Consider the following 144179-nt stretch of genomic DNA (forward strand, 5'->3'; position numbering starts at 1 on the left):
CTTTTTCTTTTTACAATTTCATATATGTAGTTAATGAAAATTTGACATGTCCCCATTTTGTTTTTTTATCATTGCCTTTCCTTTTGAACTGCTGAATATTTTCTCCTCAACGAACCCTGCTTCTAATTTCATGTCTGCAGTGTGTGTGTGTGTGTGTGTGTGTGTGTGTGTGTCTGAATTTAATTAAGGTTTCTTAAATCTGTATGAGTAGAGGATTAATTACTTGGAAATTCAGTGCATTTTTCTATTTCAATTATCTATTGGGTTTAATAGTAGTCAGATTGTCTCAGAAAAATAATTATCTATATGTGGTCGTTTGAGAGAAAATGGTCCCCCTAGGAGAGTGGCACTATTAAGAGGTGGGTCCTTGTTGGAGCAGATGCCACCTTGCTGGAGGAAATGTGCCACTGTGGAGGCAGGCTTTGAGGTTTCCTATGCTCAAGCTAGGTCCAATGTCAAAATTCATTTCCTGTTGCCTGAGGATCAAGATGTAGAATTCTCAGCTACCTCTCCAGGATCAAGCAGGCCTGCACAGTAATGTTTTTCCCACCATGAACATTATGGACTAAACCTCTGAAGCTGTAAGCCAGCCTCAATTGAATGTTTTCCTTATGAGAGTTACTTTGGAAACGGTGTCTCTTCACAGCAATAGACAACTAAGCCACTGTAACACTGAATTAGACATTTCACTCAAAACGAAATCAATCTGAATTATTCAGAATAAGCTCAAACTGAAGTGTCAAGCTTAAGCCAAAGCCAACTGTATCAGATATAGATCATAGACACAAACATTTCCATTTAGAGGGTGCTATAACTGTGGCTTCTGGTTAAACCCACAGAACAGACAGCAATGGACCAACAAGGTTGGGCTGGTGCTGGGACATTTTTTTTGAGATATGAAACTTGAGCATCTACTAATGATTTTGCTGGTCAATACTCTGAGTAATTCAGTCTGAGTAATTGATTTAAATCCCAAACCATTAATGCTATCATGTCTTATGGAAACCCTGATTCTTAGCAAGAGTCACAAACTACCAGACCAAAATCAGTAGAAGCAGCATTGCCTTCAATGTTCCACTAAAGTCAAAATAAATTAAATGCCATCATCTGTCCAAACCTAAACTATACATCTTGTAACATCAGTTTTATCTAATATAAAAGATTTTCTAGTAGACTGACTTCAGCCTCCACAAGAAATATGAATTATCAAACTTGAGGAGATAGATTTCTTTCCAATATACACTTCCTCATGACAGTCCTGCCAGTATACAGTCAAAATTTCATCTAGTGGATTCTTGTTGGCATTCTTTTTGGCTTTCTCTTCCCAAACGACATTTTATTCCTATTACTCATTGTCATCCCTGGAGTGACTGTCATGCATGCTGATAACAGTGTTTGAAATTAAATTCCTGCATCTTAGCTATCCACTTTTTCAAAGAGAAAAATGATACAGAGGTAACAGATCACAAAACTTATCCTCCAGACACATTCAGCCATACAAACACTCATTCACATATTGTATATACTTGCACAATGCATTCTTTCTCTCTCTCTAAAATTAAGCATGTGAAAAATTGTAATCCTGGCATACCATTTAGACTAAAAGCATAAAAATGTAGTGGATCAGGGAGTTTGCTAGGAGATTGTGTCTCCTAGTAATGTCAGAAGCTACCTAACAAAGTCTCACCAAAGTGGATGAGGAAAAGACTACATGGCAAAAGATTTCCTATAGTCAGCTAGTTTTAGTAATTCTAGGGACAGAATGATTTTTTATATTGTTCTACATATAACACAGTACCCAAAATAATTATGAAAATCATTATTGAGAACATATAACACAATAACATTGAACCAGAGTGCTTCTTTGCTAATAAAAATAAGTAGGAAACCCTCATGTTCATTTTAATGAGTTTTAAGTAAAGCTCCATGATGCAAAAGATAAAAGCTTAAGCTTCAATGCAGAGTTAAGATAATACCTTTAAAAAAATTAAGGCTAAACAGCAGAGTGTGAGATATACTTGCAGATGGATATTTTTCTTCATCTTAGGCCAAAGTTGTCTTATTGTTTGCTTTTATTATTTATTTTACAATGGAGCTAAACTATATCCAAAATGCTTGCTTGTTTGTTTAAAAGGAAAACAAAAATGAAAATGAATAATATTAACTTAGTAGTCGTTGAATTTGTGAGTTCCTCATCTTGCACAGACATCACTGGGCTGTGTCATATTTCCTGGATTAGTCTTCAAATATAGTAATTAATCTGGCACTGGCCCCTTAAGCATCCCTAGAGACTGCATCTTAGTACACTTTACTATATGTCCTTATAACAGTCCAAAGACAAGATATACATAACCACTGGATTCTAAATGTACTTATTTGGGTTTTGAATAGTTATGGAACCCCTTCATCAAAGCATCATTTGGTGAGGGATGGGGTGAAAGCAGACTGATTAAGAGCACAGAATACTGCTCTTGAGGAGAACCCACGTTGGAGAACCCACGTTTCATTCCCAGCACTTACAACGGCAGCTTATACCACCGGGAACTTCCTTCACTTCCAGCTCTTCCTTCACTTCTGGCCGCTATGGGCACTGCACTCCCTTGGCACAAATTCAAGCTCAGATGTACATATAATTCAAAAATAAAATCTTTTAAAAATAAAAGTTAAACAAACACAATTATCTGGTGGGAATCCTCCCCCAAAAGATGTGATATCAGAGCTGGAGAGAGATGAAAAGAAGCTAGCAAAACAGCATAGCATTGACGAGTAGGCCAGCAGAGTTCACTCATACTTGAATCTGAGGCTATTAGCTTCCCAGAAAGTAGTTGAAGTAGGGCAAGTAGGATCAAATAAGTATATGTAAATATAGAAATGGCTATTCTTTTTTCAATTTATTTTTATTAATTATTTATTTTCCAGCTTGATCACAATTTCCCTCCTTCCCTTCTTGCCTCTAAACCCATCCCCTCAATCTCCCCTCTTCCCCCATCCATTGCTCCTCACTTCTCTTTAGAAAAGGACAGATATCCCATGTATATCCATCAACCATGGCATATCAAGTTTCAGTGAGACTAGGCACTCTCCTATTAAGGCAACCCAGTATGAGGAAAAGGTCCCAAATGAAGTGTCAGAGATAGCCCCTGTTCCCACTGTTAGGAGTCCCAACAAGACCAAGTTACACAACTGGAAAATATGTGCAGAGGGCTTAGGTCAGTCCCATTCAAGCACTCTGGTTGGTGGTTCAGTCTCTGTGAGCCCTTATGAGCCCAGATTATTTGATTCTATGCTTTTCTTGTGATATCTTTGGCTTCTCTGCCTCTCACAATCCTCCCCGCTCCTTCCACAGGGTTCCCTGAGCCCGGCCTAATGTTTGACTGTGGGTCTCTGCATCTCTTTCCGTTTGTTTCTCAGTGAAGCCTTTCTGATGGCAATTGGGCTAGGCAACAATCTATGAGTATAGCAAAAATATTATTAGGAAATATTTCATTAACTATTTTTTTGCTACTCATGTTTAGTTTTATCCTGGGTCTTTGGGCTGTCTAACCTCCAGGTCCTGACCCTCCAGAAAGTTTCAGGGGTGGGCTCCCTCTCACATGGGTCTCAATCTGGAGCAGTTGTTAGTTGGCCATTTCCATGAGTTCTGCCTTGCCCTTACCCCAGCATATCTTGACAATGTTATATGGCTGGATTGGGGTTCCAGTCCCTCCACTATCAGTCTTGCCTGGTTACAGGAGATGGCTAATTTAGGCTCCATATCTTCTATTTCTAGGAGTCTTATCTAGGGTCACTCTTACAGATTCCTGGGAATTTCCATTGCACTAGGTTTCTAACTCATCCCAGAGATGCCCCTGATTCCAGTTTTTTTCAGTACTCTCTCCCTTCATCCTCCCCTCACCTGATCCCTCCTGTTCCCATGTCCATCCCCTACCCAGATACCTCCCTCCTGCCACCTGAGATGCTTATTCTATTTCCCCTTCACTGAGATTCATGTGTGTCCCTTTAAGACCCCCTTGTTACTTAGTGTCTTTGGATCTGTGGATTGTAGCATGGTTATTCTTTAGTTTATGGCTAATATTCACTTATAAGTAAATACATACTACGTTTGTCTTTCTGGGTCTGGGTTACCTCACTCAAGATAATCTTTTTCTAGTACTATCCGTTTGCCTGCAAATTTCACGATGCCATTATTTTTAACAGCTGAGTAATATCCAGTTGTATAAATTTACCACATTTTTTTCATTCTTCAATTGAGGGGAATCTATATTGTTTCCAGGTTCTGGGTATTATGAATAAAGCTGCTATGAACATAGTTGAGTAGGCTTTCTTGTAGTACGGTAGAACATCCTTTGAGTATGTGCCAGGAGTGGTACAGCTGCATCTTGAGGTAGGGTGATTCCCAATTTTCTGAGAAAGCACCGTATTGATTTCCGAAGTGGTTGTAAGTTTCCACTCCCACCAGCAATGGAAGAGTGTTTCCCCTTGCTTCACAACCTCACCAAAATGTGCTGTCACTTCTGTTTTGATCTTAGCCATTCTGATAGGTATGAGATGGAATCTCAAAGTCCTTTTGATTTGAATTTCCTTGGTGGCTAAGGGTGTCAAATAATTCTTTAAGCGCTTCTCACCCATTTGAGATACTTCTGTTGAAAATTCTGTTTTTAACTCTGTACCAACATTTTTAAGTTAAATTATTTGTGGGGTTTTTTTGATGTCTAGTTTCTTGAGTTATTTGTACATTTTGGAAATTATCCCTCCATTAGATGCGGAATTGGTGAAAATCTTTCCACATTCTGTAGGCTGTCATTTTCTCCCTTTGATAGGACAGAAAATTTTCAATTTTATGAGGTCCCATTTATTAGTTGTTGATCTTAGTGCCTGTGCTATTGGCGTTTTGTTCAGAAAGTCTTCTCCTATGCCAATGTTTTCAAGGTTATTTCCCACTATTTTTTTCTATTAGGTTCAGTGTATCTCGTTTTATGTAGAGGTCTCTAATTCACTTAGACTTGAGTTTTGTGCAGGGTGATGAATATGGACCTATTTGCGTTCTTCTACACGCAGAATCCAGTTAATTCAGCACTGTTTGTTGAAGATGTTTTCTTTTTACCATTGTATATATCTGACTTCTTTATAAGAATCATGTGTCTAAGTCATTCAGTTTTCATGAAGCAGCAACAGTCACCTAAAATTTCAATTCTAGACCTATCAAAATTCTTTGACGTCAAGGCCAGCAGAGTGGGCTAGATAGGCCAGTTCTTCCTCATGGCTGTGATGAACATCACCAGAGATGATGCTACTCAGATTCCTGAGTGTTTCTTTCCTGGAAAATTTTACATAGGGTTCCAGTTTTATGAGATTGTCCACATCCACACTTCTATGGGATCTCTAAACTTTAGGAATTCTGTCATTTCCTAGAAGAGGGCAGTCTTCTAAGACTCCCTGCTTCTGAGCCTTCCCTTCTGGGAGGAGGAACTTCCCAAGTACTTTGAAAAATTACTTCCTTACTTTAGCAAGAGGAAGAGTTTGAGTTGTTTATTTCTAGAGGAAACATTTTCGACAAGTCCATACAAGTGAGGTTTCACCTCACTGTCACAACCTCTGGAAATGGAAATAAAGCAATCAACTATCCATTTCCGTTCACTGGCTGGGGAGCTGCCGTTTTTAGCAGCCATCTCAGCAAGGGCTGCTGGTTTTTCAAGGATAGGACTTTGAAGCTCATGTTGAGATCTCACCCATTCCTTCAGCCATTTGAATAAAAATTTATGGACTAGAAATCTTCAGAAATTATTATTTTTTGTTTTTTTCTTCAAGAAAATATCCCTCCCTTACCCCATCCTTATGTCCTTACTTTGTAACTTGACTGATAACAGGCCATCCAGTTTTTGGCAGACTTTTCAAAAACAATTACAACTTTGTCCCATCTTCCTAGGGCCAAAATCTACTTTGACATAGGCCAGCTAATCATGGAAGTGTATCTACGTTTCAAGTAACTTGAATTTAAAAACCCTTTTTTTCTTGCCAGAGTAATACAAAATTAAAATGGGGAAGATATTTAATATTTAATACTAAGCTTTAAAAAGAAATATGCTATCATTTTGTACCTTGATTCAAAGACTATGATGATAATATAAAAAATACAGATGATCCTTGAATATATATATATATGTGTGTGTGTGTGTGTGTGTGTGTGTGTATATATATGTATATATGTATATATATATATATCATTCTTGACATCAATTCAAAATGCATTAAAGACTTTAAATGTAATACTTGAAACATTGAAATACCTAGAGAAAAACATGAGTTTTTTTAAAAAAGCTTATGAATACAAAATGAAATAATCACCAGAGTGAGGAGGCAGCCTACCAAACAGGAAAAAGCCTTTGCTACTCATACATTAGAGAAGGGATTAGTACCTAGAATACATATAAAGAACTACTTAATTTTAAAGATAAAAATCCAATCAATAAATTTGGTAATGAGCCAACTAAACATTTCTCAAAAGAAGTGCAAATGGCAAATAAATAGCTGAAAAAACGTTTTCAGCATCCTCAGCTATCAGAAAACTGAGAATTAAAACTCTTGGATTCCAACTGACCCCAGCCAGAACGGCTACCATCAAATTATTGTTTTTCTCCAGAAACTGATGGTAAGACCCCCGTGATGAAGACAACACCCACAGAACTCATTAAGTATGGAGAAGTTGAGCTGATTGATGCATGACTAGAGCCTTCATCTCTGCTGACTTGTGTTCTTGGCCCTGGAAAGTACTGTGCATGCTACCAAAGAAGAAAGGTAAACACCAACCCACCAGAAACTCTTTGATTTACAAAGGTGACTTCCCCTAAAAGATGTGCTAGTGCAATCGTGGCAGAAAACTTGTGGGAGTAATCAACCACTATCTGATTAGACTTAAGACATACTCTATGAAATGACACTGCCTGGGTGGCCAAAAATCTTAGACTAGATATGTTAGGGACCTAGGAGAAAATCAACCAGTATTGTTCTTCTAAAGGAACATAGCAACTAAATTACTCCTAATATAGTAGAACTGCTATACCTATAAATCAATCGCTCTCTTAGCCATCATCAGAGAAGCTTCCTCCTACAGTAGATGGGGGCAAATACAGAAATACTCAACTAAAGAATATGTGAGATGCCTTGGAGTACTAAGTCCTAAATGAGATGTCTTCACTAAATACCTCCCTTCAGGGCTTAAGGAACTCTACAGAAGAAAAGGTGGAAAGACTATAAAAGCCAGTGGGGATGCATAATACCAAGGAAACAGTGTCTTTTAGACATAACAGGACTGACACACATATGAACTCACAAAGACTGTGTCAGCATACATAGGACCTGTACCAGTCCAAACTGGACAGAGTTCAAGTGCTGAGGTGGGAAAGTAGACTCAAGTCTCCTCTCTTAACCAAGACATTATCTCCAATTGACAACTGCTCAAAAAGGAAAACATAGTTTCTCCAAGGGAGTCTCACTGGGTATACAAGCCATACTTAAGGGTGAGCCCTATTCCAAACAGTAGATGGCCAACATGAAATTATTTCAAGATCATTTTTGGAGACTTTTTGTTTCATATTGCTTTGTTTGGGCATAGTGTATGTGTGTGCATGTGTGCACATGTGTGCATGCGAATATATTTCTCAGGTCATTTCTTTGCTTCATTTTTGGTTTTAGTTATTTATCTTGCTTCATTATTGTTTTGGATTTTGCCTGTTTGTTTTTTTAAGATACAAAGAAAGCTTGAAGTTGTCAGGGCAGAGAAGTGGTGAGGATCTGAGAAGACGTAAGGGAGGGGAAACAGTGATCAGAACATATTGTTTGAAAAAGCAGGACCCTTACATACAATGCATGGAGAAAAACTAGTGTAGCCATTATCACATTAATAGGTTAACATATAGAAGATCATAAATTTGATCCATAGGACTACAAGTATTATATAAAAGAACTGTTAGTCAAGTTATGCAAGTTTTACTTCTAATGTTCCCTTGCATTTACTAGAAAGTTTCTAGGTATTAAGACATGTTCCTAGGACACAACTTCTTGACCAGAACAGCAATAACACAGGCACTAAGATTAACAATTAATAAACGTTTCATGAAATTTAAAACTTTCTGGAAAGCAAAGGACACTGTTAATAGAACAAAATGGCAGTCCTCCAAAATATATAAAGAACTCAAGAAACTAAATATCAGAATACCAAATAATCCAATGGAAAAAATGGGGTACAGGTTTAAACAGAATTCTCAACAGGAGAATCTCAAATGGCTGAGGTACACGTAACATCTTCAGATATCAGGGTAATACAAATCAAAATGACCCTGAGATTTCATCTTACACCTGTCAGAATAGATAAGATCAAAAACACTGATGACAGCTCATGCTGGAGAGGATGTTGAGTAAGGAGAATATTCCTCCATTACTGTTGGGAATGCAAATTTGTTTAGGCACTTTGGAAGTCAGTAGGGCAGCTTCTCAGAAAGCTGGCATTTAATCTACCTCAAAATCCAGCTATACTGCTCTTGGGCATATACACAAAGGATGCTCAATCATACCACAAGGACGCTTGCTCAGCTATGTTCATAGAAGTTTTATTTGTAGTAACCAGAGTCTAGAAACAACCTAGATGCCGCTAAGCTGAAGAATGGATAAAGAAAATGTGGTACATTCAAAATGAACTATTACTCAGCTGTTAAAAAAACTCATCCTGAGTGAGGTAACCCAGACCGAGGAAGACAGACATGGTTTGTACTCACTCATAAGTGGACATTAGATGTAAAATAAAGGATAAATAGGTTACAGTCTACAGACCCACAGAGACTGGGTATCAGGGAGGGTTCATGGGGGGGGGGGATACCCAGATGACCCTGGGAAAGAGAAGGGGAGATTTCATGGGTGGATTTGGGGCTGGTGGAGATAGGAACATGAGTAATCAGGTTGTGAGGAGGGATGGAGGGGGAGAGCACTATGAGGGACTATTGGAGAGGTGGGGGAGCACTTTGGGGGTCAGGTAGAAACCTGGTACAAGGCTATCTCCTAGAGGATACAAGGAGGATCCTAGATTAGACTCTCAGCAGTAGCAGATATGAAGCCTGTACTGGCTATCTCCTGTGACCAGATTGGTATCTACCCCAGGTGTTATCAGAGAGGCATCATCCAGCGATTGATGGAGACAGGTGCAGACCCACAGCCAAACATTAGGTAGAATTTGGAGAATCCTACAGGAGTGAAAGAGAGGAGATTGTGGAAGCAAGAGGAGGCAAAGATACCACACGGAAGTTCAGAGTCAACTAGCCTGTGCTCATGTCATTCACGAGACTGAGCCAAAGGCCAGGGGTGCTGAATGGGACTGACCTAGGCTCTCTGCATAAATATTGCAGTTGTGTGGCTTGGTCCTCTTCAGGGAGTTCTGGTGGTAGGAACAAGGGCTGTCTCTGAATTTTTTTGCAGGTTTGAGGGAACCCCCCCCCCACTTCTCATGCAGGGGCACGTTGCCTATTCTTGATGCATGGCAAGGTACTTTGTTATGGAATATTCCTTTACACTGTGTGAAGATGTGTCACTGTGATTGGTTTAATATAAAGGTAAACAGCCAATAGCTAGGCAGGAGGTATAGGTGGAACTTCTTATTAGTGAGAGCTCTGGGAAGATTAAAGGCAGAGATCCCAGCAGGACTCAGAATAACCAGGATGGCATAATGGTGAGGAGGTACTGAGTGTGTGGAAGAACATAGATTAAAAAAATATGGCTTAAGTTATAAGAACTCATTAGAAACTAAGCGAAGGCCTAGTTTTCATAGTTAAAAATAAGTCTCCGTGTCATGTTTTGTGAACTGGTGGCTCGGAAAGAAAAGTCTGTCTACAGTTCTTAGTCTTGCTGTAGCTTGCTATGCCATGCTTTGTTGATAGTCATGGGAGATCTGCCCTTTCCTAAGCAGAAATGGAGGAGTGGATTGAGGGTGGGAACAGAGTGGGTATGGTAGGGGGACTTGGAGAAGGGAAGAAGCTGCAGCCTGGCTGTAAAATAAATAAATAGCATACATACATACATACATACATACATACATACATTTATTTAAGAAAAGGTGTTTCACGTATTTGCTTATATAATCATCACAATAACCTTCTGAGACAGTCACTAGCATTATCCCCTTTTAGTAGAGGAGGAAACTGAACTAAAATAAATTCTAAAGTACCAGCCTAAAGTCCACACCTAGAAAATGGAAGAGAATTGAAACATGCGATTCTCGGTTGTCTATCACCAGAGTCTTACCACTTAATCAGGTTATACCTTTGGCTAAGGGTAAGAGGGAGGACTTTCTGTCTTCTGAGGACTAGAGGCTAAGTCCTCCATCTTTAAAGCTTGCAGTAGTGGACTGGCTTCTAACAACTCCTTATTTTGATTTTTTCTGCTTTCTCTTCTATGTTAATGGGTCTGTCAGATATCATTTGGCCCACCAGATAAATCCAGGATCATTTCCCTGTTTTAAGGCCAAGTGATTAGAAACCAGGTGATTAGGTGATTCATTTCATCTTTGATTTTAATTAACCTTTGTCATGTAATATCCGTATTTATAAATTTCAGGGAATGAAATTCAAACTCTTTTGGGGGAGGCACCATTCCATTTATGTTCCTTTCCATGTAAAGAGTAATTGTTTGTTAGAATTAATAGAGATAAATTCAACTCACTTGAAAAGTATAGCTGAAAAGAAACCCAGTTTCTACTGCATAGACTATAACCATGGATTTTGCTGTGTTTAGTATCTTGGAAGGCAGCTTGTATTTATTCTAAATATTGTCCATGTGAACATGTTAGTGTTTGTGTGTGTAAATGTGGGCACATGTGTGGAGGTCAGAGGACAATTTCTGGTATGGGGTCCTCACCTTTCACCTTGTTGGAGGTGGCATGTCTTCTTTCCTGACGCACACAACAGCTTAACTGGCCTACAAGTTGTGGAGATTCTCTCAACTCTGACTACAATCTCTTCTCCTTACAACAGCACTAGGGTTATAGATGTGGGCCACCACATCACACTTTCTCTTGTCTGGGGAACCAAACTCATGCCCTCACACTTTTGCAGCAAGTCTTTTACCCACTAATCCATCTTCCTAACTCCAATAGTTTAGTTCTTACTCATAGAAATGAAGGGAAGGAAACAAAAGTGGGTTCACATTCATTTCGCAGATATTCTTTTTAAAAATAAAAATAAAGAAACTAATTTATGAGAGCTGAAAAATATGAATAGTTCAAAACATAAAGTGAAAGCTATTCTTCCTGGTACCAGGTCACAATGCCAATAGTAAACCACTGCTAAGATTTTGATTATAGTATTTAGACTCCCACATGGTACATGTATACACACACACACACACACACACACACACACACACACACACACACACACATATCTATCAACATGTTTATTTAAGCATTCACCTTGCTTTTTTACTTTTGTCCCTTTATATGTGACAAATGTTGTGTTTGTCTTTATATAAACCTTTTTTTTCCATTTCATTTTCAAAGCCTGTTGTTGTAGATGACAAAACAGATACTCGGAAAATTCAGTGACCTCACTTAAATCACACATTTCAGAGAGAAGCAGACTTCAAATTCAAGCAAGGTTTGCCTGTGCCCAGAAAGCACCATCAGGAAGAAAAGCTAGACAGCAGAGGAAGGTCAGAGGGTGGAGTTGGTCAGCTGGTACCATTTCGAGAGCACTGGAGTCAGGTAAGTATCTGGAAAGAAAGACTCTGTAGCTGGTCAAGAAGGTGGAAGGCCATATTCACACAAGCAAGCAAGGTCTGCAGCAAAGGGAGCAAATGTTTGGATGAGTTTGGGAGAATTACACATAAATAAGATATCTGAAGAAATACATTTAGGCCTGGACACCCACACACAAAAGAAGCAGGTATGGAACTCAAGCATCACACTGCACATGGAGGTGAAACGGCAGGGTGGAGCTTTTAAGCAATAGTACTCTATGGTAGCATTAGCATCACCTGGGAGATCATTGGAAATATGATGGTTTCATGTCCCACCAAAGATGTCCTGATCCAGAAGTTTGGTGTCCTAATAATTCCTCAAGGGATTCTGATAAATACTAGGGTTTGAGACCAGATTTTTTTAAAATTTTCTTTTATTAGACATAATATTTTTATATCTTCATCAGCTGCATGACAGTAATCCAATGCATGTCTTATACACATAACAATAAAAATAAGACAATAAACATTTCCATCTCTTCAAATGTTAATAATTTTAATATTTGATATATCTCTAAATTTATTATAGATTGTTCTAATTAATATACCAAATGTTGCTACAGAAAGCCATAACTAGAGTCCTTGCTCAGTTGGGGTAAAGTCAGTTGGGGTAAAGACAAATGGCCCCAATCTTGATGACCTGAGTTTAATCTTAGGGATCAACATAGTAGAAGGAAAGAACACATACACACACACAAGCACACACATACACACTCACATACACACACAAACAAAGAGAGGTGGGAGCAATAAAATAAAGCCACTAGCTAATTTCTCACATCCATGTTATGGTACTGTTAGTACAACTTGTTTCTGTTCCATTCCCCACTTGCATGTCTTTGCTTCTAGTGATTAGTTCTGAACTCTGTTCTTTTATAATCCTTGGTCCTTCTAACTCTGAACTATTTCTTTTTCTTACTATACAATGCTACACCTATTTTTAGTGCCTTTGTAGCCACCTCATCTTTGGAACTACTTCAGAGTGAATGTCTGTAATCAAGAAATCAAGAAATCTGGAAATATTGATCATGTTGATGAATAAATATAAGGAATGGATAGGTTAGTGATAGAGCTTAAAGCTTGAAGCCCATTAAGGATATTTTGGTTTTGTGCTTTTCATACCTGCTTTAAATGTCCTAAAGGTTTCTTACTGGTGTACCAAGGTTAGCCATATTGCTTGAGAGGGTAGGCATATTACCTGAGCAGATTACTGGATTCCTTATTACAGGCACATATCTGAGTCTAAGGATACCAATGAAATTATCCAGGTTTATATCTCACAGCAAAATATGAGAGCAGATACACATGTCTAAAAATAGAAAGAGAGATAGTTTATTAAAGAAAAGCTCTCTGAACAGTAGGGGTAGCAGAGTGAAAAGTTCAAAACTCCATGTACCATAATTCCTTTCATAGCAACTGCCTCTTCCATACTTATATGTATCACAGGATATTCTTGAGCATGTCTCATATGTTGTATGAAGGTGGGGAAGGTTTTCCAGTCTTCAAATGGCTTCTTTTATGTTAATCTCGAGGTAGTTTCCTTTTCAGTTTGTATTGTCATGTCATACCCTTTGCTATGGCTATTACCTCTTTTCCTTCCCAAATTGCCTAGAACAGCTTGACTTTTATTTTCCACAGATAGGGGGTGTTTACTATGATTCTGTCTGTAGAAAGTATTTGGTGGTCAAAATTAATCTTAAAATATGGAAACCTATAGTAGAGGAAGAAAGATATCACCAACCTTACACAAATGTGAATCCTGCCAGTTACAACAATGACCATAATGACAAGACATACCCACTGGCACAATAGTAACACTAATGTTATGGGAGTAACCAGTTATTTTCTGATTTTATTTAAATCTAATTCTACAACATGAACACAAATTTGGCAAAACGTTGAGGACCAAGTACTATGGCTAGACAGTTCATTCGCCTAAGAGGAGTGACTACAACTATTACTCTGTTAAATGAGCATACTATCAAACTGACTTGTAATGATTCATCCTTACACCTATGGATTAATACATCTTCTCAACCCTCAACAGTGAAGCTTCTATTTGTAATAGATGGTGATTAATATGGAGACCCACAACTAGTCATGGTGCAGAAAATAGGAGAGTGTGGAATGTTTATCCCTAAACAACATTTACAGGACACGCCCTATTCCAAAGTTTCAGGGATCATTGTGGAAGTGGGGTAGAAAGATTGTAAGAAGAGGTGGAAGAAGACCATAAGAAAGCAATGTTTTCTAGACAGTGCAAGACAGTTACACAAATGAATTCACAGAAGCCTAGACACTTTGCACAAAACCTGTACTGTTGGGGGAAGGGTTACTTGTTCATCCTGGCTAGCTTAGACCTGAAATAATCACACAGAAATTATACTATATTAATTAAATCACTGCTTGGCCCATTACCTCTAGCTTCTTATTAGCTAACTCTTACATCTTAATTTAAACCATCTCCATTAATCTGTGTATCACCATGAAGTTGTGACCTACCAGCAAAGTTTTAGCATGTCTATCTCTGGTAGTGGATCTATGGCATCTCCTTCTCCACCTTCCTTCTCCCAATATTCAGTCCAGTTTTCTCTGCCTACCTATGTTCTGCCCTGTCAACAGGCCAAGACAGTTTCTTTCTTCATTAACCAATAAAAGCAACACATAAACAGAAGGACCTCCCACACCATTTCCCCTTTTCTGTTTAAACAAAAAGGAAGAATTTAACTTTGACATAGTAAAATTACATATAACAAAATAGTTATAACAAAATTGACCTTAAATTTGTATCAATAAAGCAAGATCCAAACCAATGCAAAGTATCCATCTCTATAGACTATCCCACTTTAAATATAAAGAAACATTTACAAACAATATTTGGAAATATTGGCACAAGCACAGTTCTGTCCAAACTTCTTTCTGCTGTTTATTAGGTGAAGTATTTTCTTTGTGGCGGTGTTTACAGCAAACTTCAGGGAGTCTTATTCCATCAAACCATACTGGTCTGGAAGCAATCCACAAGTTCTCATATTCTGTGAAAACAAAAAAATAACCTCTTTTCCAAAGCAACATATACTTGGACTCAAATTTTGAAATCAAGATACCTTTATGTTGGTTTAAGTTAGCAGTCCATACAATGAAATGTCTCTCTGTACTTAGATCCTCCACAGTCAAAAAATTCAAAGAAAACACAATAATATACATAATCCAGACTCTCTGTAAATTTTCCGTATTTATGTGGCTTTTCTTTCTTATTCTTTGTTTACTGCTTTTAATCTATGAATGTCTGTACCCTGTCTCTTTAAAGACTTTACCTTATTTTAAAGCATTAACTTTATTTTATAACTCTCTACACTCTTTTTCTTCTCTCTTCTAAGCCTATGTACATTTAGCCAACACTATGACTCATCTGGATTTGTCTTTATTGCATATCTGTAATTTTTACTGTTTAGGAGCACTTTTTAAAATGCTAAGCACTTCTTAAGACTTAAGCTGCACCATTACTATGATATATATGGTACTGCCTGTTCACTCCACACAGTCTAAAAGTTAAGCTGTGCTATTATTATGGTATATACTATACTGCCTGCTCGCTCTGCACAGTCCAGCATGGTGGAGGCACTTGCATCTCTGAGCCATGCACACCACCCCAGTTCCAGGCACAAAGCTGGTCCATGTCACCATCAAGCAAGTTGCAAAACACTGCTCACTAACCCCATTCAAATGATCTGTAGCTAGAACTCTTGCCTGAAAGAACCAGAGGTTGTGCTGGCAGCACAACCCAGAAAGCCAGCATTTTAAAATGGTGCTGCTTTTTTCCTGCTATGGCTGAATCAGGAAAACCTGTCTTAAAGGAGCTGTGGCATACCACCAACAAACAGCAAGAAACTGTGTTAAACTCTGTATTTTTTTTTGGTCTAAAATTCCTTTTCAAGCCCTCTCAGGTTTCACATCAATTTAGTTGGTCACATGGGCACCAATTTGTAGAAGGATGAGTTGCTTGTTCATCCCGGCTAGCTTAGACCCGAAATAATCACACAGAAACTATATTAATTAGATCACTGCTTGGCCCATTAGCTCTAGCTTCTTATTGGCTAACTCTTACATCTAAATTTAACCCATTTCCATTAATTTGTATATCACCATGAGGTCGTGGCCTACAAGCAAAGTTTCAGCACGTCTATCTCCAGCGGAGGATCCATGGCATCTCCTTCTCCACCTTCCTTCTCCCAGCATTCAGTACAGCTTTCCCCACCTACCTAAGTTCTGCCCTATTAACAGGCCAAGGCAGTTTCTTTATTCATTAACCAATAAAAGAAACACATAGATAGAAGGACCTCCCACACCACTGTACAATATCAAGCAGGCAAAAGTTCAATTGGGGAAAGGACGTGGCTGTGACATTCCACCATACCTAAGAAGCTATTGGCAATTGATTGCTGATAGAAGAGGTTTAGTCCCTAGTGTTGATTACCATTAAGTAGAAGGCATACATGTAGGCATATATGGGCAGCACAAATTGGACTTGGTGAGTTTAATAAAACAAGAAGATAGAGTTGAGTGAGCTGGGAAGAGTGTATGGATCTAGGAGGAGTAAAGAAAGGGAACAAATATGATTAAAATACTTTGTATGAAATTCTCAAATAACAGATAATAGTGAAAAAGTAAAATAAATGTATATATGATGATATTAAAAAATATGAAAGTCTAGTTATTTTCTAAATGTTATTGGTAAAGGTTCCTCAGAGTTAAAGTGATATGTTAAGGATCATTGTGGGTTCTTCAGAAACACAATCAGAATATAAAGCAGGAATTGTTGAAGCACGCTTCCTTTATTTGTGTTTTACTCTTCTATTGCTGTGAAAATACAGCATGACCAAGGAAACTTACAGAAGAAAGCATTTAACTAGGGTCTGTCTTACAGTTTCAGAAGGTTAGTCCATGATCATCATGGCAGGAAGCAGACAGACATGGCTCTGTAGCAGGGGTTGAGAGCCTTACATCCTGATATCCTGATTTACAAGCAGGAGAGAGAGAGAGAGAGAGAGAGAGAGAGAGAGAGAGAGAGAGAGAGAGAGAGAGAGAGAGAGAGAGAGAGACAGAGAGAGAGACAGAGAGAGAGACAGAGAGAGAGACAGAGAGAGAGAGAGAGAGAGCGCACCTGGCTGCTATGGGCTTTTGAAACCTCAAAACACAGCTCCAGAGACACACCTACTCCAACAAGGTCATGCCTCCTAATCCTTCCATGAACTGGTGATTTAGCATTTAAATATATGAGCCCAGGGGTACAGTTCTCATTCAAACCACCACAATTTACCATATTTCATACCATTTTTATTAATAAGAAAATTATTATTTAGTCTCATATACCCTAGGCAGACATAGAAATCAATATGAAACCAAAGATGACCTTGAACTTCTGATTGTCCTTCTTCTGTGTCCTGCTGGTATTACAGACATTTTCCACCAACCCAGGTTTCCTATGATACTACCCATTGGCCACAGGGCTTTGTGCATAGTTTTCAAGCTGTTACCCACTAAGATACATCACCAGCCCTAGTTTTATACCTTTAATAAAATTAAGGCAACCATCATTTCTGTTATTAGACTATGTGCCAGTCACAATGTTCACATATATAATTTTATTTCCCTCCTCATAATAGCCCTATAAAACAAAGGTAAAACATATTTCACAAAGAGTAAAACTTACATTTGAGAAGATTAAAATACTTTTCCAAGTTTGCATTATCTGGAAATGGCAAATTGCAATTTCAATCAAGGACACTAGACACAAATTTCATGTTAATGTTCATATATTTAAAAAGGAAAGAAAGGAAAAGAAAAGAATAAAGCTCCATAGCTCATAGCCCAAATCTTGTCTCTTGCTTTTTTATTTTATATTTTTTATTGTTAAAATATGGATAGATGTATGAGTTATAACTATAGTTTTAAAAGTTATACCACAAAGGAACTATCTACTCTAGAGAAATAAAATATATACCAAGTGACACTTTACATTAAAGCTTGCCAACCTGTGGTCTATAGGCAACCACTTAAAAATATGTTTTAAATGACTCCTAGGAGAAAGCACCAGAAACATGCAAGATTTTTGTAAGACATGTTAGCCTCTTACACTCTTAGTGAAATCTGTGAAAAAATAATACAAACCCGGAAATCTTGCCTTGCTTGCCTTTCGTAGTCTTTACTGTGTTGACTGAAGGGCATCTATAATGACCTGCTTCTTGTTGTGTTTCGTGAGTCAGAGCGCAGACCTTATTCCTTCCCCTCCCTTCCCTGTCATAAATGCCTTAGAGCCTGGACTTAGATCCCAGGTTAATGGGTTTGGTCCCCACCTTCCCCCTCTAGCTTCAAAGTCCACAGTATGTCAGGCAGGTGCTGCTTTGAACCAATCCAGCTGCTGTTGACTGCTGCATGTCTCTGAGGTAGCTGAGTCTGGCGGCTCCTCCCTTCTCTTTGCTTGTACTTCCACTTCCCTTGGCTTACGCTGCAATTTGCAGGGCAGCTCCTCAGTGGCTGAGTATACTTAAAACCTCTAGTTGTTTATGACTCAGACTTTGCCCTACCAGCTCAGTGGGACTTTCAGTCTTATGAAAGTTCTTTTTCGTGGCCCCTACTCCAGGTGTTCCAGGTTCGGGGCAAGGAAGCATATACAGCCAACGTGAAGAAGACAGTCTGCTCTCCGTGGAGATCTCCTCGTCACAAAGTAAGGACACCAGATAGTCGACTGCCCTCTTACCAACACCCATCCTGGGGCTGGGGAGTCTGGTGGGTAGAAATAGCCCCTCCTAACATGACAAGGTATTCAGCTGTATCTTCATGACATTCTCTTCATTCATTCTTTCCTTATGTATGTTTCTTTCTCAACTGCTCTTAACACTGAGAATACACCGTCATAGATTCCTAGATTTGTAATTTTACAGAGATGAATGGGTTCATGTCTACTTTAAGGCCCTAATCACACAAATGGAAAGAGGCCCAGTGAAGTAAGGGCCTAGGCCAAATTCTCTCAACTAGTTCTTGCTTCCAAGCCAGAAAAGCCAGGACATAGGTTCTGTTGAGTCCAGTGACTTTTCACTGCCTTTTCTTTGCAGGAGCACAAATGGTGTTTGGCAAAAAACAAAACAAAACAAAACAAAACAAACAAACAAACAAAAAAAACAGACGACAGTTTAATTTTTAAGAGAGCATTGTGGCATTACTATTGTCACTATGATTATCAGCATTTCTATCAACGAGTTATACCCCCTGTCCTCCTGTTTCTTAACCCAGGCAGTTGGAATCTGCCTGCAGGCTTTGGCTGGCCACACTGAAGATGCGTTTTGAACCCAGTTCAGCAAAGCCTTCTAGCAAGCTACACCTCCTTGTAATTCCTCCGGAGATCCTCACCAGGATTTGGAAAACACCCGGATGTTGTCAAAGAACCACCCCGGGTTTTGTACCAAACCGGCGGGAACAGGACATTCCAGTAGTTTAGTTTGTGGAAAAGAGGGCACCCAGCACTGTCCCCTCCCCCCTTCACTCACCCCAGTCAGTAATCCTCGCCAGACAGGAGTCCTAGATTTAATTCATGGGAAGAGCTTTGTAGCCGTGTTTACTAAGTAAACAGGGCTGGCAGGCTCAGGCTGGGGTCTGCAGTTCTGCACTGATGGGCCGCTGACATGAATTTGGAAGGAAGGAGGGAAGAAAGGAAGGAAGGGTTTTCCCTAACAAAGGTAAGATTCTTTCTCTTTTGAAACAACCTCACTTGCCTTCCTTTGCAAAATGCTTATTCAGTTAGCTTTAGAAGAGTCCAGGGTCACTGGGAAAGAAAGTAGGTGGACCGATGAGTTGGAGGAAGTTTAGTTAGGTGCACAGGGAAGTAACAGGAGACAATAGATTGCCTTCCTTTTGTTCCTCTAGCCAAAATAGCCAGAATCTCACTGATTCCACTGTTTCTGGGACAATCTTGAAGTCGTTGAGAATAATTCATTTTGCTGTCTAAACAGCCTGTTCATCTTCTGTCTCTCAGGTTGGGAAGTTTTATTGAGAAAATGGACTGTAAATTCCATGAATTTAAGGTTACAACCCTTAAAAACAACTATGCTAACTTTCATATTTTTCAGACAAGATAGGCACAGATAGAGTCACACTATGAGTGTGATTTGAGTAATTGAGTCACACTAAGAAAGTGAATTATTTTAAGAATCATTTAAAAAGTACTTAATGCTCAATGAAAAAAATTATTAGGCATCGATCCGAATTCTGACCTTCCTGGGAACTGACTGCATGATTTTGAACCAACCATTTTACCACTGTGGTCTCAGTTTTCTAAGTATCTCAGAGCCACAGACATATAAAAATGGTTTCTAAAGACTTGGTAGATATGTAAGTATAGTTTATTCAGGTTTCTCAGTACTGAGTATCTGCTTTAGTATTTGCATATACCATACAAACAAAATATCTGTATCCTGTCTCGGATATTGATCATTTGTCTGAGTCTCAAACCAAACCTGTCCTGTGAAACAATTGAAATAATCAGAATCCCCAGGTTGAGGATGAGAAAGCAGAGGCTCACAGAAGTGAAAATAATTTGCTGAATTATAACTCATACAGGCAAGAGATGGAATTTGGTTGAGGGTCATTGATGCCACTTTTTTTTTCTATCAACAGAGTGATAAAACGTTAAGAAATCAGGGAGCCAAAAAAAGAATCTTGACAGGCGAATCTTAGGAAGGCTGCTCAGAGAGACTGGAGGCAGGGCTCACTGAAGATAGCTTCAAATTCCTATTCAGTTTAGTGACTTCTTAAAATTTAGGCTGAACCTTTTAAACCCAGCCTAGTTAACTAAGACAAGACTACAGGGAGAGAAAAAAAGCATTATCACAGTAAAGAAGCAACTTGCAAATTCTAGGGAAAACCTTGATGCAAATTGCCGTGGTTGCTAAGGTCTAGGCCAGGGGACCATGGTAACTGAGAGGAAGGAGAGGCTTCACTTTCTACTCTGGTTGAAGCGAGATTTCGGTGTACATCAATTAAATCATACTGAATTCCAAGTAGCCCAGAAAGTGCCCTTAGCTTTTTCCTCTGAATGGCTCTTAATTTCTTTCTTCTTAAAGAGACTTCCTCTTTGCTTTTACCCAGCACTCACGCTCACCTTATTCATCTCCTTTCTTGTTTTCCTTTTCCTACACAGGTTTGGCTTTTCTCTGCAGGCCCAGCAGCAAGAAATATGTCACAGACCTGATGAAAAGTTTCCACGGAGATTTCATGTCTTTCATCTCATTTGGTCTTCATAGGAAACCACTGAGAGGCCCAAGGTATAGATTTTCACTATTTAAGAAACTAGGATCTGAGGGTCAGGAAGGTGCATAGCTTTTCAGTGTCACATAATGAATAAACAGTGAATAGGGAAGTGATTCTCTCTCTCTCTCTCTCTCTCTCCTCTCTCCTCTCTCTCTTTTTATTGGTGCTTGGATACTTTCCACATTTATCATGAAATGTCCAAGTGGTTCTAAAGTAAGTTTATGGGTTCTTCCTTTCCTCTGCCCTTAAAGTGTATGATAAAAACCAAAGTAAACAACATAAAGGACAACAGCAATGCCAAACTCAGTCTCAAGGCAGAAAGATAGGAAGTCAGTAATTTAAAGGAAGAGAAACTAGTCCTTACAAGATGCTTGATAAGTTCCAGATTCTATATCCACTTATCTTATTTAAACACAAAACACATAGTACTCACAACTAAATTTATCTGATGCTAAATTCTGCTTCTATACACACACACACACACACACACACACACACACACACACACACATACACAGAGAGAGAGAGAGACAGAGACAGAGACAGAGAGACATACATACATACATACAGACAGGCAGACAGACAGACAGACACAGAGACCGAGAAACGGAGCTAGAGACAGCAGGTTAACTTAGAATTTACCATATAGCCCAGACTGGCTTTTGAACTCTTGATCTTCCTGCCTCACCCATCACCTCCACGAGTACTAGAATTATAGGTGTGTGTCACCATAACTGGCCCAAGGTCTAGTTCACATTAAATCAAGTTTCTTCTGAGAAGAGAATGTCAGCTTGGAATGAGTGCATTTTATACCACTGTAAGAATGCTTCTGTACATTGAATGTGTTACTGATGTGTACAATGTATATATGTCTGTCATTATCCAAAATATTATAAGGTTTGGGCTGGAAGTACTTTCCTTGCTTGTGAAATGACTTGGGTTTGATTCCCAGAACCCAAAAGAAAAATAAGGAGACAAACCAACAAAATCAAAACTGGAAAAGCTTTGTGATAGTGGTTGGTTATATGTTCAAATCTACTTCCTCAGTTTTAATGATAATAGCCACTATTTTTTCATAACTAGCTTCTGTACATCAACACTTATTTGCACTATGTACATGTATAGATTGTTATTATGTATTTAATCTTCATGACTCTGAGGCAACAAATAGTATTAAAGATGAAGACTCTGGTGGCCCCAGGCTTTGTTTAGGAGGTGTGACGCCAAAGCCTCTGCACTGCATAGAAAACATGGAAGGCAATCCATATCTTACAGGACTATGAGAAATAAGGTTTCAGATATGAAGAGCACATTGATACTGCTAGGTTCTATATTATCTAGACTGTGGGATCTTAGTCACCATTTTCAAACTTGACTGCTTATTAATTCTGCACTAAGCATCTCCAGACATTTCCAAGACTATCAGGTGAGACTGCAATCATGGATCTCTTACCTGGAACTGTTTTCTCTCTAGGTAAATAAGCTGAAGGCACAGCTGCCTTGATGTTAACCCTTGAGGAGGAAGTTTGAACCAGGTCCAGGTTACAATCAGGCACCCATTGAACAAAGGCTTCTCCTTCCAGTGTGAGGGTCCTAAGGGATGGCTAACTGTATGTCCATGCATGGTATTGTATGTAGGTACATGTGACGGTACCTGTGTTTCGTCAGGAAATGTGAGTATTGGCATCATGTGAGAGAAACGAGTCTTTGAGAACTTTTTAAATGCCACATTTTTCATAGTTATGCATATGTGTGTCCCATTAGATTATAACATTTCCGTAACTTCTACAATGTAAGTACTGTATAGTTTAGCTCTGTGTCTTTCCCTGTTTTATAGATGAGAAACTGGGGCTCATTAAAGTAAAGAAATTTGCCTGAAGTCACTGTTCAAGCTAGTGCTAGAAACTAGACTGGAGCAAACAGGTTGGAAGAGCCATGCCTATTCCTCTGTCTTTCACTTCAGTAGTAGCTGCTCTAGCCTGACTACTGGGCCTTCTGTACCTCATCTGACAGTAGACACACAGACACCTAGAGTACTTTCCATCCACTCTCAAGGAGTTTGTAGTCCAATGTGGTAAATAAAGGCAATTTTTTAGGAAACAGCAAGGATATATTAGCAAGCTAGCCAGGAGAGAGAAGGAAAAGCTTATAGTAGGAACTATCTCCTGTCTTCTAAACACTGATATTACTAAGCCTCTTTTAGGTAAAATTTCTGATTTATTCCTCCAAGGCTGATAATAAATTCACTTTACCTATGAGTAAGCAAGATCATAGCTGTTAAATAATTATCAGGTTATATTATCAATCTGTGGGGCAGGCAGGTTTCTGCGAGAAGTACCCCCCAAACAGGCCTGTCTTTACATGTAGTGCTTTCTGCCAAACATAATATGGAGATTGGTGATTAATACTTACACAGTTGCTATATACTGAAGAGCCTGAGAGTTTATTTTTTTAAAAAAATCTTTAAGTTTGATTTTAATCAGAGTAAGTATCTGGCCCTATTTAGGATAAACATCTGAGTCCTTTCTATCCATGTGTGAATCTAGCCACCTTTTTAAAAATTTTTGTGGTACTAAGGCTTGAGTTAATTAATTAGATAGTTCATTAATTTTACAGAGTTTCTTCTCTGTATGTAGCCCAGGCTGGGCTCGAACATGTAATCCTTCTGCCTCAATCTCCTGAGTGCTGAAATTAGTCATGCACTACCACACCCAATAGAGACTGAGTTTTAGTTTGGGGTAATAATTCCTATTACTTTTGCTTGAGATGAATATTTAATGAAACAGTTTGTTTAAGGCACTCAACATGGTGTTTTGTGTTTAGTCATATCTTGGTGAAACATAGTTATTATCATTATTATGATTATCTCTCTTTTTCTAAAGTAAACATAGCCACATGAAATTGCATATTGTAGAATGTGTGCAGTTTTTCTAGACATAGCTGTGGCTGTGAGTATATGCATACTTTCAGTGTGCATGCAAGCGAGTGTGCAAGTTTGTTTTGTGTCAGCGTCCTAGGTGGTGGAGTCATATTTCCTGGAATTAAATCCCAACTCCAACATTTGTTAACTAAGGCGGCCTTGGACACATTACTTTACGTCTCTGTTCTCCAATTCCTCCACTATACCATGGGGAATAATGACATCCACTTCATAGGGTGGTTGTCAGGCATAAAGTAGTTAATTTATGTTAGATGGTTAGAATGAGCACACAATTGACACAATAGACACTTGCGTATTATTGTTGTTATTCTGACGGTGATGCTGTCTCTATGTTGACAATATGACTGTATGTGGCTGTAAATATGTGCATCTGTGATTTTAAGTAAAACCATGTGTGCAAATGTTAATGTGTACTTATGTTTCTGGTTTTGATCTATATTTGGTATGACTTAGAGCCTCCCTCCCTGGTTCAAAAGAATTCTAACCTTCTTGTTTAAAACACTGAAATAAGAAACTGGAAGTCTGGGTATGGCAGTGACTCAGGATGGAACCTGTGAAATGAATTTATATACAGCATTGGGAACCAGCTGAGACTCTAAGATGTTCTAACTACTTCCCTCTGGTGTTTTCATTTAGTTTTGTTCTATCATTTTACCTTCTTAACACCCAAAATGAAACACATGAAAATGTCTATAAATCCTGTATTGCTCAGAATATTGTCGGAAACTGAACACATTTATATAAATTGAATATAGATAAAGAAACAGAACATGACTCTTCCCTTCATAGTCATTGATGTTTGCTTCAAGGGTGAACATTATCTTTCATTTATTTTTATAGTGTTAGAGATGGAACTCAGGGACCAATGGACAGTGTGCAAGTAGTAAACATCTGAGCTCTTTTCTCACCTCCATCCTTACATCTAGTAGCAAGGGTTTGTTTGCTGTAATTTTCCATTTACCTGGTAAAATCAAATAGCATGTATGCTTTTTTTTGATTTGTTTCTTTCTTTAGAGTTGCATTTGCCACATCTGCCCATAGTTCTGTGCATAGTCATAGCTTGTTCATTATTACTGCCATTCTGAGTTCCATTGTGTAAATAAAATGCAATTTACTCAGCCATTTTAATATTGATTGGCATTTTGGCAGTTCTCATTTTGGGTCTATGAATATTCCAGTAAATGTCTTTTGATGATTTCTCATGTGTTTCTAAATATAATTTATTGATTATGGGAAGTAGCAACTATGAGTCACATTTTGCTTAAGGGGAAACAGGCAAAGGAAGAATTACTGACTTGATTAAGGTACCAAGTCAGTCAGTATAGTCTAATCGTGATTCCGATGACTGTTTCCTGATTTAAGGGTCAGAGTACATTCTTGCGTCTATACTGCTGAAAGAACAGAATTGAGGTTTCTCTTCTGAAGGAAGCAATGCATGATTAGTAGTACAGGTGAATTTTTAACTTTGTTCTCTAACAACCTATGTATCGAGGCCACTGAATATTTGTTGGACTGAAAGGAATCTAGTGAGTTTAAAGAAAACACCTGGGTTAATTGGGTTTTGTTTTTTTCAGCCATTTCATCTGTTCCTTGCTCTACAGTTTCCCAGATACATGTAAAATTTCTTTGTCCTCTTTTATCTTTTTTTTCATACCAGCAGATTCCATTCCCGGTTTCTCCAAGTAGTGTGAGCCATGAATCCAGGCCATTTCCTCTGGACTTTACTGTTCATGAACTCCTTGTGGCTTCTACCAACTGATGGGGCTATTCGAGATTACTACCTGGCCATTGAAAATGTGACATGGGACTATGCTCCCAGAGGAAGAAATATCATCACAAATCAGCCTCTGAACAATGACATGTAGGTTTTATCTTGTGTCTTATTAGAAGCAGAGATAAAAGAGGATATTCTTGAGGTCAAGAGGTAGTCTTTTGAGGGTACTTTCTCAGGGTATGATAACAGCCAGCTTCCCATCTCTTTGGACCACACATGCAACAACAGCTTTCATGGAAAGGAAGTTGATTTAGGACCCAACATCCCATCCCAAGTTTGCTTTTCAGCAATGAAACACTATAGCATTTTTAGATTTCTGAAGATAAGTCCATATTCCTTTTCGTTTAAAATGGGATTCATAATTCTCATCCATTAACAGTTGTTTGGCTTATCGTTTTAAAATGAAATGTATGCAGTATTTCTGAGACACATGAAGTGGAACCATGCTCTTGTAGTCTGGTGGAGCTACCAGAATTCTAGATGCGTGAAAACATCTTATAAGCAAGGAGACGATAGTAACAGATAGTTCATAGACAAGAGCTTTAGGGGAGATGCCATACTAGACATCTACAAATACATCATTCAATTCCTGAAAACCCCCTAAGAAGTATGAATATTGTCAATATTGTGGTATGAGGATAGAACCCACGATCTTGTACATGATAAGTATGAACTCTACCACAGAGCAACATGTAACTATAGGCAATCTTGATTTTATAGATGAGAAAACAGGCTCATGGAAGTCAAGTGACTAATCCAAATCCCATAGCTCGTAGATGGAGGTGCTAGGAGTCTAATCTCTGTAAAGTAGATTCTGTTTTTACCACTGTACCCCTCACAGGATTAAACTTTCTTTTTCTCTTTTCTTTTCTCTTCTATTTTTCACTCCCTGCATCCTCTGATCCGCTCTCTTTCTCTCATCTCTGTTCCCTCCTCTCTCTCTCCTTTGTTTTCTGAGACAAGAACTTACTTGTACCATGCCACAGGCTGTTCTGGAGATCACTACATAACTCTTGCCATGTTTGAACTCACAACATTCATCCTGCCTCAAGCTCCCAAACAATGGGAAGGTTGATCTTCATACTGGTTGATGCTTCAGCAAAAGTTAAAGACAGCGAATGAACGTATGGAAGCATCTTTTACAGTAATGGTTCATCTTATCTCCCCGAAGCTCAGCAGTTTTCATCTTGCAGTACTCACAACTCGGCTTTTCTCTTTCTGGTTTTGTAGTGCAGGCATCAGTCCTAGGACTTCATATATTGTAGGCAAGTGTTTACAACTGAGATCTATGACCAGCATAAGCTGTTGTTTGACTCTAACCATTCATTCAACTTTGGCGTCATAACTCTTGTATTGAAATTGTTCTTAAAAGAGCAACCATTAGCCACTCATCTTAATAATTTGAAGTAATAGCATTGAGCTTCTGCAATTTTCCAGGTACTACCCTAAAGATTCCTAGAGTTTTCAATTACTTTTTTTCCCTCATAGTTCCAAGATTCAAATCCAAGGTGTTGTACATGCTAACTACACATTTTTAAGACCCCAGACATATAAATATAATTTTCTGTCACCATAACAACTTTGAAAGTCAGATCCTGCAATAATCTTCATTTGGAAGATGGTGAAATTATGTACATAGAAGCTAAGGTAGCCTGTTGAATGTTCCAGTAATATGGAAATGGAGCAGCTGATATTTTCTACAAAATATCCAAAGCCTATGGTCATAACCACTATGATGTTCTGCCCTCTCTATAGCTGCACGACGCTAAGGGTTGCGAGATTGAGGAGTTGTCATTTAAAAGGAGTCATTCTACAGTCGGTTGTCTCCTTGCCAATGTACTCTTGTTTGCACCATGTAAAAATGACTCTTTGTATGTTGAAATTTGGTCAGATTCCAGCATTTTCATATGACTCGACTTTCTACTTCATATCGCCTTTTCACAAGTACAATCCAATTCCTCTTTTCTTTTGTCAGCATTCTCTAGGAAAGAAGCTTCCAGTTGCTTGAAGATGGTAGAAAAGTTGTAATTCTGTCTTGCATTTTCTCAGAGTGGCTTCCAGCTTCCTAAAGTCTGGCAAAGACAGGATAGGGAGTAGTTACAAGAAGACTGTCTATAAGGAATACAGTGACGGCACATACACTGTTGAAGTAGCCAAGCCTGCCTGGTTGGGCTTCCTAGGACCACTGTTACAGGCTGAGGTGGGGGATGTCATGCGTATCCACCTGAAGAATTTTGCAAGTCGGCCTTATACTATTCACCCTCATGGAGTTTTCTATGAGAAGGACTCAGAAGGTAAAGCAGTCTACCTTTCCTCTCTTCCTTTTCTACAAAGTATCACTTTTTCTTTACTGCCACATGAGATAGAGGACTTTAGAACAAGAATTACCCTTCTCTCCATTTTCTTGGTCTTTTGAACAGAATGTTGGTCTGTGGCTGAGGATGGTTTAGAACTCACAATTCTCCTTCCTAAGGCTCCTGAGTGCTTCGATGCTATCATGCTCAGTCCAATATAGTTTTTTTCTTACTTACTGATTTGCCACAGCAAAACTTTACTTAGAGTGAACATGGCTGTCTACCCATACCTACACTGGGTAACCTGGGCAAGACATTGCACTTCTCTGGGCTTCAGATTCTACATGAGGAGCATGACGACACACTCCCTGTTTCATTGCAAGGAACTCTTGGAATTCTGTTTCTACTAACTATTTGAGTATCCTTTTGAGAGAAAAGTTCTGTGAAAGTAATGGAGTGCTATTCTGATTCCAAAATCTTCCAGAAGAGCTGTTATTTTTAAAGAGTATGTCCAGTTTATTCTTTAGCATCTTCTAACTTTCGAGGCACAATGGCCTAAAATAAGTATTGTAATTAATGAGGGAATTAAAGTGGGAAGTTGGTAGCTCTGGTTTGGGATGAGGATGCACAGAGAAGGAACTCCTTTATACTGTTTGTAGGAAGGTAAATTAATATACCTATCAGGTACCAATCTTCAACTCCTAAAATTAGAACTATATTAGTGCCCAGAAATCCCATTACTAGGTGTATATCCAAAAGGAAATGATAGAATCATGTTGAAGAGACATATATTCCCATGATTATTGTAGCACTATGCACAACAGCGAGATTATATACTTATCCCAAATGTCCATCTACAGATGAATGAACAAAGAAAATGGTATATAGAACTGAGGATATGAGGGATAGATTTGCAAGGCACTGGGTCCCATCCCCAGAGTTGCAAAAATAAATTCTGTATATGAATGTTATATATTATATATTATACTTGAATATGAAAATCACACATATACACACACATATACATATATATGTGTGTATGTATTTGAATGATATTCACCCTTAGAGAGAAATAAATACTTTGTTTTATTACACGATAGAGTAACCTGGAAGGGCACTACATTGAGTGAACTACATCAGCTACAGGAAGATAAATACTATAAGATTTGATTATTTTTTGGAATCTAAAGTAATGGTTATCATGGAAGTTGACATTAAAATAGCCATTACCAGAGGGTGGGGCGTAGAATGGATAAGAATGAGGAGAGATTACTCAAAGTTTAATGCCACAAATAAAAGGAATAAAATTGGGTGTTCTTAAGGTATATGTAACAAAATACACTTTGTAAATCATGAGGTAGTAAATAGTAGTATGGTTATACATACCTAGGATTTCAGCACTTAGGAGGCAGAGGCAGGAGGAAATTGCATTCCAAGGTACTTTGGGATGTCTGGCGAAACCCGGCATCAAACAACCAATGTTTGTTAGAAGAGATTTTTTTAATGTAAAGAAATAAAATTACTCACTGTTTTATTTTCTCTAAAATGAGAAAATAAGCCCACTGGTCATGGCTTTAAGTTAAAGTGTGACTGTGTGCTCTTTGTATTTCAAAGTGAGTGCATGAAATCAAGGACTTCCATTACCCTCAGGTGGCGTCTCCTTATATACCCCAGGCTAGTGTTTTAACTAGAGACCCTCCAACTCCTGAGTGTTACTAGAACTAACTGTACTGCCATGGGAGTTTGGAAAGAAGGTCTTCTTTTTTCTTTGATTTCACATCATTTAAGCTAAACATGACTTTTTTGACTATAGTTCTTCCCAAGTGATTTCTATTTATCTCACAACTCTTTTAATTAGTTTTACTTAATTTTAATATTTAAAAGTCAATTATCAAATTCACATCCCCTCCCCCAAACCCTCTTCTCCAGTATCTTCCCTATCCTTGCACCACTATTCCCTCTTCCCAACTTCATGCGCTCTTTTTGAGTCCTCCCTTAGTGTTGGCAGTATGCGCATGAGTAGCCTCTCAGGGACCACATCCAGCAGCAAATAAGGGAAAACTCCTTTATTCACTCTCTTCTCTGTGCTTGAATTTTTCTTGGCTCGATCTTTTTCAGGTCGTGTGCATGCAGTTCCTGCCACTGTGGGTTTATGCATACATCTTCCCTCTTAGACCCAGAAAACACCTCCAGAGTCATCAAAGAAGCTTCTTTTTGGAGTAGATGGCTATTAATACAGAGACCCACTACTGATCAATATGTAGAGAATTACGAACTGAGAAATGCTCTAATTGGAATATTTATATTGTGTCCCTTCTCCCAGGGCTCAGGAATGTGTAGGGAAGAGGGTGTAGAAAGATTTTTTAATACCAGAGGTAGTACATAACTTATAGTTGCTTCTCTCTTTTGCCATGTGAGTACTGAGGTTTAGAAAACCATAGTACTGAACCTTAGACGTAACCTAAGTACCACACATATTTTGGATTTCCCAACAAAATTTATTATCATTGTGTATGAGTATATGATGTGTGTGTGTCAGGGGAGCATGTGAATGCCACAGTATGCATGTTGAAAACAACTTTGTGGAATGTGTTTATTCCTTCCAGCTTTACGTGAATTCTTGGGATTGAATTCAGGCCATCAAGATTGCTCTATCAGCTTATGCCTAATGAGTGATCTCACTGATTAATGCCTTTTCTTTAATTCTATAACTGCTATAATCTTGCTCACCCTGGTACTAGACATGCACATTTTTATTTTGTAGGCTCACTATATCCAGATGGTTCTTCTGGGTCCTTGAAAGCTGACGATTCTGTTCCCCCTGGAGGCTACCATGTATACAACTGGACTATTCCAGAAGGCCATGCACCCACTGATGCAGACCCGGCATGCCTCACTTGGATTTACCATTCTCATGTAGATGCTCCACGAGACATTGCAACTGGTCTCATAGGACCCCTTATCACCTGTAAAAGAGGTATTTACCCAGACAACCAGCCATAAGATGCAATTTGGGACATCTATGGGAATCAATGAGATAGTTAAATCAAGATCATATTGAGAAGCAAACTGAGTGGTTCCCATTTATTAGCCTGTCAAACTCTTTTCCCACTGCTATGTCTATTTCATTACCTTTAAAAAACACTGACCAACCCAAGTGGCGGCGGCACACACCTTTAATCCCAGCACTCGAGAGGCAGAGGCAGGAGGATTTCTGAGTTCGAGGCCAGCCTGGTCAAAAAGAGCTAGTTCCAGGACAGGCTCCAAAGCTACAGAGAAACCCTGTCTCAAACCCTACCATCCTCTCCTCAAAAAAAAAAAAAAAAAAAAAAAAAGAGAAAGAAAGAAAGAAAGAAAAAACCACTCACCAAATAATTACACTACTTTTCTGTTATTTCCTATTTCACTTTTAAAATTCAAGTTACTGATGATGGCAGCCAACTCACATTTGAGTAAGGTAACTGAGAAGAGCTTAGGTTGAATCAGGTGGAAAATGCAGCCACCAGGATGCAGCTGCTTGATTTGAAATGGCTTATTCCCAAAGAGTAGTCAGGTCTGAAGACCAAGGGATTGAAGGAACTGGGTTAGGTCTAAGCACTAAGCACTAAGTGTGGTGGGAGGGAATTATTCTAGGACCTGTGTTTTCTTCCTTCATGTCACAGGTTCGTCTGGCAAGCTTTGAAATGAAAAAGAGCTCAGCAACCTTTTCTATTGTTGACAGACCTCTAGGGTCCTCTCCCCTCCTCTCTTATTTTTTCTTATGAGAACCCCTTGTAATGTCTTATGAAGGATAATTTTTTATGCTTGCCCAGGGACCCTGGATGGTAACTCCCCACCTCAGAGGAAGGATGTGGACCATAATTTCTTCCTCCTCTTCAGCGTGATAGATGAGAACCTTAGCTGGTACCTTGACGACAACGTTGCTGCTTACTGTTCTGACCCCACTTCAGTGGACAAAGAAGATGAAGACTTTCAAGAAAGCAATAGGATGCATGGTAAGCTGGGAGGAAGTGACTGCATTGTGACAATAGAGAATCTTATGCAGAGTTTCCACTAGGCCTAATATTTGTTGGGTTCACTCATATATGTTGTCCTTTTAATATTCACCAAGATCAAGAGTAAGTGGAAAGACCAAGGGTATGTGCATTTTCTTTTGTCTTTAAAATATTGAGGATCATATTATTATGGATCAAAAAATGGCACAATTCAAATCTCATATCTGATCTCTCCAGTTATGCCATTAAGAATATCTTTCTCCCTTGCCATTAAGAATATCTTTCTCATAATGTAGAATAGACAGGATTATTGATTCTGAATCATACATGATATGCTTAGTCACCTAAATGAGTTGTCTACTGATATAGTAATTAATATTGCCTTGATTTTAAAAGGATGCAAGATGGCAGAATTATCTATTTTCTGGAGAAAAGTTACTACCTTCAAAATATCTTCCTTATATTCTACTTTTGGCTTATGTCTATTTTTTTAAATTAGGGGAGAGCATGAATGCAGTTCTCCACAAATTATGCTATAGAGTTTCCCATATTTGGGGAAATCACAGAGCTCAGCACATCTGGAATTCAATAGATAACTGACTAATGTCTCTAAAGGAACTAGTTATATTGATTAAAGATAAATAAATGTACAGAGAACTGATTTTAGGAATAGAAATAGCCTGACTTTGTGAAGGAAATAGTTTGCTACTTTGGTTATGGGGATACACTCAAAGCCTTAAAGGAGCTGAAATCTTAGTGGAGAGATGTAAAGGAAAGATTAGGTAGTTAAAATGTATCTTGAGTTTGATAAAAATAGATTGCAGTGGCCATGATAGTCAGGTAATGTAACAGTGTACTGTGGAAATTTCAGAAGGAAACTGGCCAGAAAGGAAAGAATGGCTTGGGAAAAACATCTCAGAGAACTTCCTCAGATCACTGGATTTAGAATATTGATTTTATTTACCTAATAGATCTGTAGTACATAGAAGTAACTTCAATTCTGTATGTCTTGGTTTTCTCAATTTTTTAAATTGAGACTAATGATTATTTTTAACTGTAAAATTTAAATAAAATAAGGCATATGTTCAGTGCAGTTTGCTCTTTAAAATCTCATTTGAACACTATTCTTTTTGTCAGATGGTAAGGCCTTTCCCATTTATCTGTATTTTCCTAATTTCTGAAATTTTCTTTTGCAGCAATCAATGGGTTTGTCTTTGGGAACTTACCAGAGTTGAACATGTGTGCGCAGAAACATGTAGCCTGGCACTTGTTTGGCATGGGCAATGAAATAGATGTCCACACTGCTTTCTTCCATGGACAGCTACTGACCGTCCGTGGACACCGCACTGATGTTGCTCACATTTTTCCAGCCACCTTTGTGACTGCTGAGATGGTGCCCCAGAAATCTGGAACCTGGTTAATTAGCTGTGAAGTGAACAGCCACTTGAAAAGTAAGGTCTAGCATTTCTCACACTTGGAATATATGACGGCAGTGTAGTTAATGGTCAGTAGGAAGTGGGGCTTCTAGCTTGGAGCCATCTATCTAAAAAGGTCTTCCAGGCTTCTTGATGTAAATAACTAGAATGAAGTCAATTTTCTTGACTCTGCCATTAATGTGCTGGGTAAATTTAGAAACAATTTTTGGGTTTAATCTTCCTGTCTCAGTTAGGGTTTTATTGATGTGAAGAAACATCATGACCATGGTGACTTTTTACAAAGACAAACATTTAATTGGGGCCTGGCTTATAGTTCAGAGGTTTGGCTTAGTCCGTTATCATCATGGCAGGAAGCATGTTGGCATGCAGGCAGACATGGTGCTGGAAAGGTAGCTGAGAGTTCTACATTTTTATCTGCAGGCATCAAGAAGTGACAGTCACACAGGCCTGGCTTGAATATTAGTGACCTCCACACGTCCTCCAACAAAGTCACACCTACTCCAACAAGGCTACCCTTCCTAATAGTGCTACTTTCCTACAGGACTGTGGGGTTCATTTTTATTTAAACCACCACACTCCACTCCCTGGACCCCATAGGCATATAACTATATCATAATGCAAAATGTGTTTATTACAACTTCAAAAGTTCCTGTAGTCTGTAACAGTTTTACCCCTGAGAAAGTTCAATGTGCAAACTCTTCTGAGACTTATGGTAATCTCTTAACTTTAATCGCCTAGAAAAGAAAAAGAAAAAAACAGATCACATGCTTCCAGCATACAATGGCACAGGATCTGCATTACCATTCCAAAATGGGGGAAAGGGAGCATAGTGAGGAAACACTGGACCAGAGCAAGACTGAAATCTAGCTGGGCAAACTTTAAATTCTGCATCTCCATGTTCGATATCGAGTGTTCTTCAGATATCCAACTCCTTTCAGCTTTGATGACTGCAACACACTTGTCTCTCTTAGGCTGTTATCACTCCCTGTTAGCAGCTCTTCTTGGCAAGTATCCCACAACTCTGGCATCTTCAGCATCTTGAAGTTCCCAAGGCAATTCAGGCTTCATCTTCACAGCTTCACACAATAGCCTCTCTAAGCCTCCATGCAAGGATATTCATGAATCACACCTGACCTCAGTGACTTTCCTTAGTCATGAAGGGAGATTCCATAGCCCCTTTCTTCTGTCCTTGATTCTAAAGTCACAACCATGTGTCCAAAGCTGCCAAGTTCCGTTGCTCTCTGGGGCTGGAACATGAACCCCTTTTTCGATTACATCTTCACCAATTTTCTGTTTTGCCAGAATATCACAGTCTATCAACTATATACTAATATTCTTCTCCTCTGATAACTCTTGAGCCAGGCCCCCACAGTTCAAATCACCCTCAGTACCACTGCCCTCCGTTTTCCTATTAGGATGGCCCCTTAAGTTCCACTTAAAGAGTTCACCTGCTTTTCTAGTTCAAAGTCCCAATGTCCACATCACTTGAAACACTCAGAGGCAGACTTTCTTATTCTCTTCATTTATAAAAGATGTATGCTCATACTGAGGGCTTGCCTAAAGTCTTATAGATAGCAATGCATAGTTGGCTTAAACTTGGCTCTCCTGATTTGAGTCTTTATGATGTTGCTGCAACATGGATTTTTTGCAAGGCAAGGATGAAGATCTGGTAAATGCATCAGCGATTGCCTGGACTCGCTCTTTCTACTAGCCAGGCTCTTGAGTCAGGAAAAGTGCCTTATTTGGAGATAGAGGTTAAGAAACTAGAAGAGGATTGGAGGAGACAAAACAAGGAAAAGTCCGTTCTGAGTAGGAATCTTAGCAGTAGAAATGAAAGGATGTGTTTTTTTTTTCTTTTCTGCAGATGGCATGCAAGCTCTCTATAAGGTCGACTCTTGCTCCATGGACCCACCTGTGGAACAACTCACAGGCAAAGTTCGTCAATACTTCATTGAGGCCCATGAGATTCAATGGGACTATGGCCCACGAGGGCGTGATGGGAGAACTGGGAAGAGTTTGAGAGAGCCAGGAAGGTAAGAGACAGAGGGATCCTGTATGCACTCCTACCCAAACACTTGTTATATGCCTTCTTGAAATCTCTCTTTACTTGGAAGGTCACAATTGCCTAGATAGAATTGCCATTATCATTTAATTTCTTGTGGTTCTCTTGTTTGCAATACGTAGCAAGCCTTTTGCAAGGTTGCATCATATACTCAATTAATATTTCAAATAGAATTTGAGGTTGTTACTGCTGAGTATGTGGCCATGTTTAGAAGGGAAAGCCAGGTGGGACCAGTTCCTTGTTAACTGATATGACTTTTATGTATTTTATCAATTATTTGCCTCCTCGCTCCTCTCTTTGTTATCCTATTCTGAAGAAAACAACTGAGCATGGATATTTAAAAACAAACACTCTGAGAAATATATGAACAAAAGGAGACTGCTTGTGGAGAATCCGTGTCCATCCTTTTGTAGGAACTTCTCCAGTTTCCTTTTCTTTGTATATGAGCCACATTTACAACTGTGAGAGCAGACGGTTAGGTCTCAACTCAGTTGCCAGACCTTAAGTTTCCAATTTATCGGGTCATTCAGCAAGGCAGGTTCTTTCCCAGAGGTGGGGCTTGGTAGATGACTAGGGCAAGACATGGGAAGATACTTGGATACCGTTCTTTCAGTAAGAAATGGATTGAATATAGAGAAACCTTAAAAGCTGACACTGGCCTTCTGGAGCAACATCTAAAAGCTCCATCTAGGTTTACTTACTTCATGGTTTTTCATGTTAGAGTGAAGCATTTTTATTTTATTTTAATAATGATGGTTCTAATTATGTTTCTCTGGCTGGCCTTTAACTCCTGGGCTGAAGTGATCATCTCGTCTCAGGTTCTGTACTAGCTAGGACTACATGCATCTGGGGACTGAAAACATGCACTTGTGTATCCGTCTAAGATATTCTTGATAAATCAGAATAAAAGATGGGATATTATAATCAGAGACTACTTTTTCATTTCCTGGCCACCCAGACCCGAATAATCACACAAAGCCATATTAATTACAACATTGTTTGGTCGATGGCTCAGTTGTGTGCCTAGCTAACTCTTACATCTTAAATTAACCCATTTCTATTAATCTGTGTATCATCACAAGGCTGTAGCTTACTGGCATCCTTCTTCGGGCAGCTACATGACTTCTGGTCGACTCTGCCTCATTTTTTTCTGCATCCAGTTTAGTTTTTTCATCTACTTATATTCTGCCCTGCCATAGGCCAGACCAGCTTCTTTATTAACCAATGGTCATATAACATATTCATAGCATACAGAGAGGAATACCACATCAGAATACCGGAGGATCATTTAGAATAGAAATAAGGGGGTATTGTAGAGATTAGACTGGGTTGGCTGGAGTGTGAATTGCAGCAGCTGGCTTGGGATTCATTTACTCCACTTGCATAGAAATCACAGACAGGCAAGAAAATTTCAAATACTGGGCTCTAGCATCTTTTGGTGTGTTTTTTTCTCCAGTGTTTGACAGCAGCAAGTGATGGCAAGAGGCAGAGGGAAGCAACAGAAGTATCACCCTCTTATATTTCAGTCCTTATGCTGGATTTAACAATGGGGTACTTAGTTGCACAAGAGTATATGGATTCTTGGATTTTGGCAACAGCTAAATTTATGTTTCTTAGTCTGGAATATGAAGCCCTTGACCCTGAAGATTTAGGAGCTTGCTGGAGTTCTATTGGTAACCAGGGACTAAAGTTTTTTCTTCTAGCTTCTTTCAGCCTGCTCTTGCAGTCTTTCTGCTTCCACTCCCCGTCTTCTTTCCGAACTGGCTACTTTCAAACCATTCATTTAGTTCTTCAGCTGTCATTGTTCTCTGCAGAACCTTGGGCTGCCAATCTATATATGCTGGAGTCATGATGCGCCTGGGGCACCTGCTGATGCTTGGGAGTCAGTGTTGCTCAGAAACTGGACAGGGGGCATGGTTTGGCTCATTTAGGGATAGGGGATCTCCTCCCTGAAAGTAGAATCCTTGCTGATGTATAGGATCCTATGGGGATTGGCAGATATTCTGCAGCTGTTATGTTGGCACTGCTGTGTGGGTTCAGGCCTTTGAGTATTGACGCTGTGCAGATGTGAGGCCTCCACATATTCCATTTCTCCAGCTATCAAATGGCATTTCCTAGTGCTCTGTACTGGGAATCCTGGCCCTGGGCTTCCAAACTAGGTACTGCTTACAAGCAGTTCTGTTTGGAACTCTGCCTAGAAATATGGCACCAACTTCTGGACTGCCTTCAATCTTGCCAGTTCTTCAGCTATGAAGCAGCGATGAAAGCAGCAACAGTTTGTATTTGGAAGCTCGGGGCTAGGAAACGCATGCTGGGATGGTCAACAGAGACTCAGTAACAGATCATAAGCAATAGTGGAAGTAAAGGTGGTCCTGGGCAATGCTGCGTTTGTACAGTGCCCATAGACGGCACTGGATGGTATTGTATTCAAGCTATACCATGTAGATTCTTCAGCTGTCAATCATTGATCTGAGATCAAGTTACTGTTGAAGGCAAGAACTGTTCAACTACCAAACAACCAGACAGTACATGGGTTAGCATGGGGCCTATGGTATCAACGTTTATCTTAGACTACTGCCACTGCCAGCTCTTCACGTTACTTCAGGTCATACAAGAAAAAAATAGGCAAGAAAGACCACTTGAGAGCAATGTTTACTGGAGCCAATGCTGCAATATAGACGAGGCAGCACAGTATAGTGTCTTCTAGCTGACTTTCTGAGTAAGCCTAGCTGCTGCCTGATTCTATAGTTTGAGAAGGGTTATTTGGATCAAATCATAGTAATTTGATTTGTCAATCTCAACCATTCATTTTACAACAATCCCAGTCAGTTAGGCTGTATTTTAGATCAGTCATTGTACTGCCCCGCCCCATGAAAAGGGTTCCCTATTTGAGTACGGTGAAAATGTTTCATCAAGACGTCTGATTGCAAAACGTCTGGCACGAACTCTTTCAGAGTTTTGGCTAGAACAGTACCTCCAGGAGCCAAGACAATCAAGCAGTTGTAATCTTTGTTTCTCAAGGCAGCCATAGTTGGTGCTGCTACAAGTAGATTTGGCTGTCTGTTTGACTGGTACTCCCTTTTCCTGTGGCACCTCAGGCAGTAAGGCATTGAATAGCTGCTAATTAGAAAGTCAGATTCACTGATTCTGAATGTTTTGGGTTGTTTATTGGAAAATAAATATCAGAAGGAATCACAGTATAAATTTATAGAACGTATTGTCAGTAATAGCAGTGGCTTTTCTTTTACGTTTTGCGTTTTGATTTTTCCTTACAGGTATATATACTGTATGTTAGGCACATGACTCCCACCTTGTTCTTTCCCAACCTCCCTCTTCTCAGACTTTGCTCCTCCTGTTATTATCAGTTATTTCTGTGAACAATTAATTCCATTTATTCCTGACTCTACTTTTCTGACATATATGCGTGTGATTTTAAGTGACTATAAAATCTAGGAACCACAGATGATAGAAAATATATGATATATGTTTTTGTTAAACTACCTTAATTTGATTAATATGATTATCTCTGATTGTATAAAATTTTCTGCAATTAGTATAACTATATTCTGTATTATGGCTGTAAAAATTCCATACAAATAATATTTTCAATTCTTATCAATTTCTGTGTTGTTGGGCACATAAGCAGGTTCCATAGCTTAGCTATTGTGCATAATGCTTCAGTACACACTGATGAGCAAGTATCTCTGTGATATTCTGATTTATAGTCTTTTGTGTAAATACCCAGCCATGGTATGCTTGGGTTATATGATAGATCTATTTCTATCTTGATGATGTTTCTTTCCTTCCTTCTTTCCTCTCTCCCTTCCTTCCCTCCCTCCCTGCCTTCCTCCTTTCCTTCCTTTCTTCCTTCCTTTCTTTTTCTTTCTTTCTTTTTTTGTGAGAATCCTCCATACTGATTTCCATATTGACTTGACTGGTTTACATTCCAACCTACAGTGTTTAAAAGTTTTCTTCTGTCCACAACCCAAGTCAATATTTATTGTTATTTTTTGTCTTGATGACTGATATTCTACCAGAGGTAAGATGGAAACTCAGTGTAGTTTTGAATTATATTTCTGAGATGATTGGTGAGGACAAGCATATATTTTATATGTGTATATTGGCCATTTGTATTTGTCTTTTAAGGACTGTTTGTTCAGGTTTTTGGTAGATGGCTCAATTGGGAATAGGGTTTGCTCTGAAAACATGAGGACTTGAGTTTGAATCCCTGTCACCTTCATGAAAGCTGGACATAGCTACCCATGCTATAAAGCCCAACAATGGGGAGTAGAGACAGGTGGATCCCAAAAGCCATCCAGCCTAGTAAAGGGGCAAGCAAGATACTATCTCAAGGCAGTAAGGTGAGAGAACAAGAGAGGAAGACACTCTCCTCTTCTGGACTTTTCATGTACACACATGGGCAATGCACTTACATACTTATATGCAAGCCTGTATGCACATACAACACAACACATACAAAAGAGCCTTTTTAAAAAAGAGAACTTGTCTCTTCATCGTATTACCTCACTTATTGATGGGGCTGCTTGACATTTCAATGTTTTATGGGAGTTTGGAGTTTATTATAGATATTACTCTCTGTCAAACATCAGCTAGCAAAGACTCTCTCCCATTATGCAGGGCTTATCTTCACTTGGTTATCTGTTTCTATTGCTGCACAAAATTTTTCTGTTTAATTTCATGTGTTTTCATTTCTCAGTGTCAGCCTTATTTTCTGAATTACTCTAGTCCTCAGAAAGCCATTATCTGTGGCTACCCAGCTTTATTATTTTCCTTTCTTTACCCTCTAGCAGTTCAGCAATTCAGGTCTTCCATTAAGATCCTTGATCCATTTGGAGTTGATTTTTGTGCAGGGTGAGAAATAGAAATCTAATTTCAACCCTCTACATGTGGACCTCCAATTTTGCTAGCACTATTTGTTGAAAAGTCTGTCTTTTCTACAGCATGTAGTTTTGACAACTTTGTTAAAATTCAGGGTGCTGTAATTGAGTGGGTGGGCTTCTATGTGTATCTTTGACTCTGCTCCATTTATCTACATGACAGTATTTGTTGCAGTTTATTTTATGACTGGGTGGTTATTTTTAACTTGTTTTTACCTTTTGAAATTATAATATAATCACCTCATTTCCCTTCCTTTCTTCCCTGTAAATCCTCTCTCATACCTGTCCCTGTTCTTTCAAATTCATGTTTTGAAATTATTGTTATTACTATAGGCTTGTATTGTAACTTGAAATCAGTTATGGTGACTACCTCTAGCATTATTGTGTGAGTGTGTATGTGTTCAGCATTGCTTTGATGGATCTGGGATCATTCATACTTTCAAATGAATTTTAAGATTTTTTTCCCTGTTTCTGTGCAGGTGACAAAATTTTGATGACCATTCCATTGAATCTTTAGGTTGTCCCTGGTAGCATAACCATTTTCCTAGTACTCATTCCTCCTGTTCATGAGCATGTGATTTCTTTTTTCTTTTTTTGTTTTTCCATCCAAAAAGTTTACACTTCCTCCCCTCTTCCCATTCCCCTCCCGCTCCCCCACTCCCCTTCCTCCCTCCCCCTCCCTGCTTAAGAGAGGGCGGGGAACCCTGCCCTGTGGGAAGTCCAAGCCTCCCCCTCCAGTCCTAGGAAGCTTTACATCCAAATAGACAAATAGTCAAGGGTCCCAAAAAGCCAGAACATGCAGTAGAAACAAGTCCCAGTGCCATTATCATTGGCTTCTCGGTCAGCCCCCATTTTCAGCCACATTCAGAGAGTCTCTTGGAAATTGGAAGCAAACATGATTTCCGGGCAAAAGTTGGGAGCATGGGGGTGGGAGTGGGGTTAGGGGAAGGGGAGAGGGGGAGAGAAAAGGGAAAAGGGAAAGACTGGAGAGTGCTTGGGGGAATGGGAGGGTGGAGATGGAGGAAGGGTGGCTATAGGAGCAGGGAAGAAGATATCTACATTAAGGGAGCCATTTTAGGGTTGGCAAGAGACTTGGCTCTAGAGGGGATCCCAGGTGTCCACGGGGATGTCCCCAGCTAGGTCCTTGGGCAGCAGAGTAGAGGGTACCTGAACTGGCCTTACCCTACTATCACACTGATGGTTATCTCGAACATGTGATTGCTTTCCATCTTCTAAAGTCCTCTTCAATTTCTTTGTTGAGTGTTTAAAAGTTTCCATTGTAGAAGTTGTTTTTCTTTCATGGTTACATTTATTCCAAAGTAATTTTGGAGGCAATTGTGGATAGGATTGCTTTCTTGATTTCTTTTTGGCATATTTACTGTTCGTGTATAGGTAAACTATTGATTTTTATGTGTTAATTTGCATATATTGAAGCATCACTGCATCCTTGGAATAAAGTCAAGTTGATCATGGTAATGATCTAGTTGATATATTCATGAATTTCATTTGTATGTATTAAGAACTATGGCATCTATGCTTATCAATGAGATTGGTCTATACTATATATTTTGTGTGTGTTCATGCCTTTATCTGGTTTGGCTATTAGAGAAATACTAATTTTGTCCACAGAGTTTGATAGTGTTCCTTTCTTTAAATAGCAGTTGGTTTTTTAAAACAAATAAACAAACAAACAACCAGATTTCCAGATTGTTTGATATCTGCCTAGTACCTAGTGAGAGTGCTCTATATGGAGAATGGTCCATGGTAGCTGTGCATTTGGTTTTGAATGAATGGCTCTTGTTCAGCACACAACAACTAAGAATAAAAGAGTAACAAACCACAAGCAGAAGAAAGATGGTGGAGCATCAGATCAGACATATATACCATCCAACAGAAACTGACTGGGTAAACCCTGGCAACCAAAACAGTCAGATGGAGCCTCTGATCAGTAAAGAGGGTCGCAGGTAAAATGTCTTCTCTTTAGTGAGACCTTGAATTAGCTGCTCCTAGTTTTTATATCATGTTATATTTTAATATCATAGTATAAGCTATAGCTGAATCTTTTGCTTTAGGAAGGTACTTGGTAATAATTTGTCTCCTAGCTACATTCAAGGACACGACGTTTTGACTCTAACAATTTGCTCTCCTTCTGTTCTCAAGGGCATGGTATTTTCAATCTTGTCATGTTTTGCTGTTCTCATTGAACTTTCTCACAAGCTGGGAGACCAACTTGTCCCTGGATAAGTGGTCTTGGAAGATACTTTTAAGAAAAACCTGCTTGGGTCTGAAAGGGGAGGGGCAAACCCCACCTACGGAGCCAAGTTTTTCAATGAGCTTAAAGAACATGTGGCAATTTACTAATAATATGTATACCATAAAGAGACAGTCCCTTCATTTGTCTAGAGAAATTTGGAATATATGTGGGGTAAAGATGGCTTTGTGATGGCAGGATCCATGAGGGCATAGGGAAGTTCTTGAGGGTGTCTGGTACTGAGAAGGCTAGATTCTGCTGCTCCTTCCCCCGTCTGTCTGCCTAGGACTTGGAGATTATGTTAGTGAGGTTTTTTTAAAAAAGCATCTAGGATCTAAAGACATTTTGACTATATTTCTGGCAAACCAAGGTTAGGTGTCCAGAGGCACAAGTTCCGGTGATAATAGGTGATAATAGGGTGACATTTTCAGAGACTTCATTCGTGACAAGATAAGGACCACAGGGGTTCTTTGCTAGATGTTCAGGGAAAAGAAGATAACAAGCTTTTGGACCTCCTAGGAAGAAAAGATCCAATGAGCTAGTGGGTGATCTCTTTAAAAATGTCAAGAAACACAGACATGGAACTGTGGAGCAAGTGGTCATGCTCCCCAGAGAAACCAGTAAATGGCCATTATTGATGTGGGTGGTTATTCCCCTGGGGCAGTACCAGAGAGTCCACCTGTGTGGAGGAGAAAGGAACCAGCGTTCCAGCCTAGATCATCCTCTGCAGCTCTGAAACAAAATCCACTTATCATGTAAAAATGGTGACCTCAGAAGTTACCAAAGGAATAAAAGTTACCAGGAACCATCCAGTGCCCAGTTTCTGGAGACTTTCCGGAGAGGAGGTGCCAAGTGAAATTGGACATAGAAGACTGTTGGTACACGACTTTGGGAAGCCCAAGATAATGCTCAGAGCCTCCACTGGTGTGCCTCAGAAACTGGGGAACAGCATATCATCTCATATGCCTTAGTGCTGGATATCAGCTTTGCAGTGACACAAACAGAAAATGAGGGTATAGTGAACTCTTCCAAACTGATCAGGGAGTCAGAGTTGACCACGAATATCCAAGTTTGGCTAGCTGATTGTGGGAGGTGGTGGTAGAAGTTTAACAACATCTATATAAACAGTAATACCCAAGTCTTCTTTGTAGATTCTTGGTCAGCCATGCTACCTTCAGCTTTGTTCTCATGACTACCTTCTCTAAAAAAAAAAGACTCTGAAGGAAGCCAACCTGTGCGATATAGTCATCATGCAGCAATGCAGTAGTTAGCGCAACCTCTTTACCCCACTCTCACCTTTCCGCTGGGTTCCCAACAGGCCAGCAGCTATGCCCCATGAAGATCACAATTTCTGTGCCCCATGTAAAGCTAGCAGTTAAATGTCATATGCTCTCAGCAGCTCTGGGCTCTTAGACTTTGGACATTGACTTTCTCTTTTGTTGCATTTCTTGGGTTTTCTTGATGATCAATGGACTCCAAAGGGGAAAAAGTGAACATAAAAAAAGACGAGGGAAAGTAAAAGAACAGATGTAGTCTGTGTACCTCTGGAGAACTAAACCAGTCTCAGGATCTAGAACTTAGAAGCAGTCATAGTTCACCTATCTATAAATAACAAGTCCAATTATTATATATTATAGTACTTTCTCTGAAAATAAGGTCTTTGTCTTTGGAAACGTTCAAGCAGAAGCTGTATACCACTTAATAGCGCTATCACCAGAGAAGGTGTCTTTACTGCTCTGAATTAGTCTAGGTGGTTCAAGAGGATCTAGAAGTTTGTGTGCTTAAAGATGAGGTGGGAGTCTATTTGATACTCACTGAGTTCATAATATAACATTTCTCCTTTTACATGTCAGTGGCCCAGATAAGTACTTCCAGAAGAGCTCTAGCCGAATTGGAGGTACTTACTGGAAAGTTCGATATGAAGCCTTCCAAGATGAGACATTCCAGGAAAGGGTACATCAAGAGGAAGAAACACATCTTGGAATATTGGGTGAGGAATCTTTAACTCTAAAATTTCATGAACTGAGGCAATAAGAAGTGAGGAGAACTTATAGCATGGGCCTGGTGGTGACACATGTGAAGACTGTGTAAAAATATCTCCCAAGTTGAGTCTCAAGAAATTAGTGTTTGTAAAACGTGTCCCATATTTGAGTATATTTAAAAAACAGTATGTTTTAATTATAGTCAAATAGAATTTTTTCTGTGAGACTTCTGCAACATTACATTATTTTTGTTTATGACAGATGTTCAAGATGGAAATGAAAATTATATATCATTTCTCAAACTTTCAGCAATAAAATATTTTGGTAACATCATCTATTATCTCTTGAGGAACTATATAAAGGTAGTAGGACTACCCAGAATCCTGAGAGTCTAGAGCCAAAAGAATACTATCACTACATAGAGACATATTCATTATTATTAGGAATAAAGAACTAGACTTGCTGTATGATCTTTGAGACTATATCTAGACGGTCCAAAGCACAGAATTAATGCAATATATGAAGGTCAGATGTGATTTAATTACTTCATGGAACCAAGAAATGAAAAAAATTTGGTGGGAAAAATTGGTAAATAATAAAATATTCCAGGGACATTTGTGTGCAGTTGATTCTGGATTGAAAAGGAAAAATAGGCCCTACATTGGTTGGACTGGGATCTGTAAGGAGAAAATGTTATTCCTAGAGAAGAGAGGTATTGGTGTGTGAGAAGGAGTTTTGTTGGCCAGTTTTCTGTATATATACCCAGCTGTTCAGTTATGAGGACTGTGTGGAAATTGAGCTAGAAAACCAAGCTAGAAGGTTTAACCTTGGAATAGAGTCAGTTTAAACAGTCAAGCTTTTGTTTGATATTCTTGAAAGCAACCCCAGGCAGGTTGGAAGTGATAATGAGCAGCAAAACACACAGAAGTCCAGAAGTTTTGCCTAGACCACCTACTTCCAGGTCGGTATTCTCTTCGCTTAGAATTTGGTTAAGATATTGTTGAGCTCAGACCTTAGATGGAACCTCCTAGGAAATATGGGAGAACAGAGAATAAATTCAGGACTAATCAAATTGGTTCTGACTGTAGTGTAGAACAAAGCCATGACCTTACGTTCTGGCTCTGTAATTGCTATTTGAATTTTTATAGGTTAACGCTTCTTCCCTGCAGTTATTTCATCTGTAAAATGGAGGTAATAAGCCCTCCTGTTAGACCTTAGAGTAATATGTGAGAATCACCAGAGATAAAAGATTTAATAGCGCTTTTATTATTATAAATACCATGTTGCTTAAAATAGATTCTTTTAAAGGGAAGCATTCTCTATCTTGTGTATATTCCATTACATTTTTTCTCCCTACCCTTTTGTTTCCACCCTTCATCTTTGTTTTCTTTCTTATGGTCTCTATTTTCTTATTTTTCCAGGACCAGTGATAAGGGCTGAAGTAGGTGATACCATCCAGGTAGTCTTCTACAACCGTGCATCCAAGCCATTCAGCATGCAGCCCCATGGTGTCTTTTATGAGAAAGACTATGAGGGGACCGTGTACAATGATGGTGAGCTAGAAGGGTTTCTGACAATGTAGGCTGCATGTGGCTCTAGATATAAAAATAAACAAAGAATTGGGAGAAAGAGCAAAGTTTGTGGTCAAATGAACGCATGAATGATGAAACAGTGAAGTAGAGCCCACCCCATTAATAATAAAAATGTTTTAAAAAGTATTTTTAGAGGCAGGCAGATCTCTGTGAGTTCGAGGCCAGCCTGGTCTACAAGAGCTAGTTCCAGGACAGGCTCCAAAGCCACAGAGAAACTCTGTCTTGAAAAACAAACAAACAAAAAAACAAAACAAAAAATAAAAAAAATAAAAAATAAAAAGTATTTTTAGAAATGATCCCTGAAATGTATTGTATTTTCAGGCACATGTATAGCTTAGAGATAGAGTTTATGTCCCACCTGGGCAAAGTCAGAGTTGTAGTCTCAGGAACAAAAATATACTTAGATGTATTCTTGTTACAAAGTGTACACATCATGAACTTTTGGAAAACATAAGTATAAAAAATTATAAAGCAATCTTCATTCATAGGCAAACTGTCATGTGCATTTTATATGCCTTTTAATATTTTCTGTAATTATAATGTATACTTAAGAAATGGGATGATATGATTTGAACAGTTTTTCATTCTACTATTGTCTACACTGTATCTGTCTACAATAATAATATAACATATTAATGACCATGTAACACTCTTTGATAGTTTGTTTCTTTATCATCTATTGCTTAGGCATATAACTTTTTTAGTAGTTTTAAATATTGCGGTTATTTAAATAGTAACATATAAATGTGTATATCCTAGCTTTTTTGGAGGATGTTATATCTCATGACAGAATCCTACAACTGAGATTACTACTCTGAAACTAATTTCTTATTTACTCTGACGATATTTTCATGTGCTCATTCTGAGATGAACATGTCAAAAGCACTGGACACATAAATATCAAAGTTGTAAACAAATATAAAAGAACTCTCCATAAGGCATTCAGGACTTGTTCTTTTATGAAGCCAATATTGGGAAGAAGGGGACAGAGTTATATAGGTAAAAACCAAATGCAAACTTCTATTGATCCTTGATATAAAAACAGTTTGAAGAAACATTCAAAATTCAGCTATGGGGACGAACACGTAGTACCAGTATTTCAGAGGCTTTCAGGATGTTTCCAGCTATGAAACAAGACCCTCTCTCACAAAAGCTTAACAAGCTTAATGTGGTGGCTCATGGTTATGATCACAGCAGTTGGGAAGCAGAAGAGGATTGCCAGGAAGGGTGAAGCCAACCTGGGCTACTACTTAGTTCTAGGCTAACTTGTGCTACCTAGCAAAAATTCTGTCACAGGAAAATTTGTCAAAATGAAACAAAGAGGAAACTTTGGGGATGAATCAAGAAGTTTGGACACAGAGTAATCCTTGAATGATATTAGGAAATTTCTTAGCTGTGATAATATTGTTCTGTTAACACAAAAGGAAATTTTTAAGATTTCTTTTTTCCTCAATTTTATTTGCTCTTTGAGTGTCATAAAATGTATTTTGATAATATGCATCCCTCCACCCATTACTCCCAGATCCATCTCCACTTCCTTACCAACTCAACTTAGTATCTTAAAAAAAATAATTCCAGTTTGGGCTGCACATATATTATTGGATGTGGGCCTTCAATGGAAGATCTTCAACCCATCAAGGGCTGCACACTTTAAGAAAATGGAATCTCCCTCCCCAAGAAGCCAATAGCTCCTTAGCTAGGTGGAGGACTTTGTATTCAACTCCATTCTCCAAGATGGAATTTTGTTTGGCTAGAGATAATAAAGGTCTTGTACATGCTTGTTGGGGGAAGGGCTGCTTGTTCTTCCCGGCCACCAGGCTAGCTTATACCCGAAATAATCATATGGAAACCATATTAATTAAATCACTGCTTGGCCCATTAGCTCTAGCTTCTTATTGGCTAACTCTTATATTAATTTAACCTATTTCTTCTAATTTGTGTATCGCCATATGGCAGTGGCTTACTTACCAGGTAAAATTCTCAGCATCCGTCTCTGGTGGCTACAAAACATTCCTCTGACTCCGCCCTTCTTTCTCCCAGCATTCAATCCTGTCCTCCCTCCTACCTAAATTCTGCCCTATCAACAGGCCAAGGCAGTTTCTTTATTCATTAAAGGTAATCACAGCACACAGAGGGGACTCTCACATCACATGCTCTCTCAATTGCTATGAATTTGCTTGTGTAGTTACGCTGCTGTGTTCAGAAAACAGTTTTCTTGTAGCCTCCTCCTCTGCCTCTTAGGATATTTCTGCTCCCTTCCTGTAATTACTTCTGAGCCTTAAATATCAATGTTCTGTTTCAGGCTGAGGAATAGCCAGTCTCTTTTTCTTTATACCATGGTCAGTTGTGCAGTTGTGAGTTACTTTGTTAGTCACTATCTACTGCAGAAAGAAGTTTCTCTGATTTGGCTGAGAGATTCACTAATCTCTTCATAGAAAAACAGACCAATCATTAGCAGTGAGTTTCATATTATGATAATTTTGTAGAAAGATAGTAATAGGCTCTCCCTTAGGGCCTATAACTTGTCTATCCACAGGATATGTGATTATTTGGGGCTGAGCATCCAGGAACGAACTGACAGCCTCCTACAACTTACTGGTTTTTGTCTGTTACTAGTTTTCTAGTCTACTAATTTTGTTGAATGTGTTTATCAGGTAAAGGAAATTTCTGGCAGAAAATTTAAATATTCCAGGCCATATGCATCTATAAATTCATGCATTTATTAGAGTTATAAACTTTCCTCTTAGCATTGCCTTCATTGTGTCCCACAGATTTGAAATCTTGTCTTTTCATTTTTATTCAATTTTAAGAAGTTTTTTAAAGTTTATTTTTAAAGATTCATCTATTTTTAATTTTATGCGTATGAGTGTTTTACCTGTATGTATGCATGTACACCATGTGCATGCCTGGTGTATAAACGTCAGGTAGAGTAATGGGAATTGAGGCTGTGGGCAGTTGTGAGCTGCCATGTGGATTCTAGGAAGTAAACCCAGGTCCTCTGAAAGAACAGCAAGTACACATAACCTCTGGCCCATTTCTCTAAACTTTACAGGAATTTTAAAAATTTTCTTAATGAACTGACTTCATCCTTGACTCAGTTATTATTCAGTTGTATGTTGTTTAGTTTCCATGAGTTTTATACTTCCTGTCATTTTTTTGGCTGCTGATATCTAGTTTTATTTTATTGTGGTTAGGTAGAATGAAGGATGTGGTTTCAGTTTTCTAATATTTGTTGTGTCTTGCTTTGCGTCCTAGTATGCCATCTATTATGGAGAAAATTCCATAGGCTGCTGAGAAGAACACTTATTCTTTGATGTCTAAGTGGAATGTTTTGTGGATTTCTGTCAGATCCATTTGATTTTTTTGTTTTTTATATAATTTAGTTCCAACTTATCTCTGTTGAGTTTATTTCTGGATGATCTGTGCATTGGTAAGAGTCAGGTGTTGATGTCTACCATTGTCTAACTGTGATGAATGCATGGTTTTAGTTCTGGTAGTGATTCCTTTATGAAATCAGGCACCAGTATGTTTGATGTGTTTATGTCCATGATTGTAATTACCTGTTGGAAGCAGTTTTCTTTAAGGGTCATAAAATATCCTCCTTAAGTCTCTGACTAGTTTTTTTTTTTTTTCTGATAAAAGAATAGCTACATCTGCCTGTTTTTCAGTTTCATTTGCTTGGAATGTATTTTTTTTTTTTTTTTTGGTTTTTCGAGACAGGGTTTCTCTGTAGCTTTGGAGCCTGTCCTGGAACTAGCTCTTGTAGACCAGGCTGGTCTCGAACTCACAGAGATCCTCCTGCCTCTGCCTCCCGAGTGCTGGGATTAAAGGCGTGCGCCACCACCGCCCGGCTTGGAATGTATTTTTTAACATGATTTTTTAACCCCTTTAACTTAAGGAGGTGTCTGTCTTTCTTGGCGAGGTACATTTTATGAAGGCAACAAAAATGTGCATCCTCTATTCTAATAAATTTTTTTAGTCTGTATCTTCATTATAGAATCAATATCAGTAATCTTCAGTTATTATTGAATTATTGAATGATGTGTGTTAATTCTTGTCATTTTGTCGATTTGGTAGTATTTTATTAAATCTCTTTTGGTTGCTTGTCCTGGCATTGCTTATTTGTTTCTTGTGACCTCTTGGTTGTGTTTATTCTTCTCTTCAAGTTGAAATAATTCTTCTAATATCCTCTGAAGAGCTTGCTTTCTAGTAATAAGTTCCTGTAGTTGAAGGCAGAGTTTTCGTTAGGACCTCCGGCTCCAAAGTAAATGCAGAGATTTATTAATAAAGTTTATTAATTGTAAATGGTCAATTGGTAGTTCTGCCTTATTACTAACTAGCTCTTAAAACTTAAATTAGCACATTTATACTCATTTATACTCTGCCATGTGGCATTGCTGCTCTTTCTTCTTGTACCACCTGTTTCTTCTCTGTATCTGGCTGGCTACTGCTTTGATTCTGCCGTTCTTCCCAGTGTTCTTAGTCTGGTTCTACTGCCTAATCTTATCCTGTCCAGCTATTGGCCAACCGGCTTCTTTATTAAACCAATCACAGTGACATATATTCAAGCAGTGTAAAGGAATAGTTCACAATTAGTTTGTTTTTTACCATGGAAATTTTATTTCTTTGATTTTTTGATTTCTTTTTAGAGAAAGGGTTTATAATTTTATATAGTTTTTTTGGGGGGGTATAATAGTCTGTATTGACAATTGTGACCTCTCACGTCTTGGAGTCATCTTTCTAGGCCTTTCTGACTTTAGAGGTTTTTCTTTAAATATTAATTGTTCTTATAAACCTGCCTTTAAATGTGACTTGACTTTCCTCTCATATCTTTCAATACCGTTCCTTTATCCTCTATTTTTAATGTTTTAGATATAATGTGTCTGGCCATTGCTCTATAGACCTTTTGTGCCTGTATGGACATTTTTTTCTTTTGGTTGGGAAGTTTTATTCTATTATTTTACTAAAGATTCTTTCTATGCCTTCACTGTGGTATTTTTCTCCTCCTGTGCTCATATTTGAAGGCTAGGTCATGGTGTCCTAAAGCTTGTTCATGTCCTATTTATATGTATTAATTTTTTTCCATTGACCTTTACTAAATGATCCAATTCCTCTGCTTTGTCTGCTATCCCTTATTCTGTTTGTGGAATGATACAATTTGTTCATGAGGCTTTCCACCTACACTTTTAATTAACTTTTTGAATTTTTCATTTTCAGAATCTTTTAACTTTGTCTTTTCTTAAAAATGTAAACTTCATTTTCATGTCTTGGATTGACTTAATTATTTCAAGTACATCTTTACCTTCATCTTCTTTGGATTGTTTGTCAATGTGACAATCATTCTTTTTGATATTTTTGTCCTAAAGTGTCTCCATTTATTTTCAATAGTGGATATTGTTGTGGGATTTGTGTTTTGGAGATAGCACTTTATTTTGCTCGTTTGTGTCTTATTATTTCTGCATTAGGATTTGCACATATGGAGTTACTTTGCTAATTTACTTTTTTGTTTTTGTTCAACATACTTTTCTTTTTTCAGCAGAGGGTTTTACAATGTTCTAGACAAGGCTAACTCATATTAACATTGGAATATTGATTTCCTCTGTTTAATTGGTATTTGGGACTACATCTTCAATCAGTGCTTGGTTAAGAAGTCTTGAGCAAGTTTCCTTTGTCACTATAGATTTGTCCCGGGTGTAAAGGCCTCAAAGGGCAATTAGAGGTTCTGATTAGAGAGTTGGCATGGCTTTGCGACTCTAGGTCATTTTTGATAACTGGAGGATCTTTCCTGGGAATTGAGCTGGGATCTGGTGAGTACCAGAGGAAGGGATACATTCAGGCTGAGGGAAGGTAGCTGGACCTGGCAATCAGCCTTAGGATTGGTGATGTTATTGGAGGAGGCATTTAGGAAGAGCAATGTTAGCCACTTGGGTCCATAGTACATGATGTAGCTACAGGGGCCCTGGTAGTAAGTTCAGTTTTTATTATTTTTAATTATGCATATGTATGTTTTTGTATATGCATATAAATTCAGATGCCCTTGGAGGCTGGAGATGTTCAATCCTCCTGAAGCTGATGTGAGTTGTGAGCTAGCAGAAGTGTGTCCTGGGAACCGAACTCAGGTTTGCTGCAAGAGCAGTATATGCTCTTAACTGTTGAGTCATCTGTCCAGGCCTTTCATAGGGGCTTCTTACTGATCTATTTTAAGTATAAGGTCATGGTGGTTTGAATTTTATTAGTGAATGACTCAGCAAAAGAAAACAAACACATTAAAACCCGCGTGTATGTATGCAGATGTACAATATGCACAAATAGAGGACTTTTAGCCCCTTATGGTCACTGAGCATAAAACGTAGAACTACACACATGCTAAGCAAATGTTCTGCCACTGAGCTATAACCCTCAGTAGACGTAGACAAATTAAAGATGGCAAAATTTGATAAATAGACATTGAGTCTAGATGCTAAGCTCCTAGTTGTGTCATGTTTAAACTCTTGTTTCTTATTGTAAACACTGACTTTCATAATGATAGTTTCACATGTATACAGTATGTTCTTATCACACTTACCCATATGACACTTCTTCTACAACCACTCTCATTCTTTTCTCAACCCTCCTTTTATTTCACATCAATTACACCTTTCTTTAAAGTTTTCCGTTTCTGAAATTTAAGGAATTAGAAATGACAAGTGAATAAGAAAAGATAAATTCATAGCACATCAGATTTTACCCCTTTACTACAAGCATGCTACCAGTGGACTTTTGTAGGATTTTAATGATTACTCCTTCAGGATGTATTTTTTAAGATGGAAAATTAGTTTGTCAGAGGACATGCGTGTTGAAATTTTTGTCAACTGCTTCTATGGTGTTCTCTGGACAGATTTGCAGTCTGATTAACTTGTAGTTGCATCAACAGTACTGAAAGGTCACTTTCTTTACAGCCTCACCTGCACCAGAACCATCTTTTTACTTTTTGTCAAAATAAGAGTCTAACAAGCAACATCAATGCAACTTGTTGTTTTCATTTGCATTTATTTGATTGCTTTATGTTAATATTTTTACAGTAATTACTATGAATCACTATTTCTATTCATGAAGGATCTTAAAGTTTTTGCATTTTACCAGTATTATTTTCAAAAAGGGTTATTTCTGTCTACATTTAAACTCTATAGTTGAGAGAAAGAGCTAGATACCATTTGGACCACTTTCATTACACTGATAGAAATTTATAAAATATTTGCCAGTTTGATAGGTCATATGATTTAAATGCATCCATTTATATGCCTTTGATTACTAATATGCTGAAAATAAAAAAACTACAGTTCTATGCATTGCTTGATCATGTTGTGTGTCCATTTAAGAGAATACAGCCTTAAGACAGGGTGTGGTTCAGTGGTAGAACTCTCTTGTCTCGCATGAAAAAGGCCGTGAGTTGGGACTCATGCACTGCATTATTCATTATTGCATGGTTCTGCCATCATTGTTGCCTTAAAATGTCATTGTAGTTTATAATTTTGGAGCTGTTGTTCCTTACTCTAGCCATTCTAAGTAATGGCTTCATGTTTCCCTGCAGGTACAGCTCATCCTGGCTTGGTAGCCAAGCCCTTTGAGAAAGTTACATACAAGTGGACAGTTCCTCCCCATGCTGGGCCAGCTGCTCAGGATCCTGCCTGCCTTACCTGGATGTACTTCTCTGCTGCAGATCCTATAAGAGATACAAATTCTGGCCTGGTGGGCCCTTTGCTGGTTTGCAAGGCTGGCGCCTTGGGTGCAGATGGCAAGCAGGTATTTCTGGGGAGTCTGGGGTAGGAAGATTGGCTGGAAAGAACAAAAACTGTATTTCCGGGTGTGTGTCAAAATGGGGTTGGATCCTGGAGGTAAGAGAATATAGAAAAGATAAACCAAGCAACTATATAAAAAATTAATAGTTGGTGACCACTTGTTCTTAAGGATATTACTATTTTACATGCAAACACACATCTTTCTTAGCTTTTGATTCTTCTGTTTTCCACATATCCCAATTATTATTCCCCCTCCTACCTCAGTGACCCATAAAATTGTTTGTAACCCATATACTTGGTTTAATATTTGTTTGCCATTTTTGGCCTATCCCATCATTTCTGTGTAACTTTGGACTAGTTACTTAAGGTCCCTTCATTTTAACTTCATCTGTAAAGAAAGGGTTAACAGCTGAAGTTGTCTTTGATTTCTTGTAAAAGTCATACAATTAATAACATCAAATGCTTACTGCAGTGTCTGGCATATAGTAAGCACCCAGTAAATATCAGCTTTAACAATAATAAATGGTGTTAATGAACTTCTAATTTTTTAAACCATTTTCTAATTTCCCTCCATAGACCTTCCGTGCTTTTCTAGCAACTGTCCCCTCAATCCTCTCTGCAGGTGACTTCAAGCTATCTTTGGTCACATCCTGTGCTATGATTCCTTAATCCACAGCCTGTGCTTCTTCCCTGCTTCCTTTCCTACATGGTTTGCCTCTAGTCTTCTTCCTTTACTCTGACCTTATCTCCTCGACAATTTGAAGTCTTCCCGAGGAAAACCTGCCTAGCAACAGCTGCAGCTCTGAGCATGAGATATGGGCCTGACTCTGAATCTGCAAAAAAGAAATGAGAAAGAATCAGGAAGCCTTGGGTCTACAACTACGCAGTACTCAGCTGCTGAATCCATTGTCATTCCTCCCTCTATTTCTTTCCAATGGGACCACAGAAAGGAATGGATAAAGAATTTTTTCTCCTCTTCACCGTGTTTGATGAGAACAACAGTTGGTACAGCGATGCCAATCAAGCAGCTGGTATGTTGGATACCCGACTGCTCTCAGAGGATGTTGAAGGCTTCCAAGATTCCAATCGAATGCATGGTAAGGGGAATGGTGTTGCCTTTGACTAACACTTTGGGGTCCCAAGGAAACATGCAACTCGAACCATACACATAACCAATTCCTAAATACTCATTACATTGATAATCTTTATAACAAGTGAAAAGCTAGACTGAGGGATTTCTAGCTAATGGAAATCATAGTACAGGGCTGCTATGCTGCTGACCATGATTTGAGTAGTCTGATCTCAACTCCCTATTTTGTCTGCGTTTTTGTTTTCCAGCTATCAATGGGTTTCTGTTCTCTAACCTGCCCAGACTGGACATGTGCAAGGGTGATACGGTGGCCTGGCACCTGCTTGGCCTGGGCACAGAGACTGATGTACATGGGGTCATGTTCGAGGGCAACACTATCCAGATTCAAGGCATGAGGAAAGGTGCAGCCATGCTCTTTCCCCACGCCTTTGTGATGGCTGTCATGCAGCCTGACAATCCTGGTAAGTGCTTAGGCAGCAGGCACAGGACGCACAGGCGTTGTTAAGTAGGGGTCAAGGGTGACAAGGGGTGACATGGGAGGAGGAAGGGGTGGTAGGAAGAAAAGGGTGATATGTTCAGGAGACTTGGGAGATTGTCAAAACACTTTTATCTCTTCAAGGTATGGCCCATGTTCTGATTATTTGATGTTTTCTTCATTTGCAGAGTGAGTAGCAGGCTGAGAAAGCTCTGTTCTGGAGCAAGAGGAGGGAAGTTCAGGCACTGCTCAGCTTGAGGGCAGCGCTGATGTGACAGCTCTTGGCACACAACTCTTTGGCTATATAGAGATAGATTATAATAGAGTACTTATGTTCAGGAAGTCAATGGAATGTTCATGCATTTTCAACTCTGCTAGTCTGTGAAGGTTTTCTGCGAGCTCTCCTGTTTGTGTGTGTGTGTGTGTTTATGTGTGTGTGTCTATCTGTCTGTATGTCTGTCTGTGTTAAGTCAAATGTATTTGTAATAAAGACAAATTAGTAGAGAAAGCTATGTTTGTTCAGCTACATGCCTTAGCTATAACTAAGATTTGAGGAACTCTTGTTGCCTTCTTTCGGGCTCTAAAAAGGAACAGAAGTGTAAACAATGTGAAACGAAGTCACTGTTTGGGTATGAAGAGGAGGGACAAGAAATCTCAAATTCTGGAATTAAGTCACTGCTTTTTGTTGCTACCTACAACATGGCATGAGCAATCTACTTCACTCGGCTTCATTTTAGGTCAGAAATCAAAACTTTGGAAGGATCTTTTACCGACTTGTTAATCACTTTGTACTGAACACTACCCTTATCTGTATAGAGTCAACCAACCTTCCTTCCTTCCTTCCTTCCTTCCTTCCTTCCTTCCTTCCTTCCTTCCTTCCTTCCTTCCTTCCTTCCTTCCTTCCTTCTTTCCTTCCTGCCTGCCTGCCTTCCTGCCTTCCTGCCTTCCTGCCTTCCTGCCTTCCTGCCTGCCTTCTTTCCTTCCATCCTTCCTTCCTCACTTCCTTCTTCCTCGTTTCCTTTCTTCTCTGTACTTCCTCTCTTTTTTCTCCCTTCTCTACAGTAATTCCTGTCTCCTTTTTTTGTGAAGAAGTTTGACTGAAATTTCCATTTTTCTCAGATCCCACTAAGCTTAAGCTTTTTAGAATGTACCGTGTTATTTTCAGTCCAGAGTATTCTCCTAGCCAGTAGGTGGCAAGAGCATTTGTAAGAGTGTTTATGTATCTCTGCAGTTTCTACTGAACTTTGATTTTTGTTTTTTTTTTTAACTTTTATTTTAGCTGTGTAAACTGTTTATATTCGGAACACAATTCCTTAAAGAGAGGATTTTTTGTAACAATTTAAATAATTTCTTCATGGATGTGAACTTTCTAAACACAACACAATTGTATTCTCTTCAGATGTCGTATTTCCCATCTACCTAGAGCATTTTCTTGACAGGAGAGAGTTGTTAGCAAATTACGCCCATCAGTTAATGGAGTTGAAAAAAGCAGGTGCACTTTTAGTGCATGGGAGTAGGAAAGCTATGGAAAAGAAAGATCATATTCTTGAGCTTTAATCCCAAAGCCAAAGTCCAAATTCAATGTCTTTTCTGAAAAATCAGCCAGCATTCCCAGCACATCTATATACTTTCTTAGGTTTCACTCTAATTTTAAGTAAATGATTTTGTTTTGCTATCATGTTATGGACCATAAAGGGTAGCTGTAAACATTCTGGCTACACACAGTGATGTGTCTTTATAGTCCTAGTAACTTCAGTGGCTGAGAAAGAGGGATCACTTAAGCTCAGGATTCGGAGACCAGCATGGACAATATCCCATCTCAAAGTAAGATTTAAATACTCCAAAAATTGGTGGAAGTCTGGAGGGAACTACAATGGTGGGTTTTCAAGTGTAAAAGCTTAAAATGTGACTATTGACTAAGATTCTTGAATTTTATTACTAGTGAAAACAAAAATCTTTCCTTCATTCTTTACACATACATATTTTTAAAAAATTTCTCTGCCAAAGAAATGTCAAGTCATTGAATACTGGAATCTGTAAGGCTCCTTTTAAATCACCTAACTTCACTTATTTTGCTAATAGATGCAACAAACACTTACCTGAAAGGGATACATGACTTGCACAGGTTAGAAGTATTGACTATGAAGTTTTGGCTTTTCTTCTGGTTCATCCTCCGTCAAATTCTATTAATTCTCACTCGTGGATGATATTTTGAATTTGAACTTTCGATTTGTCCCCTGAGCACTTGCTTTGTCATTAAGAAGGAGAGGAACCATTGTGAATAGTTCTCCCAAATCAAAGCAATATATGACCAATCTAGATCAGAATCTGGCTTTAGAATTCTGTGGAGACTAGTATCGACTGGCAGTAATGAATATACAGTTGTGCTTGCTCAGCTTTGCAGATGGTTCATGTGCCTCACTGTAGCCAGGCACAGTGGCACGTGTCTTCTCTTTAGAGCAAGCACCTCAGAAGGTGAAGATAGGAACATGTATGACCCGAGCCAGGGAATTTGACAACATCCTGAGCAGTATAACAGGAATCCCTCATACAATTCCATGTTGGAGATTCGGCATGTTCTGTCTTTGATATTTAGGTTTGAAAAAAAAAAGCCAAGGAACAAAATCAGATATTAAAGAATAAACAAAATTATTTAAGGAATCTATATGTGGGCGTATAGGTGATAGCTGTCACTATCATTTTTTCTTTACTGCAGTATTTTTCATTTAGGTATTTATTATTTTAATAGGCTTGTATTACCTTTAATTGAAAATACCATCTTGATTTAAAAATAGCACTGTGAATAATGTGTCTCAGATATTCAAACTGAAATACTGAGACTAGATTTTTAATACCAGGAAAGGTGTCAGATAAAAGGTTAAAGCCTGACTATATTATGTTCCATTAAAATGATGTTAGTTATTCAATAGCACAGATAATATTATTTTTACCACCCACCCAGACTCTGATTAGGGTTTCTTTCCTCTGTTTTTATCTTTATCAGTGGAGCTCGTTCTTTGTTCGTTATTTCTATCTTTTCCTTCTCTTTCTCATTTCCTTTGTGTGGTCGGTTTGAAGACATTAATAGTAAACTCTGAGTCACCAATAATTTGTCGGTGTTGCATTAAAGGGGAAAAAAATCAAAGCATTTCCTCTCGGTGTCATTTAACTACGAACAAGCCCAGATTAGAAGTCTCTATTTTACCTTCCCCGTGTCTTCTGTCCTGTCTTTCTGTTGTATGTGGGTGAATCTGTGCCGCTTGAATGCTGTCCTGTGAATCTGCCCCTGCGTCTGTGTCTGTCTGTCCCTAACAAAGGGCCTTGCTCTGAATTTATTGAACAGCACAGAAAGTATCACACAGGGAAGGAATGAGGATCCTTTCCAGAAATCTTTAACAGAATTTTACAAGGAATTTAGTCACTGATTCCAACTGACCTAGCTAGCAAGCAGTGCGATAAACATCATTGTTTATCAAGCAATATCTGAATGCTGTGCTCAACATTTATTGTAGAGATTCATTTTAAAAGAATGCTCTCAAACTCTATTTTTGCTCTTTCAACAAATGAATACTAGAACACATGCATTCCTATAGGTCAGGGACATGGATGAGTATATAATTTAAGACTATAACTATGGATTAATGTAGGTTGTAAAAGCTGAATACATGGCAAATTCAAGGCCAGTAAGGTTCGTTGTTACATTGTTCTCTTAAAAGCGTGCTAAGTAAACAGGATAAGTACACAGTAGGCTAGCAGTCTTATGTCTTACGTGACCTCAAGGTGTATTATTAACTATGGCTATGTGGTCCAGCAGAAATTCCAGGCTCTTAGAATCTAAGAGATATTTTTATCAGGTTGCATCCCCACAGTTTCTCCATTTTTATTTTATTAAAGAAATAACACATTGCTGGAGGTAGTCACTGGTGAAGAGCTGGCCAAGGGATGGTGTACTGGGCAGGCAGCCTAAATCAGCATCACTTTAGTAAGGGTGGTCCTTTTGAAGAATAGACAAAGACAGACTAGGACTTCGAGAAAGAGGCAGACAGAGTGATTTGTCTGTAAAGGACCACATCTTAATATTTAATCCTGAAAAACAATTAAAGGGGTTTAGCCAGTTAATATAAAACAATTTCCAGATGTTCATTTTGGAGATAGGAGTTTGCAGTTGCTTTAGTTTGGACGGACTGAGTTAAGGATAATTTCGCAGTTGTAGCTCCAACTGTGGCAGCTAAGTCAGCCCTTAGCAATCATTCCAGTGAATCTTTTGTACATATATGTTCAAGGGAATAATTAAGTTGTTCTGAAGCAGATCTTCCATGTCATGTGCAAGCCAGATTAACCGGAATCCAGGCATGCATAGGCTTGCTTCAGAATTAAAACCAGGAGATAAAAAAAAAAAAAAAACACAAAACATTGTAATGAGAGTAACTCTGGGAAAGGGTGAGAATTAGCAGTGGCATGCAGTTTCTATGCAGTTAAATGTTAGACAAGAGTCCCTCTTTTGTTACCAGGTTGTTGTCTTCTGGTTCCAGGTGATAGTATCACTTTGTCAAACCTGTTGTAACTAGAGAAGGCCTGTAGGAGAAAGCACAGATGTGAACCCTCAGTCCTAAATTATAAAGGGAATAGTATCCATACATAGGTTAGTTAGGTCCTTGAGAGAATTTATATAAAATCATGGGTTTGGATAAAACTTTCTGCTTTTCATGATGTTAATTTTTTTTTTTTTTTTTTTGGTTTTTCGAGACAGGGTTTCTCTGTGGCTTTGGAGCCTGTCCTGGAACTAGCTCTTGTAGACCAGGCTGGTCTCGAACTCACAGAGATCCGCCTGCCTCTGCCTCCCGAGTGCTGGGATTAAAGGCGTGCGCCATCATCGCCCGGCCATGATGTTAATTTGTATAGGGGTCAGGGGAAAGACTGGGAGAAACAATTTTTAAAATTGAAAGTGTAAGTTGCTTTGGCAAGTTGATCCTGAGCAGTCAGTTCCTTTATTCCCCCCTCCATTTTTTTTGTCTAAATATTTAATTGTTGAGTGAGAAATAAGCTTTTCAATTATGACTTGTCTTTGGGATTATAGGGCATTTTTTATGACCTTGAGAGGGACATAAACATTTCAAAATTGGCAAAAAGAGATAAAGTTTTCAATCGTCAGAAGAGCCATTGTCCATTTCGATCTCTTTTGAGATACTCATAACAGAGAAACAGGTTTCTGCAGCTGATCAGTATCTGAGCTGTAGCAACAAAGAAACCTGAAAACATATCAACACAAACATGAAATTAATTAAATACCCGAAAGAAATTTAAATTATTGAGGCCATGTCTATGAAAATTTTACAATGTTTTTGTAAAGCTTTAATAGCCAGTACTTACAACTTACGAAAACCCCATTGATTTAAGTAGAGGTTTAATATCAATGAATTAAACACAGAAGTTTTAATATCATATGTACCATCTATGTCTCCTATTTCACACACTTTGAATCAACTACTCAGACCCTTGCCACTTGCGTTAACTGTCTACTTTTTCATTTGGAAATATCCAACTCTTTTAGCCATTTTTAAAACTGAAACGCCTTCTGTCTTTACACACATTTATCCTTTTTAATACTAGGAGATATGGGTGCTTGAATATTGAGAGTAGTCATTGGAAAGGCAAATCATTTTCATTATCAGGCTGCAAAGAGGTAACAAAAAAGCAATCTTTAAGTCAATAACAACAGCATGCTAGTTTTGAGAGCGTTTTCCCATTGAAACCTGCTTATGAGCTTACTTCTTTCAGGAGGAAGCCTTTTGGCTCTAGGAAAAGGCAAAGCCTGCTTCTCACATTTGAAACACTTAAAGAGGTCTAGTTAGAATTTGTATGTTCACAAATCAATGAAAGAGATACGTTGCTAGCAATCTCTTTATTATTTCCAGCAAAACCATCAAGTTCTCTGTGCCTTTTTTTGTCTGATAGTGCAACAATACCCTGAGTGTGTCTTAAGGTTAGGGATTTTATTTGTTTATTATGTACTTACTGTAGGCCCTTGCATCAGAGTCTGTCAAGTCTTTACTGATTTCCTTATTAACCCACTGAGTACTGGAGGGCAACTGTGCCTCAGTGTGAAAGTTTTACTTTAGACACTCGGGTAATGGAACTTTCCTTTCAAGCTCTCAAATACGTATCATCAGCAAAGACCACGACCATCCTTTGTCTGCAAAGACAGTACAAAACCAGAATGTTTTCAAGGTGAAAGCAGACATTTTAGCTATGGATGGACTGGCCAGGCAGCCTCAGGGGAAGAACTGGCAGAGGCTTGCTTGCTCTTCTAGCAGCAGGTGGCCCGGCTGCTAAGTTGTCTGATTAAGATAGGGCCTGGAACAAAGAGGCCCCAGAGGAATTGTGTATGTCTGGTTTGCTCGACAAAACTTTTACAAGCCAATTTTAATATCTTAATCTAGTTTTTAAAGAATAAATTTGCTAGCTGTTGTTCTTGGATATGAGATAGAGGAACCAAGAAATTCTCCATAGTGAGAGCAGAAGACAAAGTGAACAGGCAGGCTGGGCGTTGGTGTGCTTAAGAGGAAGCCACCTCTGGTGGTGGAAGTTGTAGAATTCAACAGGACTTGACGAACGAGAAGAAGGAAATAAAAGATGTAGTGTTGAAGAAGAGCTTTCTGGTCATGGACCACTGCTGCCAAGAGTGACAGATAGGTTTTTCCAACCTGAGATGGCCAGATTTCCCTTTGCCTTGGGACCCTATGCCCCACTGCAAACACATGAGCTGGGAGCTTTTGGGAGACTCATAGACTAATATTGCTTTGGGCACCAGAGACATTTAAAATTCAAATCCCCAACATTTAATGCATCGCCAACAAGAGATCTTTTCCCATACTCTCATATCAATTCAGGCTATCCTGCTCTCACACTGAGTGCTCTAAAATGCTGCACTGACACATTAAAGGAATCTCACACAGAACACCAAAATGTTTGGATTAAACATATTAATGATTCCTTATTCAGAGCACCAAAATGTGGCCAGTTTGAAAGTATTAATAATAAACTGAGTCTTTAATAATGCATCAGTATCATATTAGGGACACAAAAGCACTTCCCCTGGGTATCATTTAGACAAACGCTGTTTTCATGTAAGCAGGAATGAGCACAGATTTGATCTCTTTACTTCACTTTCCCATTGTCTTTTGCTCATCTGTTGTATGAGTCTGAATTTCTCATTTTCCTTTCAAATTCTCATGCCGTTGTGCTGTTTGGTTCTCTCCCTTTGATGTCCTTTTTCTTATTTTTCTTTTTCTTGTTTTCCTCTCATCTTGCACTTTGTTTTTCCTTATCTTTTTACCCTTATTTGCATTTTCTTTTATTCCTTACTTTACCAATTTCCTTCTACTCTTGTCTCTTTTCTTCTTAATTTTTTTGCTGTTTTCTTTTCTATTTTAGTGAAAATCGATTGCTTTCTGGTATAATGTATCCTGATTTTAGTGTCCCATCCCTCTCTTTCAATTCCTCCCCACCTCCACTGCCATCCAGATCCACTCCCTTTCTGTCTCTAATTAGAAAATGAACATACTTCTAAGGGATAATAATACAATAAAATATAACAAGATGAAGCTAAAACTATCACACTGGGATAGGACAAAACAAACGGAAGGAAAAGAGCCCAAGCAAAGGCACAAGAAATAGAGACTCAGAGATCTACTTATATGCAAACTCAGGAATCCCGTAAAAAAACTAAACTGGAAACCATAATATATATGCAAAGGGTATAAATAAATATATAAATAAAATAAAAATTTAAAAAGGCCTGACATAACATTATGAGACAAATCAAAAACAAAACAAACAAACCCAAAGAAATCAATGAGTTTGTTTTCTCTTTAAGGGTGAGCATACAGCTTACCTTTAATAGTGTTTCATTTCCTCTGCGAGACTCTGTTGGAAAAAACTAAATTTTCATTTGCAAGTAGTTATCAACTGGAGGTAGCTGTAGGACCTTTTGGCTTAGACCTTTTCAGGTCCTGTGTGTACTGTTATAGTCTCTGATATCATATGTTTATTTAAACCTTGTTTCTGTGGTGACCTTCATTTCCTTCTGTCTCATGTACTCTTTCCTCCTCCTTGCCAGTGGAAGGGGAGGAATTTGATGTAGATTTCCCATTTAGGACCTAGTCTTACTAGGTGTCTCTCTACATACTGTCTAGCTATGAGTTAGCAGAATGTTATTAAAAGTCATTTTATTGCTAGTTCTTTTAATGGACCAGTAATATTTGGTTTTCCCTTAGGTCCCTGGGCTATTTAGTCTCTGGTTCTTGGTTGCCCAAGTAGTATTCGGTATGGGTTCCCTTTTATGGAATGGGCCTTAAGTCAAATCATATATTATATGATTGGTTTCTCCCACAAGCTTTGTGCCGCTAATGTGATAGGATATATTGCAGACAGGCCACAATTGGAGATCAAAAGGTTTGTAGTGGGGTTAGTGATTATGTTTCTCAATTGGTAGCCTGCAGAGTACCTTCCTGTCTCAAAGGCCCTAGCACATAGAGGTAAAAGCTCTATGTAGGCACCACTTCATTCAATGATAAGAGATGTCCAATTGGGTCTCTGTTTCCCCCATTACTTGGAAATTTCATTTAGATCGCTTTCATATATGCATATATTTTAGGAAGCTTTTTAGGGTATTAGCTTTCCTTATTGCCCCTCAATGCCCTTAAGTTTAGCTGTCCCTCCTGTATTCCCTCCCTAATTCCTATGTCTCCTACACTTCCCCACTTGATCCCCCGTTCCAGTCCTCCCCATCTTTCCATAATTATCTATTCTGTTTTTCTTTTCTAGAGAGATTTATCGGTGCCCACTAGCATGTTACTTACTCTATACCTGTCTTTGTGGTTCTACACATTATAGCTTGGTTGTCATTGGCTTAATATCTAATATCCACGTATAAGTGAATACATACCATGTTTGTCTTTCTAGATCTGGGTTACCTTATTCAGGATGATTTTTTTTCTCCATTTAGCTGCAAATTTTGTGACTTCATTTTATTAATAGCTGAGTAATATTCCACAAATACATGTGCCACATTTTCTTTTTCCATTCATCTATTGAGTGACATCTAGGTTGTTTGCAATTTCTCGCTCTTATGAAGAGAATAGCTATGAATATGGCTGAGCAAGTATCTTGTACAATGAAGCATCTTTAGGCATATGCCCAAGAGTGGCATAGCAGTATTTTGAGGCAGATCAATTTCTATCTTCCTAGAGCCCACCACACTGATTTCCATAGTGGCTATGCAGGTTTGCCTTCCCTCCAGCAGTGTGTGAGTGCTCCCCTTCTACCACAAAATTGCCAGCATGAGCCTTCATTTGTTTTACTGATCTTGGCTATTCTGAGGGGTATAAGATAAAAATCTCAAAGTGATTTCAATGTGCGTTTCCCTGATAACTAAGGATGTTGCACATTTCTTTAAGTATTTCTCAGTTATCTGAGTTATCTCTATTGAGAATTCTCTGTTTAGATTTGTACCCCATCTTTGAAAGGGGTTGTAGCTTGATAAACAGTTTTTTGAGTTCTTCCTGTATTTTAGATATTAGCTCTATCAGATGTGGATCTGGTTAAAAATCTCTTTCCATCTCCAGGCTGTCGTTTTTTCCAATGATGGTGTCCTTTACCCTGCAGAAAGTTTTCAGTGAGGTCCTATTTATTTATTGTTAATCATAGTGCCTGCATTAATGGTGGTCTTTTCAGAAAGTCTTTTCCTGTGCCAATGAGTTCAATGCTATTCTCTACTCTCTCTCTTCTATCAGGTTTACTGTATCTGGTTTTACATTGGATTCTTTGATTCATTTGGAGTTGGGTTTTGTGCAGGACGATAAATATGGATCTATTTTACTCTTCTATATGCAGGAATCCAATTTAACCAGTAGCATTTATTGAAGATACTGTCTTATTTTTCATTGTATATTCCTGGCTTCTTAGTCAAAATCAGGTATTCATAGGTGTGTGGATTCATGTTAGGGCAACCAATTCAATTCCATTGATCAACATGTCTGCTTTTGTGAGGCACCATGCTGTTTTTATGACTACAGCTCTGTAGTACAACTTCGAATTGGGAATGGTGATAAACCTCCATCAGTTTTTTAAAATAGTATTATTTTAGCTGTTCTGACTCATGTGTGTGTGTGTGTTCCCATATGAAGGGAAATTGATCTGTAACTTTCTTTATTGGTTCTTTATGTAATTTGGGGTTTAGGGTAATGGTGGTCTAGTAAAATGAATAGGGAAATCTTCCTTCCATTATTATTTTATGGAATAATTTGGGAAGTATTGGCCTTAACTCTTCTTTGAAAGTCTGGTAGAATTCTGTGCTAAAACCATTTGGCCCTGTTTAAAGTGCTTATCTGAGCTGGGCAGTGGTAGTGCATGCCTTGAATCCCAGCACTTGGGAGGCAGAGCAGGCAAATTTCTGTGGAGTTTGAGGCCAGCCTGGTCTTCAAGAGCTAGAGCTAGTTCCAGGATAGGCTCCAAAGGAACAGAGAAACCCTGTCTCGAAAAACCAGAAAAAAATATGGTTGCTTATCTGATCTTGAATTAACTTTGATAAGTGGAATATATTGAGAAAATTCTCTACTTCTTTTTGATTTTCCAGTTTGGTAGAGTACAAATTTTTAAAGTATGTCCTTATGGTTCTCTCATTAGAGAAATTCTATGTAATGTTGAAAATATTTTCTGTGCCTTTGACCTGGGCTTTCTCTCCTTCCTCTATTCCTATTATTATTAGATTTGTTCATTTATAGTACCATGGAATTCCAGGATGTGTTGTGTCTGGATTTTTTTTAATCTAACATTTTCTTTGAACAAAGTAAGCATTTCTTTTATCTTGTCTTTATGCCTAAAATTTTTTGTTCCATCTCTTGTATTTTGTTGGTGAGGTTTTTCTCTGAGGTTCCTGAATGAGTTCCTAAATTTTCCATTTCCTCAATTTGGATTTTCTTTATTAATTTTATTTCTCCTTCCAGATTTTGAACTGTTTTATCCATTTCTTTCCAATATTTGTATGTGTTTTCATAGATTTATTTAAGACATTTATTCATCTTCTCTTTAAGGAACTCTATCATATTCATAAACGCTATTTTAAGGTCCTTGTCTTGTGCTTCAGACATGTTGCAATTCTCAGGACCTACTGTGGTAGGGCTGCTGTGCTCTGGTGGGCACATCTTGTCCTGGCTGTAATTATGTTTTCATGCTGGCTTCTAAGCATCTCGGTTTGGGGTGATTCTAATTCTGGGTGCTGTTATCTGGTCCTGTCTTTGTTGGGTGCGTGTTTTTTCCTTAGTTTCTCTTGCCCCCTCTGGTTCTTAGGAGAGTCTAGTGGCTGTGTATTGCCTGATAGAAAATTATTTGGGATTATGCTAGCTGTGGCTCCTGGGGGTTCTGGGTAAAATGTTTCTAGGTATTGGGATCTTACACTTAGGAATGAGCTAGAAGGATGGGGGCCTGAGGGGAGGACTACAAAAGGAAGGAAAGCAAGATTTTCCACAAGGATCGATTTAATCTCCTGGGAATGAGGACAGAGAGTGAGGAGAGACTACAACAGGTGGTCTGCCTCAAAACTGGGCATGAGACTGACATGTTAGATTTGGAGGAGAGGACAGAGGTGAAGATCTGCAGTTACCCTGTCTGCTTTCCTGGCTGGAGTTTTGCTCTAGTTTTTCTTTGCATTCTTCCTATTTATTTTCCTTGCTTCTTTCCATTTCTTCAGTTTTTCTTCCTTTTTTTACTTCTTTTTTCTTTAGTGACTTTTAAAATATATTTATTGGTTCTGACTCTGTCTTTCTCTCTGTGTCAGTGTCTCTATGTCTCTGTATCTATTTGTGTATATATGTCTGTCTGTCTCTCTATCTCTCTGTCTCTGTATCCCACTCTCTGTCTTTGGTGTGTGTGAGTTTACACTCATATGTGCCTGTGGAGGTCAGAAGACAATTTGTGGGAGTTGATTCTTTCCTTCCACCATGTGTATCCCAGAGATCCAGCTCAGATCAGTGACTTGGCAACAAGTGATTTTGCACACTGAGCTGTCTCACCAGTCTATTTTTATTCACTGTTTATCTTTATTTCTGTTCCATTTGCTTTTTTCCTATTTTCTTTCTGTCTTCTTCCCTCATTTTCCTCTTTTTAATTCCCCACTCCTTAGTTTATATTTTCTATTAAACTTTTTCAGTTAATATCCATTTTCTTCTACTTCCTGCTTTATGTACTGGGGATATGAGGATGAATCAGGTATTTTAAAGATAGTGGGAAAGGGGGTAAGTATGTAGACATTACTAAGCTCATGATGACACTCTCTGCTAAGAACTATGGCACAATGTGAATCACAACAAAGTTTTCCTGACTTACAGAGTGAAGGTTTCCTAGGAAAGCAGACATTCTGATGGAGGTTTTATACCTGTAGTCTCAGACTGGTCTTTTAAGGATGAGTAGCTATTGTCATGCAATAAAATAAGATAGAGGTGTAAAGATCACTGTAGACATCAAGAAGTAAAACCTTGACTAGAGATGGTTGATTCCAGTGGTTTGTTTCCTTACTTGATATTGCATGGTAAAACATATTCATAAATGCGGTGATATTTTAGTTGTAGCAATAACTAGGAGTGTTACGATTGTGATGCTCAATATTAAGAACCTGGAACAGAAGAATGTTGAAAAAGAAGTGAGTTAAAAAACAGGACTGTTATGAGAAAATTTTTTGCAACATCATATGACTCTCCCAGACCAGAATGTTTTCTACTTGTTTCCTTAGTATCGAGTAGCTATCAGGCTTTATTTTTAAAATACTATGTCCTGACTCATCACATAACTTTTGTTTTTTCAATTTTTTTAATCTAATGAATTAATTTATGGGGGTGTGCATGGCACAGCACTTGCATGGAGGTAAGATGACAACTTTATGGAGTTGGTTTATTCCTTCTATCATGTGAGCTCCACAAACAAACTCAGGCTGTCAGCTTTGCCAGCGAGTGCCAAGACCTTACTGGCCTAGCTTTTAGGCAGCGTGCATAAATTATTGCATTTGCTGGTACATTTAGTCATTAAACCCCTATTAATTGAAAACCTTTTACTGGTAAGATTGTGATGGGAGAGCAAATGAGTTATATAACAATCTTTTTGTATGTGAACTTTTGTGTTTTGAGACATGATCTTGATATACAGCTGCGTTTAAACTTGTTGTGTATCCGAGGCTGGCTTTGAAATATGATTGGTTATATTGTCTCTGCTTTATAAGTGCTGGGATTCAAGACATGGACCATCATACCTGTCCTAGATAGGAGGTTTTTCTCTCAGAATCTTCTTATTTATTTATTTATTTATTTATTAATTATTATTATTATTAAAAATTTCCACCTCCTCCCCACCTCCCATTTCCCTCCTCCTCCGTCCACTCCCCTACCCCTCCCTCTCCAGTCCAAGGAGCAGTCTGGTTTCTCTGCCCTGCGGGAAATCCAAGGTCCTCCCCCCTCCATCCAAGTCCAGGACGGTGCCCATCTAAACACACTAGGCTCCCCCAAAGCCAGTACATGCAGTAGGATCAAAACCCAGTGCCATTGTCCTTGGCTTCTCAGTCAGCCCTTGTTGTCTGCCACGTTCAGAGAATCCGGTTTAATCCCATGTTTTTTCAGTCCAGGTCGTGTTGGCCTTGGTGAGCTCCCATTAGACCAGCCCCGCAGTATCAGTGGGTGGGTGCACTCCTCCCTGTCCTGACTTCCTTGCTCATCTTCTCCCTCCTTCAGCTCCTCATTTGGGCCTTGGGAGCTCAGTCCTGCGCTCCAATGTGGGATGTTTTACATGATAGAAGGTTATAGATTCTCTCTTTCATGCCATGTAATCTATTGAGGAGTCTTCTGAGGTTTTTGACTCTCATCCTAAATTTCTATTTCCAGTTTTATTTCAGTTTGGGTTTCCTTTAAGTATTTCCTGTAGTCCTTTCATTATTTCCTTCAACTGCCCCCCCATGGGCTTCATTAAATGATTCATTTATATTCTCTTTAAGGTCCTTGAACATCTTTATAATTGCTATTTTGAAGTCCTTGTCTTGTGCTTCTGTTATATTGCATTCTACAGGACCTTCTGCAGTAAGATTACTAGATTCTGGTAAAGGCATATTTCGTGGCTGTTCCTGTTACAATTTTTTTTTTCTGAGACATGGTTTGTCTCAGCCTGTGCAGCCCTGGCTATCCTGGCACTCTGTAGATCAGGTTGGCCTCGAACTCACAGAGATCCGCCTGCCTCTGCCTTCCGAGTGCTGGGATTAGAGGCGTGTGCCACCACCACCCAGCCTCATGTTGCAGTTTTGCACTGGGATTGAAATACCTAGAATTATGATGTTCGAGATGTTTCTTGGAGTCACTATCTGGTCTTGTCTTTGTTGGGTGGCTGTCTTATTCTTTGGTTGCTCTTTCCTTGTCTGTGTCCTAGACAAGTGGGCTGTGGGGTCACTGGAAAAGAGTGCTTCTGTGGGTCAGCGAGTGACACAAATGAATATAGATAGACTAGGAGGGAAGACTGAATGAAAGTGCTAAGTGGGGTTTGAACCAAGAGGTAAGCCCATAGGAATGGAGTGAAAGTGATTTTTAAGGAAGAGGTGATAAGATTGATTGATAAAATGGATGCATAGGATAATAAAAATAAGTCTTGGGAAGAAGATACAGAAAGAAATGAAAATACTCCTTCTTTCAAGGTACCTATCAAATGATATAAGGCACTAATTTTAAATACAAAACATTTCAGTGTTTTATGGTGTCACTCTATGATGGAACACACAGTGATGGAATGATCAAGAGTATAGTGGCAATTAGGGCCCAAACAATCAGGGAGTAGTTTCTAAAGGAGATAAACTATGAATTGGATCCTGCAAAAGGAGTAGGCACTCGTAGAGTTTCAGAGTTGGAAAAACATATATTTCAGAAAGGAATAACAACAGGGGTGAAAAAAATAGAAGGTAGGAATATGCAAGGAAGCAGTCAGAAACAGATTTAGTTGGAAAAATAATTGAGGGTGGAAAATGGGCCTGGATCAATAGTTTAGGGACCATTTATAAAAGACTTACTAATTGATGAAATATTTATAGTGGCAGGGTAGGTTGTAGGCAGCAATGTAAGGGAACAATGAAAATAACAAAACTAAAATACTTAGCTCCATTTTATTAGCATAATCTGAGCTAGAGTCTTCCACAAAGGAATCTGTGGCTACAGACAGGTTCATTTAGCTTTATATCACAGCTATCAAAGATAGATATCTGAAAATTTCATGGAATAAAGCCTAAGATGGCACCTTTAAATGATCTATTACGAACACCAGAAGTGGTGGCACACACCTTTGATCTTAGCACGTGGGAGGCAGAGGCAGGTGGATCTCTGAGTTTGAGGCCAGCTTGATCTACAGAGCAAGTTTCAGGACAGGTTATGCGGGATTACATAGGGAAATCCTGTCTCAAAAAAAGAAGAAAAAAAAAGATCTGTCATGTAAGCTTCCATGTAATCAGACAGTTTCTTTTAAACATATGTTTAAATCCATAGGGTTTGTTTGTTTCTTTTTGTTAGTAGGTCTTTAGGTTTTGGGGGCATTTCGTAGGAAAAAAGTCATTGTTTCTATTAAATAATAATTATTAATCTGTATTGATTACTGTTTACTTATAATTTCACTTACTGCACATTTATCAAACATAGTGATACATGCTATATTTCTTTCCAGATTAATTACTATTGGCCATGTATTTGTATGTGATATATATGGTCAGCGTGATTGCATGTATGGTATGATGCACATACGGGACATAAGAGTACAATTTTTGGAAGTGGATTTTCTACTTCCACTGTGGGTTCAAGGATTGGACTCAAATTTCCAGACTCCTGGGGCAAATACCTTGACTTGCTAAGTGGTCTTGCCAGCCAGACAATCTTTTTTTATAAAACAGGCAAATGAAGGATGCAAAATGATTTTCATTCTACTGAAGAGAGAACTGGAATCAGAAACCCATACAAGCTTAGATGGCTAATAAGTAGCAAATAGGGTTATAATTTATCTAAGAACAGGGGTTTCCCAGTATATGGCATCCCTGGAGGAGTTCCTTCTTCTCCTGGAAATCTTTAATTTTTAACCCAGTGGCTTCGGAACTGGACCTCTTCTGTGCATATAAGTCTCAACAAACTTATAATGCACTTGAATTCGTGTAAGAGCTTTTTCATAGACCACCTTTCCTCTGAAGTATAGCTATGAAAAGGGAACCCATCCCCCACATGCTTCTGATGGGTATTCTCACTCAGATTTCACTGTCTGATTATCTTTTAGGGACATTTGAAATCTATTGCCAAGCAGGAAGTCACAGAGAAGCAGGGATGAGGGCAGTTTATAATGTCTCCCAGTGTTCTAGTCATCAAGATAGCCCACGCCAACACTACCAAGCTTCAAGAGTCTATTACATCATGGCAGAAGAGGTGGAGTGGGATTATTGCCCTGACAGAACCTGGGAACTGGAATGGCACAACACATCTGAGGAGGACAGGTAAGGCTTCAGAAAAGGAGAAACCACATCTTTAGATACCAAAACTTGCCACACCAGCACAGCCTGGATGCCAAGACTGGTGCTGGGATTGAGACTTCAGGAGACTTCTTCTCAGAACAGCAACCTTTATTTTCCCCGATCTAAAGCCTTTTATACCTTTAAGCAGACTGGGAAGCTTCTCCGGAAAACCACCAGCCAGAAAGAACACAAACATTCTTGTCAATTACAAGGAAATTTAGCTGTTGGTCAGGGGGAGTGAGGGCAGCCAGATCTCAACAGAAACTGAAAGTAGGAGGCATTTTTATAACCACCCAAATATTCTGCCAAAAGAAGTGAGACTAGAATTGAAGGATCTTGAAGTCCAGTTCCTTGCTTCTTCTATATTCATTAACCATTGAACTGAAGAAAAAGACCTTGCTACATCTTGCCCTCTTACCCTTGCTTCCCTTCTAATTAGCTAAAACTTACCTACAATGGGATTTAAAGTTCATAGGGATTTACTCAAGCAGTGGAATGTCTGAAGGTCATTTATTAAGGTACAGACCAAGCTGGGAAATGGAAAAAGTCCAAAACGGAGTAGTTTAAATAGGCTACAATTTTAGCTGTTATTTACATATGAGCAACTATGCTGCCTGCATCTCCTCCTTCCATCTCTGGGACCAAGATGGTTATTTTAGTAGTGGCCATCCCCAGCTTTCAAGTTCCGGAAAACAACATTGCTTGGGAGGATAGACATGTAAGCTGTATATATCACTTTTTCTCATCTTCTATTTCTTAAGTTTATTCACATGGCTACAATGTAACATCTGTAAAAACAGCCATGTGTTCCACTAAAGCCTAGGTGACCCTGTTACTAAAAAGAGGGAGATGAGAATACAAACTGTGGTACAAAGTATTACTAATAATAGTTTCCTCTAGTTTGTGGTGCCTTCACTGTCTTTTGTCAATTCTTGACCTTTATAAGTTTAGGTAGAAGTTTGTAAGTTTAGGTTGAAGTCTTCATGCTAACATTCTATGGGGGTTAGGAAATGGGCAATTTTTTTTCTGTCAGCCTTGATTTTGTCTATCATGAATAGCAGGTAAGTCATTGCTAGAAAAGGAGGAAGGGCAGAAACAGTGGATTGAACTCTTAGTCCTGCCTCCTCTTTTGGATAACAGTGTCTTTGTACACCCATCAATACTGACCTAGTGATTCCACTTCAAGACTCAGCTATTAGGAGAGTTCACTGTTAAAATGAATGATAAACACTGTTAACTGATAAGAATCTTATAATCAGAAAACTGTAAGATCCCATGTCTTCCCACTTTTGATCTCCAACAGCAACTATGGATGCTCAACTGCCACTTTGGGCCTTGTCCTTTTGTTAAATAATTCCCAATCTCAGGTTAAATCACAGCTGGAACCAAAGTCACAAGTTTTTGATTCTTAGCTCAGTAAATCACACTGCAAATATCTATCTGGTTGATGAAAAATAACAAACGTAGCTTCAGAAATGTACTATTTTTAATCATGGTAATGCAATTTGACATTATAATGGATAGATCTACATTTTTTCATATTTGACATGAGTATACTTCTAAATTAATTTCCCCATAACTGAAAATAAAAGTTGAAGGTCGGGTACTAATAACAGTCTTTGGATTCTTCTAGTTATGGTCATGTTTTCCTGAGCAACAAGGATGGGCTTCTGGGTTCCAGATATAAAAAAGCTGTATTCAGGGAATACACTGATGGTACTTTCAGGATTCCTAAGCCGAGATCTGGACCAGAGGAGCACTTGGGAATCCTGGGTAAGGGAATTCTACTTATATCCTGGCATCTAGGAGGCTGGGTTTCTTCTATTACACCTATATCATATCAGGGAGGTTTTTCCATACTTCATTCTCAGCTTTTCCATGTGGAATAGTAAAAGTATGGCCCTACTTTATAAAGTGGCCATGAATATAAGTATGGAAGGGAATGGTGGAAACATGAATTCTGCTGTAACATGAACCAAAATGTTCTTATTTTCTGTACCTTTGAGACATGGATCCTCCAAAGCAGGAGAATTTATCAACTCCAGCATGTAAAACCAAAAATAATACACAGAGCCACAATTGCCCCCATTCCTCAATTTAATCAAGGTTGTAAGTTGCTTTTGTACAATGGGTTTATTTATTTTCATCCTAGACCAGACAGGCCCACTGCGCTCTGAAGAGAATACTGTTGATGGAGAGAGGGTCCCTTTGTTTGTCCCAGTCTCCCGGCTAGCTTACACCCAAAATAACCACACAGAAACTGTATTAATTAAATTACTGCTTGGCCCATTAGCTCTAGCCTCTTATTGGCTAACTCTCATATCATGATTCAATCCATTTCTATTAATCTGTGTATCACCACGAGGTCATGGCTTACCGGGAAAGATTTAACATGTCTGACCTCGCGGCTTCATGGCAGCTCTCACACTTTGCTTTCTTTCTCCTAGAATTCAGTTCTCTTTTCTCCGCCTACCTAAGTTCTGCCCTATCAACTAGGCCAAGGCAGTTTCTTTATTCATTATCCAATGAAAGCAACACACAAACAGAAGGAACTCCTACACCAGAGTACAGCTATTCTATGGGCTATACATGGCAAGACTTTAGTCCTTACTCAATGATCCTGCAAAACTCAGAGAATCTCTAGAGCTTTTGGTTATTATATAGAGAAAAATAGGATGAGGAAAATGGGGATAATATGAAGCATATTTGTGTTTTTGAGGTACCCTCATGCTGTTGATAGCAATACCAATTTTAGGACTTTTGAATCTGAAAATGAACCCAAGCATGTCTTTTAGTCTTAGGAAGATTAATTCCCAGTTACATGGATCTTACAGTTATGCCTTGTTCTTTGATGTCTTCCTTTTCACTTCCCTGCTAATGAAACTTGTACTTCTTTTGTATGTATCAGGTCCACTTATCAGAGGAGAGGTTGGTGATATCTTAACTGTGGTGTTCAAGAATAATGCCAGTCGACCATATTCTGTGCATGCCCATGGAGTTCTAGAGTCTAATACTGGCTGGCCACAGCCTGCTGAGCCGGGTGAGTGAAAGGACAAAGGCTTTGCAGTCCTATTTTAGTCTTCTGGTTTTATTGCTTTAAACACCTTACATTCTTGGTTTGGGAGTGTAGCTCAATGAAAGATAGAGGGAATTAACTGGTGAATTGGAGTTCTAGGCAGGTTTAGTTTTCTTTTGCATTTACAGTAGTTCCTCTATTTCAGTTAAAAATACCTTGTGCACGACATGGTTTTACATTGTAACTTTTCAAATTTCTTACAGTGTTTAGTTAGGTTGTTTATGTGTACTAATTAATAAATAATAAACTTTTGATTACTATAAGGAAATACCAGAGACAGTCTACTTTAGAAAAAAGAGGAGTTTGTTTGGCTCCAAGTTCTACAAGTATAAGGTCTGGGAACTTTATTCAGAAATGACCTTGAACTTTGAGACTGTATAAGCCATCACATGATGAGACAGAAAATATATATGTGTATTCTTGTCTAGTCTCCCCATGAAACCAGAGGATTCTTTTTCCAGTGTTCGACCCTAATAGCTTCCCCCAAACCACATCTCTAAATGTAGCTGAATCAAATCTGTACTATTTTACTACTGTACAATGTGAAGTAACATCAATACATGAAGTGTTAGATGATAATCAAACCATACCTGAACTTTCTCTTTAGAACTTTCTTCCAGCTTAATGTTGGTATCTCTAGTAATAAATGTATCTATAGCATCTTATCAGTTTTGATATTTTTTAATCATTTTAGGATCCTCTTTAGTTGTCTTTATAACTTTTATAAAATTTGCTTTTCATTGTTTTTCTTCTAATTCTTGATGTATGTATATATTATATACAGCACAGCACAATACTTTGTAAAGACAATTTCAAGTAAGTATATATTGTACATCGATCTTATTTGGCCCCCGTATTCCCTTACTCTCCTCTTTCTTGTCCTACCCTTCTCATTTGTTCTCCAGAACAGTTTTGCTTACACATTCAGGTCATACATATATACAAGATTTTTATGTATCCCTGTAAAAATCTAAGAATGATAAATGGATGAATATATATATATTTGCATATCTGGACTGATTAATATGATGGTCTCCAGTTTTATGCATTTTCTTACAAATGAAACAAGCTCATTCTTGTTTATGGTGGAAAGGAATTCTTTGTTTATAATTATAAATATAATTATCTGATCCTCTGTTGGACATATTTAGTTCCATAACTTAGCTACTGAAAATAAAGCTGTGATTGATATGCTAGGATGTTTGTGATATGTTGACTTGGAATTATTTCAGTACATATCCAGGAGAATTTTTCTTGAAGAACCCCCATACTGATTTCCATAGTGGCTTGACTAGTTTACTTTTTAACCAGAAGTATGTAAGAATTCTTCTTTTTCTGTTTTCTTTCTTTTTCTTCTCTTTTCGTTTTGTTATTCAATACTGGATTTCTCTGTGTAATGGCGCTAGCTGTCCCAGAACACGCTCTATACACAAGGATGGCCTAGATCTCACAGAGATCATCCTGTCTTTGCCTGACTAGTGCTGGGATTAAAGGTGTGTGCTACCACTGCCTGGTTCTTTGGTTCTTTTTCTGTTTGCTTAATGACTGCTTTGGAGACTGGAATGAGATGGAATCTCAATGTAGTTTTAATTTGGAATTCTTAGATAACTAGTGAGTTTGAGAAGTTTATATTTGTTTATTAGCTATCTATATTTCATTTGTTGAGAACTGTTCATTAGTTAGTTCATTTATTAATTGAATTGTTTGATTGATTACAGTTTAGTTCCTTCTTTAGTAGTTTTTATATTCTAGACATTAATCTTGTCAGATATCAAACTAGTAGAGATCTTCTTCCATTCTATACCCTGTCATTTCACTCATTTAACTGTTTCCTTTCTGTACTGTGCGCTGGAATTTCATGAGGTCTTAATGTCAATAGTTGGTATTATTTACTGAACAGCTGTAACCAGTTCTAGAAAGCCCTTTAATATTCTTATGCCTTTAGATGTTTTCCATACTATTCAGACTAAAATGTCAACAGTTTAGGTTTAGGTCTTAGGTGAATTTGGGGTTAGGTTTTATTTGTATTGTATGTGAGATGATAGGGATAGAATTTCATTCTTCTACATATGGTTATCCAGTTTTAACTTGCAATATTTTTAAGAGACTTTTCTAAAATGTATGTTTTTGAAATTATTGTCTGGTATCTGACAGCTGTTATGACATGGGCTTACATCTGGGCTCTCTATTCTGCTGATTTGTGTTTCTGCTTTGTGTCAGATCTATTCTGTTTTCTAACTCAGCCTGTGAAGTTTGATATAGAACCAAGGATTATTCATTTTGCTCAGGATTGCTTTAGCTATACATGCTATTTATTGTTGGTATTTTGTGTGTGTGCTTCCACGTGAATTTTAAGAGTATTTTTTAGTTTTGTAAAGAACAGCATTGGAATTATATGGGGATTGCATTGTATCTGTAGATTGCCTTGAGTACTGTAATCCTTTTCACAATATTATTTTTTTCAGTCCTTAACTGTGGGAGACATTTTCATCTTCTAGCATCTTGCTTTAATTCTTCCTTTAGTGTTATAAAGTTTTTAATGTAGAGGGTTTTTTATTTCTTTAGTTTGATGTATTCCAAGGCATTCTTTCTGATTTTCTTTGAAAGAGAGAGTCTCACTATGTAACCATGGCTGGCCTGGAACTTAGCATATAAACCAAGTTGTCTTCAAACTCTCAGAGAGCTACCTACTTCCACTTCTCCAGTGCTGGGAGGCAGGCATGGTTCTGAGGTACCAGTAGTTAAGAGCTTGCATCTTTATCTGCAAGTAGGAGGCAACTGTCTCATATATATAGATAGGGATAGATAGATAGATAGATAGATAGATAGATAGATAGATAGATAGATAGATAGATAGATAGATAGATAGTAGGGAGAGAGAGAGAGAGAGAGAGAGAGAGAGAGAGAGAGAGAGAGAGAGAGAGAGAGAGAGAGAGAGAGAGAGAGAGAGAGAGAGAGAGCACTAACTGGGAACAGCGTAGACTTTTAAAATGTCAAAGCCAGTTCCTAGTGACTCACCTCCTCCAACAAGGCCACACCTCCTAATCTTCCCAAACAGTAGTTCCACCAAGTGGGGACTAAGTATTCGATTTATGAGCCTATGGGACCCATTCTCATTTGCAGACTGCCACATCAAACATCCTGTTCCTGAGCACTGATAAACTGTTTCTTTTGAGCTACCCTATTTTTTTTCTGGGTAAAAGATATTTTGGGAGGATTCTACTTCTTGCTAACCTTTCCAGTCTGTGGGCCATGAGTTGGACATACCTGAATTCAAATTATTTATAAATATTTGTTGTACAGAAGTTGAACTAATTTTCTAGGGGTGGCCCAAGGAAATATCACAAACTGAATTTTATGAACAACAGACATTTTATTGTCTCAAGTTGTTATAGACTAGAGGTCTACACTAAAGTACTGGAAAGATTCCTTCTTTTTTTAATGGCTATGAGGAAAGGGATTTTTTTCAGACCTCACTCTTTTTTGGATTGTAGGTAGCCATCTTTTCCTTGTTTTCTGTTTTGGAGGAGGGGACCACTCGTTTGTTGGTTCCTGGCCACTTAGCCCCAAAATAATCACACAGAAACTATATTATTTAAATCACTGCTTGGACTATTAGCTCTAGCTTCTTATTGGCTAACTCTTACATATTAATTTAACCCATCTCCATTAATCTGTGTATTGCCATGTGGCTGTAGCTTACCAGCTAAAGTTCCAGCATCTGGTCTCAGGTGGGGCTACATGGAGTCTGTCTATTTCACCCTTCTTTCTCCCAGCATTCAGTGCTGTCTTCCCTGCCTACCCAAGCTCTGCTCTGCTATAGGCCCAAAGCAGTTTCTTTATTCATTAATGGTATTCAAGCATATAGAGGGAAATTCCCACATCATTCTGTGTTTTCTATTGCTGCTTTAAACTCCATGACCAAAAGCAACCTGGAAATAAAGGGGTGTATTTCATCTTAGATCTCTTAAGTCACAATCCCTCACTGAGGAAAATCAGGGCAGGAATATGGAGGAAGGAGTTTTTGCAGAAACCATGGAGTAACACTGCTTACTGGCGTGCTCATTATCACTTGTTCAGCTTGATTTCTTATACCATCCAGGACTACCTGCATACCTAGGGGTAAAAGTCTAAAGTTGCTCAACTATAAAATATAAACTTACTCCTATAAAATAAAATATAAGTTATATATTTTCTTACTCCGACGGAGAAGAACAAGGACACAGTCACAATAAGACCAAAACTAACCCAAAATACAACACTGTAAATAGTTCAGTGCTTCATGTCTGGGACAGGATCACAATCTTTTGGGTTTCAAAGGCCTGTGCAGTTCCCCTTATCCATATCTGCTTTTTGTAGCATAATCAGCTTGTCTGATAACCTCAGGCCAGTTCCACTCCACAGTTGCTACTGTCCTTGGTGATCATCTCATAGTACTGCTATTTCCAGAAGTTTGGAGTCTCCACTGCAACTGAGGATGAATCGTTACCAGTGGCCTCTCCTGTCTTCTCTTCAGGGACTCCCATCCCTATTACACAGTGCTAGCCCTCAGCTGCTCCCCATTACCTCTTTAGGTCTTCAAAGTCAGTACTACCTGACTCTGACACATTACCCATTTTAGCTGCCAGCAGGAGATACAGCCTTGGCCACTCAAGACCACAGATGCTGTGTTTTGACCTTGAGGAAATACTCCCAGAAGATTTCTCCTAAATGATGCTGGTCTCTTCTTAAGCACAGCTTATTTCTCAGCCCAGGGAACCAACATCATTTGTCTCAGTAAAGCAAAGGTTTTTCTTCAGTAGTGGTAGTATCTTGTTAATCATTTATGAGTCTTCAGGTCTAGCTGACCAGAACCAAGGGTTCTTAACAAAAAACATTACACAAATTGCCCCGGTCAGAGTCTTTGTTTCCTTCTGACATTGCACAAGTCAGTCTTCCATCATCTGCATCACTTTTAGCATTTTTATTCAAACTCCCAGATGCCCGTTAAGCTTTGAGCACTCAATGGCTTTCCTATATTAAAGTTCCAATGTCCTTCGACAATCCTCTTCCAAACAGTATAATCAGTTCTGTCACAGCAATGCCTCATGAACCTGATACCAGTTTCTGTTTTAGGTTTCTATGGCTTTAATAAAGACAATGACCAGATAAACTTAAGTAGTAAAGGGTTTATTTCAGCTTACAGTTCTACATCACATCACATCAGCAAAAGAAGTCAGGGCAGAAACTCAAGGTACAAACCTGGAGGCAGAAACTGAAGTAGAGACCGTGGAGGAGTGCTGTTTACTGACTAGCTTGTCATGGCTTGCTCAGCCTGCTTTCTTGTAGAACCCAGGACCACCCTCCCAGGGGTGGTACATCCCACAGAGATCTGTGGCCTCCTTCAATAATCATTAAGAACATGCCCTATAGACTTGCCTATATCTGATTGAAGCAGTTTCTCAAATGATATTCTTCTTCCCAGATAACTCTAGCTGGTATCAACTTGACAAAACCAACCAACCAAACAAACAAACCAGGGCACTGTATCTTCAGGTATTTTTCTTGTTATGTATGGCTTTACACCTAAAGTTCTCCTTTTTATAAGGATACTGGGTAATATTCGAGGCCTGCCCTACTAACCTCATTTAAAACCGATTTCCTCTTGTTTCTAATTTGGCCATGTTTCTAAATGAGGTCAGATTCTGAGCTAATGGGGGTTAAGACTTCAATATATAATATTTTGGAAGGGACACATTTGGATCAACAACAGATAGAGGATTAAGTAATGAAAAGGAAATGAGGAAATTTAGATGTAAATGTTGGCAGCACTGTAAAATACTTAATTGTAAAGAAAGCCAGATTCATAGATTGGAGAAGACGCAGTGTGGGGGGAAATCACAGAATCAAGGAGAGAACTGAGCATGGTGTATTTGGAAAGAGGGATGAGTAGAGGAGAAGTTAAAGATACAGGTAGGAGGATGAACCTAAATCTAGCAATACACAAGAAGTGGTATTGGGAATTCTCTTGAAAGTTGTAATCTTAAATCAGAAAAAGAGAACTTCCTCATCTGAGTCTGGAGTGACTGATGAATATTTATTTATCAATATGGTACTAGAACTGGTAATGGCAGTAGAAGAGATAAAAGCCTTCAGAGTGGTATGTGAAGGTTAATTTTGATTCTCACTTTAATTAAACTGCTGTGTTGGTTGGGATTTGTGAAATTTCCTTCTGGGCATGTCTGTGATAGCATTTCCAGAAAAATTAGTCAGGAACACCTATTCTGTATGTAGACAGCAGCATCCTATGCACTAGTATTCTGAGTAAAGAGCATTACCTCACTCTACTTCCTGACCCCTAGATTGGGAGCTGCTTGCTCTACTATTCCCTGCTGATCAGGAGGTGCTGAAATCATGACTCAAGATAAATATTTCTTTCTTTAAGTTGTTTATATTAGATATTTTGTCAGAGGGTTAAGAAAAGTTACTAATCAAAATGGTAAGAGCATAATTCTAGAGTTAGGCTGTATAAGTTCACATTTCAGTCCTATGTGTGGCATTTGGAAAGCTATTAACATCTGTCTGTTACCTTCAGTTCATATCTACAAAGGTTTCTTTTTGAGAATTCAGAATTTCAGTGTGCTACACAAGCATTTGGCAGTGTCATTATTATGGAAAGTCTGAGTGAAAATGAGTAGTGGGGAGGTACAAAACAGGTGAGCCTAGAAGAATGTGGTAAAAATTTGGAGTCACCAAGAATAGCAAGATATGGAGCTACAAAATTCAATAGCACTTGGGGCATCACTGAGACTGTGAATATATTTTTAAAAACTGCAGTACTTAGGGCCAAGCAGCTTTCATCAGTGCTGTTTAGTAGCTACTGGTCTAATACCAGAAGAGATGGATTCCAGGGTGATAGATGGCTTAGTATTTTTCAGCTTTAGTGAACATGACAATTACTTAAACTTATTAAATTATATGTGACCAGTGATATTACATTGTGCTTACTTAGTGATGTTGGAGTCAAACCCAGGTCCTTGTGCATGTTGGAGAAAATTCTACCACTAAGCTACAAAAAGGATCATTACAATATTTGATTTTGGTTTTTGTTTCCCTGATAGCTGCTGCTGCTGAAAATCTTTTCTGTTTATATTTATATTTTTATATCATCTTTAGTGAATTGTCTGTTGAAAGGTTTGCTCATTTTAATTGGGCAGATTGTTCTTGTTTTGTTACATTGTCAGAGTTCTTTACTATTTCATTGAAAAAAGTGAGCAGATGAATTAAATAAACATTTCTCCCCAAAAGTACTTGAAAATACCACTAAAGGCCAGAGAAAATTCTCAACATCATTAGACATGCGAGAACAGCATATCAGAATTTCATTAGAATAGCCTATCTCCTTCACTAAAGCAAAATTAAGAATAAAGATAACTAATTTTTGAGAATATTGAGAAAGTAGAATCTACCTAGTGATGTTTGATGATTCCAGTGCTTTGCAAATCAGTTTGCCAATTTTTCCAATTGTTAAGAATTGGCATTACTGTATAATTTAATAATTCCATCCCAAGTTATACACTCAAGGTAAATGAAAACATAACTTCATACAAAAAAACTGTATGAAAGTTAATAGTGGCAATTTTCTGATTTTGTGAATGAAATCAAGAGTCTCGAGCATGCTAGGAAAGTGCTTTACCCATGAGCTACAAGTGTAGTTCTTAATGTCAGTGTCATTCATATTACACGCAAAGTAGAAATACCCAAATATCTATCAACTGATGAGGGGATGAATAGTGCAATATATCCATAAAATGTCATATACTTTGGCAATAAAAAGCAACAGTGTATTTGGCAGCATGTGTAGACCATGAAAATATTATAAAAATGAAATAGTCTAGTAAGAGAAAGACAATAAATCATATGACTGAATTTATGTGAAATGCTCAGAATGAGAAAACAAGTTTGTGTTTGCATTGGAGTGCTGAGTAGTTTAGAGGGTGACAAGGGTATAGTGATTTCTGGGCTATAATGAATTGTTCTACAATAGAACATGGTAGTAGTTACAAAACTATGTGAAAGTGTATTATTTTAGGGTACAGTATTTAATTTGTTGGTCAATCAAACCACTGTACCCAAAATCTGCCTTCACAAACTAGTGAGTTATTGAGGTACTTAAAGCAGCAGTAATGGTTCAGGGGTTACTTACAGGAACATGGATAATTAAAAAAAAACATTGAAAACCTCACCCTAGCCTAGGTGATGACTCATAAAATTTGCTTTCTTGGAGCTTCCTGTATAGTTTGCTCATTTTTAGCAGTTGTTACTGTCTATGTAATCTCTGATGTCAGGTATTTGTGAATCTTGAAAGCATCTGGAGTAAAGATATGAGTCAATGGTTAAAAGCAAGTGTTCCTCTTCCAGAGCAATGTGAATTCAGTTTCCAAATGCACACCAGAAAAATTACTACCATCTATGGCTCCAAAGGATGGTATGATGCTTTCTTGTCTAAATGGCCATTAGCACTATGTGGGCATATTACCTGTACATATGAATTTAAAATAAACTAAATCTTAAAAATATAAAGTATATTATAGAGATAGAATCATAAGATTTGGTACTTCATTGGATGTTGAGTGTTAAAGTGGCAAGGAAAACTAAAGTTTTGAGTCTTGGCAACTAGGAGAATAGGTATGCTATTTTGCAACATCAAAGGCACACTTTGGAGAAAAGTTTTACTTTTTCCAAGGAGAGAATTAAATTTATAGCAATTTTAGGTTGTCTTTGGTCCTGAAGATTGAAGCTAGAGCTTCCTGCATAGTAAAATGCTCTGCCACTGAACTGTAACCCCCAAAAGAAAATTTCCATTTTTATCTGCTATTAGGACAGTATGAAAATGATATCTACTATTCAGTGGCAATTTTGAGGTGAGAGTTTAGTAACAAGGTAGGTCTGACTTGAAATTGTTAAGATTTTTCAAGGTGAAGATCATAATATGTAACTGAAAACTTCCATAGAGTCTTGAAGGGGTTAGATGAGCGCAGAGCTTTTGGAAACAGTTTCATTCAGGAGGCAGCAAGCAGAGAATCAAGATGAACAAAGAAGCCAAATGATACAACATCATAGCCCCTGAGCACAGCAGCAGGACTGCATCATCATAGAATTAAGCCTGAACTTCTGTGCATGAAGGGGCTAGAAGGTTTTTTTTTCCAAGCAGAGAGAAAAAAATCTAACAAAATAAAATGGAGCTTAACATGAGAAGAACGGATGAGGCTCTTGAGGGTGCTGGGGTTCACCCACTGTAGCCTTTAGAAATAGAGGGGAATGTCATACTGGCACCAATGAGACGTTTCTTACTACCATTCTTAGGTGAAGTACTTACTTACCAGTGGAACATCCCGGAAAGATCTGGTCCTGGATCTGGTGATTCTGCTTGTGTTTCCTGGATTTATTATTCTGCAGTAGAGCCCATCAAGGTAAAGAAAAAAATTGAATGTTGTAAGAAGGATCCCAGAAATGGGCAAACTATCTGGCAAAAATGACAGCAAAAGGTGTGGTTAAAAGGAACAAACAAAAAACAAGCAGCCAACCAATCAACCAACCAAACAACAAAAAACAGCTCTTAACACCTGGAGCTTGAGGAAATTTACTCAAATGCTTGCCTTATTTTAATAGGAAGAGGGATGAAGGTAGTCTGTGACACCAGATACTTGTCATGAGGATTTTCTTTTTTGTCTCATGTTTTTGGATCCTATAAGCAGTATGTTCTCATATTTTTAAAAATGTGGATAGTTGTCAGGAAATTAGGGGGCTATTGCAAATTTAGCTAGAATGACCTTGGAATAACTATAATAAAGTCATGCTGCCTCTGCCTGGGGAATGAATTTAGTCTATCTAGACAGATAATATTGCAAGTCTTCAGCAATATGTTATGTCTACTCTATTATGGGTATTTTTCTTGGGGTTATGGATGATGCAAATGTAAGGTCTCGTCCCCACTTGCAAAGTCCAGTTGAGCAAAAGGGAAGCAGAGAAGGTAGCAGAAAGGAAGCCACCTGTAATCTGGACTTTGAAATCTAAATGAGAGTGTGCCATAGATAAGGAGGATGTTGAAAGAAGGGCATTGCAGGCATAACAAACTGCCTAAAAAGGTGTTAGGTTGGTACATTTAAAAATTAATGTATAATTCAATCTAGCTAAAGCACAAGTTATACATCACATCTCAGCTATGTCTGAAATGAATACAAAACATTTATGATAAAGTGACAATGGGCTTAGAGTAAGCTTATCTGTGACTCCACTCTTGACAAAGTACTGCCATCCAGGAATAACCTCATGTCTTTCTCCCTTCATCAGGACATGTATAGTGGCCTGGTGGGACCCTTAGTCATCTGTAGAAAAGGCGTCTTGGGACCCCATGGAGGCCGGAACGATATGGACCGGGAATTTGCCTTGTTGTTTTTGATCTTTGATGAGAACCAATCTTGGTATCTGGAGGAGAATATCGCAATTCATGGGTCACAAGAGACAAAGCGTGTTGACCTACAGGATGAGACTTTCTTGGAGAGCAATAAAATGCATGGTCTGTAGAAAAGAAGCTACTCTTATTCCAAAGTAGTCTGCACTGTTTTCAGGGGATGATCTGCTAGGCTCATCTCTATCTGTGGGTGCATAATTCTGGAAAGGATGAGAAAGCTGGACAGTGGAATGGAAATGACTTAGAAAAAAACCTTTCTTATTATTCTACACATATATTTGTAAAACAAATACATGGTCCAGGTTAGATGAGGTGCCCAGAAGAAGGAAGCTAACTCTGTAAAGTTATCATTATGATACAAGCAAGTTTTAACGTACTAGGTAAGTGAAGATGAACATTTATGGCCCTCTGTATACTTAATTAGCCCATCTGGACAGACAATCTTGGTAAGTGGTCCTCCGTTTCAAAATTCTGAGTTTGTTTTCCTCTTAAAAGCTTGATATCTAATCATCACTTTAAATTCTGGATAGGTTCTGTCAATATAGACAAATGAAGGACAACTTGTCAGTTTTACTACTATTAAAGCAAAATTTAAATTTGCATTGAGTAGTTGGAGAAGCTAGCCACGGAGAATAGCACATGGAGCTGTTACATACCATCAAGAACTTTTTGATTCTTGAATGGATCTGGGGTGGGAGAATTGTATCATCAAAGCCTTCCTTTGCTCTAGATATCTGGTTGCTTTTCACAAAAAAAGAGAGAAAGTGGCGAATGAGAGGGAGGGCTTAAGTGCAGAGGAATGTCTGAAGTGATCTACCCCAGCACTTCTCGCCCAAGATTTCTTTGATCTGAGAGTGAGGTGCAGCTTTGATAATGACTCTAATGGAACTCAAAAGTAGTATCCCATTGTCCTACAGATTTTATCTATTTCCTCTTGATGGAAAGATGAGTGATTCACACTAGAATGGATGATTCACAACTTTACAAAGTGAACTTTTTTCATTTCTGTCAAATCACGGAAATAAAATGGACTAGAACTAAGAGGAAATGAGGGCAAAGATAGGTCTTCCCAATTCGGGATTTGGCTAATGCCCACTTTTATCTACGCAGGTGTCCATTTTTCCAGCCTTCAGCTGTCACTCTACCTAGCTAGCTAAATAGCAGGTATTTTTAAACATGTTCTGAGCTATAAATACAAAGAAAAATAATGTTGTAATCCAAGGGACAAGTAAATAATATTCTAACTTCTCTTCTACATTTCTGAACCAGCTGAAAAAAAATAAATGGTTAAGATAAAATATGAGCCTTATTACCGAAAATACTAATTGGAAAACTGAATTTCATTTTATAACTAAATATGATTGCTGATAGCTTTCCTTGCAAAGGATAGGTTTTCTAAATTGTCATTGACATCAATGAACAACAAAATTTCTCTGCATTAAGAGAGGCAGGAGCTTACCAGAACCAATTACTGAACCAATTTGCACCCTTTTCTATGATCAAAGAGATAAAACCTCTAGAAGTGGGTGAGCAGAGCAATTTGGTTCTTGTTTTTAGCCAAATTCACAATTTGATGTTGGTAGACATAGAGAAATACTGTAGCTGTTCCCTTCCATTATTTTCCCTCTTGAAGAGTAGAGTAGAAATTGCCTCTCATCTGTGAGAAAATGAGATGTGGGAGGAAATTGTTTTGGGTAGGAAATAGTCCTACCAATATGAGTTGATGTAACCATGAATAGTTCAGTATAGCATAGGATGTGATTTTGGAAGACAACGTGTTAAATAAAACAATGTATTTTGTAGTCTGAGTTATCTGTTTGTGGTTTTGCAAGTGTGCCAGAAAGCTATAGCACTGTAGTATATAAATTTATTTCCTGCCATTAGTAACCTGAGACAAGTTGGCAACATAAGCTTTCACACCTTAAAAGATAAATAAACCTAGAAGACAGATTTTGGAGAGTTCTAATGAATCATGCTGAGGAGTATTGAAGGAGTTCAAAGGGGGAAGGTGATATAAGAAATTGAGGTTACATGGAGGAGCTTAGAAAATCAGAAAAGTTTTCTTAAGGGGGTGAAATTTTAAAGAGAAATAATAAGAAAGCAATTTTTATGAGAAAGAAATTCAGAAGCCTAAGGATTCAGATCTGTATAGACCAAGTGGATGGCGGTGAAAGAGAACAAATCCACTAACTGGAATTGATAGTGTGGGTATTTGGAGGTGGACCTGGGAAACTGATATGGAGGTATATTTTAAATAAACTGTTGCCGTGGAATTGTTGTTGTTTGGGAAAAGGAGGAGCCCTTAAGTTTTTTTTTTTTAACTTCAAAATAACATGATTAGAATAATTGCTTAGAGATAACTCTGATATCATTATTGTGGAAGATACATTCTATAGAGTGATGTAGCAAGTTAGTAGCTTATTGCTATCATCAGAAATGATAGGAAATACACATAAGACAGTGGCAAACTATAAATAAAAGAAAAGATATGAGACATTTTCTTCTTTTGCAGCCATCAATGGGAAACTCTATGCTAATCTCAAGGGTCTTACCGTATACCAAGGAGAACAAGTAGCCTGGTACATGCTAGCCATGGGTCAAGATACTGACATTCACACTGTACACTTCCATGCAGAGAGTTTCCTTTATCAGGTGAGCTGAAATATGGTTGAACCCCACAGGAGTGATTCAAATGATGCCTTAAGAGTCTTCGCAGAAGGCAATGGCAAGGAATAAAGTAATAGTTAAGGAATATGAAGGTTTATGGTATGGAACATCTAGCAGAGGATTCTAATAAATTGTGTACGCCAAGGCAGTCACTTCTTGTAGGATTTAGCTTTTCCTTCTGATAAGAAAGAGAAAGTCTCACTTAAAAGATAAGTAGATGGAAGAAACCAGTGTTACTGTATCTGAGCCAAAGACTTTAGATTCGATGAGCAATGATCTTAAGAGGAAGGAATTTCAAATATTCTTAAAAATCCTTGAAAGTTTTGAATCCATCATAACAAGAGTTTAAGTTCAGGATCTACATAGAACAATACATGGTTGTGAAAAAGTTTTAATCTTAGGAAAAGAGCACAGAATTGGAGACATTGTTGTATATTAGAGATTTAGAACTATTTTGATTGGAGTCTTGGCAAGGAGAAACTAAGCTGGATTCACTTCTAAAGAAAACATGTGGATCCTTCTAAGAGATCAGAACTTTATCCAGACTTTCCAGATTTTAGCTTACAAAAAGTTTCAGAGAAACCAGATTTGAACCCTCTAAAAGACTGGTAACATCTTTCATCTGTGGCACTTTATGAAAAAGTAGGAGAACAGTGCTGTGTTGTTTTAGTTTGCATGATTGAGTTCTAGGACAGATAAATAAATGGACCTTTGATGTTTCTCATTGTCTTAGACATTTTGGAGTCTTAAGAACCTAAAAAGGACATCATAGACCTTTAGTTGCTATAAGCTGTAAATTGGTTCCTCATTTTCACTTCTCGCCATCATCTTTATTACAGAATGGACACAGTTACCGGGCAGATGTTGTAGATCTTTTCCCAGGGACATTTGAGGTTGTGGAGATGGTAGCCAGCAACCCTGGAACATGGTTGATGCACTGCCACGTGACTGACCATGTTCATGCTGGCATGGAGACCATCTTTACTGTTGTGTCAAATGGAGGTAAGACCCAAATCCCCGAAGTGTGTTATTTTCTAATCTTTTGTCTAGTCTGTAGAGAACAGGTAATAGTAAGGAACCACTTGAACTTCCCCTACTGACTCAGAAGAACCAGGTTTTATCATAGAGCAGTGCCCCTGATTAGGCATTTCCCCAAGCTGCATTTCTCATCCTCCCATGTGAGTTTATTACATTTGCAAGGGAGGGCACTTTGTTAGTGTAGCTTTACCACTCTTTGGTAAAAAAAAATATTTATTTATTTACAAATGCATTTGAAGTCTAATAGAGGTGCTACTTCAAGGAAATTACTAGTGATGCTTCTTTGATGTGGTTAGTGTCAATACAGACAAATCTGTGGGGCTTGAAAGATAGCTGAGTGGGCAACAGTGTTTGCAAGCAAGCATGAGAATCTAAGTTTGCAGTTATTTAAAAGAAGCTGGGTACGGCCAAAATACATGGAACCCATGTCTGGCAGGATGAATACAGGAAGATCCTGGGAGCTTACTGGCTACTCAGCTAAGCCAAACAGTAAGTTCTGGGTTCAGTGGGAGACTCTTGTCAATGAAACAGAGGTGGAAAGTAGGAAGAAAGACATCCAGTGCCTCTAGCCTTTGAATGCGTGAGCATGAGCACAAACACATGTGAGCATATATACAACAAACACATCACACACACACACACACACACACACACACACACACAAACGCTCACGGATCCACACCCCAGACTGTAGTGAAACCTCTTCTAAAGAGAAGAAAATAATTCTAGGGGATACTCTCTAGTCATGGTTTTGTGAAGGTTGTGAATGGCAGTTCTTCAGAATTGTCTCTGTCTAAGTTAAATGGTAAATGTCTCACTTCAGAATTATCTCTAAGTTAAATGGCAAATGCCTCACTCTTCTACATGAACTGTGTCCAGGGACCAGCACTATTTTCATTCCAAGAAGCCTTCTTAGATCAATGCATAATTTTACTTTGTTTTTATTTTTAAGACTATAATATAATTATAGTGTTTCCCTTTTTTCCCTCCAAACACTTACATATATTTCTCTTTCCTCTTTTTCAAAGTCACAACCCCTTTTCTATTAATTATTATTGCATGCATGTATCTATATCTATATATACATTTATTTTCCTAATTATAACCAGCTCAGTCCATGTGATGTTACTAGTATGTATGTTTTTAAAGTTTTTTCATATATCATCCTGATTTGGAAAATAATGGTATTAGAGTACGTATTCTGAGATGGGCAGTCATTGACTCTATCAAAAGACATAGAGAGGGAAGATGCCTTTGACTATTCAAACAGACTTAAGTCAACTGGAGTACAGAATACAACTCTGCTCTTAATTGAAGAGGACAACATGATAGTATGTATGATTTCTCATATCATTAAAAAGTTTTTCTCTGCCAAATCTTAATGCTAGAATATTGCTTCTGTTGCTTTTACTTATTACTCTGGTACAACCCCCAGAACCCAGTTGTCATTTTTTCTCTCACTCCATCGCCCAGAAGACACACACTATCAAGGTGCTATAGATTCATATAAGCTTTGCTCTTGTTAATTTAGGAGGTCTTGTTCTGTTGGTGTCCTCCATGCCTTCTGGCTCTTACACTCTTTCTGCTGCCTCTTACTTGCTGTTCCCTGAGCTCTGAGCAGGGAGGGATTTGATGGAGATTTCCCATTTAGGGCTTAGTCTTCCAAGGTCTCTCATTCTCTGTCTGTGGTTCTCTATATTTGTTTCCAAATGCTATCGGAGGAAACTTCTCTGGTGGTGGTTGAACAAGGCACTGATCTATGAATGTAGCAGAATATCATAAGGAGTCATTTAATCCTTATGCTTTTTGTTGTTTTGTTTTCCTCTTTCAGATCAGTATTGTTTAGTTTTCCCCTAGATCCCTTGGCTATCTAGTTTTTGGTTCTTGGTCATCCAGGTAGTACTGGGTATGGGTTCCATCTCATGGAGGAGGTCTTAAGTCAAATCATGTGTTGGTTGGTTACTCCCACAAGTTTTGGCCACCATTGCCCTATCACATCTTGCAGACAGGATACCATTGTAGATCAAAGGGTTTGTGGCTGACTTGGTGTTTATGTTTCTCTTTTGCGAGAATGCAGAGCACATTTCTGTGCCAAAGATGCTAAAACGTAGAGATAGAGGCTTTTATGTAGGCACCAGTTTAACTTCTCCATGTGCAATGAGTTGTGCAGGTGTTGTCTTCAGAAATGGGGTCTTGCTATCAGTTTGTGGAGAACAATCAATAATCTTGACAACACCCTTAGTTGTTTAGGCTTTCTCATTCGGGCCCTTGTACCAACAACTCAACTAGATGTACCCAATCCTGGTACAGGAAGCTTTGATGGCCAGTTGGGACTCTGCCTCCTTGTTATTTGGCTGTTTAGATCACCTTCATATATGTATTTTAGGAAGTTTCTACTATATTAGTTTTATACTGCCCCTCGAATGTCACTGTTACCCCTCCCACAACTGCCATCTACTTGATCCTTCTGTTTTAAATCCCCCATCATTGTCTATCTGTAATTATCTATTCTACCTTCCATTTCCTAATGAGATCTCTTTGTTTATACCTACTCTCTGTGGGTCTGTGAATTGTTGCTTAGTTATCACTTACTTATCAGCTAATATTCACCTATAAATGGATATTAACATGTTTGTCTTCCTGAGTCTAGGTTACCTTATTCAGGATGATTTTTTTTTCTAGTTCCATTTGATTGCATTCAAGTTTCATGATGTCATTTTTTAAAAAAGATGAGTAATACTCCATTGTATAAATGTACCACATTTTCTTTACCCATTCTTCTGTTGAGGGACCTCTAGGTCATTCCCAATTTCTAAAAAGGCCATTTCTTGGATAAAGTTTCTGATGAAGCTATGAGGTACATGAACCACATCTAAGATGAAGGATTAATACAATAGTGGAGGAAGATAATCTTTCTATTGTGATAAGAGAAAAGACAGAAAAAAAGAGGATCAGTGTGTAAGTTTAAAAGAAGGTCCTGACAAGCAGATTTCCTGCCTCATGTTCTCTTTATTTCTCTGTGGCTCAGCTGATAGTCATCTGCTGAGGGGGAGCTATTGGAGGAAATTGGGAGAAGTGTTAGGATAGCTACTTTGGGGGTGAGTAATAAAGTCAGTATTGCCTTATAGCATTGAGGGCTTAGTTAAAATTAGACAGGGAGAATCCAAGTTTCTATATGCATTTGACTTTTTTCTGGTGGTATTCAGCATATTGGGTAAAATACAAGGCAAGGAAAGTTACTTACTACTACTACCTGCGATTCCCTATGTTAGTGTTTGAAGTTATAGACCATGTATTTTAATCTTGTCATTAGTAGAAGAGAAGATATGGATGAAATTGGTAGGTCTGGGAAGTCAAATGGTTTAGGAATAAAATGTTTATTGAGGGGAGAACAACAGGATTTTTGCTACCAAAAAAATAAACATTAAAAAGAGATTTTTTTGTTAGCATTGGGATTTCTGCAATGGTGCCGGTCTGGATGAGCAATCCAATATGATCATGATTTAGCACGAGGGCTTGAACTGGAGTAAAGATACAAGTGACTGGAATAAAAATGTCTCATTCCTGGGACAGAAATGAAGAAGGACTATATTAATAATCAAAGACTTCCATGGAGGAAGAGAACTACTGGTTAAGAATAACAAGAAATGTTTTTCGTTTTTCTGTCTGTTTAATGTGATCCTCATAAGCAACCAGTCTTTACTAAAATGGGAGAATCAATATTTGAATAGCACACCCTCAGAAAATAGTTATGCTTCACTGAAGAAAGGGAGAATTATTATTATTATTATTATTATTATTATTATTTTGAGACAGGATTTAATGTGTAGAGAAACACATTTGACAGAGAGCAGGGGCTTTCTAAAGGGAGACTGGGAAATGGTGGAAGAGAAGTAACATAGTATTCAATGGGAATAGAGAAAGGGACAAGAAACACAGACGTTAAGGCAGAGGGCTAAGTTATATTTTGGCTGCCTAGGTCTGTGCACTTGCTGTTGTTTCCTGTGACCAGTCAAAACCAAATTAACATTTTCATATTGATTTTTTTACTGATGAAATTTCTTATTTGACAGTTTCACGCATTCTGTTAATGTATTTGGCTTACTCTCTCTCCCTTTAACTACCTTGTTCCCTGCCATCCTCCCTCAACCAGTCTCTTTCTCAGATTCATGACTTTTAGGTTGGTTTGGTGACATTCAGTTTAATCAGAGCCATCTGTATGACCACTGAATTGGAACTATTTGTTGGAGCCTGGTGAGATCCTCAGTGGGTATTTAACTGAAGGCAATGGTCCTCACTCTCCCTGAATTTATCTGTAGCAAAGGCCAACCATGAGGGGTAGAGACCTGCGCTCCTCCTCCATCTGTGCCTGACTGTTGACAGTGCCGTTCTTGCACAGATCCGCTGCAGGGAGCTGCACCTGCTTTGACTTTGTGATTGCAGGGACTTTGTCTTGCTCAAGAGATGATCTTTTGCAGTCCTTCTCCGTGTCTTCCAGCGCTTCCATTCTTCATGACATTTCTTTCACAGTGTTCCTCAAGCTTTTCCGTGGATAGTACAAATGTGTTGTTCAGGGCTGAGCATCTGCACAGCGATAGGGCTCTCCTTTCATTTTGTTCACAGGAAAGAGTCTTCTTTTTTTAAAGCTGAGAGTAACATATGTCTAGAAGGATAAATGGAACTGTTCAGGAGCTGGCTTGATACTATGTTCATTTGCTAAACAACAGTAGTCCATAACCCCACCACCACCACACAGGACCTATGATCTGCCCTACTATGGGTTTTTGACTAGGTTTTAAGTACCAGGCATGGATTCCCTTGTACTCTTAGAACAGATATCAAATCCAGTCAGGGAGACCTTTAAAAAGTAGTAAATTCCAAAAAGAAATTGTTTCAAGTAATGTAAATATCCCATAGAAATCCTATTGATAGGTACAAAGAATAATAGGATTAACCTCTTGTCTTTTCCCACAGAATATTTAAGTACTATGAGTACCGTTACCAAAGAGATTGGAAAAGGTATGTAGGATGATGCATATATACTGAGAAGTTACATGTCGTGTGTGTGTGTGCGTGTGTGCGTGTGTGTGTGTGTGTGTGTGTGAGAGATACTTCTAACATGACTAAACTTTGGCACTGTAATATAACAACTTAAGATTTCTGTAAGATGTCAGAAGGCAATGAACTAGGATTTAGTGACCCTTGACATGTTGATTCACCTTATGTCTTCCCCATAACCTCTGGATTGGGGAAACAGTCACATAGAAAGCTGTAACCTTAGCTCATGAACTAGTTTATAAGGGAGAAGAAAATTCCAAATCCTGATAGGTTGGACCTGAAAGAGTTGTAGTCAAAACAAGGATTCCTGCATAGACAATGTGAAATGAGAACAAAAACTACTTTTATTCTTTTATTTTTCATCTACAGAATACCAAGGAATTGTAGCTTAGGAACCATTCGTTTTCTTCCCTTTGAGAAAATAAAGATTTTTTTTCCTATGATGCCTAGGTCTAAATTATTCTTTCGTTCTTTACCCCATTTGTGTCTTTTACCAGGAAAGATTCAGAAGTTGTGTGAGGTACAAAGACTATTAGACCCATGGGTGCTATCATGCCTGTTATCCCCGCACTTGGGAAGTGGAGCAGGAGAATCATTGGTTCTAGACAAACCTAGACTCATAGTGAGATCCTGTCACAAAAGACTAAAAATCCCACCTAAAGGGGACACTAAAGAGTATCAATTTACTCTGGAGATTTTCAGCTCTACTGAAAACCAGCTTCTCATTAGTAAAGCCCCCATCATCTACTTGAGTATCTCATGAATTGTTAACCATGGATTGGGAGGTGTGCTGGAGAGGTTAGAGGAAGGTGAGGTAAGGTTGAAAGAGCAGTGTGCAGATCACATTTCCTTCAACTCATGTAACCTAAAGTCCTATAGTTTATATATATGTGTGTGTATGTGTGAGTGTGTGTATACATACATGTATATATATGTGTGTTTATATATTTATAATTTTACATATGTATATGTACATATGCATTTATGCATGTGCATATGTGTATATAATATGTGTGTACTTGTATACATATACATAAATATTATATGTGCATTTTTATAAACTCTTACTTGAGGAAAAATCTGTCAAAATTGTAGGTCTAACAAAATTCACTAATATTCTAAATTGGAAGTTTTTTCAGGGTCACAAGAAGACTAAATGCCAGAATGTAAACTCAGAACCAGAGTGCTTTGCAGTTTCTATTTGAACTCATTACTTTGTATCTTCTTTCAGTTCTGTGAGAACATTCATTCTTCCAATTATGCATTCATCAAACAAGTGTCAATTACCAGGGCCACAAAAACAAATAAGACATAATTGCTACTTACCAGTGCCTAAAAATGGAATGAGACACAGAAACAATAATTGTAATGTTAGATGCTGTGCACAGAAAGGGTAAATAGCAATACTGTCTTATAATTATTATATATTTGCTGTTTACCAGGTGCCATGCTAAATATTTCATGCATATTATTAACTCATTCAAATATGATAATAATCCCCTTCATTAGGATTGGTCATAGTTATCTATATTTTGCTAAAAAAGTAAGCTAAGATTCACTAGGGATTCAGTCATTTAGCCCTAGGTCACAGACTAGATAAACCATAGGTTCAGAAAGAATACTGCCAATTTGTAACCCTAAAGACATGCACCACTAATTGTCCAAATGAATTGCAGATATGTAACTTTTAACATGGAGTTACAAAGAAAAAGAAAAGTTGGAAATTATTCAGGCAAAGTAAGATACATGAACAAAGTCAGAACCTATAGAGATGCCATGTTTACAGGAAATAAAGGTTGAGTTACTGTGGTTGAAAAATATCAGATAAGACTAGAAAGGTAGTTTAGAGCCTGAATGACAGGGTTGGAATGTGTGACTTGAAATTCTGAGCTTTGTCATGTAGATCAATTAAAGACAGTGAAATGTTTATATGACAGGAAATATCACAATCATCAGAAATGATCTAGCTGAAATTACTATTAACATGATCTGTACAGGTGGGAGTCCAGACAGCATGGTGGCAAGCTGTCACAGTCTAATGGCTAAAATGAATGTTGATAAGTTGGATTGACTCAATGTTCTTCATGAAGTTTCACTTATTTCTTCTAGTTCCACTCTCTGGGTCCATGCAGATCAAATCTAATTATTTTTTCTATAGCATAAGATTTTAAGTATTCTCCAGTGACTCTTAGGACTCCCCATGGGCAAAAATAATGGTTCATCACTGATTGACAAGGAGAGCTCCCAGCTGTGATATTGTAATTATATGAATTATCTGATTATAAATTAAAAATCTATCTTCATCAGCTGGTTTGAGGAATGGGGACAGGTCTTCTGTCCTATTTTCATGGACTTGTTTGTCCAGAAGATGCCTGAAAAGGTAATCTCATGTCTGGGTATCCCTTTCCTCTTCTTCCATTTCAGCAGTGATCCTAAGAGACATTGGAGAAGATAATGTGAAGCTGCTGGGCATGAAGATTCCCATAAAGGATGCTGAGATTCTGTCTTCTGTTTTGATCGCCATAAGTGTAATTCTTCTTGTTGTTGCTCTGGCTCTTGGTGGCGTAGTCTGGTACCAGCATCGACAAAGAAAGCTTCGGCGCAACAGGAGGTCTATTCTTGACGATAGCTTCAAGCTTTTGTCTCTCAAGCAATAATAGCTGAAGCCTGAAGATATCTTCAGAAAACACATCTGGAATGTATCCCATGCTCCCAGGAAGCCGTGTCCTAGCAGAAAACTCTTTTGTCAAGGGGTAGGGGTAGTGGAAAGGCAGAGGATGGAATCAAAATTATTTAGCTATTTCTTTATTTATTTACATGGAAATCATATGCTCTTACTTTTTCTTATTTTTCCTTGCAATCTGAGGCAGATAGGATTAGGTAAGTACCTTTGTATACAAATTTCAGTAGCTAGGATATGTCACCCTTCAGTATTGTACAGAAATTCCTAGAACGTAATCGTTCTCAAAGAATAGATACCAAAAAGGTATCTAATTAGACTTTTATTTCCAGAACCTAGCTAGAAAAGTATACTTTTAATTGAAGCCAAATGATGAGCCACAAAGATAACCCATAACTAAATAAAGGACTAAGAACATAAGCATTATGGAAAATGAGAGGTAGCGTGGGGAGTAGGAATCGAAATTACTCTTTAATTATCTTTGGCAATGGACTGTTTAGGTGAAAGAACTGTGGTTGTTATGAGTGCCTACAAACTCTGGAACCAGAAACACCTGTAAAACAGTTCTTCAGGTTTCTTCACAGTGGTACTGGAGGGACTTTGGGGTGATCTTTGCATGTTTGAGGTAGTGAATCCTATTCATTAAAGTACTTATTTGTAAAAAAAAAAAAGTACTGGATTTGGTAATTTTGATGATTCCCATGGCAACTGGAAGGTGGAATTGCATTTTAAACAAAAGGATTTCAGTGATCTGGGGAAGCAAATTATAGATCTAGACACCCTTTGTGGATCCTAGAGATCTGTGTGCTTTCTCAATATAAGCCTCCATGTCAGAGTAGTAACATCCTAGAGAAGTTGTATGGGTGCTAAACATTTTTGGAATGTCAAGAAAAGTGGCTAGAGAAGGCACTGAGACAAGACTCACACCTTTCCACTGGGCAAAAAGTGGTAGGTGCATACATGGCAATTTGGTTGGTAGGCATGGCTATGGGGATATGAGAGACATGTTTGCAGTTTGTAGACATCTTCATAGAACAGAATCATTCTTTCCTGTACCTTACAGCAGTATCTCTTTCTGACCAGCATGTTCAATCCTCTCTGAAACTTTGATCAGAAAGCAAAGGCAGGAGAAAAGGAATGGAGTAAGCCCATTCTCACTAGAGTTTCCACATGGCAAATGGAGAACAGAAGGGGCATCATGGAGAGTAATGATAATAGCAATGGAATGGGAATATAGCCTAGTGGCAAAGTGATTGCCTAATAAAAGAGAGTCCCTGGGTTGCAAGAAAGAGCACAAAGGAAAGAAAATGGAAAACAAGGTAATAACAGAGGTGTGTAGTGATCTTCCTACACATAGCAAATAATTCTAATTCCTGATTAGATTGGATTTGCCTCGGTTCATTAAAGTGGAGATTAAATGATTTTACTTAGGGTGACTCAGCTGCAAATTGAGTGGAGACTCAAAATTTCATGTCTTTGACTTTAAAAATGTTCTATTCTCCCTTTGTCATGGAAATTTCTTATTATTCTTTGTCGTTCTTTTGCACTTGATTTCAAATTGTGAGGTTGCCTAGCAACTTGTTTACTTAGTTAGCAACCCACAGAGTTGGTTTCCAGTTGCCATAGGATGCTGCAGGTCAGAGGCCAGAGATGAAAACAAAGACTAGGATAATGTGTTTAACTCGTCCATGCTCAGTGACTTTCTGGAAAATTTCTGGAAGTCTAGGTACCATATTTATCCATTGTCCTGTTTTAGAAATAATATGCCTTCTTAGAGAGAAATTACTCTACACACTTAGAAGGTATTTTGTAGACTCTTAACCAAAGTGTACATGGCTGACTGTGGCAATGCTCAAATAAGAGTCATAAATGAATGGAAGGTTTCATTGACTTATATACACCTTAGGCTTATGTTTCCCACAAACACTGTCATGCTAAAATCTCTTTCTGTCCTGGTTGAAGCTCACACTTATAACAATTTAAACAGTCGGGAGACTGCAATTCTTGTCACTTAGGTAGCTAGATTTACATAGCAAAGATTCTGCCTAATTACTTTTAAGTGTACCAGTGTTATTCCTTTTTGAATAGTTGTTACCGAGGGCCATCCTATCTACATGGTAGAATTGTGGCCTAGTAAGATGGTACAGAGGTTCCTTCATCTTCTTGTTCCTTCATCATTCCTGTCAAAGCTGTTTTAGGTTTGACTAGAATTTGATCTCCTTGATGTGGAAAATTACCCAACTCTGTTCTAGGAACCCGAATTCACGATGCTTCAGCTAATTTATCTTGGCTTCTGTTAAACTGCCTGCTTATGCAAACCTCCCCTTCCAGCGAATTAGCTTTTGTTAAACTGCTTGCTAGCGCACCCGCAGAGCTAGGTAGCAGGATATGGTTTGTCTTTTAAAAACCCCCTTACCCTAAATTACAGTGCTATACTTGGGTCCTGAATATCTGTGTGTAGTCCCAGCTGGCTGGAATAAAGACTTTCAGTTGGATATAAACAATGTCTGAGTTTTCTTCTATAACAGCATTTGTTTTTCCTGATAGGAACATAGGAGACTGAATGGCAGACTAGACCTCAGTGATCGCTGTCACCCTATGCTGCTCCAACTCTAGCTGCTCCTTAGAAGTATAGCTTTGGTATAGGAATCAGGGCCAAATGACTGGTCAGCCCTGGCGAATAAACATTCACATTCTAGCATCATAAATTTCACTCATCTCTCTCAGGACTGGTGAACATGCTACTTACCTTTGCGGTGTTTTGTAAGTAGTGCTACTCAGGCTAAGTTTTACATGTGTGACTTAATCTTTCCTAAGCAAATCTCTTAATAAGTCCTTTATAATATCAGTTTTTATCACCTTGAATTTCTTTTACAACAATTTACCACAAAAAAGTGTTAGTATTTAAGCCTTTGCAAATTGATAGATGTAGCAGCAGCCGACAACCACCCTTTGATCTGTTGTTTATGTGGAGATTAATGAAAACTGACTTTATTCCAGGGAACCCAGTCAATTAGTGTTGGTAATTTTCATATAACTGGAAAGTCCTCAGTTCGCATATGTGAGACTGGGAGATATAGGTATGTCATGAAGCATTTTAAAAGACTTGTTTTTAAAATTATTTTGTAATTATGTGTATGTGTATGGGGAAACGGAGCAAGGTCCGAGGCATCAGACACCCCGGAGCTGGAATTACCGATGGCTGCAAGATATTTTTTTTAATAATTATTTATTATGTATACAATATTCTGTCTGTGTCTATGCCTGCAGGCCAGAAGAGGGCACCAGCCCCCATTACAGATGGTTGTGAGCCACCATGTGGTTGCTGGGAATTGAACTCAGGACCTTTGGAAGAGCAGTCAGTGCTCTTAACCTCTGAGCCATCTCTCCAGCCCCGGCTGCAAGATATTGAATGTAGTTTTGGGAACCGAACTCCGGTCCTCTGCATGAGCTTAACCATTGAGCCGTCTCTGTAGCCAAACAAAATACATTATTATTTGTTGTGAGTAATTCTGCCTCCAGTCAAAAAATGGAATCTTAGAGCCTTCGTATTTTAGAAAAGGATGTATTTTTTTACTTAAGTTGTTACAAACATGGATTTAAGGAGGTACTATGGGAAAGATAGTTAAATATACTCTCATCCATCAACATCAATACAATAGTGTGTCTTATTTGCTTTCTCTCCAATACATCTTTAAAATATTTTTTTTAACAATTTTGTTTTTCTTATTACTACTGTGGAGCGCATACCAGAGTCTGTATGTGGAGGTCAGAAAACAATTTTCAGAAATGGATTTTCTCCCCCGACTATGGGTTCAGGTGATTGAACTCACATTATCAGGCGTGTATGACAAGTAATTTTACCCAGTGACCCATCTTGCTGAACCCAAATATTTTTATTTGTTTATGTCTTTGTTGGTTTCCACTTCACTTAAAAGCTTAACTATTTGTGAACTTGGCATGGTGACTTATGCATACCATCCCAGCATTGAGACATAAAGGACACAAGTTGAAGGGTAGCCTAGAGTGCACAGTGAATTCCACACCAGCCTGGGCCACTGAATGAAACTGTTTCTCAAAACAAAGAGGGCAAAAAATTCAAAGCCGTTTGTTTCCCAGACTATTGTATTCTTTTCCTGCTGTTTTTCACAGATTCTCTCCGGACTTACAATTGATTTTTCAGACAGAAAAGGGAGGCTTCAAAAATATAATTAAGTCTCTAGTTTGAACAACATATTGTACGTTTAGATCTCCCCGAAGATAACTAGACCCTGGAGATAATTAAAGAGGCAACAACAGAAGAAGAAAGAGAAAATCACTAAATAGGGACAGCAGGACTGAAAATGTAATGATAGCTTTGCATCATATGACTCTCTACCCGGAACAGCCAAGTCGCAGCATACTCACACTCAAAACAAACAAGGTCGGACATTGTGATAGTTTGAATGAATATGGTCCCCATAGACTTAGGCTTTTGGATGCCCAAAGGGAGTGGCACTATTATGTATTATGGCCTTGTTGAAGCAGGTGTGGCCTTGTTAGAGGAAACGTGTCACTCTAGAGGTGGGCTTTGAGGTCTCCCTATGCTCAAGCTATGTCCAGTGTGATACACAGTTGCTTCTGCTCCCTGCAGGTCATGATGTAGAACTCTCAGCTTTTTTTTCTAGCACCACAGCTGCCTGCACACTGTCCTGCTTCCCACCCTTAAGATAATGAACTAAACCTCCAAAACTGTAAGCCACCCCAATTAAATGTTTTCCTTTATAAGAGTTGTCGTGGTCATGGTGTCTCTTCACAGAAATAGAAATCCTAACTAAGGAAAACATAATCATGGAAGTAGCCAACGAATAATGGCAAATCAAGTGACAGTGGCTTTTAGAAACTCTGAAAACTGGAAGAAAGTGTCATAGTATTTTTCTAATGAAGGAAGAAAAAGATTACCAAAGCCACGCATGGTGGTGCACACACCTAGAGTTTTAAAGCTTGGAATGCAAAGCAGTGAAGACTGAAGTTCATGGCCAGCTTAGACTTTATTGAAAGTTGAAAGCTAGCTTGGACTACATATTGAGAAACTGACTCACTCCATCATTTCAATTCTGTATCTAGTGAAGAGTTTGCATTTTCTAGTATTGTGCATAGATACAATTCATGTAGTACGTACTATGTGATCTAACTTTTTGTTGTATGTATTGGCATCTTATTTTTGAAATAATCTGTGAGTTGTATTCTATTGTGTGAAAATAACATGATTTTATTTATTGTGGACATTTGAGTTGTTTTTATCACAAAAAGGTGCATTGAACATTAATGTACAAAAATTATATGATATCCTGGAGCATACAATAAACATCATTAAACATAGACAAATTGATATCATATGTGTTTTTTTAAACAGCAGTTGACCCAAACTAGAAATCACTAGATGAAAAAAAAACATGTTTAATACTTAAAAATATAGTTTAAAATGCTTCATGGATAAAATAAAAAGTCTCACTGGCCATCCAAGTATGATTTTAAGTTATGATTTTAAATTGGGGTCTTTTGGCAAAAGAAACTCAATGGCATATCAGAATTTAACAATAGTTGTGACTCTATGCTGCCCTCCCCCATGAGTTGCCCATTAGAAGTATGTCCTTGGGGATGGGAATCAGGGCTTAATGGCGAGTTGTTAGTGAGGGCTGGATCCTTTGTCATAGGAATGGAGCCTAATGGCTAGTCAGTCCTGGTGAATAAACATTTCCATTATAAAGTGCTCAATTTCCCTTATCTCTAACAGGTCTGTCTAAGTTTCCTAACTAAATTTATCAGTAAATCCTTTATATTACCAATTTTGTCACTTCTACATCATTATTATTATAGATCATAAAGCTATTAAAAGGATAATAATAAGTGAGTGCTATGAACAACTCAACAACCATAGTGTTTCCAACCTATAGCAGTATACAAATTCCTTAAATTTCTAAATTTAAAATTCCTTAACTGTTCTAAATAGAAAGCAATGGGTGCACATGGGTGTCCTAGTGAATTCCAGCAACCATTTAAGGAAGCAGTTGAGTCAGTTTGTTATTGTCTCTTCCAATAGAGAAACTACTTTGTAGTTTATACTAAGTCAACAAAATTACCCAGGAGAAACTTGAGGTGAAAAACATGATGCAATAGAGAATTTACTAATAAAGTACCTTAGGAAATATTAAGTTACACAAAGTACACTTGGGCTGTATTCTAGGTATACAAGGCTGATACAACATGTAAAAATCAATTAGTGTAATTTAGTCCATCAATGGCCTAAGAAAACATAGTTATTTGATAATGTCAATAGTTGCAGAAGAGTTATGTGAAATGTCTATACACCCACTCATATAAATGCAAGAAAACAAGTAATAAAGGGTAGTTTTCTTACTTTATTAAATGAAGAACATCTACAAACTCTTGCAGCTAATAAAATCATGATGAAAATCTAGAGGTTTTTCCAGCAAGATTAGGAATAAGGAAAGTATATCTCTCCAGACTACTCTCTTTTACATGATACTGGTTCTCCTAGACACTGTAATAAATGAAGAAAAGGAAAAACACAGAGATCAGGAAAGAAGAAACAAAACTGTTTTTGCTCTTTACCTGGCTGTTTAAAGTAATCTGAAAGTATAGAAACCAAACTTTCAAAGAGGGAGGGATTCCCTCTCAGAGTTTGAGGAAGATAAGGCCATGTCACAATGAAGACTTCTGTGCCTCTGCTTTTCCAGTTTTCAAGGAAGTGCAAGGATGTAATTTATGTGTTTCTTTTTCTGCCTTCTAGAGATACACACAAATTACTAAGTTTTTCTACCTGTTGTGCCTACTCTTAGAAATATCATGTCCATACAGGAGAAGCCCAACAGGCACCCATGTCTTTTTTGTCCCTAGATTAGCCTAGGTATCAGATACTTCTCTCTTTCATGACCAAAAGTGAAATCATACCTGCCTGAAATTTATAAAAATGTGTGGATGCTATGGCACACGAGCAATAACCAGGTCTTTCAGAATCTGAGCCCTAAACATCATGGAAAAAGTCTCCCTCCCTTAAAGAATACTTCTGTGTAACATTTGTAGTCTCGTGAAGGAATTAAATAACTTGAAGTCACTGTGAAGTTCAACTGGCTCTTGTATTTGTACTCCATATACAAAGAATGGTATTAAAATTTTTGACAAGGAGAATCTCCACCAAGCCAAGAATTAAGCAGAGTCATGGGCTACCCAAAGGAGTTCATTTTGTTGATCTTGAGGCAGTGCTGATATACTGCTCAAATGGGAAGTATTTCAGTATTTAATTGGCAAAGATATGCTCATTGATTTACAGTCTTGGTGGTTTTCCTTTCTCTGCCCTTATATACGCTACTTCTTTCAACATTCCTTTAGGAAAAATTCAAACTCCACCATCACCTGCAAATAAACCAAGTACATACAGATTTGGACAAAGACCTCGGGCATCCCAGGGGTCTGGGAAATCTAAGGTCCACCCTTGGAAGAAGTTAGTATCAACCCTACTGTGTGTGTAAATTGTGGATTGATTAAGACTTTGAACTTTAGGACCACATGACTTTAAATTTCACCTTGGTGCCTATGAGAAAATATGAGTGATATTTCACTGACAAGTTCTAATACCTTTATCCCCCAAAGCCGTTGCTTATTTGTCTTTTATTTCTTAGATACAATCAAGAACAAGTGGGCATCATGACTCTGATTAAGAATCTAGACTCTTTCCATGCATTTCTGAGTTAAGTCATTTGTATTGGAGTTGCATGGATATGCGGCATCCTAGTTTATATGTGCGAATGAGGCCCAATTATAGCCTTAAATGGCATGCAGCAAACCTTTGCTTAGAAGTAAAACAAGCAAAGAAGGGAAGTTAAAGTCGGAAATAAGGCTCTGCAGAGTATGCAGAGCTAAAGTGAAGGGTCAAGTACGGGTGATTGAAGAAGGAAAGTTCTGCATGCTTCTAATCACTGCCTAAGTAATGTACCTTTGACTTCTCTTTCCCACGCTGTATATTTTGATGTTCGTGAGTTGTTTTTACTCCAAGTGCTGACAGAATTACATAATTTAACTTTTGAAATGTTCAGGTTCTTAATTGGTTGTTAGGAGAAACCTCTTCGAGATAAGTAGAAAATATTTTTCTGCCTCTAAATTTATAAAAGAGTTGTTATTACGGGTCAGAAAAACAGTCCTTGCAAATATTATTTGTAAAAATATGTCAGCTTCAGAGGTTGTCATTGCTACGCTTTGGGAAACTGCATCCAATCTGTAAGTCCTTGGAGTTCTGAGTAATTGCCTGAGCAATTCGTTCAGGTTCATGATACTGAAACACATCTCAAGCCATAATGTCCAAGCCCTCCATGGATTTAGTGTGACTGGAAAATGAGAGACTAAGTATTTTCTTTTAAATTATTGTGAAAAGAAATGAGAAAAGTAGAATTCCCATGCTTTGGCAAAAAGAACTTTAATATATTTTTGAAGTGTTGTATTTGCTATTGAAATTAACACTGTCTCTCAAGCAGTTAAAAAACAACAGTTGACTCTCTGCTCCTCCCTATTCGAGAGACTGCAGCATATAATTTGCACTTCCAGATTCCTCACTAAGACATGATGGTGAAGGTCAGAGTGAACAGATTGGACCATTTTGGGTGCCTGGTTACCGGGGTTTCCTTGAAATCTGCTATCAATGACCCCTTAGTTGATCTCAACTACATGGTCTTCATGTCCCAGTATGAATCTACCCATTATAAGTTCAGTGGCACAGTCAAGGCAGAGAATGGGAAACATGTCATCAATTGGAAGGCCATCACTATCTTCCAGAAGCTAGATCTTACCAAGATCAAATGGGGGTGATGTTGATGCTAAATATGTTATGGATATTACTTTTCTTCACCATGGAGAAGGCTCAGGCCCATTGTAAGGGTGGGGCCAAAAAGGTAATCATCTCTGATCCTTCCTCTTCCTCTGATGGCCCCATGTTCATGATACATTTTGAATCATAAGAGGTAAGACAACTCACTCAAGATTGTCAGCAATGCTTTCTGTACCACCAACTGTTTACCCCCCCCCCCCCGGCAATGTTATCCATGATAACTTTGGCATTATGGAAGGACATATGACTGCAGTCTATTTCATCACTGCAACCCTGAAGATTGTGGATTGTCCCTCTGCTATGCCCTGGCATGATGGCTGTGGGGCTGCCCAGAATATCACCCTTGTGTCCACTGGTGCTGCCAAGGCTGTGGGCAAGTTCATCCCAAAGCTGGGCAGCTCACTGGCACAGCCTTCCATGTTCCTACCCACAATGTGTCTGCCAAGGATCTGACTTGCTATCTGAAGAAACCTGCTAAGTGTGAAGACATTAAAAAGGTGGTGAAGCAGGCATCCACGGACCCGCTAAAGGGCATCCTGGGTTACACTGAGGAGCAGGTTGTCCCCTGTAACTTTAACAGTGACACAAAACTCTTACACCTTTGATGCCGAGACTGGCATTGCTCTCAATGACAAATTTGTAAAGCTAATTTCCTCCTATGACAATGAATATGGCTACAGCAACTTGGGAATAGACATTAGAGTGTGTATGACATCCAAGGAGTAAGAAGCCCTGGACCTCCCATCCCAGCATGAACGTGATAGCAAGAAAGAGGGTCTAGGCTGCTGAGGAGTCCTTGTCCCAATTCAGCCCCCAACACTAAACATCTCCCTCACATTTTCCATTCCAGATCCCCAAGGAGAATGGGAGAGGATTAGGGAGCCTTAGTCTCTTAAATACCATCAGTAAAGTTCATTGCACCTTCCCACCCAAAATAAAGAAAAATCAGGGAAGTAGAGATTAAAGGTAGATAAGAAAAACAATCACTAAATTATGTAAAAAAATTAAAACTTGATAACAAAACAGAAATATGAAAATGAGCAAAAAGGCTTAGACACCTTGTTGTGAAATATTTAACTAGGCAATATATGTTACATTTATTTATGCTGCCTTTAACTATGTAAAGATGTGTTGCATTTGCACTAATTAAATCAAATTAACCCTGGCTCAGAGAGGCAGGGTTAGCAACTAGTTGACAGGAAGTAGGAGGGAGGAACATAGTGTGGGTTTTTTTTAGTTGGGGTATCGTGGAAGAGGAGAAGCTTCAGGGAAGGCCAGCAAAGAAAACAAGTCAGCCAGTTGCTACTCTAACTCTCCAAGCTTGGAGGTTTTCACCCTAGCCTTTGAATCTTCTGTTTTATTAGAACTATAGAGATTTAGTCAAAGCTACGTTTAGTGACAACAACAGAGTCATTGTGTGTGTGGGGGGGAACAGAATTTTCCCTCAGGCTATAGCCCCAGCAGCCAGGCGACTAGTATTTTAAAGCACAGCTGCAGTGAGTTACAAAGGTAAAATGGCATTTTGATGCTCCAGTACGTGACATGACCAAATGGACGAAAGAGTCCTGCCAGCTTTCTCTGCTACAGTTGCCATCTGGGCCTCTGTGTGAGCATTCACCATAGGCAGCTACCACTTGCTGGGACACTGAAGAGCCAGGCTTGCATTTGGAAAGTGCAGGAGGGGTTTGACTTTGCCACTGACACCACTGACAAATGGAGAAGTCAGCAGATTTGATGAGATACCCAGGAAATGCTTTAGGAGAGATCTTTCCCGTGTTAAGAATAGGGGAACATAGCAATGCAGGGTGCTAGGACCCTGCAGAGTGCTACTATGGTTAGCTTGATAGAAAATGTAAATAAAGGGATAAATGACCTAGCTGGGATGAACATAATGTCATCTGAAAAGTCATCCTTGAAATTTCATTGTTATAGTCATCTGAAGAGGGATTGTAGATAAGGTATTCCTAGAAACAATGTTTATCCTAGAAATAATTCAAACAGAAAGCCCTGACCATCTGGAGTATGCAGAAGGTGTGGCAGAGGCTAGCCTTTGAACTAAAGAATGCAAATCAAATGGTACAGGCAAGGAAAACTTTTTGCCATCGGGAAACTCCCTGTGGAGCCTCTTGCAGGAGTCAATATCAAATTTGGTTCAAACATTCCCTGCTAACATTGGGGAAGCCCCTTCATAGAGCAATGGAAAGATTTAATGCCTGTTGTCAAGAACCATACTGCTCTGGATGCCAGAGCTGCATTAGTAGATAAAACAAGATTTCCAGGAGAAGCCATAAAGCAACTATTTTGGCAAATTTCTATAACTCCTCAAATAATAAAGTTAAAATATTAGTAAATGCCATGGAAATTAATGGTTTGTAGGCAAGATACAAGATATGTGACAATAATTTTGTCAAAAATCTTGGCATCCAGGTTGGCCTCTTCAGAAGGAAAATGTTCAACTTCTAGGAATTTGAATTTTATCTTATATGAAACAACATACAGGATCGAACAAATGTATAGAGCCAGAAAGATAAGAAAAGTAAAATTATATATTGCTAACATAGCAATGAATTTATGGGGATGTGATTTGTTGCAGCAATGGAAAACAGATTAACATTCTTTAAATCTCAGAAATTATAAAATAAGGAATGCTCCTGGGAGAAATATTAAAGGACATTATCAGGGATAGTCATAGACTTTGAAGTTGTACATAAGTAGGGCACAGCAGCTATTGGTCTTTCAAAGATACCATCATCTCTACCTTTAAGATGGTTAACTGACAAATCTGTGGGTGAAACAATGGCTTTGCATGTCAGAAAAATTATGGGCACTAGAAAATCTGGCACAGGATCAGTTAAATGCTCAATATATTGAAAAATCAACAAGTCATTGGAATTCTCTTATATTTTTCATTAAAAAATCTGGAAAATAGAGTTTGTTAATGGATGTAAGATCCATAAATAAGGTGATTCAGTCAATGGGTTCTTTCCAACCTGGAATTTCCCTGTCTTCTTTATTATCTAGAGGATGGTTTGTTATACTGGTTGATTAAAAGACTGTTCTTTTACTATACCTTTGTAAGAACAGGATAGAGAAAAATTTGCCTTCACAGTGCCTATTTACAATGATTTCCAGCATGTTAAAAGATACCATTAGAGAATTCTTCCACAAGGAGTGTTAAATAGTCTCACCTTATGTCAATAGTTGGTATAATAGATATTAGCACTAATTAGTAAACATTTTCCTCAATCTATAATTTACCATTACATGGATGATATCTTATTGACTAATTCAGACATAGATACTTTAGGCAAAACATGTTTGATGAAATAAAGAGAATTTTGCCATGTTGGGGATTGTAAATTGCTGTTTAAAAACACAAAGAGGAGAGTCTGTTATTTAGGATATAAGATAGGTTTACAGGACATTCAACCACAGAAAGTGAAAATAAGGAAAAGTCAATTATGAACACAATGATTTTCAAAAATTGCTGGAGGATACTAACTGGCTATGGCTGACAGTTGGATTAACAACTCAAAAACTAAGTAACTTATTTCAAGCCTTACAAGGTGATAAGGGCTTAAATAGTCCAAGAAAATTATCAGCTGAGGCTGAGAGAAAACTGGCTCTGATAGACAAGAAATTACAGGATGCACATGTGGATCATTTGGATCCAGAGCTTGACTGTATTTTGATTATTTTACGTTCTGTGCATTCTCCTATATGGAGTCTTATAAAGAGAGAAGATATAAAGAATATTTTTTACCACACAAACAGTAAAAAATTAAATAACTGTGTAGAAAACGTTTCTGGATTGATTCTGAATGGAAAATTGAGACTTCACCACTTAACAGACCCAGCATAAATTGTGGTACCTTTCACTAATGCTGAAATTATATTATTATGAAAAGAAAGTGAAAATAGACAAAGAGATTGCAGTCATTTTCTGGGAAATATTAGTAACAATTATCCCCCAAACAAGTGACATCAGTTTATAAAAAGAGCTAGTTGGATTCTTTCTCATATAATGAAACATATTCCAGTTTCTGGAACCCCTGCATTCTATATTGATACAAATAAATCAGGAAAGGCAAGTTATAAGTCAGGAAAAATAAGTAAAATGGCTCAAAATCCTTATGATGCAGTTTAGAAATTAGAATTATATTCTGTTCTCATGGTATTATTAGATTTTTCAGAAGCTCTTCACATAATTACTGACACTCAATATGCAGAAAGAGTTGTTTTACATATTGAAACTTCTGAAATAATTCCAGATGATTCAGAATTCACTTTGTTACTTATTTAAATACAACAAATAATCAGAAATAGAAATCATCCCTTGTATATAACAGATATCAGATCCCATATAAGACTACTAGGCCCTCTATTACAAGACAATGATGTAATTGATCAGTTGTTGGTAGTAAATATGATAGAAGCCTCAGATTTCAAAAGAGCACCATGTTAACAGCAAAGCTTTGAAGAAAGATTTTTTTATCACTTGGATACAGGTCAAGGAAATTATAAGGAAATGTTCTACTTCTTTGTATAATCAAACTCCATTACCTGCAGGAAGTAACTCAAAAGGTACTTAAGGAAATGAAATTTGGCAAGTGAATGTGTCTCATTTTGCAGAGTTTGGAAAATTAAAATATTTGAACTATACTATAGATAAATATTCTGGATTTCAATTGTCTGCTGTTTTAATTTCTGAAAAAGTCTATTCTGTTATTGTACATTTATTAGAAGTCATGACTATTATAGGAATAGCTCTATAAATTAAGGTTGATAATGCTCTAGCATATGTCTCTAGTAAAATGTTGTTTTTCACATATTACAACATAAAGCATATTATAGGTGTACCACACAACCCTACAGAACAAACATTTATAGAGAGATCTAACTGCATTTTAAAAGATATACTTGAGAAACAAAAAGGGTAAATAAAGATACTTTGAGATAGATTACACAGTGCTTTATGACTTAATTTTTTTTAATGCTAATGAGAAAGGAACAATTGCTGTGGAGAGACATTGAATAATAGAACAAAACTGCTATTTTAAATCAACCTATATATTTTATAGATGTGTTAACCTCAGAATGGAAACCAGGAAAAGGTTTTGCTTTCATTTCTACAAGATAAGAAAAGCTATGGATGCCATCAAGATTGATAAAGATTGTATTCAAACAGGAGAGCCTTCCTGATGAGGAGAGGTAATAGTTCATCAAACAGGTTGGTCATTCAAATCTAAACTAACTTCTAAAACTAACAAATGCCTTTCATTTGATCAGGTATGAAAAAAATAATAGTTTTATTAGTAAAAGATAATGCTTTTTCTGTTGCCATAAAAGATGTTGTCTTAACAAAGGTATAATCTGACAGTAAGGGAATTCCCCAAAGTTAGGTTTGAGACAGGGTTTTGGTTTTGTCCTTCTAGGAGGATGAAAAGAATGTGAAGATCACTGGACAAATGAGACATCTGAAGAAGAAAGATACATATCTCAAGAAAGATGTTTCAAGGAAAACAGTAAAATTGACCTAATGATGTAGCACATTTCAATCCGATAAAATTTCCTAAATCTTCCCAAATAGTTGTTTCTCTTGCTCTTTACAAACATAGAAATCAAATGGTCTTTTTGTGGTACTAATTCAATTAAATATCAAAATTGGCTTTGGAGTTTGAGTGTGGTTCTCTCCCTTTCGAAACACAAGCATACTTGCTAAAGGGAAATTCAAAATCTCTGTTTCATATGAGAAGAGCCACATGGTATGGGACAGAAGAAAACCAAAATTCGGAACTATTCTGTTGTCACTAATTTCTAAGATGTAAAGATTAGCTCTAAATTTATAAGATTTTTTTTGTTTCTTTTTTTGAGACAGTTTCTTTGTATAGTCTTAGCATCCTAGAAATCACTCTGTAGATAATGCTGATCTTGAATTTACAAAGATGCACCTGCCTCCCAAGTGCTGGGATTAAAATTATGTTTTATCACCACCTGGCTAAAATTAAAAAAATTCACACACACACACACACACACACACACACACACACACACACACACACACTTAAACTGCTTGTTTTGATATTAATAGTAATACTAACTAATTTTGGAAATAGGCTTCATCTAGCTTCTTGTACAAGATTTTTGACTTGACTTTGAAGCAGGTAACTAGAAATTAAGTTTGTGCATCCCAGATATGCTTAATTGATTTTGGTTCTTTAACATCTCTGTAATGGGCTGAATATGACATCTACCGTGTTTAAGTTTTCTACAGTGAACCATAACCATTCCTAACACTGACCCTTGAAGTCTCTATAAAGAAGATGAGCCCCCCACAATGATGATACCTCCTAGATTCTGATAATGTCCTGAAGATAATAAACATCATCCAAAGAAGAGTGTTTTATGGAGGAAGGGCCATTTGTTTGTCCCAGCCGCCTGGCTCGTTTACACCCAAAACAACCACACAGAAACAGTATTAATTAAATTACTGCTTGGCCCATTAGCTCTAGCCTCTTATTGGCTAACTCTTACACCTTGATTTAACTCATTTCTATTAATCTGTATATTGCCGTGTGCCAGTGGCTTACCAGGAATGATTCAGCATGTCTGACTCTGGTGGCTCCATGATGGCTCTCTCTCTGCCCTTCTTCCCAGCATTCAGTTCTGTCCTCTCTGCCTACCTAAGTTCTGCACTATTAGGCCCAAAGCAGTTTTTTATTCATTAACCAATGAAAGCAACACATGAACAGACGACTCTCCTACACCATTTCCCCTTTTCTGTTTAAACAAAAAGGAATTAACTTTAACATGGTAAAATTACATATAACAAAACAGGTATCAAACAAAAACTACAGTTACCATATTTATATCTACTTTATCTTTTATCATAACTAAGGACAATTATTACTATAACTATAAATTCTTCAACTCCAAAAAAGACTCCAGAAGGATATAATATTACCTAAGTAAACAGGAAGTGCATTGTAAGCAACTTTCAAAACTCTAGAATTGGCAGAGATATCTCACTGCCTGGGCAGTCACCCAAAGTTTTCCTGTACTGTTGAGGCATCCATCTTCAGCCTACAGGCCCATAGTATCCATCAGACTTTTCCATGAAGCAGGAAATTTCAAAGACAGTTCAGTAACTTTCTTCTGTATCCTGCAGAATGTCTCACAGTCTCTTTCATGAAGCAGGAGCCCTGAAGGATCATCTCACCTTTAGGCAAGTTCACCAGTCATTTCTCTGTGGGTTCTGCATGTCCATTTGATGCAACAGTCCAGGCAAAAGCAGTTTCTTGCTCAAATGGCTAACCAAGACCATAAGGAGCCTCTTCAATGCCTATCTTCCTCAGGAATTAGCTTGGTGCTGCCAAGAGCAGACATGTCTCATTGTCATGAAAAGTCCTAAGTTATTAAAACATTTTAAATGCCACATTCTGTAGTCTTTGAAAGATATGAAGAATGCCTATCCATCTGAAATGCACATCTAGAAACTCTAGCACGACTACAAACTTGACTATTATAGAGATTATCTATTAACCTATATTTCTTAATTATACATTACATTTTTAAATGAGCTGCACAATCACAATACCTTAATCAAGATCAGAAATACATATACACATATCAAAATTGACCTTAAATTTGTATCAATAAAGCAAGATCCATATCAATGCAAATTATTCATAAACAAACAATTATAAACCTCTAAGATACCTGCCTACTTGGGCATGGTCTCTTTTGCTTTAAAAAGCAGTTGTAGCCCTGCTCTCTCTCTCTCTTGCTTCTGGCTCTGCTTCTGGCTACTAGACTCTGTTCCTGGTTGCACAGAGGGCTGTTGTCTAGGACAGTGATCTGTAAGTTTTCCCCTTAAATAAATAACCATTTTATTAATTATAATTCCAAACTGGTGTGGGATTGTTTTGTGACTCATGTCTACATAACGGTGCCCACGTGGACAACTACATTCACATTAAACCTGAGCGAGCTTGGGAAGTAATTCTAGACAGAAAAGAATAGAGTTAAGCATGGCTTCTTGGTAGCAGCAGTTTCTCAGATCTGCTCTGCTTGACAGAGGCAAGTGCTCTCATTTAAGAGAGGCTTCCTGACTCAGCTTTAGCTGCAAAACCCTGCAGCTCTTTAAGAGGTCCATGAAACACTTAAATGATGTTGATAAAAGCTGACCTATGCTTTTTGGCTTTCAGTGATAGGAAAAAAGCTGCACCATTGTAAAATATTAGCTTTCTGTGCAGTCCTGCCAGTGCAAACTCTGACTCTTTGAGGCAAGAGGTCTGACTATAGAGCATTTGAATGTGATTTGTGAGCTAACTGCTGCAGCTTGCTTGCTGGCAGGGACCTGAAAATGCCATAGAGTTATGGCAATAAACATGGCTCTGGCTGGTACCTCTGCCATGAGCCTAGAATTTCAGAAAGCTAAGGAATGGGCTGCATCCAGCTGTCAAAGACATGGCTTTAATCCTCTTCATATTACTTAGCAAATTGAAGACTCATGTGGTCAGAAAAAAAGAGAGAGATACAGTAAAGAAAGAGTCATAGGTGAAGAAAACCACTAAATGGTTTACAGTGTGTTAAAAATATATGCAGGCTAAAGGTTAAAGTCCTTAAAATAAAAAAGAAAAAGAGAGAACGATTGGGTGTGGTGGTACACACCTTTAATCCTAACACTTGGTAGACAGAGGCAGGCATACTTCTGCGAGTTCAAGGCATGGTGGCACATGCCTTTAATCCCAAAGCTTGTGAGGCAGAGAGAGACAGACCTCTATGAATTCATGGTGTGGCGGCACACACCTTTAATCCCTAAATTCACTTCTATTTACCTCACCTGGGAGGGGAACAAAAACACGTTCCAAGAACAATTCTGGGTTTGGAATGAAGTTTTGACTAAACTAAAGTCACAGGAGTCTTAAATGTTTTCCTGGAGTTTTCTCACAAGCACTCAGAGTTCTCATGCAATTCTAGCCTTGAACTGTGTTCTAACAGGGTAGCAACATATACTCTCTTTAATGGTCCGAAATCCAAAGCATCAAGATAACCAAGGGCTGTAAGGAAGTGCAGCAGTGGAAACATTCACTGCAAAATAGAATAGCCACTTGACACTTTCATAGTTTTTTAAAGAAATAAGCACACACACCCTACATGATCCAACAACTGTATTTTGTATTTTCTCAAATGAGCTAATAATTTATATCTTCATTGAAACATACACATATTTACAACATGTTTATTCATAATTGGTAAAACAATGGAGTAAATGATATTTTTTTCAGTGGGTGAATGTGTACTTGATGCATTGTTTAGAAATGGAATGTTATTCAATACTAAGTAGAAATAATTTTAGCCATGAAAACGTGTGAAAGAATCTTTAATGCAGATTAGTTAGTATAAGAAACCTACCTGAAAATATTATATATTGTACTATCACATCTATTATAATAAAAGTTAAAACTATAGAATGGGTAAAAATATCAGTGCTTACCAAAAAGTTTTGGAGAAAAAGAGAAACAGGGAACCATTAAGTCATTAAGACCATAATTTTAAATTAAATTAAATGCTATAACTGAAAATATATGCCAAATACAAAGATCTACAGATGTAATAGCTTCAAGAATATGCCCTAATAAAGTTACAGACTTCAGGTAAATATGATTATTGATGTAGGCTCATCAATTAACAAATGTATCATTGCCACCATGGTATATTGGCAGTAAAGAAGACTTCGTGTGCATGAGAATGGGAGAACATGGAGATTATGTGTACTTTTTGCTGAATGTTGTTGTGAACCTGGTACTTCTCTTAAAGATCAATTATATAGAAAGAAATGACATTCTTAGGTGATTTGCAGCAGAGATACCTGTTCATGATTTGCAGAGATAAGTAAATTAAGAGACATCAACATTATCACTTTCTTTCCCTTTGTTCTGAATAATGTAAAGTGTTTTTGATATTACTGTATGCCTGAAGCAGTCATTCTGTCATAACTCCTGTTGAGGTTCTTAGGAAACACAAAAACATCATATCTCCGTAGGTGCAATTTTGTCTAACCAGAGAGGAGTTGGATGAGCGCAATAAAGATTGCAATCAGCATGGAACATTGAGTGAAAGACACTAAGCAGAGAGAAAACAGAGAACTTTATTGGTAATCTTAGAGTATTTGTATCTGGAACTTATCCAAATAGGGGTCATATGTTTGTGTCCTAAGCATGTATGCTTGTGGTTTAGAAGATGATACTTGTTTAGATGGTGAAATTTTTACCCTATGATCTCACTTCAATATTGCAAATACTTTTACTGAAAGCATACAGATATTAAAAATCCCATCAATTAAAAGGCATCAGATACACACGAATCTTAATATAAAACATAAAAACAAGGCAATATGATCCCTGTGAAAAGTATCAATTTCAAAGTAATGAATTCCAATCAGAATTAATTCAATGTTATTCCCCATCCTTTAATATAGTAATTATAAGAATATTGAATGAAGTGAAAGGGGTTGCAAATAAAGTTAAAAGTGAATCCAAAAAGCATACAAATGAATAGCTCACTATAAGATATACAATTAGAACCCACTAAAGAGAGAAATACTAGAAAACTTCAAATCTAGAAGTGAAAGTTCAGAAGTTAAACAAAAAAATTTCAGTAAAAGGAATCACCAATAGAACTGATTATCAAGTGAAATTACATGGATGAAATACAAGGTAGATGAATAAGAACTTTGGGACATGGAAAAAAGAGAAAATAATGATAAAATATGAACATAACATTCAAGATCTACAAGGCATCACTAAAAAATTTACAGGCAAATATCAGGAGTGTTTATCACAAGCTATTGTGTGCCATGATGTAATTAAAGCTTATAGCAATTGATAATTCAGATGTCAACCCACCAGAGAAATTATTCTCAAATGGAGAAACCCTGTCTAGAAAGACTTATGGGACCACTGACTCTGAAAACCAGTTGCCTCTATCTGTAGTTCTTCTCATATGCCACTTCATTTCTTCCCTAAGAATAACTTTGGATGTTTTCCCACTGCTTGTGTGTCTATCTTGTTAAAATATTCCATCTACTGGGCACACATATATCTTTGGGTAGTCAGGAAGATGACTTTTCTCTACAGTCTCTTTTCCACATTAGGGTGAGAAACTTAGAATACTGTTCTCTCTTACTTCTCTCTCCTTACTGAAAAGAGTAATTTGGCCAGATATGTGTCCTTCTGGACAGTTCACAAATGGAACTTTCACAGATTTTACTTATGATATTGTAGGATCTACAGAAGATTTATTTTGAACTAGGATGATATTAAAGGTGTCTGTCTTGTTGTAGCACAGTCCTTCAAGAGATCAAAGCATCTATGTTGACCTAAGCTTCCTTCATCAGCACCTCCCTGCTCTGACTCAAGATAGCAATTAACACTTTTACCAGTTTTTGATGAAAGATTTTAGATTCAGTGGACTGTTTCTGTTTAGGTTCTGTGAGCCAGGTGATAAGAAAAGGCTTCCCACTTAAGAAATCGAAATAGTACACATATTCTTTGCCTTTTTCTTAGATCTCTCGGTGGTTTAGTTTTCTTTCTTTGTAACCTGTTGTGGCCCCTTTTCGAGACGGCCAGATCCTCCTCCCAGCTCCAGCTGCAGGTGACTGCAGACTAGCTGACAAGTTTTGCTACATATCTTTAAAGAATGCCTGTATTCCTGAGATATAACCTTGTAACTCCTTTTTATTACTAACAAGTTGCTAATGAATGGAGGTATAAATGGTTGAGATTTTATAATAACAGAAAAATAAAAATGTAGAATGTAGAGGAATAAGAATGTAGAATGTAGAGGAATAATAAAAAAAGAGAAGAGAATGTTAGAATTGGGAAACAAAATTAAAGCTAAGAAATTATAGACAATTATGACAAGAGAATTATAATTAAAGAAATAAACAAATTGACTCTCAGATACTGGTTGAAGTTACTGTAGAACTCTTTCAATACCTGCTCCTAAGAAGCATTCTCTGAGTTACCCTGGATAGTGGTCAGGGGGCTGGACTTCCAGACTCCTAAGGGTAATGGTGATAAAAGAAGAATTTTAGGCTAAAGGCATATATAGCATACTCAATAAAATAATAACATAAAATTTCTCAAAATTACTATAAGGAAAGAGATGATCATTCATATTCAAGAAATATTTATGACTTTAAGACCCAGCATTTGGAAGGCAGACGCAGTTCAAGGCCTGTGTGGTCTACATTATAAGTTTCAAAATAGCTGAGCTACATACATAGTGAGACGCTGTCTCAATAAATAAATAAATAAATAAATAAATACAAGCAAAACAAAAAAGAAATATCTATACCACCAAACAAACAAGACCAGAAAAGGATCTTCACATGACATAGTTAAACTACAAAAGACAAGGATCAAGTCACATTTCTAGGCAAACATATCAAAATTGTAACTGGTTTTTCCATAGAAAATCAAAAAGTCAGGAAATCTTGATATAATGTTCACCAACCCCATTGAATGGCAACAATGCTAACCCAGAAGACTACATTCAGGCAAAAGTATCTGTTCTAACTGAGGGAGAAAGTAAAATTCTCCATTATACAAGCAGGTTAAAGGAATTCATGATAGTCACGATTACTAAGACAGCACTGCAGAAGCCACCTGAAAAAATCCTACACAGAGAAGAGAAAGATAAACACTGGCATATGGTTACAGGAAAGAATAAACTATGCTAGAACAGTAGTTAAGCAAATGAGGAATAGTAAAACACCAAACACTACAAAATCAACAAAACAATGAGAATTATCACATACCACTCAATAACAAGTTTTAACATTAGTGGGCTGAACTCCCAATGAATTAACACAGATATGGCTGTCGAGATGCCTCATCTGTTATAGTACTTCCTGCATAAACAGCCACAAATTCAGATCCTCAGAACCCACATTAATACTACATTGGTATGAGAGCCCATCTGTTTTTCTAGCTGCAGAAGGAACAAACAGAGGAGTCCTAGAGTAAGCAGACTAGTAAGACTTGCTATATCAGCAAGCTCTGAGTTTTTCTGAGAGATCTTGCTAAAAAATAAATAGGGTGAGACATTCCCTGTATGAACCTTGTGTACATGCATGTGTGTATGTGCACATGAATATTAAAATAAGACAAAAAGGTATAGATTGGATTTTTCAAAAGGGTGAATCCATTTCTTACCTTTGAAAAATATGCCTTACCATGAAATATAAATGTAGTATGGTGAAAGGATGGGGAAAGTAATTCTAAACAAATGAATCCTGAAAGCTAGTAAGGGTCATCTTCTAATATGTAGAAAATGAACTCAGACAAATATTAATCTTCAGTGATAAACAAGATTACTTGGTATTGTTAGGTTGCAGGGCTTGAGAGAGCTGTTGAGTTCAGCCATCCTTTAAAAATGCCAGTATCTAGAGTAAATGTTTAAATTAAAGAGTTTCAGACCTGGGGTAGGAGAGTTATTTGCTTTAAAGGTTTCTTGGAGAAAGAGATGTTTCACTATAAAGAAGCAGGCTTATTTAAGATGTGATCTGTACTAAGTGACCAAGATAGGGAATGAGAGCACATGTACCTTATGCTACATGATAGAGAAGCGAAACCTAGTTTTTAACCCATATGACATAACAGTAGTCACAGTGCCTATGATCTTGGGTAATAGCATAGTGTGCTGCCACACTGCTCACAGGGACAGGGGCCTGAATACGCTCCTGTCTTGATCTAAGTGTCCACTGCTACAGATTTGTGTCCTAGTTAGGGTTACTATTGCTGTGATGAAACAACATGACCCAGGCAAGATGGGGAGGAAAGGGTTTATTTGGTTTATACTTCCATATCACTATTCATCATTGAAGGAAGTCATAACAGGAACCTATACAAGCTATGAACCTGGAGGCATGAGTTGATGCAGTGGCTATGGAGGAGTGCTGCTTACTGACTTGCTCCCCATGGTTTGTTAAGTATGCTTTCTTATATACCCCTGGACCACCAGCCTATCCATGGCCCCACTCCCAATAGACTGGACCCTCCCAACCAATCACTAATTAAGGAAATGCCCTACAGCTGTGGTTCTCAACCAGTTGTTCACGACCCTTCTATGGGGCAGCATATCAGATATTTACATTATGATTCATAAGAGTAGCAAAATTACAGTTAAAAAGTAGCAATAAAATAATTTTAGTGTTCTTTGTCCCCACAACATGAGAAACAGTATTAAAAGATCATAGCATTAGGAAGATTGAGAACCTGATCTTATAAAGTCACTTTTTAAATTGAGGTTTCTGCCTTTCAAATAACTTTAACTCGTATTAAGTTGACATGACACTAACCAGTACAACCTAATTACTTGGAAATACTTGATTCTCTAAGAAATACTAATTAAGGAATCAATCCATCAAGAGGATAATACAATTCTAAACATATAATTCAAACAATGGTGTATCCAATTTCATAAAACTAACATTACTGGTGGGTAAGGGCACAGATAACCCCAAACAATAATAGTTGGTTGTTTCCTTACCCTACTCTCATCAAAAGATATATTATCCTGAACAAATCCAGCAGCATTGCCTGAGTTGAATGACCTCATTGAACAAGTGGACCTAAGAGATAGCTATAGAGCACTCCACTGAAGTACTGCAGAATGCACATTCTTCTCAGCAGCCCATGAATATTCTGGACAAGTACAAGAAAAATGAGAAACAAAGAAATTCTTAACAAATAAAAGAAAGTTTAGATAATTTCTTATAGCTATAAATATTCTCCATTCTACTGGTCCCCCTGGACTGGTTTCTCTCCACTCACCAAGTTCTTCTCATTAGCTCCTGCATTTGCTTATGAAATAACCATTCTGAAGCTTAACATTCTTTACATACTCTTTGGCCTATTAGCTCAGGCTTCTTATTAATTATTACATCTTAAAGTAACCCATTTCTATTATTTTATATTTTACCATGAGGCTTGTGGTGTGTTACCTCTTGCTTCTTGGGCAGGTACATGGCTTATCTCTGACTCTGTCTTTTTTCCTCCTCTATCTCTGCTTGATTTCCTGCCTTGTTGTATTCTGCCCCGTCATATGCCAAATCAGCTTCTTTATTAACCAATGGTAATAAAACATATTCACAGCATATAGAGAGGAATCCCACATCAATTTCTTATACTTATATGACCAGAATGGAATAAAACTAGAGAGAGAAATAATAAAGTATGTACAAGCTTATGAGGTTTGAACAACAAATTGTTAATTGACAAATGGATTATTAAAGCATTCTAATTTTTAAAAATTTTTAGAATATAATGAAAAGAAAATATTTCAAAACATATAAGATACAAGGAAGGAGAAAAAGGTGTCCATGTTCTCTACTCTTACTCAACACAATACTAGGAATCTTAGCTGGAAAAATAAGACAACAGAGGAAATAAGGGAGATACAAATAGGAAAAGTTGTGCAAGTGTGCTTATTATCAGATGGTGTTTCTATACATAAGGAACAGTAAAGACTCCACTAGAAAACTTTTAGACTTGATGAGTTCTTTGCCAGCTAAGTAGCAGGCTAAAAAAATTATGTGCAAGGTCAGTGGCTTTCCTGTACACCAACAACAAACATGCTAAAGAAAAAATAAGGAAAACAATTGACACACGATTTTATACAAAATATCCTATAATAAACAGTCAAAAAAGTAAAAGATTTTCCAGGTAAAAATTTTAAAACAGTGAAGAAATAGAGTAAGGAATTAGTAAATGGAAATTGTCTGTATTTATAGAATGAAAGAAATAATATTATGAAAATGGATATAGTACAAATACAGTCTATACATTCAATTCAATCCCTATCACAATTCCAATGACATTATAAACAGAATACTGGCACAACAACAGACATGTAGGTCAATGTAAGAAAGTACAGGAGCCAGATATAAGCTCAACAGAGATACAGCCATATGAATTTTTCTTTAAGAGACCAAAAATACGTTGGAGAAAAGACAGACAAATGTTACAGATATCTCACAGATATAATCACAAGAAGATTCAAACTAGGATCTATGTCTCACTCTGAAAATAAAATTACTCCTAATTGATCAGAGACCATATTGAGGCTCTGAAACTGTTAGAGGAAAAATTAGGGATACACTAGAAGATATGGGCACAGGGAAATTCTTTCTGAATAGAATTGTAATTGCTCAAGAAATAATGCTAAAAATTGTCATATGAGATCTCATGAAATTAAAAAGAAATAATCATGTAAAGGCAAAAATTGCAGATTGTTAAATATTTGGTATTTCTATAATTGACAGAGGAATGACATTTAGAATATTAAAAATAACACAAGAAACTAAAAAACCAAAACAACTCAATCAGTAAATCGGCTAATGAAATGTATAGTTCCCAAGAGATAGAGTTAAGTACAATTTGACAGTAAACACATGAAAGCATGTGCTACCTTATTAGAAATCAAAAAAGTGCAAATTCCCAGTATATTGAAATTCTGTATCACTCTATTCAGAATGACAGTCTGAAAACAAATAGCAACACATGCTGGTGAGAATTCAGACAAAAGGAACCTGTATACACTTCTGATGGAATGTAACATAGCTCAGCCATTATGAAAAGCAATATGAGGTTCCTGAAAAAAAAACTCTAAAAATAAATCTATCATATGACCCAATTATTTCACTCCTGGGTATTTTCTCGAAGGAAGACTACTAGGCAACATACCACAGAGATAATCGCACATTGATTTTTTTTTTTACAGCACTATTAATAGTAGCCAAGTCATGTGACCATCCTAGTTGTCCCTCAATTGTGGAATGGATATTGAAAATGTGATGTATATATAAGCAATGGAATTGTCAGTCATAAAAAGAAATGAAGATTATCACTTGCATGAAAATGGTGCAACTGGAATTAAGTGAATTAAGTTAGACTCATAAAGACAATTACAAAGTTTTCTCTCATTTGTGGTTATTAGCTCTTATATTAGTAGGTACATAATCATATAGCCTCATTATATTAAAGTAGAAGTGAAGCTGACTGAGGTGATAAAGTGGAGGGTATCGGGGATATGAAAGAAATATGTCAAAAGTGCATTCTATACTTTTATGAAAACATTCCTATGAATCAAGTACCATGTACAATTAATATACTACATTGATTGGAGGTAGAGAGCAGAGAGGCTTTTTATTATTTTTTTATTTTTTGGTTTTTTGAGACAGGGTTTCTCTGTAGCTTTGGAGCCTGTCCTGGAACTAGCTCTTGTAGACCAGGCTGACCTCAAACTCACAGAGACCCACCTGTCTCTGCCTCCTGAGTGCTGGGATTAAAGGCGCACATCATCACTGCCCAGTGAGAGCAGAGAGTTTTATTGGTCAGATTCTACCTTCTTTGTCAGTGTTTGTGACTATAAACAATTGAAACTTTCTCTAACATGATAAAAAATGATAAATTATTAACCATGCATGCAATATCTCAAAGAATTTTCACAAAGATCACTTTAGCATACCCTGGGGTGCTAAATGTTATTTTATCACTGGTGGAATGACTTTTGAATTCTCCCCTACTTTGCTATCATCTCATTTTAAAAATTGCTGGTAATTCATATAACTAGTCAAGTCCTTTTACTTTCTGAGACCTAGACCGTGATTAAAATTTCTTAAACCTGAAAAAAAAAGGTTTCAAAGGTGAATTGCTCTTTTAAAATGTCAAATAAAAACAAATATCTACAGACCTCCTGATGCCCTCCCTTCCCCACTTCCTCTTATACCTCCCTTTCTCTCTCCCTTCTCTTGGTCTCTTCTTCCTGTCTCTCGGGGTTTTACATTCTTCTTTTTTTTCAGATGACGCACTTTTAGAGCGATGTCCTGTGTTTCAAATGTATTTTTCCTTTTTCTTATTAGAATTCATATTCCTTCAGGACATGGATTTCTGCTTTTCAATTACTAATTCACAGTTTAGAATTAATGACTTTTTGCAGCTGAAGTCATGATCTGACTCAGAAATAATTCTCATTTTGAAAAATGAAGCTTGGAGTGATGATGTTACAACCTGAAGGAATAGAACCCTGAAAATGAGAGGCAAATGGTGTCCAAAAATGATTAGTCCTTTTCCCGTCTGTCCCTTTTATTCTTTCCTTTCAACCCCATGTTGCTTTTTCTAATGGATGAACTAGGATACATACCATCAAAAGTGTATACAGGTTCCCTTTGTCTGCATTTTCACCAGCATTTGTTGCTCTTTGTTTGCTTTATGGGTATCCTTCTGAATAATGTGGAATCTCAACATACTGGCAATTTGCATGCCTTTGATTGCTAGTAAGCCTTAGCATAGGACTCATGTATCTGGAGTATGGGTTTAGCAACATTCTAGAGCGAGAGTGGATACAATTTTGTGGTTTATCATGTGGAGCTGAGTCAGAAAAGAAAATGAAGGAAGGCCAGGTTTGATGATTTGACAGGGATGTAGGTTGAGTAAGGCAGGGCCTTTTAAAAATTTGATCCCCAGGATGACTCTGAAGATGTTTAGAGAGACCCTGTAGTAGTTGTATCCATAATCCAGGATTTGTTCTGGGGATTATCTCTCTGCATGACAAATTTTGGCTTCTACTAGGAGATTTCAACAAAGCACCTACTTCTATCTTGGCTATTGCTGTCGGTACCTACATCTCTGAAGTCATCTTCTCTAGAAAGTATTCCAGGCTTTTATTTCACCAAGAGATATTTCAGATGTTGGATTTCAGAAAGCCAAGTCAAAAGAGTCCTTTGAGAAGTGGATAGAACATAGGAAAGAATTTTGGCCCGAGGACAAAATTCTTATTGAAGCAAAAGCAACACACCCTTTCCCTTCAGTTTTTTTTCTATATATCTTCCTGTTGTCAGTTTGTCTATACAGCAAAGTACATTCTTTCTGTGTCTTATCTACAATCTGAGTTTTCACATTTCTATACCACAAAATGCCCGTACCACAGAATTTTGTTGTAGTTCTATAGTAGTATATTATTTCTATGAATTGTGTCTAGTATGAGAAGTGATACAGGATGCTGGTCAAGACTATGAAACTTATATTCAGATAGACTTGTATTGAATTCTTTCCCTAAACTAAGAGAATCTGTTAGAATTGCATTTGGCCATAAATAAGATCCACTGAATAATGCCTTAAACAAATAAGTGTTCCTTGCCTATTCAAAATAGTTAGTAGTTAGTGAATAACTCAAGAATTTCAGAATCATTAACATACTCTTGCTGTCTTCCTCACAAACACAACATTGTAACTGTTGCTTTAGCCAAAATAGCTTTATCTAAGGCAGAAAGGAAGAAGAAATGGTTCTGATTGAACTGTTTTGCTTTATTTATTTTCGTTTTGTTTGTTTGAGACAGGGTCTCATTATGTAGCTTTTGCTGGCACAGAGCTTGTTATGTAAGTCATTCATTTATCTTTTAAAATTATTTATTCATCATGTTCCTGTAGCATGAATTCTAGCTGGTTTTAATTAATCAAAACCCAGAGTTAGGGAAGGGATGGGAGTAAGGGGAGATGGGGAGAGAAAAGTGGGAAGGGGAGGAGGGTGAGAGCTTGGGTGAATGGGATGGTTGGGATATAGGAAGGGTGGATTTGGGAGCAGGGAAGTATATATATTAATTAAGACAGCCACTTTAGGGTTGGCAAGAGACTTGACTCTAGAGGGGTTCCCAGGTATCCAGGGAGATGCCCCCAGCTAGTTCCTTGGACAGCTGAGGAGAGGGAGCCGGAAAAGGCCAGATCCTATAGTCATACTGATGAATATCTTGCATATCACCATAGAACCTTCATCTGGCGATAGATGGAAATAGAGACAGAGCCCCACACTGGTGCACCAGACTGAGCACCCACGGTCCAAATGAGGAGCAGAAGGAGGGAGAACATGAGCAAGGAAGTCAGGACTGTGAGGGGTGCTCCCACCCACCGAGATGATGGGGCTGATCTAATCGGAGCTCACCAAGGCCAGCTGGACTGAGGCTGAAAAAGCACAGGATAAAACCGGACTCCCTGAACATGGAGGACAATGAGGGCTGCTGAGAAGCCAAGGACAATGGCACTGGATTTGGATCCTACTACACATACTGGCTCTGGGGGGGCCTAGTCTGATTGGATACTCACCTTCCTAGACCTAGATGGGGGGGGGGAACTTGGACTTCCCACAGGGCAGGGAACCCTTACTGCTCTTTGGACAAAAGAGGGAGGGAGAGTGGAGGGGGAGGGGAGGTAAATGGGAGGCGGGGAGGAGGCAGAATTTTTTTTTCCCCCCATGGTTTATTTTTTTTTATATTTAAAAATTTCCATCTCCTTCCCTCCTCCTCCCCGCTCCCTCCGCTCCTCCTCCCCCTTCCCTCCCCTCCTTCTCCCCCTTCCCTCCCCTTCCCTCCACCCATACCTCCCCTCTCTCCCTCTCAAGGCCAAGGAGCCATCAGGGTTCCCCACTCTATGCTAAGTCCAAGGTCCTCCCAACTCCCCCCAGGTCCAGGAAGGTGATCGACCAAGCTGAGAAGGCTCCCACAGAGCCCGTCCATGCAGAAGAATCAGAGCCCAGCGCCAATGTCCTTTGCTTTTCAGTCAGCCCCCGCTGTTGGCCACATTCAGAGAGACGGGTTTGGTCGCATGATCCATCAGTCCCATTCCAACTGGAGTTGGTGATCTCCCTTTAGTTCTGTCCCACCGTCTCCATGAGTGAACGCACCCCTCACGTTCCTGACTTTCTCCCTCATGTTCTCTCTCCTTCTGCTCCTCATCAGGACCTTGGGAGCTCAGTCCAGTGCTCCAATGTGGGGCTCAGTCACCTTCCCCATCTGTCGCCAGCTGGAGGTTCCCTCACGGTCCTGACTTTCTTTCTCATGTTCTCTCTCCTTCTGCTCCTCATCAGGACCTTGGGAGCTCAGTCCGGTGCTCCAATGTGGGGCTCTGTCATTTTCTTCATCTATCGTCAGGTGGAGGTTCTATGGTGATATGCAAGAAATTCATCAGTATGGCTATAGGAACTGGCCTTTTCAGGCTCCCTCTCCTCAGCTGCCCAAGGAACTAACTGGGAGCGTCTCCCTGGAAACCTGGGAACCCCTCTAGGGTCAAGTCTCTTGACAACCCTCAGGTGGCTCCTTAAATTAAGATATATGCTTCCCTGCTCCCATATCCACCCTTCCTATATCCCAAGCACCCCATTCCTCCGATCTCCCCGCCCCCTTTCTCCCCTTCACACTTTTCTCTCCCCATCTTCCCTTGGCCCAGTCTCGCCCAACCCCAGAAATTTTTTTAAAAAAAATAATAAATAAATAAAAAAATAAAAGTATATAAAACAAATAAAAATATTTTGACAGAAAAAAACCCAGAGTTAGATAGAAAGGTTAAAACTGAAGATCAGAGAGGCAGAGCAGTAAGCCACCAGAGAGACCTTTTACTTCTACCAGTTCTCAGACCAAAGCGGTGATCCTCAGACTGCCTAGACTGTACTGTGTCTCCACCAAACCTCAGACTCCACACTCCAGTGAGTTCCTGTCTCTTCCCCTTTATATTTCTCTCTCTGCCCAACCATATCCCTCCTGTCTCCATCCCCTTAATGCTGGGATTAAAGGTGTGTGACTCCCAAACACTGGGGTTAAAAGTGTCATTCACCACCACCTGGATTTGTTTCTGCATTGATCTTGTGTAGCCCAGGGTAGCCTTGACCTCACAGAGATTTGTCTGCCTCTGTTTCCTGAGTCCTGGGATTAAAGGTGTGTGTCATCACTCCCTGGCCTCTAGTAGCTTAGCTTTGCACTCTGATCTTCAGGCAAGCTTTATTTATTAAAATACAAATATAATTTAATTATATGTCCATTTTTAATATGCATGCATTTCACATTTTCCAGAATCTCCAGCATCTATTGCCTTCTTTCAAATTGACAAGAACCATGTCATATAGTACCACTGATTGCAGTAAGCCTTAGAAAACAAATCTACTGTTCTAGCCTCTCTCCAGAAAGAAATGAGTGTATTCTTCACCATAGTTGATCATTCTCTATCCCAACTTCTGCCTATGTTTGTACATATCTCCATATTTCAGAGCTACACAGAATATGAGCTGGCATTACCTTTCCAATGTGAGGAGCCTGTAGTAGGCATCTCGCCATTTTTTAACTCCCATCTTATTTGTGATAACTGGGCTGAGGCCCTGCTTATTTACATGCATATTAAAAAATTGCATACTGGAGTTCATAGTACACTACTATTATTGTCTATCCTTCAACTAACAGGGAAATAAAGGCTTTCATGTTGCTAAGTACATGAAATCTCAGTACTATGTCTCTTCTCCCTTTTCGTGAGACAGATTCTCTCTACATAGTCTTGCCTGTTCTAAAATATACTCTGTAGACCGAGTTGACCTCGAACTCAGAGACTCACCCTCTTCTGCCTCCCGAGTGCAGAGATTAAAGACTTGTGCCATTACATTCTACCCAGTGTTATTATATCTTTAGGAACTTAATTTTTTGTTCTAGCAAGCATGGGAAACAAGTCTTTTTTTGATTAAGTCATTTCTTACAATGGTGGGAGGGCAATTTGCTTATAGCTTCAATTGAGGCTAAAACCCTTTTTGAACTCTGAGAACAGCTGAGGACCACACAGTAGGATTTTACTTTGAAACTGTAGATGGTATAGGTAGCAGTGTGAACAAGGAGAAAAAGGGCAGGTAACAGATGCTATCTTTCCATGGAACTCTGAGATTTGCATATGCAATTTTCTACTTGATAATGTTGATTAGAGTTTTAATACACATTGCAAACTCAGTGAAACCAAAATATGGTACTTCCATCAATCTTATTAATCTCAATTGAAGTTGCCATCATTTTATCAGTTTCTTACATTATAAAGCTAGATTATATCTAGGTATTTAATAAGCCACCTTTATTTAAAACCAGCCATTTCATAAACAACTCAGTCAGTTTATTAATCTCTTCTATTGCTGCTATTAATCATCACTTGAGCTATTGAAATAATCCTGTACTTAGTCTTTTCTTTCTGTTTTATGTCACTTTCGTACAGAAACCAAAGTCATTTTATTAAATTTTGGATGATGCCATATTAGCTTTCTGCTTTAAAATTTCCAATTACTTTCTTTTTATATGTTTTCTGAGACAGTGTCTCACTGTGTAACTTTGTCTGGCCTGAACAGAGCAGGCTGGCCTCAGATGCACAGAGATCTACCTGCCTCTGACTCCTGAGTGCTTAGGATTAATGGTGTGTACTACCAAGACTAGCTCCAACTGTTTTCTACTAAATGTATTCTACTGCTTACAAGACCATGTATGATCTTACCTGTGCCTGTCTCTCCAACTTGTTGTTCTACTTATTTCCTTACTTGCTCCTTGCTCACATTGCCTTTGCTTTTTCTTTAATATACCAAGTCCATTACTGCTCTTGAGTTCTATGTTTTTATTTAACTAATTTATTTTTTAAAACAATCTTTTCTTATTTTGTATGCCAACCCCAGTTCCCACTCTCTCTCCTCTTCCCACTCCCCTCACCTTTCTCTTCACCACCCCCCCCCATCCACTCCTCCTTGGCTTGCCATGGGGAGTCAACAAAGTCTAATACATCATTTTGAGGAAGGGCCAAGGCCCTCCCTCCCTATATCTAGGCTGAACAAGGTATCCCTTAAAAGAGAATGGGCTCCCAAATCCAGTTTAAGCACTAGGGATAAATCCTGGTCCCACGGTCAGTGGTCCCACAGACTGCCCCAGCCATAGAACTTCTATCCATATTCAGAGGGCCTAGTTTGGTCCTATGCAAGTTCCCACGCTCTCAATCCGGGAGGCAGTGAGCTCCTACTGGCTCAGGCCAGCTGCTTCTAGGAGTAACCCTAGCATCGTCTTGACCCCTTTTCTTGAGCTCTATATTGTCGGTTTCCATGCCTGGAATGTTCTTTACCATAACATACATATGACTCTTCCTCGGAAACACTTGGCTCTAGCTCAAGCATCACTTTCACAAAGATGCCTTCTTTGACTGTTTTATCTGTACTAGTCTGCTTAATCTACAATGGGAAAATATCAACTTTATTAATGAGTGTTTGCCAGAGGAACAGAACTGAAAGGACGAACGTATGCTATTTATTAGAGTGACTTACTGATTGTGGTTCCTCTAGTACAGCAACAGCTGACGACAAATGGAAGGCCCAAGAACCCAGAAGTCACTCAGTCTACAGGGCTGAATGGCTCAGCTGGTCTTCAGTGCATGCCAGAATACCAAAGAAGTAAGCTTTAATGCCAGTGAAGGAATGAACATGCCACAGAGAATGAAGGCAATCAGGCAAAAAGCAAAAGCTTTCTTTCTCCCTGTCCTTTATATAGGTTGCCCTCAGAAGGTGTGGCAGTATTTAAAGTGCATCTTTCCACCTTAAAAGGTCTACTTTTAGGGTACATCCCCCCATTTCGAGTGCTTTAATTAAGAAAAATCCCTAACAGGTGAATTGAACCACTTGAGTTCTAGTTAAATTCCAGCTGTAGTCAAATTTACCACTAAGAATCTTTGTTATAATTCTAGAGCTGGGAAGTAAAGGTCACGACACCTGTTTGTTTGATTAAGGATAATTTCTCCAGTGACTTGTAGATGGCCATGACTTCACTCTTCTTCATCTACAAGAAAGGACAAATGTACACTCTTTTAATGCTTTTTTTTTTTAACCAAGGACAGTAATCCTGTCATAACAGAGTTCCTTCATCTAACCCTAATTACTGCACACATACCTCATTTCTAAACACAATGAAATTAGAATTTATCAACTCAATAAATGAATTTTGAAAAGAATACAGCATTCAGTCTATAGCACTCCTGAACCACAAACCGTTTTTATCACATTACCAAATTTTGTAATTTGTAATAGTTTTTGTCACTTCTGTCATGATTGCTACATGTGTTTGCTTGTTGTCTATTTATCTACTCTAGAATGTGAGTACTATTAGAGTAGGGACAAAGTTCCTTTTTTATGGTCACTAATATATACCAAATGCTGAGAACAGTACTAGGAATGTTGCAATGGCTTAACAGTTGTTTAATCAATTAGTTTATTAGTTGGTTCTAAGTTTCATTTTAGTGTATATTACTTTGGATTGATCACAATTACCTCAGTAAAGAGAGCTGACTACTTTGTAAGGTGAGGATTTGGAATGTTTGGGCCCATTTCATGAAACTCCTTGAAAATTCTAGAGAGCGTCCCTAATTTGCCAGGATATTCTTACATTGTAATAGGTCTATACTACTTTCCATATAGGAAAAGAACAATAAGTGAGTCTTTAAACTGTACTCTGTATAGGGACCATGCAATATGAGAAACCAGTGAATCAGTGTCGTAAACATCTGTCTTCCATGTAATCTTTAGCCAGTATATTATATAAAGAGGGAAAGCAAAGGCAGACAATCATATTAAAATGTAGTATTGATTCTCTAGTCAGGTATCCAGTCTTGTGTTTGACATTTATGGTGTTTTTATTTTTCTACTTATTGTCTCCCTCCCCCTTTTTCTGTAGCAAAGGAAGATACCACTCTGACGTGGGAGAAGAGGGTATATTCCAAGGCTACAGGCATTCCATTGCTCCCAAGACTCTTCTCCCATTGCAGAGAGAGAATGGGGACATCTTGCTGTGTAATAGAGAAAGAGGGAGAGATAATAAATAGAAATTAACTCAGAGCAAATCATTAGCAGTGTGTCCATACGGATTCTGTCCTATAGCATTACTGTTATAACAATACTGTATGTATAATATACATTATCAAGTGACTCTTTCATTATTACCATTTTTTTCATGTTTTTTTTTATATTTAAAAATTTCCATCTCCTCCCCTCCTCCTCCCCCTTCCCTCCCCTCCCCTCCACCCATACCCCCCCTCCCTCCCTCTCCAAGCCAAGGAGCCATCAGGGTTCCCTACTCTATGTTAAGACCAAGGTCCTTCCAACTCCCCCCAGGTCCAGGAAGGTGATCGACCAAGCTGAGAAGGCTCCCACAGCATTTTTAATGATCACAAATAATTTTATTTATTTATTTATTATTTTTTTTGCTCTTTTTTTTTCTCTCATGGTTTATTTTTTTATATTTAAAAATTTCCATCTCCTCCCCTCCTCCTCCCTGCTCCCTCCCCTCCTCCTCCCCCTTCCCTCCTCTCCTTCTCCCCTTCCCTCCCCTCCCCTCCACCCATACCTCCCCTCCCTCCTTCTCAAGGCCAAGGAGCCATCAGGGTTCCCTACTCTATGCTAAGACCAAGGTCCTCCCAACTCCCCCCAGGTCCAGGAAGGTGATCGACCAAGCTGAGAAGGCTCCCACAGAGCCCGTCCATGCAGAAGAATCAGAGCCCAGCACCATTGTCCTTTGTTTCTCAGTCAGCCCCCGCTGTTGGCCACATTCAGAGAGACGGGTTTGGTCGCATGATCCATCAGTCCCATTCCAACTGGAGTTGGTGATCTCCCTTTAGTTCTGTCCCACCGTCTCCATGAGTGAACGCACCCCTCACGTTCCTGACTTTCTCCCTCATGTTCTCTCTCCTTCTGCTCCTCATCAGGACCTTGGGAGCTCAGTCCAGTTCTCCAATGTGGGGCTCAGTCACCTTCCCCATCTATCGCCAGATGGAGGTTCCCTCACGGTCCTGACTGTCTTTCTCATGTTCTCTCTCCTTCTGCTCCTCATCAGGACCTTGGGAGCTCAGTCCGGTGCTCCAATGTGGGGCTCTGTCATTTTCTTCATCTATCGTCAGGTGGAGGTTCTATGGTGATATGCAAGAAATTCATCAGTATGGCTATAGGAACTGGCCTTTTCAGGCTCCCTCTCCTCAGCTGCCCAAGGAACTAACTGGGGGCGTCTCCCTGGAAACCTGGGAACCCCTCTAGGGTCAAGTTCTTGACAACCCTCAGGTGGCTCCTTAAATTAAGATATATGCTTCCCTGCTCCCATATCCACCCTTCCTGTATCCCAAGCATCCCATTCTTCCGAGCTCCCCCCATTCTCCCCTTCACACTTTTCTCTCCCCATCTTCCCTTGGCCCAGTCTCGCCAAACCCTCAAGTTCCCAATTTTGCCTGGCGATCGTGTCTACTTCCAATATCCAGGAGGATTACTATATCTTTTTTTTGGGAGTTCACCTTCTTATTATCTTCTCAAGGATCCCAAATTTATAGGCTCGATGTCCTTTAATTATGGCTAGAAACCGATTATGAGTGAGTACATCCCATGTTCATCTTTTTGGGTCTGGGAATGCACACTTGTGCAACCACTTTGGAAAGCAGTGTGGCGGTTTCTCAGGAAATTCGGGATCAACCTACCCCAGGACCCAGCAATTCCACTATTGGGAATCTACCCAAGAGATGCCCAATCATACTACAAAAGCATATGCTCATCTATGTTCATAGCAGCATTATTTGTAATAGCCAGATCCTGGAAACAACCTAGATGCCCTTCAGTGGAAGAATGGATGAAGAAACTGTGGAATATATACATGCTAGAATACTACTCAGCGGTAAAAAACAATGACATCTTGAATTTTGCAGGCAAATGGATGGAAATAGAAAACACTATTTTTTATTTTTTAACTAATTATTTTTTTATTAAAAATTTCTGCCTCCTCCCCACCTCCCATTTACCCCCTCCCCCTCCACTCCCCCTCCCACTCCTATCCAGAGAGTAGCAGTAAGGGTTTTCTGCCCTGTGGGAAGTCCAAGTTACTCCCCCCTCCATCCAGATCCAGGAAGGTGAGCATCCAAACAGGCCAGCCCCCCCCCAAAGCCAGTATGCGTAGTAGGGTCCAAATCCAGTGTCATTGTCCTTGGCTTCTCAGCAGCCCTCATTGTCCTCCTGTTCAGGGAGTCTGGTTTTATCCCATGCTTTTTCAGTCCCAGTCCAGCTGGGCTTGGTAAGCTCCGAATAGATCAGTCCCACCATCTCAGTGGGTGGGTGCACCCCTCGCAGTCCAGACTTCCTTGCTCATGTTTTTCCTCCTTCTGCTCCTCATTTGAACCTTGGGAGCTCAGTGCGGTGCACCAATGTGTGGCTCTGTCTCTATCTCCATCCATCGCCAGATGATTAAACCTGAGACATAATGATAGAATATTACAGGGAGAATCCAACTACATTTCATTAGAAAAAAATATTAACAACACAACAAAAATGCCTTATGTGGGGGATACATACAGATTCATACAGAAAAATTAAGAGAAATTCACTGGCTTTAATAGGTACACTTTCCAACAACTTGCTAAGTGACCTGGGTACTGTGACCAGGAGGAGGTAGCATTGTCACCTGCAGATTCCTGGTAGCTCTGTAGTGCCGCTATCTATCTATCTATCTATCTATCTATCTATCTATCTATCTATCTATCTATCTAATATATTCATTTAGCAGCAAACATACTACTGAGACTGGAGCTGTAAGAGCATATCAACCTTCTAATAGCTTCCCTAGCACCTTAGCAGTCAGGACATCTTGAAAAGTGTGAGCTCCAACAATCAACAAACCTCTCATTTAGAGGCGTACGCTACCACTGCCTGGTTTATACCAGTCTTTTTCTTAACTTCAAAGAATATCCTCTAGTTGGTATAGACTACTGACTTTATCTTTTGTATTTTTGGGACTGTACTATGTCAGCCAATCCAGGATTCTGTATAATGCCCCCCCCCCCAGGAAAGAAATCACAAGTACTTAATATAGACAAAAAAACTGGACATGACCAGAGGTGAAAAAGATTATGGATAGATAGAAAAAGTACCTAGAATGGGGGAGGTTTCAATTCATACTCAAAGAATGAACAAAATTTAGGTAAGCTGGGAGGAGATGGAAGAAACCTTCATTATCAGATATGGAAAAATATACAGTCTAAAAATGCCCTGAAAGGGGCTAGATAATTATCTCAGTTTGCCACACAAACAAGAGGACATGAGTTCTATTGACATTGACCTTTGACCTCCACATGTGTGTGTGTGTGTGTGTGTGTGTGTGTATGTGTGTGTTCTCACACATGTACGTAAACATACCACACACACACATTCATGCTTTGGCTTAGTCAGTGTTCTCTTGCTGTGAAGACACACCATGACCATGACATTATAAAAGAAAGCGTTTAATTGGGGCTTACCTACAGTTTCAAGGTTTAGGACTTTATCGTGGTAGGGAGCATGGTGGCACACTGGCAGACATGGTGCTGGAGAGGTACCTGAGAGTACTACATCTGGATCAGAAAGCAGCAGGAAGAAAGTGCCATTTGGCCTGGTTGGAGCTTCTGAAATATCAAGGCCAACTCCAGTGACACACTTCTTCCAACAATGCTATATCTACTCCAATAAGGCCATACAACCTAATCCTAAGTAGTGTCACTCTCTGGTGACTGAGCATTCAAATATATGATATTAAGGGAGTAATTCTCATTCAAATCACAACATGCTTAAACAATAAAATGCTTGAACTGGGATATGCAATGCATTTGTATTTTCTGTGGACACTGCATAGCATGCATGAAATTCAGAAATCTATTGGAATCTACAGCTAGGATGGTGGCTTCCAGCTATACACTGGGTATCTCCTACTATAGAATAAGAAAAGGAAAGTTTGCTTCATGTTGCTATCTGGGATTGTTATTTGTCATCAAGCATAAAAGTTGTAACTTTGAAGTTTCACACATGAAAGAACTTTCTGGATCATATGGCTTTGGAGCTCAGTTCAAGATTAGCAACGTGTAAAAGCATGGTGACTCACAAATATAATTTTCAGTTGTTCTCACTCTCTGAAAGCCACATACAAATTGCACCAGTTCCGCATTCCTCATCTTTCACTACCAATCTCTCTCCTCATTTTATAGTCTGTAAACCCTACAGCATCTTTCCTTAGCGAACATCCAGCATTTCACACTAGCACTCGGAGTGAAAGAGAACGAAGCTATCTTTCTATCTAATGTTCTTATCAGTGAGATGTGAGAATTTAGACACTAAGGCTTGAACAATTTTGTCAGTCATTTGAGTTTATTTACATGACATGCTTGCTGTTAAATATATTTCTTTCCTGTCTATATACACTTGCTCATTTTATGAAATGCTAAGCTAATTATTTTTCTCAAAAACTTCCTGATTCCTAGTGCTAAGTGGAAGTGTATGTGGGCACACACAATCTCTCATTCTTTTTAAACAATTAGCAATTAGCTTTCTGCTAAACACTTCAAATTATGACCACGATTCAAATTCATTCTGCTACAATGACAGCCTTTGCCTTTCTCTTGCTCCTGTATGCCTACGTAATACCTCCCTTCCAGGGGAACTCTGACTCACCTGCTGGCAATGCCTTTGGATCTCAGGAAACAAGAACAGTTGAACAACTGTGAACATATTATATGCAGAACAAAAAAGAGAAGTGGTCAAGAATTAGGCAAAGAACAAGATGTTAAGAATGCTGTTGTTTTGTGTTCAAGGACTGGTGAAATTCATGGGACTTCTGTGAAGATGTAGAGAAATACTAGAACCATAGAGGAATTATGAAATCTGCAAGGATGAGATGACATTTCATATATGCATTGCATGTCATTCAATGTTTAGTAGTTAGCATAAATTATAAGTGAGAAATTCACAATTTAAAACCAGAATATAAACAGATATTTCTCTTTATCTCTCTTCCCCCAAACATGTAGTTCTTCTCATAGTAAGAGCTTATATGTCTAATTTCTTATGTTTATTTCTAAAATTATAAATATACAAGCAAACAGGCATATGATCTATATGTCTTTACTTTGTATTCCGTTTTCTTAACTTAAATGACAGCATGCTCACAGTAAAAACTGTGCTATGCCATTGAGTTCTTTCCACTTGATGAAGTAAGTAGACTGTTCTACCTCAGTACACATAGAAATTTCTCATTACTTTTAGTGCATAATATATGTGAACAAAATGAATGCAAGTTGTAATGGGTAAGAGTGAATATCTCTTTGTGTTCTTCAGTCATTTGTGATTCTTTTCTGTGACTCTGAGAGGGATTTTTTAAAAAAAACTATAGTATAAAATAGAGAAGAGATATGTCACTGGAAGAGGTGTCGGGAGACCTTACTGAATACCATCATATATTGATTAAGGAAGAATTAGATGAAATTTCCTTGAAGGATCTTAACCAGCTGAAATATAGTAGACATGGAGAAATGACCGAGAAGGTTGTTTAAGGTAAGGAGGGCATAAGCAACAGAATCTTCTTTTAAATTTTATTTTATTTAATTAACATTTTCTTCATTTGTCCCATTCCAAGTGGACTTGGTGGTCTCCCATTAGTTCTGTCCTGCCGTCTCAGTGGGTGAACGCGTCCCTCATGGTTCTGACTTTCTCATGATCTCTCTCCATCCGCTCCTCATCAGAACTTTGGGAGCTCAGTCCGGTGCTCCAATGTGGGGCTCTGTCTCTATCTCCATCCATCGCCAGGTGAAGGTTAAGGCTCACAGTGAGCCCGTCCATGCTGTAGAGTTCACATTCATTGCCGTTGTCCTTGGTTTCTCAGTCCTCCTCCACCGTCAGCCACATTCAGAGAGCCCGGTTTGGTCCCCTGTTCCATCAGTTCCATTCCAACTGGACTTGGTGGTCTCCCGTTAGATCTGTCCCACCGTCTCAATGGGTAAACGCACTCCTCACGGTCCTGACTTCCTTGCTCATGATCTCCCTCCTTTTGCTCCTCATCATGACCAAATCGGACTCTCTGAGGGTGGCTGATGGTGGAGGCTGACCGAGGAGCCAAGGACAATGGCGATGGGCTTGGTCTCTATGACATGGACGGGCTCTGTGTGAGCCTTGTCAGTTCGGTTGCTCACCTTCCTGGACCTGGGGGGAGTTGGGAGGACCTTGGTCTCAACATAGTGTAGAGAACCCTGATGACTGTTTGGCCTCAAGAAGGAGGGAGTGGGGGTGTGGGTGGAGGGGAGGGGAGGGAAGGGGAGGAGGAGGGGAGGAGATGGCAATTTTTAATAAAAAATAAATAAACTGAAAAAAAACATTTTCTTCATTTATTTTACATACCAACCACAGTTTCCCCTCCCTTCGCCCTCCTCTTCTCCATTATCCCCTCACACTTTTTACCCCTTCCCCATCCTCTCCTCCATCTCCATTCAGAAAAGGGCAGGTTTGCCAAGGGCTTGAACAAAGCAGGGCACATCAAGTTGCTGTAGGACTTGTTATGTGTATTTTGGCCAGCTATGGTTTTCTGTGATGGTCTTTATCTGATGTAGAAAAGAAGCTTCTTTGATGAGGAGTTAGAGCTACATTTATAAAGTAAAGAAGGCTTATGAAATGATGGCATGACTCTTGGAGGAAAACTTAATGTTGGCACTTTAATAAACCACTGTAATTACTAATTGTATTTTAAGTATTTATTCTTTTTTTAAAATTTATTTTTCCATTCAAAAATTTCCACTTCTTTCCCTCCTCCCATTCCCCTCCTGTTCCCCCATTTACCCTCCTCCTTCCACACTGAACCTGATAGAAGAGAAAGTGGGAAGTAGACTGCAACACATGGGCACAGGAGACCACTTCCTACGTATAACCCCAGTAGCACAGACAATAAGGGCAACATTGAATAAATGGGACCTCCTGAAACTGAGAAACTTCTGTAAAGCAAAGGACATTGTCATTAAGACAAAAAGGCAACCTACTGAATGGGAGAAGATCCTCACCAATCCCACATTAGACAAAGGTCTTATCTCCAAAATATATAAAGAACTCAAGAAACTAGACGTTAAAATTCTAAATAACCCAATTAAAAAATGGGGTACTGAACTGAACAAAGAATTCTCAAGAGAAGAAGTTCAAATGGCCAAAAGATACTTAAGGTCATGTTCAACCTCCTTAGCGGTCAGAGAAATGCAAATCAAAACAACTTGAGATACCATCTTACACTTGTCAGAATGGCTAAAATAAAAAACACCAATGATAACCTATGCTGGAGAGGATACGGAATGAGGAAAAAATTCATCCATTGCTGTTGAGAATGAAACTTGTGCAACCACTTTGGAAAGCAGTTTCTCAGGAAATTGAGAGTCAACCTACCTCAAGATCCAGCAATAACCACTCTTGGGAATATACCCAAGAGATGCCCAATCATACTACAAAAGCTTTTGTTTAACTATGTTCATAGCAGCATTATTTGTCATAGCCAGAACCTGGAAACACCTAGATGCCCCTCAATTGAAGAATGGATAAAGAAAGTGTGGAACATATACACGTTAGAGTACTACTCAGTGCTAAAAGACAATGACATCTTGAATTTTGCATGCAAATGGATGGAAATAGAAAATACTAAGTATTTATTATTTCTTTCTTTCTTTTTTATTTTTTCATTCCGCTCCTCCTCCCAATCCCCTCCTGCTCCCCCACTTCCCCTCCTCCCTCCCCCTCCCTGCTTGATAGAGGGCAGGTAACCCTGCCCTGTGGGAAGTCCAAGGCCTTCCCCCATATATCCAGGCCTAGGAAGCTATGCATCCATATAGACTAGGGTCCCAAAACGCCAGAACAAGCTGTAAAAACAAGTCCCAGTGCCTTTATCAATGGCTTCTCAGTCAGCCCCCATTGTCAGCCACAGTCAGAGAGTCCGGTTTGATCACATGCTCCCATTAGTGGACACTAGCCATAAACCAAGGACATTAAGCCTATTGTTCACAAGCCTAGAGAAGCCAAATAACAAGGTGAAACCAAGAAAAACATATATAGATCCTTCTGGAAATTGGAAGCAAACAAAATTGCCGGGCAAAAGTTGGGAGCATGGGGGTGGGGGTAGGGGGGTGGTTTAGGTTGGGGGAAGGGGAGAGGGGGAGAGGGAAGGGAGAAGGGAAAGACTGGCGAGAGCTTGGTGGAGTGGGAGGGTGGAGGTGGAGTAAGGGCCAATATAGGAACAGGGAAGAAGATATCTACATTAAGGGAGCCATTTTAGGTTTGGCAAGAGATTTGGCTCTAGGGGGGGATCCCAGGTGTCCACGGGGATGTCCCCAGCTAGGTCCTTGGGCAGCAGAGGGGAGGGTGCCTGAACTGTCCTTGCCCCACTATCACACTGATGATTATCTCTAATATCACCATAGAATCTTCATCCGGAGATGGATGGAGATAGAGACAGAGACCCTCAGAGCAATGGACTGAGCCCCCAAGGTCCAGTTGAAGGGCAGAAGAAGGAGAAGACGAACAAGGAAGTCAGGACCGCGAGGGGTTGGTCCACCCACTGAGGCAGTGTGCCTGTTCTAATGGGAGCTCACCAAATCCAGCTGGACCGGGACTGAACGAGTATTTATTTTTATACCCACAGAGAAGTGTAGTTTTCAGTTTGCACCATGGAAGCCTCCATATAACTGCTTAAACAAGACCTGACAATGTCTAGTGGACATGCCAAAAATGTGTGGAGAAAATCTCCCATGAACTCAGGGCTAGACGAAGAGTTATATAAAATCAATGGCTACTGAGGGAGGCAGAATCACTTTCACCCAGGGATGAGCCCCCAACAGGTTACTCAATATAAAGTAGTAAGCCCTTATATTTAATATCTATATGATGTATATACATATACACATATATGTTTTACATATATATGCCACACTAAATGGACTCAAAGGGTAAGTTGCTTTTCTTTATATGTGTAAACATGTAAATATTATATACCTATATGTAACAACAATAATAATTAAAGAAAAATCGTGAATTCAAAAGTAGCAGTGGGAGGGGGAAAGAGAGACTGGAGGGGGGGAAGGAAATTATGTAAATATATTTTAATTTTAACTAAAGGATTCAAATAACTTCCATAACAAAATCATAATAAAAGAATTTATTTTCACCAAATGAGCCAAACAGAGAATAATAAAAGCAAAAATTTTAAATAATAACACAAAATATAACAAGGTAATAAACAAACAAATACATTGGAATTAGGCAAAACAAAACAAACAAACAAACAAAAACAAGATAAAGAGCCCAAGATCAGGCGTAAGAAAAAGATACTCACTCATTCACACACAAAGGAAGACCAGGAAACTTTAATCTGGAGGCCATAATGCATATTTAGAGGCCATGGTGAAGACCCGGGTAGTCCATGTACATGCTGCCTCAGTCTCTTTGAGTTCAGATGAACGCTGTTCATGTTGACTTAGAGAGTCTTATTTTCTTGGTGTCCTCCATGACCTCTGTCTCTTACAATTTTCTGCTTTCCCTTCCACTGGGTTCCTTGAGCCTTGAGTTGAAGGATTTGATGGATACATTCCTTTTAGGGCTGAGTGTTTATGGGTCACTCTCTGCATAATGTCTGGCTGTGGGTCTCTATTTGTTCATATTTACTGTAGGAGGAAGCCACCCTCTCTGATGATGGCTGAACAAGGCACTGATCAATGAGTATATTAGAATGGCATGTAGGAGTTATTTTATTGGTATGTTTATGGCTTTTGTTTTTAACAGCAGTATTTGGTTTTACGCTAGCCTCAGGTTCTTGATTATTCAAGCAGTATTGGGTATGGGTTCCATCTCATGGAGTGGGTCTTAAGTCAAATCAGGTATTGGTTGGTTACTCCCACAAGATTTGTGCTACCATTGCACTAGCATGTCTTACAGACAGGGCATCATTGTAGATCATAGGATTTGTGGATGAGTTTTGTTTACATCTCTCTTTTGGTAGCTTGCAGAGTATCTTCTCATAACAAAGATACTAGAAAGTATGGATGAAGGTTGTATATAAGCACTAGCTCAACCTTTCCATGTTTAGTGAGTTGTGTAAATGTTGTCTTCAGCAATGAGGCCTTGCTCTCTGTTTGTGGATAAACAACTATAATCTTAACAACAGGCTGTGTTTGGGGGGGGGGGGGGCTTTTCATGGGTGGTATAGGAAGGAGGTCATTCTGTATTCGTGTTGCTTTCATTGGTTAATAAAGAAACTGCTTTGAGCCTGGTGATAGGGCAGAACTTAGGTAGGCGGAGAAGACAGAACTGAATTCTGGAAGGAAGAAAGCAGAGTCAGAGAGTCACCATGGAGTCATCAGGTCAGACTTGCTGAATCTTTCCCGGTAAGCCATGACTTCGTGGTGATATACAGATTATTAGAAATGGGTTAAATCAACATGTGAGAGTTAGCCAATAAGAGGCAAGAGATAAATGTCCAGACAGTGTTTAAATGAATACAGTTTTTGTGTGATTATTTCAGGTGTCAGATAGCCAGGCAGCCAGGACAAAAAGCAGGCCCTCCCTCCATCAACACATGGGGACCCCTTTGGCCAACAATTCAATTAAATGTAACCCAAACCCAGTACTAAAAGCTTCATTTGATGGTAAGAGATGTCCACTTGGGTCTCTGTACCTTCCGTTATTTGGTGATTTCATTTAGATTGCTTTCATGTATGTATATATTTTAGGAAGCATCTAGTATATTAGGGTTCTATACTACTCATCCAATGACCCTGAATTTCAGTTGTTTCTCCCCATATTCTATCTTTTGTCCCCCTCTCCCATCTACTTTCCCACTTGATCTTGCCATTCCACTCTCCCTATCCTTAAGTATTTATTCTATTTTCTTTTCCTAGGGAGATCTTCCTATACCTCCTAGTCCCTTACTCTACCTACTTCTTGTGGTTCTACAGATTGTAGTGGAAGCAATATTTGGACTCAAATAGAGGAATAAGCACAGTCAAAAAATGATAAAAAGAAAATGAAACTTTACTTTCTGAAACCTAATGTATTACTGAGAACAAAAAATAATACCAAATAAACCCACAAAACAAAATAAAAACCATACAAAACCACAAAGGCAACCACCAAAAACACACCTTTCATCAATAAGTTCAAATACCAATGGCCCCAAGTTTCTAATCAAAAGAGAAAAGTTAAGATGTGTGGATTAAAAACAATATTCATCTTTTTGTTATATAGAAAAGCAATCATCTTGCCTTCAATAATGGACAAGCATTTTAGAATGAAAAGATGGAAAAAACAGTTCCAAGCAGACCAGGAAACAAGCATGTATTGTAATTATCCACTTCAAACTAAAATTATTCAGAATATATAAAGAATGGCACTTCATTCTGAGCAAAGGAAAATTAATCAGCAAGGTATTATAATCTTAAGCATATATACAACAAATTCAGGTGTACTCAATTCCACAAAAAGTGTACCATTGAAATAAAGACACAGATTAACATCAACCACAAAATAGTTAGTGATTTTGATGTTGTGTGCTCTTCAATAGAGAGGCAATCTGGATGAAAATAAACAGAGAAACATCAGGTTTAAATAATTTTATGCATCTTATATGCCTCACAAATATTCACAGAATGTTCCACCCAAACATCCAAAATTTACATCTTTCTTAGCAGCCCATGGAAGTATCTCTAAAATATAAAATATAAAACGCATAGGGGACATAAAGCAAATCTTTTTTTTTTTTTCAAAACAAGAGTTTCTCTGTAGCTTTGGAGCCTGTCCTGGAACTTGCTCTGTAGACCAGGCTGGCCTCAAACTCACAGAGATTTACCTGCCTCTCTCTTCTGAGTGCTGGGATTAAAGGTGTGTGCCACCACCACCCTGCATATAATGAATCTTAATAAAGTCATAAAAACTTAAAAGAAACCTTCTGTGGATTCTGTCTGATCACAATACTATAAAGCTTCAAACTAACAGCAAAGGGATCCATGGTTAGTTCAAAGAGATTAAACAACACATTAATGAATGAGAAATGAGTTAGTTATTGAAGAAATCAAGAAAGAAAAAAATTCTGGAATTAAGTGAAAAAGAAAAACGATATACTACCATATATCTGGAATACATTATTAGGGGCGGTGGTGGCGCACGCCTTTAATCCCAGCACTCAAGAATCAGAGGCAGATGGATCTCTGTGAGTTCGAGACCAGCCTGGTCTACAAGAGCTATTTCCAGGACAGGCCCCAAAGCTACAGAGAAACTCTTTCTCAAAAAAAGAAAGAAAATATGTGGAATACATTATTAGTATTACTAATAGGGAAATTTTCAATTCTATGATAAATAATCAGGAAAAAACACAAATAAATGACTCAATGCTACTACATAAGAACTTTAAAAGATAAGAACAAGTCAAACCCTCATCCAG

The 144179-nt window shown here is 38.4% G+C and overlaps 1 protein-coding gene and 1 pseudogene across 6 annotated transcripts; both read left to right on the top strand.

The window, feature by feature from the left end:
- Window positions 1–18314: 18314 nt before the first annotated feature.
- On the top strand, window positions 18315–99686 carry Heph (hephaestin). 6 transcript variants are annotated; one of them, XM_038316136.2, is made up of 23 exons: window positions 18315–18502; window positions 20972–21095; window positions 22556–22754; window positions 25683–25883; window positions 27846–28090; window positions 30855–31067; window positions 31903–32085; window positions 33282–33536; window positions 35386–35554; window positions 44586–44722; window positions 46136–46267; window positions 53877–54088; window positions 55031–55181; window positions 55423–55635; window positions 71982–72195; window positions 73847–73986; window positions 75122–75253; window positions 84635–84741; window positions 85622–85847; window positions 88255–88394; window positions 89249–89411; window positions 94422–94466; window positions 96930–99686. In XM_038316136.2, exons 4-23 carry the CDS (start codon window positions 25717–25719, stop codon window positions 97160–97162), a joined length of 3477 nt encoding a protein of 1158 aa, XP_038172064.1. In that variant the 5' UTR covers window positions 18315–18502; window positions 20972–21095; window positions 22556–22754; window positions 25683–25716; the 3' UTR covers window positions 97163–99686. The 6 variants fall into 6 exon arrangements, with proteins under 6 accessions (XP_038172064.1, XP_038172066.1, XP_038172063.1 ...); XM_038316137.2 differs by lacking the exon at window positions 18315–18502 and adding an exon at window positions 19305–19511; XM_038316138.2 differs by lacking the exon at window positions 22556–22754 and having other exon boundaries at window positions 25680–25883.
- Window positions 99687–105801: 6115 nt separating this feature from the next.
- LOC119804276 lies at window positions 105802–106792 on the top strand (annotated as a pseudogene).
- Window positions 106793–144179: the final 37387 nt, after the last annotated feature.

Source organism: Arvicola amphibius, chromosome X, assembly GCF_903992535.2.
Source record: "Arvicola amphibius chromosome X, mArvAmp1.2, whole genome shotgun sequence".
NCBI lineage: Eukaryota > Metazoa > Chordata > Mammalia > Rodentia > Cricetidae > Arvicola > Arvicola amphibius.

Excerpts from the sequence above, each read along its gene's own strand:
- Heph (XM_038316136.2), top strand. The coding sequence starts at position 25,717 with ATGAATCCAGGCCATTTCCTCTGGACTTTACTGTTCATGAACTCCTTG. Across the intron at positions 25,884-27,845 it reads CAGCCTCTGAACAATGACAT|AGTGGCTTCCAGCTTCCTAA; the intron begins GTAGGTTTTATC and ends GCATTTTCTCAG. Across the intron at positions 94,467-96,929 it reads TACCAAAGAGATTGGAAAAG|CAGTGATCCTAAGAGACATT; the intron begins GTATGTAGGATG and ends CTTCCATTTCAG.